Source organism: Amphiura filiformis, chromosome 6 (genome assembly GCF_039555335.1).
Source record: "Amphiura filiformis chromosome 6, Afil_fr2py, whole genome shotgun sequence".
NCBI classification, from domain to species: Eukaryota; Metazoa; Echinodermata; class Ophiuroidea; order Amphilepidida; family Amphiuridae; genus Amphiura; species Amphiura filiformis.
This window is the reverse complement of record NC_092633.1, coordinates 73578807-73722985: the sequence shown is the minus strand read 5'-3', so window position 1 is coordinate 73722985 and position 144179 is coordinate 73578807. Positions and strand designations below refer to the sequence as shown.

The following is a 144179-nucleotide window of genomic DNA, read 5'->3' as shown; positions in this document are numbered from 1 at the left end:
CTGTCGTATTAATATTGGCGCCATTTTTGAGAAGCAGTTTTGCAAGCGTGCATCTGGTTTGCCGGGATTGGAGATAGCAAGTCCGTAGTAAAGGAGTCCGCATCAAACAATCTTGAATATTGACAGCAACTCTGTCCTCTGTTATCAATCTAGTGGCAGTCTTGACGTCTCCCTCGTGGACTGCTTGCATAAGAGTGCGTTCTTCTTCAGAAAGAATCGGAAGCGTCATGATTCGGCTAGTTTTGTGATTCTGAAATAAAAAAGATTTTTTGTTATTATGAACGATATCAAACAAATACAACATTGAAGTTGGACTGTAATTATTGTTATTATTAATTATTTTGTTATCGGATAGCAACGTTTGCACAGTATTTTTTGTGGGGCATGAGAGCACATCAGAAATATCGAATTGCGCTCTGAATACGAGGAATGTCCTTATATCAAATAATTTTGTTGAAATTCACGATATAATTCAAATTTTATGGCAAAGTATTAAAAATAAAAAATTTATATATTTTTTATTTTTGATATTCAGTCCTCGAACTAAACTTTATAAATCTAATGATATACTTAAGGTGTATGTAGCTGGGAAGAAAAGCCGTCCATCATTTGCAAATTTTGACATTTCGCGTATATTTTTCCCCCAAAGACCTAAAATTGTCAGGTCTTTGGTGGGATCTGTGTGAATGTATACCAACTTGAACATCTCACCGACGAGTTGCTTGGTTATATAGTATGTGGTAACAAGGGTTTTAAGAATGTTTGACTTATTGTATATACCTTTTTGCTCAGTCTACATAAACAAATGTCAATTGTAGTCGTTAAAAGCAATCTAACATAAAAGACATTTATTTTTTAACAGGAGAAATAATTGCTCACAACTGAATTTTGCTTTTAACCCACTCGTTCTGATATCACCGATGTGATCAAAAATGTCTTAATTAAGGAATTAAAGACCGCATAAAAGTTCTCTTAATTAGCATAATTAACTATGCAATTGTCCTTTTTGTGATTGCATCCATAGCAACAAGGTATAACAACCGATTATCGATAGAGTAATGAACGGAACAACGTCTGGTGTATTATTAGCTAGAAGTTCAACATCAATCGCAGACCCGTTTAATTAAACAGAGTCTTACTGAACCATATGATACGTCGGCCAAAAAGTAATTAGAATTTCATACCCAAAATCTGTAATCGATGCTATTGATTTTTTATGAAATTAATATTATCGCTATGGATATTGGATGTATACTAGATGCGAGAAGGCTATTGATGTATCCAAAACAACTTGGAAAAACAACAATTTCGCAACATTTCTCATACATAATTAGCATATCTTTATTGTTTGTTACTCAAACCTCTTTGACCTAAGACAATAAAACCCAAAAACCTTCATGTGAAGAAAAGTTCATATTTTAATAATCAAATCCTCAAAAACATCAGTTTAGTATGGTGAGCATTAGGCCATGGGCCGTATGGGTGTGGAGGATGAAGGCAAAGAAAGAGAAAAGGAGGGAACGAACGCGGAAAGCGTAAACTGGATGTTCCATAGTTAAAGTCCTATTCAGTGATCATAGCGCAAGTAGGCCTATAACAAAAATTAAAATTGTTTACAAATTGCTTAAAAGTGAAGGATAAGTCATTCAAATTGTCATTTGGTATTTTCAAAATGACAAATTTGGCAGAAAACAGCAGTATTGACGAAGTTGAAGCCCCAATATAGCTAATTATACTGTAAGTATTATAAATTACAGTGTAAATGCCTTATTTTGTCTTTATACACGGCTTTCGGCTGAACCCCTAGCAGGCTAATGTTGGCACATCTATGACAATCATATAGGTAGGCTACCACAATCTGAATTTTGATGATTTTTACAATCGTCTGGATGAGCAAATCACTGAATGGGCCTTTAAACATGTTAAAAGGGAATTTTGTGATCAACAGCATATCCCTCGATTTTTCTCAAAAAAAAGTTGAGATTTTTATACCACTGGAAACCTCTGGCTAAAATAAAATTTTTGCATTAGAGCCTAATTCGTTTAGCAAAAATATCGTGACATTTGAATTAAGTTCTGGTATACCAGAAAGAAATTACAACCATGGACAGATGGAGCAGTGTAATAAACATATAAATTATGCATAACTCGAAAACGCAAAATCGGAATCAATTGAAATTTTTGGAATAAACTTTTTTCGTTGAGATCTACTGAAAAATGGCTGCTCTTGCCCATGCAATTAATTCACTTACCTATCACACCTGAAAATGGACTGCTATCTGATCATGTTTGTAGTACACTGTAAAGATGAGCAGCCTGCTTTCATTCATAGTCGATTTTTTGGGCAATCGTATAACGTCGTTTTCCCCGTCTCAGCCACTCTTTCAATGAATGATTCATTAATTTGCTTCATTGATCGGACACCAAGTACAGCTGAGACCCGCTCGGGCACATGGTATATAAAATACGCCTGTGCACATGCGTAACTCAGCTATAAACATGACTTTTAATAAGGTAACGGTCAATATTATAAACATGATAAACACTTATCCATTTTGTCGTAACGTTTGTGACAATTTATGTTTATATTTGATGAAGTAAATAAATAAATAAATAAATAAATAAATAAATAAATAAATAAATAAATAAATAAATAAATAAATAAATAAATAAATAAATAAATAAATAAATAAATAAATAAATAAATAAATAAATAAATAAATAAATAAATAAATAAATAAATAAATAAATAAATAAATAAATAAATAAATAAATAAATAAATAAATAAATAAATAAATAAATAAATAAATATGCGTTTTATACGACTGTTTCTATGCGGACATGTAAATGTCCACATAGAACTATCAGGTCCTAACTGATTTGATTCATTTTGGTGGATGTTGGAAGTGTTGATGAATAGACGCTAAAAAATAGGTCTGGTACAATATGCTATCTACTGCTGACAGCAACATGTAATGCGATTAACTACTGATAACAACATGCAATGTGTTGTCTACTGCTGATAGCAACATGCAATATGCTATCTACTGCTGATAGCGACAGGCAATAATGCTATCTACTGCTGATAGCAACAGGCAATATGCTATCTACTTCTGATAGCAACAAGGTAATATGCTATCTACTGCTGATAGCAACAGGCAATATGCTATCTACTGCTGATAACAATAGGCAATATGCTATCTTCTGCTGATAGCAACAGGCAATATGTTATCTACTGCTGATAGCAACAAGGCAATATGCTATCTACTGCTGATAGCAACCGGCAATATGCTATCTACTGCTGATAGCAACAGCCAATATGCTATCTACTGCTGATAACAATAGGCAATATGCTATATACTGCTGATAGCAACAGGCAATATGCTATCTACTACTGATAGCAATAGGCAATGTGTTGTCTACTGCTGATAGCAACATGCAATATGCTATCTACTGCTGATAGCAACAGGCAATAATGCTATCTACTGCTGATAGCAACAGGCAATATGCTATCTACTGCTGATAGCAACAAGGCAATATGCTATCTACTGCTGATAGCAACAGGCAATATGCTATCTACTGCTGATAGCAACAGCCAATATGCTATCTACTGCTGACAGCAACATGTAATGCGATCAACTACTGATAACAACATGCAATGTGTTGTCTACTGCTGATAGCAACATGCAATATGCTATCTACTGCTGATAGCGACAGGCAATAATGCTATCTACTGCTGATAGCAACAGGCAATATGCTATCTACTTCTGATAGCAACAAGGTAATATGCTATCTACTGCTGATAGCAACAGGCAATATGCTATCTACTGCTGATAACAATAGGCAATATGCTATCTTCTGCTGATAGCAACAGGCAATATGTTATCTACTGCTGATAGCAACAGGCATTATGCTATCTTCTGCTGATAGCAACAAGGCAATATGCTATCTACTGCTGATAGCAACAGGCAATATGCTATCTACTGCTGATAGCAACAGGCAATATGCTATCTACTGCTGATAACAATAGGCAATATGCTATCTACTGCTGATAGCAACAGGCAATATGTTATCTACTGCTGATAGCAACAGGCAATATGCTATCTACTGCTGATAGCAACAAGCAATATGCTATCTACTGCTGATAACAATAGGCAATATGCTATCTACTGCTGATAGCAACAAGGCAATATGCTATCTACTGCTGATAGCAACAGGCAATATGTTATCTACTGCTGATAGCAACAGGCAATATGTTATTTAGGCCTACTGCCGATAACAACAAGGCAATATGCAATCTACTGCTGATAGCAACAGGCAATATGTTATCTACTGCTGATAGCAACAGGTAATATGCTATCTACTGCTGATAACAATAGGCAATATGCTATCTACTGCTGATAGCAACAAGGCAATATGCTATCTACTGCTGATAGCAACCGGCAATATGCTATCTACTGCTGATAGCAACAGCCAATATGCTATCTACTGCTGATAACAATAGGCAATATGCTATATACTGCTGATAGCAACAGGCAATATGCTATCTACTACTGATAGCAATAGGCAATATGTTATCTACTGCTGATAGCAACAAGGCAATATGCAATCTACTGCTGATAGCAACAGGCAATATGTTATCTACTGCTGATAGCGACAGGCAATAATGCTATCTACTGCTGATAGCAACAGGCAATATGCTATCTACTGCTGATAGCAACAGGCAATATGCTATCTACTGCTGATAGCAACAGGCAATATGCTATCTACTGCTGATAACAACATGCAATGTGTTGTCTACTGCTGATAGCAACAGGCAATATGTTATCTACTGCTGATAGCGACAGGCAATAATGCTATCTACTGCTGATAGCAACAGGCAATAATGCTATCTACTGCTGATAGCAACAAGGCAATATGCTATCTACTGCTGATAGCAACAGGCAATATGCTATCTACTGCTGATAGCAACAAGGCAATATGCTATCTACTGCTGATAGCAACAGGCAATATGTTATCTACTGCTGATAGCGACAGGCAATAATGCTATCTACTGCTGATAGCAACATGCAATATGTTATCTACTGCTGATACAGGGTGTATCAAAATGATTGGTGCCGAGGACTTCTCATTTTTACTGATTTTTTTTACAATTTGCTGTACCAGTTTGGGGTAAATTGTTTAAATATTTGTAATTATAATAGTTTTATCTTCTCTAAGAATTTTAGATCATAAAGATAGCACATTCTGTTCAGAAGTTACATGATTCTAAAGGAAAATATGTGGTTTTACACTTTTCATCGTAACGTTGGATCAGTAGCGCACCATTTTCAAAGCTCTATTTTAATACCTTGTATGTTGAAAATCATGGAAATGTTTATTTTCTTCCTTGCCTATTTCTTCATTCATAATACATATAAATGTTCTAATCAATATTTATTGGTTGAGAGTAATATTATTGACTTGAATAATGTTGGTGGGGTGAAAGAAGTTTGTGTATCAACACCTTCCAGGGCGGTAATTTAAATTGTAGTCTAAGATGCATTGAGATTAGTAAGTAGATGGTGCTGCAGAATGGCTATAGACTGTAGACAGTGTAAGTTAGACCTGGTAAAAGTTATTGGAATGGCTCCACAGTATTCCACACTTTAGCGAACATTCATAGTAAAGAATTACTGGTTGACACGGAGCTATGGAGAAGTGCAGAGAAGATTTAGAAGACCGTTTCCAAGAGCAAGGAGTATCCCATGCAAACATGGTATAACTTGCAATGTTTCAATAATTTTGATATGGGCAGTTACAACATGGATCCATCCCAGGTGTTAAGTTCATTCAAGATAGGGCTTCACCTCACACTGCTAGAGTCGTTAGTCAGGGACGTCAGGAACTATCTTTTCTAAAAGCATGTGTAAAGCAATTTTATGTCATGTAGACTGAGGTGAGATATTGAAGAGCATGTATACAATAAATAGTTCAAGCAGTGAACCTATCCATCTTGTGTTGTGTAAATAAAACCATGATTACGTTGATCTTCGTTTAAATGACAATAGCTCCCAGATGCATCAACCTATTATCTTCAGATTATTAGATCAATAAGTTACCATATATGCTCCTTTCTATTTGTAGTACAAAAACTATATTAATTAGCCATTTTATATTTTTGATATATTTTTGAAAATCTCACATAGCCCGGTACCAATCATTTTGATACACCCTATAGTAACAAGGCAATATGATATCTACTGCTGATAGCAACAGGCAATATGCTATTTATTTCTGATAGCGACAGACAATAATGCTATCTACTGCTGATAGCAACAGGCAATAATGCTATCTACTGCTGATAGCAACAGGCAATATGCTATCTACTGCTGATAGCAACAAGGCAATATGCTATCTACTGCTGATAGGGGTGCTTCATGATCCACAGCCCACGTCTGTTAAAAGGCAATAGGGCCATTCAAGGAAAACATTTGACCTCTTCACCCGGGCTTTGGGGTATACTATACCTCCTTGTGTGATAGATCCCAGGAATAGGAATAGGAATCTATGAAATACACCAGTCAGTCAAGGTATAAATTTAGCACAGGTTATTTATTTTAGGTCAAGTCTCCTGCACCCGCAACCAGAATTTTAAAATTGACACAATTTTAAGTAGATATACTTTTTAGTTACGATAGTTTCGGGAAAGAATATACACAAAAACACAATTTTTACCTAATTGGAATTGAAGTGCATTTTTTCCTGCCTATTCTGCAGTTTAAACATGAAGGCAGAGGTTGTTATGGGTTATTCAATCTCTTTTGTCTTTCAGTCTTCTTTTTGTCCATATGCATATCAAAAATACCACTCGCATGGTATAATTATCTACAACTGATGGCAACATACTATGTATTCTCTACTGCTGATAGAAACATGCAATGTGTTTTCAACATGCAATGACTATATTACCTCCTGATAAGTACTTGTTCATATATCAGGGAGACCAGACAGGCTGTTAAAACCCATTCTTTCAGCATCAAGATTGCTGTCACCCAACAACACCATTTTGTTTTACAAACTCACATTTTGTCGCCATAAGAACCATTCGTTCACTTGGGATCTGTCACATTAAATTCTGTTTCAACTTTATCCAACCAGCAATCAGGGTTCGCAGGTTTTTGCCGCAGGTGGAAATAAACATGGTTTTAACCAGTTTTAACCACTTGGCAAAAACAATTTTTGCCCGTTTTTGCCGGCATAAATGGCAAAAACTAAAAAAGTGATTTATAGTTCAGTTTTTTCATCTCAAAACAAATTATTAAGTTACAAAAATAATTTCCTGAGTGTAACAAGGCCAGATTTTGTAACATATTAAGAAATTAAAGCATGCATCTTCATAGCTCAAGTGCATTTAACAGAAATGTGGCATATATCAAACTTTTTCATTTTAAGGACTTGATGAAACAAAACATATGTTGAATGATTCATTAAAAGTTGTGTGCTACTGTTTATGAACTTTCTGTGTTACTTTTTAATATTTGAGTTTTTGCCGGTTTAAACCGGGCAAAAACAGGTTTTTGCCGGCAAAAACCAAACCCTGCCAGCAATGCTTTCCTGCTGCTTTCATTACTTGTCATTGGAAACCATTTAAACTGTCATTTCAATACAAATATTCTAGGTTTCTAGGGACAATTGAACATATAATAGAATAAAATAAACACAATTTCTTTTCATTTCATCACTTTATATTTTCAAAAACAAATACCATTATGATTTTTTCCATTCCATTCCAGGAAAATGGTGTACTGTGACACAATTTACAATAATTACAGTATAAAGTCATTTTAAACAATAGGCAATCATAGCCAATTATCATTACCTGTACTGAAATGACAAAAATCTGACATTTTACCATTTCAATATTGACCAATTAAAAAAAATGGATGTCCAAAAAATAGAAACAAAAATGGTAACATTTAAAACAGCATTTACACTGTCACAAAATACAGTCAGTAAATATAAAAAACTTTAACAGAACTTGCAATTTCAATTTTAGCTGAAATAATGGAAAACTATTAGCGTGGATGGACATTGGCCTCAATGTTGCTAAAATTGTTAGGGAGTATGCCTAATATGAACAGTAGAATATTCACAACTGTTTGAACTTACTTCTAGCAGAAAGTTAGTACCCATTCTTATTCAGTGGGTGTGGTCTAGCTTGTAAACACAAAATCCGATTGGACAATCACACAATATCTACTCAAAATATTGAACCTGCCTATCCCCTATCACAATCTAAACTGTGTTAATGGTAACCTTTTGGTATCTCCCTTGCAGTGTTCTTTTTGTTTGTCTTATGTATTGTAGTTGAAAGTCAAATTAGGATTCTGAGCACTGGAAATGAATGAATGTGCCAAATTTGTGTGCACATGTAAAGTATGTAAAACAGACAATGTATTATTGACTTTAAACAAGATAATACAAGGGAAATAATGCAAATTAAATAGAGTTTAGAAAAGTCTGCTTCATTCGGTTAAGGGATCTGGAATGAGCGTTTTGACAGTATTTTTTATGGGATATAAGATCACCTCAGACGTATCGAATTCCATTCTGAATACTGAAGCATGTCTTTCTGATATCAAATAATTTTCATTTTTGAAAATCACAATATAATACAAATTTTATGACAAATTATAAAAATTTGATATTTTTCAAATTTTGATATATAACAGTCCTTGAAGTAAATTTTATAAATCTAATGATGTATTCTTAAAGTGTATGTAGCTGGGAGAAAAAACCGATGATCAATTGAAAATTTTGACCTTTCATATTGAAGATATGGATTTTTTTCCCAAAAAGACCTAATTTTTGTTGGCGTTTTGGGAAAAAAATCCATATCTTCAATACTTAATTGTTCGTCAGCTTTTCATCCCACCTACATACACGTTAAGTATAAATCATCAGATTTATAAAGTTTACTTCGAGTACTGTTAAGGTGGCTGTGTACTCTCAGACATGCATGTAGTAAAAGTGCAATAACTTTGTAATTATTCGCAAAAACATATAAAAGTATACATTTTTATGAAGGCAAGACATCAATAAATCTTAATATAAATACAGATTTGGGGTAAAAACAACAATTTTAAGAAAATCACAAAAAGTGAGTTTTTGGCAATATTTGTTAGGTACATCATAACAAAAAAAACACTCTTTCCAAAATATTTTATTTTGTTTTTAGCTCAATCTTGAGGCTCCATTCCAAAAACGGGTTTTTTATTTTTTTGATATTGGCCTTATTTTTTGAGATATTGACCATATAAGGCATCAAAATGAACTTTTTAAAATTCAAAAACGCCTATTTGCACAAAATGATGCCCAAAATCGGAAATAGACCAAAATATAAAAAATGAGAAAACCGTTTCTTGAGTCGATCATGCTTTTTACGATGATCATATTTGCTTACCTATAGATGCTGTATTTATTGAGTTATCGTGTACCTAAATCGTCATTTTACCGAGAAAATGAACATTGAAATAATGGCCGTTGAAGTTTAAAGTGGTCACATTTTGCACTTTCATCGAATCTCACAGGAGAATGCGACAGTGTCCGTTTTTGTAACTTATATTACGTGAACATCGGGTAAATCCACAGCCCCTTGAGAAGTTTGAGCGAAATCCATTCATAACTTGATATTTAAATCGGGGAAGAACTTGAAAAAAACCCACATTTTATCAGCTAAAACGGAGCCATTTGACCACTAGGTTTTTGTGAAATCAGTGCTTCCGTGGTGTTTCCATAAGATGCGCCGCATGTAGATAAGCGTCGCAGATGCGTCAGCGATTTGTATCGTTAACAAATTGCGCGATACGCATACGCGATGAGTTGTTGCCCGCGTGTACCCTGGCTGGTACAACAATTTTTTCTTTCCTTTTCAATTTCAAACACGAGTGGAATAGTGAAATAAAATCCTTAAAATATTGCAGTTGGAGTTTACAAATCTGGATTTTCATTATTTGTATTTATAAAAAACATAACAAAGTACAAACATATCAAAAAAACTAAATTTCATGAGAAAGAAAGAATGACTATAGTACATAGCCGCGTTAAATATCAAAAATATCAATTTTTAATGATTTGCCATAAAATGTGTATTACATTGCGAATTTCAAAAATCTAAATTATTTGATATCAGAAGGACATTCTTCAGTATTCAGAATGCAATTCGATATGTCTGATGTGCTCTAATGTCCCACAATAAATACTGTCCAAACGTTCATACCCCTTCCTTAAACATTACCACTTTTCAGCAAGAACCTGAAACACAAGAACAATAAGTTTGTGATGAAAACCTGTGACTCTGGAGCAGATGCATCTCCCCACTCCCACCCAGTACCAATCTGGATCATAACCAAAAACTGATATATAAATTTGTCTCTATTTGCAAAATTGGAAAAACTGTGTAAAAAAAGTCGTTCCTGACCATAGTGGGTGAAATTGAGGTATTAAAGGATTACGAAAATAAAGGTAAGATGCACATATTTCAGCTGGTTTTACCACATAGATGGATCAACCATACAGATGGAAAAGTGATTGAATGATCTATTCTGAACAACGTTCAGGTGAGACAAATGCGCTTAATAAGAATTCAACAAATCAATTACGTTTTTGCAAGTCTTTTATTACAAGACTGTAGCTTTGTAGCCTTTTATTTCTACTCAAATAATAGTTACTGACTGAGGGCTGAGAACTGGTTGACAAATCTACCAAAAAGCAAAACTAAATCCTCACATATTTGAATGGGATTTTCCAATAAGTCTCAAGCCTTGTGAATACTGCCACTGAATTCCTAGAATTCCTGAAAATCCGAGCGATTTCCAAAAGGCCACAAGCCGTATAAACAATTGTTGTATCATAATGATGAAAATTAAGCTTTGTTAGGCAAATTACACATTTTGCCTTTCAAACTTGTAGCAAAAGCATAATACTGCCAGTTGCACCAAGTTGGTCCATGCACATGTTCATCTTCCACATTACTACTACACAAGTGTAAAGGGCATGTAGGTGGTCACATGATTTGAAGTCTTTCATTTCAAGTTTGCTAAAGACTGATATCTATGATCAAATCATTTGCATGTGACAGGCATGTGACTGTTCATGGCTTGGCCATGCAAGTGTCATGTGATTCCTTATTTAGTCAGCTTGTGGTCTGTAATACCAGAATCTTGCTCTGTAGTCATCACTGCATGTCATGAATCCAGGACCGGTTGGTGAATGTACAATACAACGGACAACATTGTTGTGACCTGTAAAAGAGAACAAATTGCAACTATTTGGTCAACAAATATCTGATTTTTGTTACTATAATTTGGCCTAATAAATGTTTCGGTCATCAATAACAAACACACCCCCACACCCACCTACATGTAACCACTAGCAATGACGTGGACAGAAATAAATACACAATTTGAGTTTGTATATCACTTTTTCATAGCTACTAAGGTATAGGACTTTTTTTGTTTTGGCTGTAGACACCAATGCCCTGCAGTATATGCGCAAATTATGGCAATTTCCATTGTTCTTTGCCCTGCAGTGTGCATAGGCACATGCATTTTAAATCGCCCACCACATTTCATATAGTACAAGAAAGCCATTGAACAGTGTAGCGGTTCATTCAAGCATATTGATAGACCAGTCCCTTGCCCTTGTTGATAAACAATGACCAATTGACCACTTTACAGAAGTATTATATTTGTTCTTTTTCAAATTTTGTTACAGTTGTACAGCTTTTTTTATGAGCTTTAAGGGATCCAAAATGAGCGTTTATTGCGTTTCGACAGTATTTTTTGTGGGACATGAGAGAACCTCAGACCTATCGAATTGCATTCTGAATACGAAGCACGTCTTTCTGATATCAAATTTTTTTCATTTTTTTTAAATCACAATATAATACAAATTTTATGACAAATTATAAAAATTTGATATTTTAAAAATTTTGATATATAACAGTCCTCGAAGTAAATTATATAAATCTAATGATATATTCTTAAAGTGTATGTAGCAGGGAGGAAAAAGCCGACGGTCAATTGAAAATTTTGACCTTTCATATTGAAGATATGGATTTTTTCCCAAAAAGACCTAATTTTTTTGGTGTTTTTGGGAAAAAAATCCATATCTTCAATATGAAAGGTCAAAATTTTCAATTGATCGTCGGCTTTTAATCCCACCTACATACACTTTAAGTATAAATCATCAGATTTATAAAATTTACTTCAAGTACTGTTAAATAGCAAAAATATCAATTTTAATGATTTGCCATAAAATGTGTATTAAATTGCGAATTTCAAAAATCAAAATTATTTGATATCAGAATGACATTCTTCAGATTCAGAATGCAATTCGATATGTCTGATGTGCTCTAATGTCCCAAAATAAATACTGTCCAAACGCTCATACCCCAGCCCTTAAAGTGTCTAAAATGAGGTTATAGTGGTCTTCCCAACCTTCTCTAATCTGTATCTTCATAGACTTTACATGTAAAATGGAAAAGTCCATTAAACAAGAACTGAATTCAAGTTTGTAATAAAATTTGCACAAAATGCTGATTGAGCCAGTACATTATAACACACTAGTTTTCGAGAGGGGCTATACATTTTCATGTATTGTATAGCCCTGGTAAATGTATGTATGGTCTTTTCAAATAAAATGTAAAATCTGAAACAGTGAACATTAACATTTGAGTTTAATTAGTTTTGAAAACTAACCCTCCAAATGTAGACCTTGATTATAATGTGTTTTTATACTGTTATTTTCAATCATGTAACATCATTGACAGAGCGTGGAAGTCCAAGTTCCTGAGTAGCCACTGTTACACAAACATTTTGCATGTGTCTACGAGTTAAGATGTTTACAAACACACACAAACAAAAGCTGAGCAGTTTAAATGGAAACAATGTACAAATGTTGAAGTATTATTTCAACGGAAGGGCATAAGATGCAAACTAACCGAGTGACAGTAGCTTGTTCCTTTCTGCATTTCTTGAATCCCAACAGCAAAGACTGGTCGTTCTTTCATCAGGGAAGAACACTGCAAGTGGAAGAAAAGGAATACACAAAATGTTAGAACATTTTGACATAATACATGTTTTGTGTGCACGATAGATTCAATTTTAATTTTATCGACGCTGTTGAAAATGTTTACATATTTAATACCAGACATATGGATTTTTTAGTACATTTAGCCTAGATTATGTGTTTCTTGTATTTACATACCAAATGAAAATATTGATGTTATATTACGAAAAATTAATATATTCTCTGTCAAAATGATGGATGGATTTCAGTCACTAGATTAATTAGAACCAAAGCAAAATGTTTAGATTTTTCACAATGCCCGACATATTACCGATGCAAAGTTATTAACCTCATTCATAACCGTCACTTTAATACCTTACAAAATAACACAATATTTGGTCCAAAAGTTGATTAAAATAGATGCTTTTTATACCTTCCCTTTCCAAAAATCGATCAGGCTAAAACAGGACGACCAATAACAAAAGAGCGTATCACAATCTGTGCAAATATGGTAGCGCGCAATCCGAATATGGCAGTCAGCGCGCAAGCAGTTTGTTTCGATGCACAACAACACGCAAACGCCGGCCAATTGTGTGCGACATTGGAACAATTACGCATTTTGCGGTCAATTGTGAGATATTAATGACCTCGATTTGCGTTCGCGTTTTCACAAATAACTAAATTGGATCGCACGCATCACGTTTATTAATGAGGTCAAACCCCATAATGTAACATATAATGGGGATGCCTGCCTTCAATATGGCACACAAATGTACATGAATTCAGAAGTAGTGTTCTGTACACCTACTTGCTGTTCTGATTTAAAATAAAATCTCTTACTACATCAGGATAGTTGAAACCAAACTGGAATCCATTACTCTAAAGTAATAAGTCCATAAGTCAAGTCAAATTTCATTGCTATGCATAAAATGGCTACATATCATACAGGTAGGCCTCTGCCATGTGTCTACAGTCATATCCAGGCCTGTAAGTAGGGGGTGCAACCCCTCCTCCCCCCATTGACAATAAGTCTACTTTTCAGGGAGAAAATGTTAAATTTTACCCAAGAAGGTTAAAATCATAAACACAAATTAACAAAGGGATCCCTTCTTTACTAGAGGTGCATATTTAGGGTGTGCAGTCATGATTCTAGATAAGTTCCTTCCAAATGTGTTGCACTGGAATTATACCTTGCTCTATCATTCCACTATGAACCTGTCAGCTAATATACTTACCATAATCTTCAGAATGATTGAAGACAGCCTGTGTTCTGTGATTCTGTTTATCCATACCAGCTCCTGTGTATGTGATGAGTACTCGGCTGGTAGATATCTCCCATAATTTGACTAATGAATCTTTGCCGCTGGTCAACAGGTACTGGATGTTATAAAAAGCAAAAATTAATTCAAAGTAGTCACGATGGTTTCATTATATAGTTGACAGATGATGAACATTCTTGCCTTTGCTCTGAAAGGCCACCAGATATTACAGTCAAAATTGCATGCTGGTATACTTTTTAAAATCTAAAATGTATTTTATGTATTACCATGCAAGTTTTACGAAGCTACCCTTATCAGAATTAAAGAGTTGAGGTTGCACTTATTGAATGACCCTCGTATAAGCCAGCTCAATACAACTGTGATCAACAGCAACTGAAACTTGTGCATCCAATTGGATGGAAAGACTTGCCTTTCCCCCAAATAAGCACCAACATGTACTGGTGCACCAGTGGCAGGTAATATTGCTACCACACAGGTAAAATGGAAGTTTAGATTGTGTAATTCAAATGTCAGGCTGGATATTTCTTTGAGTGAACGTAACGTTTACGATAACCATCTCACTGCCTAGTGTCAAAACAGTTATGGGAAAACCCTGGATCATTATGTACTGGACTACTGTTCATATATTTAACTCTGGACACAGTTGTATTGCTGTTCGGGTTGAGTGCATACCTCAGGGAAGCTCAGATACACTGTCTAGATACAACATCGAACCATCTGGTTGACCAATTATCTTCTAATTGTTCATTCGTTCATTACGGCATCATAAGCTTGTGATACACACAGGTTGCGTTCAAATGTACATAGTGTTCTGTCCAAGAATTAATTATACAGACTGCAGTACAATTGAAGATGAGATTTTGATGTCATACCTTTCCATTGCGTGAGAATTCTACAGAGCAGACTTCACTAGCACCATGAGCATCTTTGAATGTGTTGACACACCTATTACTTACACCATCCCATAATTTGAGTGTGCCATCTTTGCTGCATGTAGCAAATAGATTAGCCTGAGGAGCATAACGCACCTGTTATTACAAGAAAAACAAAATCAATTATATTATTGACAGACTGTAACAATAAAAAACAGGGAGTCATTAAATAATCATGATTCTAAACACATGTATAACGCTAAAGTGAAAGATCAGATCAAGATCCTGATTTCTAACTACTTTTAATTAAAAAAATGTAACATTATCTAAAAAACTCATAAAAACGGTATTTAGTGAACACCAATGTTTTTACTCTAGTGCAGTCGGTGACATCAGTACAAGATGAGGTGCCGCTTCAATCGCAAGAACATGTTCAAGGACATTGTATTAATGCACATGTGATATGCAATGACATCACTGACTGTAAAAGTAAAAGCACCACAGATGAAACTGTGTTTAAAACTGTGTTTTCTTGTTGTTTGATTCTCTTGGAGCTCCTTCTCAATGAATGTTTATTGTAAACTCACTTTTTCAGAAACAAAAGTTACGGTTTTGCTTGTTTCATACTATATATACTACTCATGAGAAATGCAACAATGATTGTTTATTTGCTTGCTTGATTTTTGTATTTATATAATTATTGTATTTCTGTATTTTAAATCATGGTATTTATAATTATCTTGTAGTTGATGATACTTATTTGTAATACTAGTATATTGTAAATACATTATTAATACTGTATATGCTATTTTTGTAAATATTGTGTAACGTAAGATATTTTGTTGCTATAACATGTATACAATGAGGGCCTGCTTGAAAAGCAGTGCTTGTCACTGAAGCAGTATTACCCTCAATAAAGAAAGAATAAATAATAATAATAATAATAATAATAATATAAAATACATCACATACTTTATATTAAACCATGCTCTTTCAAAAACAGTATAAGCATGAATAGTTAACATTTTACTTCAAAGTCTGGAATCAGTCCTTTATTTTACTCACAGCATTGATAGGTCCATCATGTTGGTCCTTAGGATTATTTGATACAAAACATTGCATAGTATTCACATCATATAGCCTCACTGCAAAGAAAGGATACATCAAAATGACTTTATTCATCAGCCAGTTTTAAATAAGAAAACTGTTTACGTGATAGAAGTCATTAAAATTGGTACACATGATTTGCAATTTGATACCCCCACTCTCTATCCTAGCCTTCTCAATCTCACAAAATGAAGAAAATCAAAAGATTCCACTATTAGACTCGCACCAGCAACCTATGTTTTACGAGTGCTATTATGTACACCAATAAACAACACAAACCAAGCCGGTAGATGATCACTTTTTAATCTAATCCTCAAATCAATAGTTATGGAATAAAGACTGACGTAAAATTATGAATCCCATGGTCCAGGAGCATGGTTAGAGGTCAAAATCTCACAAAAGTGTAATAGCTTCTGTCCTGCACCACTCAAGCAGGAAAATACAACAGAACATTTTATTCATCTATGAAACCTGCAAGCAAGGTGGTACATGGGTCTCTTATATTGCAATTTGGCAACATACTTAATGTAAAGTGCTTTCAGAGAAGACTTACAAGTCGGATGATTTGTTCCCACTAGCAGGAAATCTCCTGATGGGTGAAAGTTCATGCAGCGTATCTGCTCAGCTTCTTGCACACTGCGGAATGCTCTCTTTACTGCAGACTTAGAGTAGTCAAAGAATTTCACTGTGTAGTCTTTGCTTCCAGATACCAAAATAGGTAGAGTTGGGTGGAAATCTAGTGCTGTGACATCCTACATGAAAAAGTTGAACATGATTAATAGTAGATTGTTATGTCATCTAACATCAATGTAATCTAAGCAACTATTAGCCAAATTTAGTTTTTTACCCTCAAATATCATCTGATTGTCAAAAGTTTTCTTTGCTTACTAGCATCCATCAAGTTACTTTGTATCATGCTTACAAACTTTTGATAGACCGGAATATGACACTACACTGTTTCTACATAATTTAAATACAGGTGCATATTGCCATTTATTATGAGGGTCATAATCAACCCTAGCAGCTCATCCTAACAGGTCTAGTGGTACAAGATTTGTTTTGGATTACAGGGGTCTAGTGTTTGACTCTGAGTTTAGTCCTAATTAAGTAATTCATTATATCGAGAAACAAATTGGTGCCTACTGATAAGCTACTATGTATGCGCTGTGGATTCACACTTAACGACACTTGGTAGCTGGTAGCACAGTAAGAGGTACTTTAATCAACATCAAATTTATGACATTACCTTGTTATCATTTTGCCACAGACCTATAGTAAGTGTCAAGTAGTTCAACTATGTTATACAAATATTAACTGTCTATGAGTGTGATGGTCAAAATATAATCACGAGGTGAAAGATGGAACAATACATCTTTCACCGAGTGATTATATTTCGACCATTACACAAATTTAAGACAGTTAATATTTGTTTTATATCACTCATGCATAAATTCTATTACTAAATTACTATTTAAGGTAGGATATACATTTTTTCATCAACATAACACCATGTTTTGCCGTGATATACTTTACATTTTGGGGTCCACCCCATAACTAAATCGGCGAGTCCAAGAGTCAGCGCATGGCTTGGCACAGGCGCACTACGGCAGAGCACATGATGGTAAAGACTATCACACGGAGAGGGTGATAGTAAAAATGATAAATGGTAATCAACCAATGAACTGTCTAGAATTTATGTATAAGTGATATAAAATAGGCTATCATTCTGCCAGTAGTACTCATGGGGTTAACCTGTACGAGGTAAGCATTTTATGTTAAAAATCCTTAATGGCTATCAAGCAAGCATGTATAAATAGATCTCTTACCTCTATGTGATCATATAGTGTCCGTATAACTGGGTGACTTTCCACTTGGTTTATATCAACCATAGGTGTTGCACTTTTCGCCAACATACGCTCAACATCTAAAATCTGTAAAGATATAAGTATTTTGGTTACAGTTACATGTTCATCTCCTATACATTGTATGAACAAATACTTGGCAATGGCAAAAGCATACAAATTGATCAATTTTGTAAGAATTTGTTGAAACTAGCCTATGTAATATAGAAGGTATTGTGAGCCCTATATCCAGCCATGACCAGATGTGGTCCAATCAGTCTAAAGTCTGCAATAACAAAACTGAGATATAAGCAAAAAGAAAAAAAAACAGCAATAAAAAACTTTAAAAAAATGGACATATAAAAGGTTCATAACTTTGCAATAAGTATTCAAGACACCTGGGGATTCAACATCAGTAATGTACTGAGCAAGTTTGTGGTAGTAACTCAATTTTGAAAATTTCTGACTTTAGCCTGAGTGGATATCATTTGGTCACATGCATAACTAATTGAAGAAGTTCTATTTTATTGTCTAATAATGATCTCCAAAATTGTCCATTTGAATGAACTGAATTACTTGTCTACATGTATCATGATTTGAAGTTGCTAAAGAAGTGTTTCTTAAACTAAAATCTTCAATCCACATCAATTATAAAGTTTACAATGAAGAAAGTTGTCAATGTGTCCCTTTTGTCCAGAGTGGATCAGTCCAAATCTAATTTGATAATTTAATAATTACTTGTTAATTATTTATTTATTAAAGCACATTTCTATAACACTCTACAAATAACACAGTGCTTTTGCTCCAAAACAAAATACATATGAAAAACAAAATAAAAACAACAACAAAAAATTACATATTAGGAAAAATTGAATACCATACCTTAATTGAGGCATCAGCAGAACCTGTGGCAACAAGTTGGCCTGAAAAGAAAATCAACAAGAAGTGGTTTATGAATTGAACTTTGAGGTTTTGTTACACTATGGTGACCAAGTGGTTTCCTTCTTTAGTACTAGCTACTGCCAGGAACCTTGCCTTTGGAGATGAGAACAGAAGCCAAACTGGTACAATATTGTGGAAGTATTAGGAATGAAGGACAAAACATTAAAAAGTAAGATTTTGGACCTATCATGAAATTCCATTATTTATAAGTTGTGCTGTCTGGTTAACCTCCTCCATAGATCACTCATTCACAATAGTGTTACTAAAGAATCAGTCTTCAAATCTTGGAATCCCAAATTCCACTAATGTATTAATCATTGAATTTTTTCTCACTGGCTGCCATTGCGCTGTTTTAGGATACCCATTGAGGAAAGATAAAAATTTGGATTGAAGAAGTCAAATGTATTTAAACCACACTCAACAAATCACCAACTTACCAACCTGGTACCAAATATTTTGGAATAAATTCCAGACATTGCAGTATATGATGGTATAAAGATACAGATCTTTGGATAACATCAGAGTTTGTCTAACCCAAGTTTCCACATAGCAATGTATTTTGAAGTTTAGGTGTAATGTTGTTTACAAATTGATAGCATGAGGTGCAATAGTATGCATATAATTTTGAAAATTTTGGGATGCAAAATGCAATGCCCTATTACTTAATTTGAGGTGTGGTCCTAGGTGACTTACCATCTTTACTCCAGGCAGCTATTCTGCATTCTCCTTTGTGAGCTGTTACATAGCAAGTTTCATATTGAGCAGCTTCTGGTGCCAAGGTTTGCACTGTAATCAAATATTTTAGTATGTCAAAGAACAATATCAATTGGGCATTTTTGTTAAGTAGTTTTACCACAAAGAGATTGAGAATCATGTCTGTGTTGGTGTACCTCTCTTCTTGCCACACCAAGGTGGTCTTTTAATTGTAATAAATTATATCTTAGTGTAGATTATTCATCCAGTAGTTTATTCATCCAGAAGTTCAAAACATTTTACGACATCACACCATCATCAATCAGATGCCTGATGCAAATTTTAGTTCCAGTAGTAGATTTAATTTACAAAATAATGTTATTATATTACTATTTACGAGACGCCAAGTCATGACAGGTTATGAAAATCAATGTACGTGTATTTGCAGGGAGTTAGTCCCAAACAAAAATGTTTGGTAGACTCATAACCGGTGCGATCTTACCTTTCCGATGTTGATTAAGATACTTCTTGCATCGATCCCGAGATGCGAAAAAACCAATAGTCATTTTGTCCCACATAAATGAATAAATAACAAAACCCCGATCCCCGAGTGGACTCACCCATTCGGTGACGTCACACACGATAATCACCCCTTATCCGACTTGGGCAGCCCCTACTCGCCAAACTTGTAGGGGCGGCGGGTCGGGATAATCAACATCGAAAGGTAAGATCGCACCGTTATGAGTCTACCAAACATTTTGTTTGGGACTAGACTCAGTACACCGGTCGATCTTACCGTTCCGATGTTGATTAAGATACTTCTTGCATCAACATCTGAAAGATCGATCTAGCAAGTAACCGACGGATGGAGGTACAAGATTGGCCAGCATCTGATAAGGATCGGGAGAGTGGGTAGCATGGTAATCGCGAGGTCAAACTATTTCCCCCCCTCACGGCCGGAAACAGAAAGACTACGTGAACAGACAAAACCCCTGAACTGAAAGTTCAGTGGTTAAGAATAGAAACACTGGTTCTTACCATGTTGGAATTCTGATTGTCCATAAAACACCTGATACCCAACCACCATATTATCTCCATAGAATAGCCCTGGAGAACTTATCGCCTGGTCGTTGGTTTACGCTTTTGTAGTAAACCGTGGAAAAGGACGACGGGTTCTTCCAAGACACAGCCTGACAAATCTCTTCTATGGGGACCCCCTATGGTAGGCCCACGAAGATGAGATAGATCTGGTTGAGTGGGCCTTGGGCGGCGTCTTTTGCCGCCCCGAGTCCACCAACACCTGGACCAGCCACCGTGCCAGAGTCTGTTTAGCGGCTGGACCGTGCGGTTCTGCGTGAGTGATAAATAAGCGGTCATGAGCCCCTCTTAAGGTTTGTGTTCGGCCAAGGTAGTGCTGTAGCGCCCTCACCGGGCACCACAACCTGTCTTCGACTATTGACTTAACCCTGCCCAATACTGGGGAGGAAGAGGGCGAGTGTCGGAATGTACTTCGCTCATTTTTTGCAAGGAAATCCGGGCGAAGAAACAGCGTCGCTCCGTTGTTAGTACATACGGAGGCTGACTTCGAGACTGCGTGCAACTCTGAGCAGCGCCGTCCCGAAGCCAACGCCAGAAGAAAGGCCGCCTTAAGAGTGACGTATTTAAGGGTCGCTTTTGACAGGGGCTCAAAAGGGGACCCTTAATATACTCCAAGACTGTGTTGAGGTCCCATGGAGGGACCACCTTCCTTTCGGCGGGCGCTCGTTGAACATACCGTCGAGAAGAAGACTTAGGGACCCATCTGAATTGATAGTCGACCCGTCTTCAAATCCCGATGAATCGAGAGAATGGCTGACTTATAGTTGGCTATCGTTGCCTGCTGAAGTCCTGACCTGAACTTTTCTGTCAGAAAATCTGCCACTAGAGGCACAGGGGCTCTAGTGGGAGATGTATTTCTCTCATCGCACCATGCGTAGTAGGGAGCCAAACGCTGACTATACGTGCACGGAGGGTAGACTCGTCTACCCCGGCGATGAGAGAAGCAGCTTCTGATGAAAAGCCTCCCTCCGCCGCACGTTCCTGATAAGGGCCATGCAGCTAACTGCAGGTGCTCTAGTGGTAGACTTGGTACCTCTCCTCCGGGCATCCGGAGTAGATTTAATAACTTCGGGGGAGTACTCGCGGCTGAGCCGCTAGTAGATCCACCATCGGTCGAAACCACAGGTGTTTCGGCCAGAACGGTGCTATCAGAATGACGTTGCAATCCTCCCTCCCGATCTTGGTCACCACCCTTGCGAGCAGTGAGATCGGGGAAAGCGTAAGCAGTCATTCCTCCCAGTCTCACGGACAGAGCGTCCACGGCGAATGCCTGTGGGTCTGCGACCCTTGAGCAATACACGGCAGCTGATGATTTCGATGAGATGCGAACAAATCTAGCGAGGGTGGTACATCACCTCGAAGATCGTCTGGGCGACCTGCGGAGCAAGGGACCATTCTGTAGGTCCCGACACCTTTCCTCGTGACAGATCGTCCGCGAGGATGTTGGTGACTCCCGCTATGTGCATCGCTCTCAACGTAATCTGCCTGGCCTTGCACCACCCTATCAGGCGTAGTGCGTGCAGGCATAACCGTGGTGACCTGGTGCCCCCTTGTCTGTTGAGGTAGGCCACCACGGTTGTGTTGTCTGTTTGGACAACGATATGAGATCCACGATCACCTTCTCGAAATGCTGGAGAGTTCTCTCCACTGCCCAAAGTTCGAGAAGGTTGATATGGAACTCCGTCTCCGTGGCCGACCATAGGCCGAGACTGAGTCCCGTGGATGTGGCCCCCCAGCCCAGCTTTGGCGCGTCGGTCGTCACTACGTGGCGCACCGCTGGTGCAGGAAACCTGACACCTTGAGTCAAATTGGGCTGATGGGTCCACCACCAGAGTTCCTCTCGCGCGATCTCCGACATCGAACCGCGAGGATATTGGGTGACGACTGGGCCTGTAAAAGGCTAGAAGGTGTAGTTGTATAGGCCTCATGTGAAAGCGGCAGTGCGGTGCGGTCTACCATACTGGCCATAAGGCCCAAAACCTTCATCCATGCCACAGCGGTGCCCCTCTGACTCGGCCAAGAGTCGGGCACACCTCGCCATGTTCGTCACCCTCTCGGGTGAGGGCACCGCGATCCCTCCTTGAGGTTGATCTGGGCCCCTAAGAATAGTGGTGTCTCATGCGTCGGGACCAAATTGGATTTCTTGGCGTTGATCAGAAATCCCAGGTCCCGCACCGTCGGACTACTAACTCCACGAGACACTGTGTCTCCAGCGGGTGTGCGTCCGTAAATGAACCAATCGTCCAGGTAGCAACACATGTTGACTCCCCTGCGCTTCAGGCGCTGCCACCGCCCTGACCAGGAGTGTAAACACTCTGGGGAGGTGGACAAGCCGAATGGCAGGCATCGAAACTGGTAAGTTTGACCCTGTACCTTGAAGCGTAAAACCTCTGATCTTGAGGTGCGATCGAACATGCAGATATCGTCCGAGAGATCTAGCGATGCCGCCCACATACCCTTGATGGGGCAGGCTAGCACCGGCGAGAGTCTCCATTCTGAACCTCTTGGGCCTGATGAACTCGTTCAACGGCTTGAGGTTCAGAATGGGCCTCAATCGCCGGGTCTTCTTTGGAGCCAGAAAAAAGCGTGCTCCAAAACCCCTGGGTGAAAGGGGGGTAGACCGGGACAATCGCTTGCTTCGTGAGAAGCTGAGTGACCTCTGACAGTAGTGCCCGACGCTGGGGGCCGTCTGGCGGCACTACCGTGGACCTCTGAATCGTGCAGGCGCCACGAGGGTGGCTGGTAAATTCCAGCCTGTAACCCCCACTGACCACTGACAATACCCAGGCGCCGGTGAGATGGCATGCCATCTCTGGGCGTAATGCTACAGCGACCGCCCACAGGGGGAATCCCTGTGGGAAGTCCAAACCTGCCGGCATGGACTGTCGACCGCCGTGCCCTCAGGACCGATCTGGTTTGCCACCCTTAGAAGAACGGCTCTTCTTAGGGGCTTGCCATCTGATCCAGCACTACTCTTGCGCTTCCCAGTTTTCTTGGGAGGTGCTGGAGTAGCCTCGGGCTCGGGTGTAGTCTGTGGTGCGCGCGTCCTGCTGAAGCCGGAGCTGGCGCTGAAGAACGCTTAGAAGACTTCTTCTTCTTGTGCTTCTTTTTTACCCTTCCCTTGGTCAGGGCAGCCTCCGACTTCTTCAGAGTGCTCTCATTGGTGGCCTTCTTTGCCCGGTCCTCAACCGTGGCGCAAAAAGGCCTGTCCAAAGAGTAGCCCCTGTCCCACCGAGTCTGACTTCTTCATTGCATCAGCAAAGTCGGAGCCGTAAGTTGACTGGAGGGACAGACAGGCATTCTCCGGCGGCGAGATGACATCCTATGGGCTAGGCCCATAGAACTCTCGTTGAGGTTAGCTGTTAGCACCGCTAACAGATTAACCTCATGGAAGAGTTCCGGCGTTGCCCGTGGTCGTTCGCTACCTTCCTACCGAGGTGCTCGGCAAGCGTGGTAGCGGCGCTAGAGACTCTGATAGCGGCGTGCTCGCTTATCGATGAGCTTTAGCTCCTCCTCCCACTGGGGGAGAGCGACCCGCGTGCGCCTTGGCCGCTAGCGGCAGGCGCTAACAACGTCTGGATCCATGTCAGGGACCCTGAGGTAGGTTTCGTAGTCCTCCTGCGAAACACGCGGTGGAAGCGTGCAAGCACGCGGGCGTCGAAGCTCCAGCGAGCCTGACAGCCCTCTGAAACCTACCCTTGAGGTCCGCCGGGAATGCAAGTGCGGGCGACCCTTGTGTGGGCGCGCGCTAGCTGGGCATCCTACTGAAAAGATGCCCTGGTCCTCCTGAACGGACTCCTCCTGAGAGAAAGCCAGGCCCAAACCTTGGGCCACACGGCTCATCACCTCAGCGGTGTCCGCAGGCAGACCATTGCTAGCGAGTTCCTCACGGGGAAGCGGGGGAAGGATACCTGAAGCTAGCTGCACAGTCTCATCAGACTGTGAGTCGCTACTGGTTTCATCTTCCGACTCCTTTCCCTCGCCTTCAGACTCTGACTCACTCTCTGATGAGGAAGAGATCTGACGACGGGCATCTGAAGGTGGACAGGGAGGTGTCGCCACCGTGTGGCTAGCCAACTGAACACCAGCAGAAGAGGGAGTACTCCCGCTAGACCCGAGATGCTAGCTATAGCACCCGGGATCCGCGACGCTCTCGCTGCTGTCGCCCTAGCCATAGCAGTGTGCGGCCTACCCTGAGCTGTATCAGGGTTAGCCACTCGCCGCCGGGTTGGGTAACAACTGGTGGTACTGCTTGCCCAACGCTAGGCGGCACTTGCCACGGTGGTAGACCGTGGAAGAAACCACCCTGCGGCGGATACCACGGGCATACCCTGTTGGTAGCTGACCCTGAAAGGATCCGCCACCAGGAAACCCCATGGAACAGCAGTACCAGTACCGCCTCCCCCTGTTGCCACAGAGACTGTGGTAACCAGGACGCAATACTGGGTACCTGCGTGGTTGTAGCGTAGGTGCCCGGTAGGGCTCGGCTGCGTACCACTGTACCCATGCCTCACAGCGTTCCCCGCTAGAGGATCAAGCCGTGTGTATGGGTACCCGCTATACTGGCTGTCCCTTGGCTAAAAGGAGCTTGCCTAGTATCACGGGTAGCTGAGCGTGTATACCCTCGATCAGTCACCTCGCTACCTGAATAGGCAGTATCAATCAATGGAGCCATGCTCCGCTGAATAGATAGTGATCGATCATAAGAGGGTAATTGACCCATTGACTGTAATGGATCACCCACGCTCTGCTGGCTCTCGAGGACATAAGTGGGTTGTTGATCAGCCAGGCTGTTCAAACTACCTACCCTAACCTCTTGAGCCTCGCCCAAGGTCGCTGTGTGTGGCGGACCACTCACGGCAGCTATGGGCGCGTGCATAGTGGCTACCACTGAAGTCAAGCCGTGGCTCGTCTCGGTAGCTGCCACTGTTTGCACTTGGGTCGCTGTCCCGTGAGAGACTGCGAGCCCAACCCCGGTATGGCCGCTAGCCAGTCCCGGAGGACAGCCGGCAGCCATTCCAAGGCCCAGGGAATCACTCGGCGGTCCCACCATGGAACGCTGCCGTGTGACAACCCCAGTTGGTTCTGCTAAGACTACACCTGAAGCGTTAGCCCGGTATTGTCTCTGCTAAACCCATGCACGCGTTTTCATTCGACCCTTGCGGGGAACGAAAGGCGTGCTGCGTGCCGTGGATCAACCCAGGCAGGCCCGGGGTTCCACTGGCACGCTGCGTGCTCCTGCCCGGACTCGGCAAGTCCGCTGCACGCTGTATGCTGAGGATTCAACCCAGGCAAGCCGGGGTACCCTTGGCATACTGTCCGTCGCCCGGCTACTTCATGGGTGCTAGACCCGCTGTTAAGCCAGCAATAGACGGGTGTCCACCTGCAAGAAGCTCGCTAGAGATCTCACTGGTACACCGGTACTCGCCTGTTAGGGCAAGTACCGCCCTGCTGCCTGCTACTAGCTTAGGCGTTAAGTCAGTGCTTTCGCTGGCTGCTAGGCCTTCGGGCTCGCTAGCAGTCCCGGAGGGTCCGCCTGCTTGCCGGGACCGGAGCCCCAGAGGTTACCTTAGCGTGGCCCTTGCCGGCCGCGCTAGTACCTACCATATCAATCTTACCTGTAGGCTTCTGTTTCTTAGTCTTCGTCTTCTGTCTGTGTCGAAGACCTAAACAAGCGCTACTTTCTAAATCCTCGAAGTGGATGTCCGATAAGCCTATGCAAAAGGAAGCACACTTATTTGATTTAGAGCAATCCCTGTGGGTGTAGCAGAGTGGATGCGGGTCCCACTCTGCCACAAGGGAAGGGCATGATTGACAAGGCCTAGACATTGTAGTAATCGGGGAGCGTACAGCACTACCCCCCCCGAACACAAGCTCAAGCCCAATAAACAGACCCACACGCACAGTGGCTGACGGTGATGTAGTGGTATGATATAAAAATATATATACAAAGGGATGAAAAACTGAAAACCTTTTGGGGAAGATTTGTCAGGCTGGTCCTTCGAAACCCACCGAACTCTTAGCAGTAACTCGTCATCAGGCGCGTACTGAAAGATATAACGATAGAGCACACCATAAACATAGCGATAATCACTCACCATACATGTATACACAGTACTGTACAAACATCTATTGTAACTTACTAGTCTGCTATAGTTGTTTTACGTGAGAACAAAAATAAAATGGCGTCCTAAGGGCGGCCATTTTGAAAACGTGTGTCCCGTATACGAACGGAAACACACATACAAGCTAAGTTTTTGGATCGTTTTTGTCACTTTTCTAACCGAAAAATGTCGTCAAAACTATCTCCCTAGCGACTATACTGGTTGGTTTTTACCTCAGTGTAACAAACAAACTGTATATCTCGTCCTTTGGTTCGTAATGATACTTAGCGTTGGTAAAGAAAAATCCACACGTCTATCTCATCTAGAAACCAAGGAGGATAAGGGGATTATCGTGTGTGGCGTCACCGAATGGGTGAGTCCACTCGGGGATCGGGGGTTTTGTTATTTATTCATTTATGTGGGACAAAATGACTATTGGTTTTTCCGCATCTCGGTATAGATGCAAGAAGTATCTTAATCAAAATCGGAAACGGTAAGATCGACCGGTGTACTGAGTCTGTTAGTTGTTAATACCTAATTTGAGTAGTTTCATTCAATGCCATCAGATGCAGTTACGGATGGCAAGTTACATAAATATGACCCACATGCAGCTAACACTCAGTGGTTATTTGTCTCAATCTGAATTTACACTCAATGGCTTAGTTAGCGATAGTGATGTAAAAAGCAAAGAGCAATGGCTCAAAAAGAGATGCATCACTTCTCACTTGTAATATTTGAAATTATTCTTGTGCGATCATACTTGATGGTCATCTATGGATTGGCCCTATGCTCTGGAAAAGTCCCAAATTACATAAAACAATACACTTTTCTCCCAAGCCATTGTATATGGTAATAATGTTCTCTTTCTCTTACCATCTGTGTCAAATTCCAAGTCTATCCCTGTACCAGGTGCAACAGAATCAACCAATTTGGTGTGTTCTCCTGAAGTGGGGAAAAAAGAAAGTTGAAAAAATTCAATATCAGACTCATCCTGGGAAAAAACATTTTGTTTTGTTTTTATAATTTTTTTTCAATCAATTCAAAGTCTTACTTTCTGGTTCATGCCTGAGACCAAGCTGTACTACATGCTGTAGTCTGTTGGATGGAGGGCAATCCGGTACTGCTGAAATTGCTTTGCCCAAATGGCCTGCAATGTCCAAATAACCATCATGTAACAGTTGACTGAAAGAAAGCAAATAGAAATGATTTAAGAATTAGAAACACATGTTTGGCACCCATCTATTTTGATCAGGCCATAAAACAAAATAAACACTGAAAACTATGTTTTTGTACCATTTTTCTGTGAATTTGATCCAGAAATGGGCTGAAAAACACTGAAAACAATTACAAAAAACGCTGAAAATTTTCATGCCTGTTTGATGGTTATTGAAAACTTACTTCTTCCTGGGGGGGGGGGCACTCAAATATGAGTGTACGCAAACAAGTTTTCCTCTGTGAGCAAACTGACCCCCTAAACAAGTTTTCCCAAAAAATTTTGACCCCCTAAACAAGTTTTTGTCTAAATTTGACCCACTTTACAAGTTTTGGTGGATTTTGACAAATTGAACAATTTTTTGTAGGCCTAACTTGTCATTGAACACTAAAAGTCACCCCTCCCTGATATACCCGCCCCCTCTGGTATACCATAACCATACCACTTAAAAATATAAATAATGACACAATGAATTCAGAGTATACCAGGAGGCCTTCAGATTCGTAGTTTGTTACATGAATCTGATTGGATTCTCATAAAGCATGTAAAGTAGTTTTGTGAGAATATAAAATGCCAATATACAGCGTAATTTATCCAGAGGCAACATTAAGCCGAATTCACATCGTATTTGGTTCCGAATTCGACACCTAAAGTTGATTATCGTGTCCCAATATTGTGTGCTCTTTTCATGCTTTCTACTACAAATATAATTTCCTAAAGTAATCCAGAGAAGGGGAACTCATAAATCTACCAGCAGGAGTAGTAAATAAAGGATCTATAAAGGAGGACTGAAAATCTTTTTGAAAGACATGATATTTTCGTCCCGGATTTTCGCCTCCCCATTTGTCCACTGAACTATACCCATCATAATTCAAGCAACAATTTATATGATGTTTATATTAATTCATAAATGCATGTTTTTAAATCTAAACGGTATTTTACATAGAAGTACAAGGCCATGGTTAAATCACATGTAACACGTCATGAAATATATTTATTTGTATAACATAGACTAGTGACACTCTGGGTTTGGAGTATGCTGTATTAAAACATTTATATATACGAACAGGGAATTCCGGCACTGGAATAAACTTTTTTCTGAATCGGAGTTTCAGCAGATTTGAAAAGCGGATTAAAATGGTACCCTAAATCGGCCTAAATGCGTTACAAACAATTTTAAAACTACCCCTTTTCATGAAAATCACCGTTTTTTTGCCCCCTTAAGGCTAATGAAAGTTGATTCCCAGTTTCCCGTTACCCTACTCCGCTCAAAACAATTTGCTGGCCAAATATTTCATTATTTTGAATAAAATGTTGATTTCTAACAAACTTTAACATACAAATAAATAATTGTGGTTTTAAATATATCATAAATCTCTTTCTGTTGATTTTCAGGGATTTTCTTTGCAGTAGGAGCATGGTATATGGTTAATAATGAATTATTAACGAATACCTACTCAATTCTCTGTCCCGCACTTTTTGATCTGCTCTGATCTCATCCCGTAAAAAATATTGCGAAACTTTTGATAATAGTTGTACAATCACCTTCATGTGGTTGTAAACTACATCTGTAAACTACAAACTGTGATTTATCACATGTATACATGGGTAGTTATTGGTTTACACCTGTAACAGATGCAATAATGAAATGGTATAAAATAATGAATAATGAATAATGAAATGGTCACCTACACAGTCATGAAACATAATGTAACGGGAAACTGGGAATTGACTTTCATTAGCCTAACGCGTCAAACGCGTAACATGCCCAACGAAGAAAAAACACACCTTTTCACACGTTTTTTTGGTCACGCATGCTTACATCATTATATTTGAGTGCCCCCCGGACTTCTTCTAACATTGTCTATTGCAGACCTTCTCAACTAGTTTATTTGAAGTGCCAACTGAAAATTTTTAGTGATCATGAAGTGCCAACATGTCAAGGGAGGACTCTGCGACGTAGCGCGTGTGCATAGCAGTTAAGGTAGGCCCTACAGTGGTGCTTTTTCGGTGGTCCAGGGGGCAGCGCCCCCGGAAGCTCGTGGATTTTAATGTTTTAAAGGCCCAGATAATGTATATCTGGTTCCATACAGCAATCGCAGTATTGCTGTCTAATAAGCAGGTGCGAATTGAGACGTCGTGAATTGAGGCGTCGGAGCCGGTCAAACACAGAGGACTAGCCTACATCCCGTATCCTACTATCACTCAAACAAGCAAATCTCTTCACGAATTCACTCACCTTGCGATCCTACATCATCAGTTGAAACAAACATCTAAGTTTCCAAAAACAACTTTGTCATTCCTCAAAACTACAAGTAACTTCATTAATAAAAAATGAAATCATACTATTACCCGTTATTGAAAATTTTGTTCGATTTATGTGAACCAAAAGAACGCACGAGTCGAGTTCAGTTTACCAAAATGGTAGCTCCTGCCTCCTGGTCACCTCAAATATGACGTCAGTATCAAGCTGCTTATTAAACGGTGGATCGGATTGGTTGAAATCAATGCCACGTTTTTGACCTTAAGTTACAGGGGTCAGAGATATGCATATTCATGTATGAAAAGAGCGATGCGGATATAGTATCATCACCGGAACTGATATTTTGCGACATTTTCGATGTTTGTAACGGGGAATTTCAGACACGGAGACTCCGCGGAGATTTCGAAAAATTCGTCCAAAGGTAACCAAAGGGTTGGGGATCGCATTTTTAACTATCACTAAATGTTTCGGAATTGAGGTCGGCTAAAAAGTAGACAGTTTCGGGGACTGTAATTGGTGTAGATGTCACATTTTGAACAGTGAGCGATAAGTGACCAATTTGATGCTCAGCGCAAGTGACTATCTTTACCCAGGGTACAGATAATGCAGATTGGGTACTTTTACCCCTTTTTTGTTCAAGATTTATGTGAAGAAATTATTAAAATTACCGCGCGCCACTTCGACTGACTCAAAGCGCCACAAGTGGCGCGCGCGCCGCCAGTTGAGAAGGCCTGGTCTATTGTCTAATACAACATGATCATGTGCCTGTCAATGCCTGTGGGTTCTCTGTGACTCACACTAAGTCTTGAAATGATAAAGAAGAATTATGATCTGCTCATGATCTGTAACTTAGTTCACGGGGAGCCCTTGCCTGGAGTGTTTTGTTCTAGCGCTACACGTTCCCGTCGTTCATTATTCCTGTATGAATCTGTATTTTTATCATGTATAGCCTTCTGTAAAAATGCTTTAAAAAGGCTGTAACATGGTAAGCTTTCAAACTTCAAAGTAGACTGAAAGGTAGAGGAATTCTGCAGCCTGCTCTTTGTAATTAAATGACAATTGTGAGCCAATTGCTTACCTGACTATCATCCTGTACATGAGATCACGCTCCCTGACTGTTAAAGTAGCTTCGGTCATGATGATTTAGTCTATAAATCTGCAAAATAGTGAAGAAACGTCAAGATTGTACTAGAAACCAGCTTACTTCTTGTATTTTTCGACGATGAACTCCACGCTGGGTCACATGTCAAAGGTCAAGGGTTAATTGAAAGGCATGGGCGTTTTGATAGTTGTGGCATCACGGTGCTCACGGCCCAACTCAACACAAAAGCCCACAAAAGTAGTTGGCAATGAGCTACCCATGAGAGTTACCAAATCTTTCAAAGACCCCTTTGCAATGATTTTTAAAATTTACCTCCCTTTCTCATGCAAAATCGAGGACAAAATTTGGCACAAAACAGTTCAATGTCCTAGAACTCAGCACTTTTCATTTCAAATTATTAATCTTTTTCAACTTCAAGGTGTAGAAGGGAACCATAATGTCATAAAAAAAGAGATATTTTTTTAGGAATGTCATAGGTTTTGTTTGGAAGCAGTGTTTAAAAAAAGTGCCCAAAGTTACCCTATTTTCACCGGTATCATTGAAAAGTAAGGGTGCCCTAGGGGTTAAAAATAGCCTGACCAAAGTTACCCCACATTTGGGTCAACTTTGGTCAGTGTATTACATTCCCAAGAAAAAAATATAAATCCCCCCATCCCCCCGGATCTATGCCTATGCTGGCCTAAAATATTGACATCCCAAGTAGGCAACACCTTTTATCCAAATTTCGCAGACAGTGCAAATTAAATACCCCCTATTTTGCTGATTTCACGGTCAATTTTGCGGACAGTCAAAATTAAATACTTCGCGGTCCTCGCTATTGCCAACTTTTGTGTTGAGTTGGGGTACTGCAGCAGATCATTTCTATCACTAGCACAGGGTAGGCCTACAAAGTGGTTTATCCATTGTTTTTTTAAAATAAAATAACACATGTTGCTTTTAAAAAAATTGACCAACTTTGAGAAATAGGCCTAGGCCTATATAAAATTTGTAATCATCATGATTTCACCTTAATAGGCCTATAGCACTTTTAGGGGGCTGGTATTTTTTGGAAGGGGGTCCCATGATTTACAAATAAAAATGCAAAAGTTACCCCGCATTTGGGGCAACTTTGGTCAGAGTATTACATTCCATGAAGGAAAAAACTAATCCCGATGAAAAAATTGATCTTCGCTGTATGGGCAAGTTGTTGTTTTTTGTGACATTTGACCCCTTGTAAAATTAATCAAGCACACATCCTTGCTCACAAATATCAATTTTTATTTTCTGAAAAAAATATAAAAGCTCATTTTTGGTCAAAAATCCTGATTTTTTCATAAATTTTGAGGAATTTGAGGAAACATGATCGACTATTATTTCTTCCAAATATATTTCTTAACAAGTTGACACCAAATATGACTAAAAACAATATTGCTGTACGAAAATATGACCATAAAAAAAATTTATTTGACCGACCAAAGTTACCCCGCTGACCGAAAGCTACCGAAGTTACCCCATTTTACGGTATTATTTTTACTGAGATCAAACAAATGTAGCCCTAAAACAAATGCTACTGTACCGTACTATTTATAGCCCATTACTATTATTATATCGCCCATGACTACCCGGAAGAGAGAAAAGACACGTCGAGTTGTTTGTAAACAACACAGTCATGCAACGCTCAGCTCATGTGGCACACAATGAGAGGTTGAATCAATTATTACTCATAATAAATCCCTTATTTACATGTACGTCAATACTCTCTTCTTTTGAGGATGCTCTTAGTTAAACTTAATGATGAAATACACCAGAACAGAGAGCAGAAACACCCCGAGAAACACAAATGCATTTTGATTTGCCAGACACACACAGTTTGACTTTGACAGGATTTTCTCTAACACTATTTTATATAGCTACAATCTCATTGCTCTAGTATATCATCTGAGACGCATATAACCATAATCATATTCATATGTGAATTTTATTTTAAAGGTAAGTATTTACTTTATTGATCAAGGGTTCAAATTTATTTAGAGACAAATATTGCGAGGAATAAAAAAATCTTGGTGTGTCATATGTGATGATATTTTTTAATAATCATTTTCTTCCCCTTTAAAAGGTGGTTCTACATACACCCCCTGATAATTTTGTGACTAATTTTGCATTTTCTCAAGAAATATTGGTAACAATAGTGTAAAGACTCCATTGAGGAATTAGGCAGCTTTTGGAAAAGCTGTATAATCCTTCAATAGAAGATTTCTTTGCTATTCTGTAATCTTGGATACAGCACCAAAATTACATAAAAGAAGATGCTAGGATCATGAAATACTCCTTTAATATGTCACTTAAAAGTATTGTAATGATTTCAATTTTATTTCTTTGCAGGTATCAGGTCAGAATTTGACATCCAAGTACTTGACAAGTTGTCATCATGATACCCCAAATTGCATTCGTCATTTTTGTCATCTTCATCACTCACAAGCTCTATGAGGCATGTTTTGGTGGTAAGAAAAGCCGTACACCACGGCAGGGCCAATCAACATCAGGCAGGACAAAACCTTCAGCACCTCCATCAGAAGGAGCATCATCAGCATCTCAAATGCCCAGTCATGAGCCTCCATCATATGAAAGCATCTATCCAGATTTGAATCAGTTGAAGTCGGCTAAGAGTGCAGAAGAAAATCCAAGCATTTGGGGATGGATTTTTGGTAGTGGTGGTAGTGCAAATTCTTCAAACTCATTCCAGACAATAATTGACAAGTTCCACACATTAGATGAGGTTACTGATGCTGTTAGACATGCTGGTTTAGAGTCTAGTAATTTGTTGTTTGGTAAGTAAAAGCCATCTGTGATTTTGGTCAAATTTTACTTTTGTTATTCTTTGCCAAAAATTTTACATGATATTACTAACAACTGTCAGGGAGGTTTTCTGATCATTTTAAGCTGAAATAATGAGATAAACTACTTCTAAGCGGCTTAAGGAGGCACACAGGATCACTAATTATCCATTATTATTCACCTCCTAACTCGAAAACTATTTATGTAAAGTATATAAAAGTATACATTTTTTGAACGAAATGAGCTCATCAATCCATTTAAAATATCAGTTTTGGGTCAAAAGTACAATTTTGAGAAAATCCCAAAAAAAGCGGCTTTTTTGACCAAAAATTTTGGTCCGCCATAAAAAATTTTTTGAAAATCAAAACTGTAAAACATGAATTTAGACAAATAAATCTAGAAAGTGTTTTTTATTTTTTGAAATTTTGCTTAGTTTTTTAAAATACAGGCAAAAAATCAGTAAAAACGTATGACCCGTGTTCAAATTTTTGAATCATGGGTGATAAAAAAGTTCTAGGCCCTAATTTAAAAAATGAAAAAACACTATCTAGATTTTGGCCATATCTTAACGTTTGACTTAAAAACTTACCTCAGTGATGCTTCATTTAGGCGCTATGGCGGACCAAAAATGGGTCACAGTGGTCAAAAGTGAACTTGCGAAAATCGCGATTTAGAAAAATACAGCGGATTTTAGGTCCATTTTGAAGATTATTCCATAAATATATAATCCGGTGACTTGTGACGTTTGGTCAAGTTAGAAAATGAGAAGGGCGTCCAACTGCAGCAGATTGGCATTTTTTGGTGAATTAGAAGGTAAAATATACAATTTTACTAAATTATCCGTGCACATTCGGCAGATATTTATCCACATGGTGTAATCATTTTATTTACTGCAGTCTTGTTTCCATGGTGCAGCAGAGCTTCCGGCAAGGCAGCGGCGGCACCGGCGTCAGCGTCAGCGTTGAGGAGCGACAGGAGGCGCATGGACAGACAGACAGGTTACTGTGAATAAGTTGCACAGTGCATGGTAGTGTTGCCGAACGAAACCATGATTATTTAAGCACAATTTTGTCCTGTTCCGTACAAAAAAAGATCATGCTCTGTATTAAAATTTGCGGACATCAGAACATTAAAAGTAGCATAGAATAACTGACAAGCAATTATTTTAGCAGATAATCAGGAAGTTTTATGAAATGAAGAATAAATTGAGACATATTATAATTGTGATTTCTGTTTTGTCCTAATTTTCTTAATTTTGCTTTAAAAATGCAATGTTTTTAATTTATCGTTTTTGGTGATTTTCTTTCCTTTTTTTTTTTTTTTGACAAATATTGCATTTTATGTTCATTGTCCTTTTCTGAACCGCAAACATGATGTTGTTACTACTCGTTGCTTTTTCTTTTTAGTTAGTGCTTGAGAGGCACCACAACGGCCCGTCCAATGCGACGACATTCTAACGCCCGTAATAGCTAGGCCTACACCACAGGAATCCCAAGTAAAATTTGAAAAGATTCTGATGTGTCGCATTACTCAATATTCCGTTTTTGTTATTGTAATTGTTTGTTGTTATCATATTTTATTTTTAACTTTTTACGGAATATCAAACACGCATAAAGGTCATAGCCTATTATAGGCCTAAAGCTACAATAAAGTTGTAAAATATTTTGTACCGCATAAAAAGTGAATAAAATACAAAAAAAAAAAAAAAAGTGTGTCTGTTGTTGTTTTCAATCAAATAAACGTGTAAAAATTGGGGTAAAAGTTGTAATATGTCTTGAATAAACTTCTTTTAAAACGGACAAAAAGTAGGCCTATATATCATGTTAAACGGGCAAAACACGGAGAGGTCACAAGAAAACTGAAAAACACGGAAATTGACATAGCCTAACAAAACCGAATTTCAAAAGTAGAAAAGCGGAACACTTGTGGCTTTATATTAGATTGTGGTTTATGCAGTAGGCCTACCGTATAGGCATCATGCTATAAAGAGCGTTTTAAAACACTGCATGAAAACATTCACGAAAAATGCTTTAAAGCAGTTTACCTTTTAAAGTATGTAGAAAACATTATAAACGTGAAAGTTGAAAACCAGGCAAACATTGCAAATAAAAAGGCATTCGGCCAAAACATTCGCAAAAAAGTGTTGTAAAACCAAAAGCTTTTATCGCAATCATAATCAATCAGGAGTAGAGAACGTTTGAAAACGAATCTTAAATCCGTGTTTTAATAACACTTTGAAACATTATTCAGGGCCTTAGGTATCTAATATAGGCCTACCGGTAGTAACTGCTTGCCTATTTTTATGGTCTTCAAAATTAAGACGAGACTGAACGACCGCAGAGGCCCCCGAACCAAGGCTGGGACTGCTTAAAATATAAGCTGGGCTAAGTCTAGCCTACTAGCAAAATATTTAGGGCCTACGTTTTCTATCGTATCTACCAGATTGCGTCATCATTACAGGTTACGGGTACTACTTCTTACAGATAAATTTCATCTTTTCAAGTTCAGAATGAAACTTGAAAAACAAAATAAAAACAAACAAAAAATTCACTAAATTATGTTCATATAAAAAACCTATAATTTAAACCACTATATCAGCACTTTTTTTGGCGAAATTTATCGAGTAGGCCTATACTGATTCTAGGATGGGGACGGTGTTGGTCTGTCGGCCCGCAGTTTCGCAATGCAATGGTGCAAGCTTTACCTATACCTTGGAAGAGATCAATACGATAAAATACGGTAGTGATCGCGATTGGCGACTCAGCGCCTCAATCAGCAATCACCTCGCCCATCCAGTTTACCATGTGTGCGTGTCTTTGCTAGCTGTATGCGCCGCAGAATGCAGCGTTTGAGAACGCGATATATTGCGGAAAACAATGATTTATTTGCTTTTGCATTTTGACGAATTTTTAATGAAAAAGGGTCTTTAAAATAGCTTTTCTTATGGTTCAAATTTTAACATTTCTTTAAAATCTATTAACCCTAACTCTGGTTCTGCATTTTGGTAAACATCTACTACATTGAACAACCCTGAACAAAGTGCAAACTAATAAGTCACCAAGATGAACAAAACTGTACAATCTGTTTTGTTCATTTCAGTAGGTTTCTTGTAAAGGACTTGCTCACTACAAACATATGGTAGCGGTTGAACCTAACAAAATGGTTCAGGGTTCATTGGCCCAGTAACCTACTACCCCCAACAAAACAGGGCATGGTTTATGTGTTGTTACCTTCTGAACTGAACAAAACCCAACAAACTTGTTTTGTTTGTCAACAACTGTACCTGTCAAAAAGGTTCAATTTTTTATGCCAAATTATAAACAAAACTATAGTTTAGTGAGATTTTTAAACTATGACTATGGGCGTGTGTGTTGCCAGGGTGTTAGGCCTACATGTTTAAAATGTTTGTTTGTACATGCATGTGGTTTTTTTTAATATGTTTATACACATGTTATGTGTAGTGGGGATGTGTCGGTGTATGTGTGTAGGCCTACATGTAGGGGTGTTTGTACACATATGATGTGTTATTTGTGATGGCTCAGAATATCTCATTGGCTTCATAGTATACAATATCTGCCAAGATTTTCATCATAGCCATTTTCTTTTCTTCTCTTTCTTCTTCTTTCTTTCTCTTTTTGTTTTTTTGTTTTTTGTTTGTTTTTGTTTTGTTTTTTCTTGTATACCAGGGTACACATTTTTTCATTTTTCTTTTCACATCTCTTTCTTTCATCAATTAGTATATATACTTTTTTTTCATTTTCATTTTTCTTTTCACATCTCTTTCTTTCATCAACTAGTATATACTTTTTTTTCCATTCTCATTTTTCTTTTTGCTCAAGCACAAAACACGGAGATTCGCCCGTCCGTTCTTGGCAAATCCTCGAACTGTAAGGTTTAGTCTCAGCAGATCGCAGCGAGCACATTAGTCTTCTTCGGCGCTCTCCTCCACCTCAAAGCCAGCATCGCTGTGGAATCTGTATGAAAACAAAGTGGGAAGTAATGTTTTTAAAACATGGCATTCAAAACATTAGACATATTATGATGTGGTAAATGTGACTTTTTGTTAATGGTTATGTGCATTGAGGTGCAACACTTGTACAAAGTGCAACACTTCACCACATGATCCAAGGCAGCAGTTACATGTACCTGATGAAGCACCTTCCACGGCAGAGGGAGACATCACAAGTCTCGCATCCAAATCTTGTCTGGACAGCATAACCCTTTGGCGTTGTTATCCCCTCTCTCCTGCACCACATGCACTGCCTTGCCTGAACTACGTCCATACGGATAGACCTATGGTCTGGTGCATTTTGTTTCAGCACAGGTGTTGAAGTAGCCAACAAGTGCTTCCTTGGTTTTCCTTTGGTGTAGCCGCCGATCAAGCCCTCTGCCAGCGCCATTGTAAAGGCAGAATGTTCTGGGCCTTTTGTCTTCTTCTCCTCACTTTCCTCACTGGAGGAATCCGAATCCGAATTCTCATAGTCAACAAGGGTAGGCAGATCGTCACTCTCTTCATCTGTCTTACTCTCCTTAGCCTTTTGCATGTAGTGATGTTTAAAACAAATCCATGCATTGACTCTGGCAATGTCCACCAAGAAATACAAGATCTTTCTCCACCATTTCTGGGACTTTCTGGAGCATGAGTAGTAAGCCCTCAGTTGATCCGCTCTATCTACTCCTCCCATATTCTTGATATAATCTATGACTTGAGTAGGCGCTGGTATATCCTCTTCTTTCGCCACCTTTGACCCCTCTTCTTTGACCTTTCTTGTTACTCTATCTGTTCCCTTGTCTCTGAAGCCATCATGTGCAGAAGACAGAATGCTGACAACCCTGGAATCCTTCCAGAGGACAGCTGTTAAATCAGCATTCTGTCTTATGTACATGGTACCGCTTGGGGTGTTTGGCATCTTCTTTATCTTCTCATACCCATGTGGGTTCTTTGCAATGGTGCCTGACAGGTCAACTGGCCATTCTTTGCTGATAGTCTTGATGGCTCCAGTTAAGTATGTCCTTTTAGCCAGGAGTTCTTTAGCCAGGGGAATGCTAGTGTATAATTTGTCGGTATATATATGATGATACCGATCTAAGAATGGCTGGGCTACTTCCAATGTGATATCTTTCATCTTTACGCCCCGTTCAGCGTACTGGTGCACCAGGAAGTTGCACATGTAGCCTGAGTTGCTCTCAGCCATTGCATAGATTTTAAAACCAGATCTTATAGGTTTCATTGGTAGGAAGAATTTCTTGACGCATGCGCCTTAAACCCCTTGTACTTTATCATAGCTTCATCTATGGCGAGGTGCTGCTTGAGGTTGTATTTTCTCTGGCAGCGCCTCACCACAGAATCCCACAACTCTTGCAGAGCGTACAGGGGATGAGCTCGCATGTGTAGATATCGGTGTTTGTCTCCTTCGATATGATCTGGGTCATCTGCAGGATCTGCGCAAGCAAGGTGTTGACTGATTGCGTCAAATCTGTTCTTGGTCATGGTCCGGCACACCAGTTCGTTGTTGAACCCAGGCTGCGACGACCAGTAGTGTTCAGTACATGGCAGCCTGACCAAACCCATCAGCACTCGTATGCCGAACCATGCCTTTATTTCCTCCACTGTTGTTTCTTTTTTGTCTGCTCCCCTGAGATTTACATTTGTCCATGTTGTTATAAGAGCAAACAACCGCTGAGAAAAAAATTGAAGGAAATAAAAAAGGGCTATGATCGGACGAATCACCGTCAGTGTTGGTGTCGGGGGGTCAAAAATTGGACCCGATGGCTGCGGCCCATCAAATTTCTCCTTCTTCACGGAGCTCACTGACCTGGTCCAGCCAAATCTGTCTGGTGGATAAGCCCTTCCCGGCTCAGGATCGTCATCCGAATCCGGGGTGAGGTGGGTTTGGTCCCCTCTTCTTTGTCCTCTTCTTTTTCTTCTTCTGCACCAGCTCTTCTCCAGCATCATCACCTTCATTATCCCCTTTGTCGTCAGTAGTTGATATGTCCAAGGGTGGTACAAACGGTTTCCTTTTACTTAAGGTTTCAATCTCTACCCCAACAAATACTGGTGTGGGTGGTGCAGAATCATCACATTCATCACTAACCTCATCACGCTCATCCTCTGTCAGGTGTGCGTCCGGGAGTGTCATAATGAGAATCGCTGCTTTCGCTGGATGACACCCCAAACCGCTCCTTACTCAATTTGTTTAGAGCCTTCTGCTGCCGCTTCATGTCAGCTTTAGACCGGCGTGTGCGATTCCTGGAGACCCATGCAATTCTTCATCTCTCAAATGCTGCTTTTTCAGATCGCTCTTGGACAAATTCCTCTTTCCTTTCTTTCTCTTGCCACTCTTCTTAGCATCATCTTCACTACCACTCAAGATCTTTTTCTCTTTCTTAGCTGAGGTGCCAGGCTTCTCATGATCTTCACTATCAGACAAGATCATCTTTTTCTCTTTCTTAGCCGAGGTGCCAGGCTTCTCATGATCTTCACTATCAGGCAAGATCTTCTTTTTCTTGGCCCTAGGCTTCTCACCACTCTTTGTGTCTTTATGCTGCTTCTCAGTACTCTTCGTTTTCTTAGCTGGTGGTGCACTCTCCTTTCTCTTCTCTTTGCTCTTCCTAATGACTTCATCGATTATTGATGTAGTACATTTTGTAGGCTTCTCATCCTTATGCTTCTTCTTGTGGCTACTCTTTGCTTTCTTAGCTGGTGGTGCACTCTCCATTTCAGTCTTTTTCTTGGTCTTCTCTTTGCTCTTACTAACACCGATATCCGATGGAGTAGGCTTCTCCTCTTCGCTATTGCCATCCATCTTTTTACTTCCTTTATTCTTTCCCATACTTTCTTGCACTGTACTTCTCCTCCCTTCTCCAGTCAACACAGCCCTTTCATCCTGATGCAGGCCCACTAGCAATGCCTGGACTTCACGGGTAGTCATATTTACTACATCGGGGTAAGATACAAAAGTTCAAATGCTGTGTGTAAGAGGTACAAGTTGAGAGCCAACAAAATTATACCTAACAATTTTGCAATACATGAAAATAATCCAGAAACTTCATTTTAAATAATTCAGTGATAACATCATGCACTTATTTAAATGTTATGTAATTATGTACACAACTGTTTTAAATATCCCAAGTAAAATGGCACTGCACAGTCCTTTCTATTTTTGGATACAATTTTACAACTGAAAGACCATGACCTTAATTTTGAACTTACTTTTAAGCAGTCCCTGCTCACTAGAAAATCTTGGCAGCACCTCCTTTCTCTCTCTGTGGAACTAGGTTGGTTATACTCAGGGTCAGTCCAGGTATCTCCTCCAAATTCCTTCTCTTCACACCAATTGATTCGAGCAATAACAACTTTGGTTTGAAGTTCAATGTCAAGCTATGATCACCAGTAATAATATCTAAATCTATATCTATATCTATCTATAATCTGTATTGATAAAAGCTAAAATAAAATCCTAGAAATATGCTCAAAATGACAATGAATTTTGTGATCTTTGAGCACTCAAAAATTAGACATGTTGGATGACCTTTTAGTGTTCAATAATCAATGATCAATTAAATTGTCATTCAACCCTCTTACTTTTGAGAAAGATACACATAAAGTTCAATGCCACAGGAGAGCATAATGATACCATAAACTTGTGGGTAAGGAAAATAACATATCTGTGATAACACACACCCTGGGTAACACCAGAGACACATAGCATAGTCTAAGATCAATTACTTTTTGCACACTGAATTTATTTTTAATAGGGAAGGAATGATAGAAAGTGGAATAAATTGTTTCAAACAGTGTATTGCCCACACCCCACCCCCACACCCCACCCCCCACCCCCACCCTCCCCAGACCCTAGTGGGTCTATGATTGAGCAAACATGACATTTGTTCCCATTTGATCTATAGATCAGAACAGTTCGGGCAATTTGCCAAGCCATCTACTGAACACAACAAATCATGACAGGTCCCAACCCAAGACAGTTACTAAACTCAATAAAAAAGAACAGTGACCTAGATTGTCAATTATAGCTAACTTTCTAAATCTATCAAAAAGGAACAGACCCAATTTGACTGTGAACTTCTGATCGGTTCAAAACAGAACAATTTCATATAAGGTTGATGTCCTTCTCAAAGGAACAAAACAGAACAAGTTGACTGGTTGTTGGGTTTTGTTCATCTTAGTAGGATTAGGGTTAATGACAAGATAAAATACGGTTTGAAGATGACATTAGTGATGAAAACTCAATTTTGGCCATGCAACACTTCAGTGATCCTGTGTGCATCCTTAACTGTGGGGCTCTATAAATCAGTTCTCTTACATTTTACTGTAATTAAAGCACTTCAGGCTTATTCTTTCACATGGTATTATAAGGACACCATGACAATTGTGCAAATAGTAGAAATTCAAGAAAAATTGAGGGCATCGCTGTGGAGCAAATCACAGCATGGCTTTAACTATTGTATGTTTATATTTACTATTCAAACTTGTTGTGGTTAATAATGTTAAAATCATCATAAATCCATTCACAATTTGAACATATGTTAACTTTTGAGAGGGTTTTGATATAGTGACCCCTATTAACAACTATTTTATCAAAAATATTATTTTATTGGAACAATTATTTGTCAAAGTTGCGAGTCCATCATAGGTTATCTGTCGTAATCTGTATAGCACTTGTTTTTCAAATGATTTATGGTCATATGTATGTTAATTGTATTAGTACATTTATTTTGCTGCCTCACTGACTGGGCTATATATATCTTTTATTAATTTCAATTTCATTTCATGCAATTGATTTTTTTAAATATCAGGCATAGATTACACCAAGAGTAATTTGCATACAGGTAGACACACATTTGGAGGACAAAGTTTACACACTATTACACCAGGAAGACTTAATCCATATCAAGAGGTATGTACCATTTAATCTAATTAAAATAGGATGGTCTGATCTCGCAATTTGTTGCTTTCATGATGGTTGTACTTGAGCTTGACCTTATGAAGTTTTACCGTATACCAATAATTCAATGTGTGTTGATATGAGAGGCAAAAATGTGCATTTGAAGGATCCATTGGATACTGTGTAAATAAGACATTCATGAGTTAATTAATCCACTTTTGACACACAATACAATCCGACCAAAACAGCTTTTAGCCTTAAAACACAGGTCAATGAGAAATGATAAATCTCCCTTTTGATGGAGAAGTGGGGATGAGGTTGTATGTTGATCAGACCCTCCTCCTTTAATTCTTTAAAATCAACATACTTTATACTATTACAGTTCACTGCCCAATCTAATAAGCGACAAAACTTTATCCATATCCCGCAATGCACCATTCCAGAAGGGGAATCCACTAGCGATATTCTCTTTTCTGCATTTGAATGTTGAACCTGTGTTTGGAAATGAGAATATGCAACCTCCTGATTCCCCAATAGTGCATGATATGGTATACAGGAAAAAAGTCTTATTGTATGAAGTACATGATATTTTAATTCTTCATTTGTTTGTTTTGCTTTGCATCAATCAGGTGATCTCAATCATTGGCCGTACGCTGGCACCATTTGATGATGATGGTCTCATTCCTGCGTATGGATTTGGTGATATATCTACTCAGTACAGACGGGTGTTCCCATTCCGACAAAATGCATTTTGTCATGGATTTGAAGATGTTTTAGAGTGTTACACACGTATCACTCCTACTATTAACATGAGTGGACCAACAGACTTTGCACCACTTATAAATAAGGCTGTGAACATAGTCAAAGAGACAAGATCTGTAAGTGTACAGTTAAAACACTTTCTTTTTGTTTAGCTATAGTTATCTGATCTACACTACAAGTTTTCTATTGGGCTACCTACATAGGTACACCGTCACCAAGGTACTTGGTTGGTACTGTGCAGTACCAAGAGAGTACCAGGGTAGTACCAGTGCATACTGCTGCTGATGGGTCCTGTGCAGTAGCGGCATTGGTGTAATTGTGTAACTGTGCAGGTGGCCACAATAGGTATATTATAGTGTAATTAGTACACAAGGCTCTTAAAGGTGATTGAAAGTCAAACAGCACACTTTTGATTAAAAATAATGTTATGGTTTATAAAAGAAACCATAGAACAAATATATCATAGCTTTTGCAACTTTATGTTGAGATGATTTTAATGTGATTCAACTAGTATTTTCTTGTCCTTTTACCCCAGAGTTTGATCTGATTCTGAATTGTCAATGTATAAGAAAACATTGTCTGAAGAAGAATGTTTTAACCCGTTTCTAACACAAATGTACATTAAATATGTACAGAAATGGTTCATGTACGTGCTTCTATTATGTCAGCCCCACTACACCTTTGTTGCATACCAGCCATTCTATTTAATTATTTTGTAAAAAATAATATATATTTTTTATTGTATTCCCATCCAGAATACTGTCATACATTATTATATCCTTTTTCTACTGTATATATATTATACTTACCTTTCATTTCATTTCACCAGCTTTATCACTGTACAAAATCTTTATGATTTTTTCATGTTTCAGCAGTACCATATACTCATCATCATAGCAGATGGCCAAGTCAACAGTGAAAGGCGGACCAGACAAGCCATCATAGATGCATCTAACTACGCGCTATCCATCATCATGGTAGGAGTAGGAGATGGCCCATGGGATACAATGAAAGAATTTGATGACAAGCTCCCTCAACGTCGATTTGATAATTTTCAGTTTGTGGAGTACCATCGTATCATGGCTACTGCCAATCATCCTGAGCCTGCCTTTGCTTTAAATGCACTCATGGAGATACCAGATCAATACAAAGCAGTGAGAAAACTGGGACTTTTAGACTAGATACTTGAAGCACATATTTAGACTCGAAATTTTGATCTTAGCATTTTCCACCCTGTGGCAGTGACAAACATTACTCAAGATCCACAAATTCCACTGAAGGACGGGGAAATAATTCTCAGTGCATATCTGAATACAAGAACACAACATTTTGTTACCATTCAAGGAGTTCAGGTGAAAAATGTGACATTCAAAAGCTGCGATGTGTTTATTTTTTAATGTATTCATATTAAAAAAAGAAATAAGAATATGTATATACTCAGTTATAAAAGTACAATGTTGTGATACAATTGCAGTATGTGATATATTTATGCCATTGTGCTTTAACTCTACATTCTGGTACAGTGTTGGATTTACCTGGTTTAGGGAGCAATTGTTATTTACGACAGGTGGGAATGGGCATTTTGAGGTATGGTCTTGAGGGGGTATTGTTAAGTTTTAAATGGAGAAATTCGGGAAAAAACTCAGGGAATCCGAAAATGTTTAGCGGACATTCGGGACATGAGGGGGGAAGTTAACGCAAATTTTGTTGTCGATATTTTTCCAAAATGCCCATTCCCCCCTGCCATAAATAATGATCAGTCCCTTAGCAGAGCAAAACAGCAAAACAACCAGCTTGTATAGCAATTTTATCTACAATGTTTAAACATGTACGATACATGTTATCATAAGAACATCACCTAAATAATGTTTTCGGCAAACATTGCTATGTAATTAAAAAAAAAAATCAAACCCTTATTCTGTATAATCTCTAACTGTTGAGAAGATACAAACATTTTCAAAGTTGATGAACTGGTCAGTACTACATTGTGTAGAGCTTATGCAGCCGTAGGGCAGCTTTATGTTTCATTAAAAGAAGTGCTTGAATCAGAATGATCATACAAATAGCAAAGTGACTAACTTGCTATAGAGGAGATACCTGTATGTGCAAATTTAAAAAAAAATCAAACCCTGATTCTGTATATCTCTAACTGTTCAGAAGATACAAACATTTTCAAAGTTGATGAACTGGTCAGTACTACATTGTGTAGAGCTTATGCAGCCGTAGGGCAGCTTTATGTTTCATTAAAAGAAGTGCTTGAATCAGAATGATCATACAAATAGCAAAGTGACTAACTTGCTATAGAGGAGATACCTGTATGTATTTCATATCAGAGTGTATATGAACAAAATTATTGTTATTGGCCAGAACAGGGAACAAATTAAAAGGGGGCTTCATTTATATTATTACACAGTAGTTCTTAAGATGATGTAAATATACGAGGTATTGTAACTTGATTGTGATTAAAATGCAGGTGGTCATATTATTTTCATATTCTGTTTTATATTTTACATTGAGACCAACAATTGAAACAATCTGTTGAAAAATTGTATTGTATTACAGCGGGTGTAATTTGAGAAGCAAAAAGGTGCATAACAATGCCCCATAGTAAACATTATACCTCCGGTGGTGGCTACCAATTTTTGCCACGTTTTTGTTCACATGATCTAAAAGAACCATATCTCGGGAGAAAAATATGAGCTGTCTTCTGATACCAAAATTTTAATATTCATAAGGAGAGATGTGGGATGAGGCTGTTGATCTGGTCGCAACATTTAAGTGAGATTTTTTTTATACAGTTCAGTGTCTTTCATTTTTAAGCATCATGCTTTTCAGTATGCTGATAGCATTATAAGTTAGGAGATTATTTATGAAATTTATATTATTCTGAAAGTTGTTGGGGGACATGAGCCTTGGGCATGAGATGGCTCTAAAATGTTGATATTTTTAATTATTAGCATGAAAGTTCATCTGTATTGGTAATCCATATATAGAAAGATTTAAACTCTTGATCTCAATACAAAATATTGGCCATCCACATCAGGGCCAACCAACCATCTCTGAACAAAGACGGAGGGCGCTACAAGTTACCAAAGGTCTATGACCCGGTCATTACGTCACACTTCAAGAGTGCTCGATCGGGTCATTCCGCTGACGAAGGCTGTAGTAGCAACAGCTGAAAATTACGGAGGTAAATATTTTGTATTGAGATCAAGAGTTTAAATCTTTCTATATATTTTTAATTATTGTTTTTATTATGACAGTGCATTGTTATTTTTAGTAACATGAAACTGTGTGTATATAAAAGTCTTTTGATTTGTTTTTGTTATTATACATAATAAATGTGAGATATTAAACAGAACTACAGAACTATGGTATGGTTGTTGCTTCCTAAAGAGTTCTGCTTATGGTGTTAACTTATTAAACATGCTAAATTCTTTCACTAGAATGGTTTACAGACAAACCCAGCTAATACAAAACTTTTCGAAAACATTTGCAAAAAGGTTTGACAAAATTGCTAGAAAAAATGTAAATGTTGGGTTATGTTGAGCGTTTAAAGACGTTTCATAATATTTAAGTTGTTGCACTTTAAATGTGTTGGTGCATTTTTTCAAACAGAACTTTTCACAAGTATATAGGCCTTAACCTGACATTAAATGTTATAAAAGGTTTTGCGTTGACAAAAAATAGAAACATAAACAAAACACAAAAACTATTTAAGAACATTTGTGTTTTGCTGGACGTACTTTGATCTGATCTTAGCAAGTCTATTGATACTTTGATACTGTAGCTTAGAACTCATTTCTCAATAGGTTTGGAAATCGCAAGTCGCCACAACGCAATCAAGGAAACACAATGTGATTTCATCCCGAGTTCATGTAATTATTTTATATTATGAATTTCGCTCTTTTTTGACAATTTTAACTCGAGCTTTCCCAAAATTGTAAATTACCAATAACAAAAATAGTCATACCTTTAGGATTTTTGTGACCCACTGCTGATGTATAAGATGGGGATATTTTGACAAATTACATTAATGTATCAATTAAAACCTACTGACCCCACTTATTTTGAACATAAATGGGTGGGGCTGAGATCGTAGGGTAGCATTTTTAGATTTTGATAAGGGGCCTATAATGGTTCAGTAGCGCAGCCAGGATTTTAGTGTGTGGGGTGGGGAAAAGCCAAATTTTGGTCCCCATTTGTCAACTTTTTTGTCCCATTTATAGTCATTTTAGTCATGCCACTTTAGGAACCGTTCACAAACACTTGTTAGGGGGCCTGATGCAAAAGGAACCTGATTTTTTTTTACCCTCTTAAGGGGGGGCTGAAAAATGACCACAAATTTTCCTGAAAAATTGAGTTTATATGCTTTTCTATGGGGTTGACCCTTAATTTTCATGTCAAAAGGGGGCCCTGAATTTTGAGGTCTGTCGGGGGGGGCGAAATATTTTTGCGATTATTTTTTTTTGCATCAGGCCCCCCCTTACAAGTGTTTGTGAACGGTCCCTTACTCTTTATCGTCCCTATTTATCCTTGAAATATGGGGATGGGTGCTCCTCGGCTACGCCACTGCTACAATGTATTTAGGTCACACTTTCAAAAAGTGGTTACGAGGTTTACTCTTTCCAGCTTTTCACACATGCACATTGCTCCCCCAACTGTTCAACTAACTGTCCCGGTGGGTGAGAGAGGTGAAAGTTGTGATTGTAATGCCACACACCGACATCGCCTGGCTAATAATTATTTGGTGCAGCAGTGACATTAAAATGAATACACGGGATCGATACACGTGAATTGCTATGCACGATTTTGATATCAGACGAAAATCTTCGGATACTGAGTTAGAAAGTGATGAATATCTCCCGTAAATGAATTTTTCTCAAGAAACCAGATGTGGTCTCATACACTTGAAAATACGTGTTGAACAGATATTATAGTCGTTAGCGTGCGCTTTGAAAATTGGCCGTGCGCTTTGAACTCAAAATTTGACCAAGACTCTCAATTTTATATTGCGTTGGTCTTGTATGGACTACAGCGCGCAGCAGGCTATAGCGGCACTCGCTCAAGTGGAGAGAGTATAACCATTGACCGCAATGTCGTATACAAGCTTGCTCACAGAGCGAGAAATCAATTACCCCGTCTATGTCAGTAGCCTTAGTCAGGTCACTTCGCTAATAATATGCATCTCATAAGGTCCGAATAAAATGGTCATGGGTGGCTGTGGATTCAACCTACCATGGCGATTTCTACTATGAAGATATCGGGGCGATGTCACTGTGTGCCACTCATGTATTAGTAATCTAAGGTGCCACTATCCTTCCAGTAGGCCTATTCGTATTTTATGCCTATCACGAGTGGCCAATATTAATTAATTATTTTTAAATGATATCCAAGACACATATCCTCCCTCCTCGCTCTCCCGCCACATCATATCACTAAGTCAACTCCTCCACATATAGCTTTGGTAAGAATTTAAACAAAAATAGCAATGATACAGTATGATCATTACTGGAGTAACTCTTCACAAGTACCAACACACAGTGCAGGGTAACTGCGGAACAACCAACCAATCAGAATTGTAGTTACGATCTACGGTCGAATGAGGGGGTATAACATGTTTTCTTGTTGGCAAAATACGAATGCAACAGAGGCTGAAATAATAATGCATGATGGTTGTAAACGTAATTTTTTCTTGATGAATAAAAGTTGGCTGACTGGAATTTATTTTGTAATAATCGTCGGCCGTATCATCACAAAACATGCGCAAAACAATAAACAAAGGGATAGGCCTAAATGCATTAATACAGATGGGGGTGTGTATGTAACAAAGTTTCCCAACATACGCCGCGACTGAAAAGAATGAAAAGAAAGAAAGAGAAAACAGAACACAAAAGGAAAAAGCACGACAAAAGATAAAATATTTTTAATAGGAAAAAGAAAAAGAAAATAGGCCTAGGCCTATTTTAGCAAATCTTGGCGGAATAATAGATTTATGACACTATGAGACAAATGAAAGTATAATGGTCGAGTCGCATTCAAAAAGGCAATATTTGCGCTGTTATTTTACATACAAATACAATTTTGTATAGCCTACTATTATATAATTTGGGAAAAACGTAAGCTCAGCGCTTTGTACAAATATAATATTGTATTCATTGTATTTTTACTGTGTAAAATGGTTTCATAATTTTCAAATGTCGATCATTTAAAAAAAATTTGTTGATGATAATATTCCTTGTCCTATCATTTAATTTAGAAACGGCCTTAATTCTATTCAATAAACTGTAGATTACAAGTTTTGTACGAATCCACATTTCTCTCTACGAATCCACACTTAACTGTAGATTCGTGTAGAAAAGTGTTGATTCGTAGAAAATAATTTACAGTTTATTGAATCGACTGACGTCACAGCAATAGTTTAATAATCATTATATTGCACGTTCTTGTTGCTTCTTGGATGTATTATTCATTTAGATTATTCATCAAACGGTAGGCCTACATTCATGACAATTATCATTGCTGAACTTGGTAAATGAGCAGAGAATAAAAATAAAGACATGTTGGCCACATCAGCTGTGACAATGAGAAGGCCATCAAACAACAGCGCACAGACACTCGAGCTCTAGATCCGCGCAATATGTTACAGTCCTTTTGTTTTCCATGTCATACACATTCAGGGATAATCTTCATCTCGACAAAATCATAAGGCAAAAGAAATAGGCATTAATAATACTTTTAACTTATTAACTGAAATGTATTCAATTAATAACACAGGTTCTCATTATAATCTTTAAATGCAATCGATCATGCATGCCCATATTTCATTTTCCATTTTATTTTTTAATTGATATCCCTGGTTTACATAGTGCATAGAGCTTTATTAATGACCTATTCGTAAAAAAACATGAACAATTTGAAATTTTAGATAATCCCTAGCGACTCATCTCTCTGGTTGATTTTAAAATGTAACATCATTTTATAGTTAGCTCTGACCTGTTGACACATCATCATCATCATCATCATCATCATCATGGACTAAATGTGATGCAATGATATTATATTGAAGAAAATACCACCAACTCCTATTTCTTCATAATTTCGTTCGTGAAGTAGAACAGTTCTATAAGTAGCTCCTCATTAGGAAAGGAATAGCTTCAAAATGCTTGCTTCAATTGGCTTTAAATTTGGAATTCTTAGTTGTATTCTACAATTCGTTTGTGACGCTGGACCTCTTCGAATTGGTAAGTTGTGTATTAATACACGGGACACCTGTATTGCGTTTGCTTCCTTCAATTCCACCTAAAAACCTGAAGGTATCTATAAAGAAACAATTCATTCATTTTTGACAAATGTTCTTTTTTTACCGCTTGGCTTGATGTGATGCGTGAACATTTGAACTAAATTATTAATAGCCCAGGCCAGGGGCGTAGCCTACCTCATTGCTCCAGTTGTGCGATCATCTCCATCCTTCTTTCCTCTTTTTTTTTTTTTCCTTCCCTTTTTCTGTTTCCCTATTTCCCTCTCCTTTTTTTTCTTTGTTCCGATTGTCCTCTTCCACTAAGTTCCTCCTTTCTTTATTACCTCCCTTTCTCGCTCGGCAAATCGCCCACCCGGGAAAGCCCTGTGAATCCACGCGTAATAATGCAAGATGTAATGCTGTCTTGCGGGTGGAGAGTACATACGGGCCGTGCTTCGCCAGAAATACCCTGTTTTTGGACCGCGCAGGTCCACAAGATCCTTAAATTTGACAAACAGAGCACTGAAAGACCGTTGATTTCGATAATTTCAGCTCTAAATGACCCCCCTTGCTCATTCCGCTCATTTCTTGTGTTCAAGGTGATTTTTAAAACCAAGATTAAAGACTATCATGTCAGAGTCAGAGGCAAATACTAATCAAGTCAGAATCAAGCACTATTCAAGTCACAGTCAAGCACTAATCAAGTCAGAGTAAAGAGCACTAATTAAGCTACAGTCAAGCATTATTCAGTGTGAAGCACTAATTAAGTCACATTCAAGCACTAATCACATGAATCAAGTCAGAGTCAAGCACTTATGAAGCGAGTACTCGCATCACACTCCTTTTACTTTTGTATCGTCCCAGTTGATTAAAAGCTTCCTTAAGGTTACACGAAGAAACGTATAAAAAACGTATAAAAGACGTATAAAGTTGTTCTCTAAAACCGCGTTTTCTCAGCAATCAAATAACGCAGTGAGTCAAATGTTGGTGCATGTACGTATCTTAACATTATTTTTGTGTCTTTATACAAATTTTTAGAATCCGTTTGAAAATCCTTCGTTTAAATCATTTTTACGCACCGTGTTCACAAGATCAAAAACACGTTCCATGCAGTTTTTTTCAAATATTCGCTCCGTATAAAACTACGCCGAGTGATTGTTTTCTCCTTTTTTGTATTAAACTACAAATCGACCAAAGAAATAATGTTGCCATGGGGAAGAACCAAAAACAGTACCGATTAAATTTTATTAGCCCGTTTTTGGGAACAATTTTCGAGAATCTTGTACCACAAAACACTGTTATGTTACATTATCGATATCTGGATTGTGGAACATTAATTTTGATTTCTAACTGCCTACATTATTTCTCAAAAGTATGTCGATTCCTTTCCCATTTGAATTTCACTCCAAATTTAAGCTACTTTTGCAAAAATCGAGGTTTTTCGCCATCGATACCTCCGACACTTACAGCGGTGATGAGATTGTTTATCATAAGAGCCTGGTATGCACTATTCCATAATAGTCAGTTTGAGATCAATCGATTTCACAGATCACTCAGTAGCTCAATCGGTTAGTGCGCTGGCTGGGCTCACGTTCGACTATATAATTCTATAGTTTTGAGCTGGAAAACTTTGGTACGTGTTCGAGTCCCTATGTGGTCCATTCTATCTATTTTATTTTATTTTTCTCTCACTTTTTTCTTTATTCTTGTTCGTTTCTTTCTTTCTGACTGCAGCGATTGATTGTTTTTGCCCGTTTTTTTTCATTATATAATTCAGGAATTTTTAGGCTATACTAGTCTAGGCGCGGCCTATGAATATATTTTTACAAATTAGATTAACAAAATATTGGTTGTTGGTTTTTGTAGTTATTGTTGTAGGCCTATATATTGCATAATCAGGGTATAAATAGGCATACTAGGGCTATTATAGCCTATAGAACTACGGTATAGAAGCATTGATTTATTTCACGACAGATATACCGGTATCATCCAGGATAATTTTAAAAATTGAAAATTTAGAAAATCCAAAGGAAAATTGCCGAAAACGGCTGCCCACAATCACCCCCCCCCCCCATATCAGCCCATATGGTCCTATCATGGTCGCCCCTTCCCTATCCCTGCAATAGGATGACTCACGAGCCGTGGTTTGTCCGTGTTCTAGTTCAGATTGATACACTATTGTACGCGTGAGTTCATGCTTTTCTGCATGGCTGTTTCCATTATTAACTCCCGCCCCTCTGGAATCAAGCCTTGAAAATCAATTGCATTTAACCTTAATAAGGTGTTCGGCTTCATGGCGGTGGCAATGTTGTGCTTCTTAAACACCCGATTGACTCTCTCAGCCAGGATCTTTGATTTTAATTTTGGTGGATTTGGAAGGTTTGTCCCTGATCTTCTTTTTGACAGTCTCAACAGTTCACTCTGGGTAGTCTTCAATGCCTTCTTGATATTATCTTCATCTATATATCTGTCTTCTGTTTCTGTCCATTCCATCCAGTTAAACGCGCGTACTACTCCCAGCTTGTGATATAAGGGTGTAACAATAAAATTTGTACAATTTTGATAATAGAATGACACAAGTATGCTGCTTACTTTTTCGTTTGATATTTATATACCTATCAAGATAATTTCTTTAGCCACCAGATAAGCTTTGTTCCAATAAAATCGATGGTATAAAAGTGAAGATATGGCCAATTATGTAACCTAGTCTTAAAACCGCTTGGGCCACTTTTGTCTAAGTGTTACAAAAGTGACTGAATAGAGTTGAACCATGGACCAGTTGGACGGTGCTCTTATGATAGGTAGTTTTAACCAATGGGGTATTCAAAGTGGTAGAAATGATTACATAATAGAATATCTCCTTGAGTTTTTGAAGGTCACAACTAAGCACTGATATAACAACCTCATTTACTAGAAATCGTGGCTGCAGCTCAACAACTTCAACAGCGTATTTTTATGGTTGTAACATTCGGTAGCTCTGGTAGCACATGGAGTCAAGCAGAAACCACACGATTCTTTATACGCTCATTTTCCAAACTCACGTCTTCCATCAAGACATACAATTACATAGACCTATGAGAAGTGTGTAGAATTTGTTAACAGAAATGCTGGTATTAGTGGTCGCCCCAGAACAGCTAGAAGCCCAGCTGAACTTAATTTTCAAAATGTTATTGTTTTGTACTTATGGATGCAAAAACTGTTCTCAGTTTTACCAATGACTCGTATCTCAGGGATATGAGAAATTACTTTATAAGATTATTTGAAAGAAATTTCATGACTTCCTTTATTTTAAAGAAATATCATATCATTATTAAGTTCATGTTAATTAGATGATGAAACGCCACTAATAATTCTTTTGTGTTAGTTCTTTGATGTTTTATGCACGATAAGCATATCTACGCGGTTCAAACTTGATATGCGCAAACATGGCAAAAGTGGCCCAACACGTTTTCTGGACGATTTAATTAATCGGACGTAACTTTTGAACCCAAGCTAGTAAAGAAACCAACTAAACGTCTTCTTTTAGCCAAGATATTACTGATTGTATTGCATATAACATGTTTGCCATAATTCATTTAGTTTTTTCCTGAGAAGTCAAAATGCAATTGTATAAATTTTATTGTTACACCCTGTATATTCAATTGGGCGGGAGCTTAAGTTGAGATACTGGTCTGTATGGGTAGCCTTGCGGTAAACCAGTAGTTCGACGGAGTTATCCTTTTTTCTGACGATGAGTGTGTCTAAAAACGGAATGCGGCCCTCTTCTACCTTCTCCATGTTCTCGTAGATAAACTTTATACTGTTTGTTGGATTCATTTTGCGTTATCAACATTTTAATCTTTGTTTAAAAACGTTTTAAAATATCGGTCTCTCTCTCTCTCTCCTCTAGGTCCTCGTGTGCCCGATGCCTATGCTTTTGGAGTGTCTCCAGAAGACGATGTATACATGGAAAGAAACAATGACCTGCATGACAAAGACGGAGCCAGTAAATACAAGAACCTGGGCCAGGGACCAAAGATGGTTGATATACAAGGGTAAATACAAATTATTTTCATGTTAGTCGATTATTTATAAAAATTTTAAAAAAATACCCAGCGATGTTAATAATATCTGTAAAATAATGAACTTATTACTGCTGTTTAAAATTTTGCACAACTTGTTTATTAATCGTATCGACCTTGTATAATATTGTACTGAACTGTTTACAAATTTTAAACAAGTTGTGTATTTTCTAAAACACCAGTAGCTAGGTTCATATAGTAAACAGCGCAGTGTATGTTTGTAACCTGTACGTATGAACCGTACGTATGAATGAAATCAAATTTTCACACCTCACTGTTGCTTTATTATAATGATTTCTTACAAACAAAAAGGAACATCATAATCATTAGACTTTCCTTCTTATGTTCAATGATCCTTCACTGTCTTTAATATATTGCAAAACGGGCAAATTTTATGCATTTTCTACGTTGTCCTCGCGTTCAATTTGATACGTGCAGAATCTTCTATACTGGCCATACAGGCTAAATAAGCTATCTCGCTCCGTCACATGACAGTGGTTTTGAATAGACAGACGGACTTCCGATCGGGGCGCTCTAATATCTCAGATTTATAGACAACCTTCATTAATTTTTCACTGGAGTAAGTAGTGCTGTACTTTTGCATTTCGATGTAGAAGAGTGATCTTTATCAGATCCTCCTTTTTCTTTTCTCAGTCCTTATGATAAACATATGGCACCCAAATAGCATAAAGCTTTTTGAAGTATAGCGGGCGCAAATTATGAGGGTGTACTTTGATTTGGGTAATCTTTTGTATGCCTCTCAGCTGACAAAAGATTACCCAAATCAAAGTACGCCCTCTACTTTTGTGCCCGCCACTACTTCAAAACGGCATATTGGTTTACGCATCTTGTTTGTATCCAAAATCTAAAGTATGATGGGGTGAAATATATCTTCTCCGGTATTTTTGCATTAATTTTGTAATAACCAGGCTAGCTCAGGCTGGATTTACCGCAAGGCCAGGTGGGCCCGAGTCCAGGGGACACGATCTACAATCCAGGAAAAAAAGGTTGGCACACTTTGCCTGTCTTTTGGTATATCTCTGCCCCCGCTCCCGCGGCAATTCAATGTTGGACCAAGCCATGTTGTCAACAGGGTAGTGAGACCCTCCAACATTGAAAGATGGGGAGTGGGGAAGGGTGAGATATAGGGGGTAGTCTGTGCTTCATTATACTGCATATATGTTTCACTCGCCTCTCCAATCTTGATAGGGCACGCATTTCAATTGTTTAGTGCAAGTGTGCCAACTATTTTTTTCCTTGATTGTAGAGGAGGGGGCACAATTGACGGCTGTGTGTGTGGGTGGGTGTTATTTTGAGCAAATTAATCTCCTAATGACCACCTAAGCTTACAAAGTGCATTTAAATGTCAACCATATTTGATTGAGCTTCAATAAGCAACATTTTTCTCGTGCTTTGCGTGCATTTGTCATATTTGTACCATCCGAAGAGGCCAATTACGGTATGTTGCCGTGTCCAGGGGCCAGTAAATGATCTATTTGGGTATGTTAATAACGCCATTAAATATTTTTATTTCAATTCACAACTTGAATTCACAAATTTGTTATTTCTCTTGCCTATAGACCACCAGTACGAGTCCAGGCTGAATTAAGGGAAGCAATGGAAGAAGCAGAAGCAAAACGAGCGGGTATTGCAGCAGCACCTTTAGAACCAGTGGTCAAAGGGGTGGTCATAAAGCGTCCTGATGAAGATAAATCTCAGGAAACCGAAAAACAAAATGATGATGAAGATGGCAACGAAGACGAAGACGGCAACGAAGATGAAGACGACGATCTCATTCCTGACTCGGAGAAAACAAGTCTTCGCACACTCGGGCGCATGCTCAGTAGCACAGATTACGATTCTGTCCAATCCGAATACGATATCAATGCGGAAGCAAATGAAATGTGGGAACAAATAGGGATGATAGCTCGAAAATTTCAAGAAAAAAGCAGGGAAATGAAAGAATCTCTTGCTAACGTGAAAGACAGAAAAGCAGCCGCTGTAGAACTGCGTAAAGAAGTTGTGGGCCAACTTGGAGAATTGTCAGTCTCGCTGGCGGAGACATATCCTTTTGGAAATAAGGATGGTTTACTGGAAAGACTAGGAGCAGCAAAGAATACTATTCAACAAAGTATTGACTCTATCTTATTGGGATACAATTTGCATTATGATCAAGATAATTTATAAATATAGGCTTACCCAGTAAAACACAAAACATTTTAAAAATGTTTTAAACAGGTTATATTTTGGGCTTTTGGTTTTGGTAAAAACGTTTTAATAACATTAAATGTCGGGTTCTAAAACGTTCTGTATGAAAACACACTACGAAAAAAATTTTTTTAAATGTTTTCAAAATGTTGTTGAAAAATACTTAAATAACGATATGTTAGCATGGTTAGATTGTTTGCAGTAAGTTATCAAAAATGTTTTTGAATATTATGAAAACGTTTTATACCCTTTATATACCAATATATAACCCGATATTTAAACGTTTTCTAGCAACGTTTTCTAACCTTTTGCGAATGATGTCGAAAACATTCTGTGTTTGCTGGGTATATACATATTTTATGTAAATATTGGTACTTAAGGGGTGGGGTATGAACGTTTGGACAGTATTTATTGTGGGACATTAGAGCACATCAGACATATCGAATTGCATTCTGAATACGAAGAATGTCCTTCTGATATCAAATAATTTTGATTTTTGAAATTCGCAATGTAATACACATTTTATGGCAAATGATTAACAATTGATATTTTTGATATTTAATAGTACTCGAAGTAAACTTTATAAATCTGATGATTTATACTTAAAGTGTATGTATATGTGGGATGAAAAGCCGACGATCACTTGAAAATTTTGACCTTTTGTATTGAAGATATGGATTTTTCCCAAAACACCAAAACAAATTAGGTCTTTTGGGAAAAAATCCATATCTTCAATATGAAAGGTCAAAATTTTCAATTGATCGTCGGCTTTTCCTCCCAGCTACATACACTTTAAGAATATGTCATTAGATTTATAAAATTTACTTCGAGGACTGTTATATATCAAAATGTGAAAAATATCAAATTTTAATAATTTGTCATAAAATTTGTATTATATCGTGAATTTCAAAAATGAAAATTATTTGATATCAGAATGACATTCTTCGTATTCAGAATGCAATTCGATATGTCTGATGTGCTCTCATATGTCCCACAAAAAATACTGTCGAAACGCTCAAAACGCTCATTCCAGATCCCTTAAAGACCCACTCAGTGATTCTAGCACAAGTGTAAAAAAAGTTGTTTATAATTGCTTAAAAATGAAGGATAAGTCATTCAAATTGTCATTGGGTATTTTTGAAATGAAAAATTTGGCAAAAAACATCAGTATTGACAAAGTTGAAGCCCTATTCAAATACATGTAGCTCATTTATATAATGTCAGTATATAAATTACAGATTCATGTAAAATGTCTTATTTTGTCTTAAATACACGGCTTTTGGCTGAACCACTAGCAGGTTATGTTAGCACATCTATGACAATGACAAAGGTACCAAAATCTGAATTTTGATGATTTATACGATCGTCCGGATGACATGGATGAGCAAATCACTGAATTGGTCTTTAAAAGTGAAATGACTTATATCACATTAGGAAAGTAGTATAGTTGTAAAAGGTATAACTATTGGTGCCACATTATTAATCATTAAAGGGATTTATATTACCAGCAAAATAGACTTGATTTCACACCAATTCTTTGAGATGAGCATTTATATCGTAGCGTGGGTCTGATGGGGGGGGTAAAAGCCGTTTGGTTTTTCGGCAATTTTCCTATAGGATGTTCTAAATTTTGCAATCGATTGTGTCGCATTTGCAGAAGCGTAGCCAGCAAGGGGAGGAGGTAAAAACTAGAGGACTTTACATGTAGTCTCTCTCAAAAACACAGTGTATGTATAATCTTACGTTTACCGATACCGCGGGTCAAAATGTTGCAACCGGGAAATGTTTTTTTGTCTTTGCACTCGAACTTTTATTTTCCCCAACCAAGAAACCTGGCTACGCCCCTGGATATTTAAAGAGGCTTTCATCGATAGTCTATTGACAACTAACTAAAAAGGACGATACAACTGGGTCATGCATGTTATGTGCTTACCATATTGGAATTGATGATGATCATAATTGACACTAAATTCATCATACCAGGGAACTGATCATACATATAGTTTGAACATTATTTGGCAAATAGTCGAGATGTCGTAGCGGTTAGACAATTTTCGCTATTATTAAAGGAGTAGAATATTTGAACCTTCATAAAAATAAAGGCCAATTATTGAAGCTATTTGGAAGACAATTTTGGCACTATTAAAAAGCCGAAAATTGGTGATATTAAGGCACAATCGAAGCCATTCGTGGACAAGTGTCTAAATTATATAATTTGTTTCAAAATCGTGTGACGGGACCGAGCGGCTAGGTACTTAGCAAGTGGTTTTATAGGTGGGTTTGCCGGAGCTAGAATCCGGCTACGCACTGGAGGAGACTGTGATGGACCTCAAAGAAAACTGCAGTGACACCTCGTTTTACTTCAACAATGTATACGGATTTATTTGCGGCACTTGTCTTATCTGTATAACATACTACGGCTTCCAAAATATACTTTATCTCCACAAAGTAATACCATCTCGAGCTATCAAAATTCTTATGAACATGCATGAATTGAGAGTTATCATGGTTAATTGGTTATTATGACGCAAAAACCTCGATCGTCATACGCTCGTATCAGGCGTACAAATGACTTAAACTAATCGTAGGTCGACAAACGTCGGCGTTGGGGTCGGTTTCAGTAAAGACAACACAGGGGCATTCACATAGGTAATTGACCCGTACTGGTAGCGCTGTGCTGTGGGTATTAGAGATGAACTAGTTAGCGTCATATATCAAAAAAGTATAAAAGCTCTGATTTTAGTACCGTACTTGCTGTATGTTTCAATTACTTATTCTTTTCAAAATATCTGAATTTGTAATCCGGTACAAGCTTTAATAACTGGGGAGCATGCATTTGTATGAGAAAGGAAATCTACCATCTTATCCAAACTCCCGTGTTAATCCAATGCACATTTTGCTTCACCGGGCCGCCCTGACTTGGTCGCGTTTGGGAGTGGGGTACCACCAAACCGTAATAGGTACAAATTTAGTACTTTCTGTCAATCAAGTATGGTTTATTTTCTACATGTCAATCTTTAAATTATTAGCATAGTCCTTATAATAACGGTTGAGCGCCTTGATGAGTAATTGATAGCAAACCAGTGAAAAATCCCCAAAACTCAGTCAGTGGAGCTCCGCCCGTGCATGTCAATAGCGTCATTATCGATTGGATTAGTCGACCGTAGCGGACAATTCGATCGCTCATTGGATTAATATTATCACGTGGTAAGAAATGTGCATTGGACAATCGATTACTATAATGGTTTAGTACTGCATATTTCGGTTTAATCTTCACTAAGCGGGTTTATGGCTGAAAGGTCACGGTGAATTTGCCGTGGACAAAACTGCACTATGGTGCGCGGATTGAGACGAGGAAATTTTGAGGGTATTTTTTTTCGTTGTATAGTCGAGGGTGATGAACAAGAATTTTTGGGTCCAACCTCGAAAATATGGAAAACTCTCGCTAGAGGGCGTTTGTTTCTTCACAACTTTGTCTCCAAAATGACATTATGATTAAATGACATTAATAATATTATACTGTGTTTATGGGATACATGACTGTATATCGACTGAATTTTGTACTTTCGACTTTCGAGGGTAATAAATTAAAATCATCATGATGCCATTTTCTTTTTTTTATTAACATGTGTACTTTCATCGAGCAGTGTCTAGGATAAAAGAACAATTCAATTAAATAGATTTTCATTTTAAATGAAAACCTACCCCCTTCTCAATAATATATGGATCGGATATCAATAGCTATCAATCACACGTGGACGGTATAAACAGTGGACTGGTGTGGCCCCGGTGGGGGGGCACTCACTAAAATGGGTGACGGGGATGTGCGGTCACATTGACCCCCATTTTTCAACTCGCTCTCACTCAATGACCCCCTTTTTTTGTTTTACTAAACTCCCTCTCACCCAATGATCCCCTTGTTAGTTTTGCTGTCACCAAAAGACCCCCTTTTTTCAAAAATTTTTGGGAAAATTCTGATAATCTCTCACTGAATGACCCCATTTTTTCATCAATTTTCTTTTTGAATTTTTGAAAATTTTTTATCAACTTTTATATCTTGACCCAAATTTTTTCCAGTCTCACTGAATGACCCCCTTTTTTGGTTAGAATTTTCACAGTCTCACAGAAAGAAACTTCCTTTTTTGGGAACCTTCTCAGTGAAAGACCCCCCTTTTTCGGTGTCTTCAAAAAGGGCGACCGGGCTGAACCAAAGAATTATCGTCCTGTATCCCTAACCAGCATTTGTTACAAGGTGTTAGAACATGTCGTCCACAGCCAGATTATGAACCATCTTGATCATCACAGCATCCTGTCTGACAACCAGCACCGGATTCCGAAAGAATCGGTCTTGCGACACTCAACTTGTCATCACACTCCACGACCTCACCAAAGCAGTTGACCTGAAAAAGAGCGTAGATGTCATAATACTAGATTTCACCAAAGCGTTTGACACTCTTCCACACCACCGTCTTATCAACAAGTTAAAGCACTATGGTATCAGCGTTCAACTCGTCATCTGGATTTCTTCTTTTTGATGGGGCGATCTCAGAGAGTCGTACTTGAAGGCCAGTCTTCACCAACAACTGCTGTCAACTTTGGTGTCCCGCAGGGGACAGTTCTTGGACCCATGTTATTCCTTCTGTAAATTAACGACCTGCCAGAGCAACTGACATCAATAACGCGTCTATTTGCTGACGATTGCTTACTATACAGAAGTGTTTCATCACCATCTGACTTCAGAGCCCTTCAAGATGACCTGGACAAGCTAACTGAGTGGCAGAGGGAATGGCAGATGCAGTTTAATCCCACCAAATGCTATGTTATGCATATGCCTCTCGCCCGTAATCCTCACCATCATGATTACATGTTGTGCAACCAGAAGTTGGCTGTGGTCAAATCCCATCCATATACCTGGGAGTTCACCTTCAAGACGATCTCAGTGGCATGGGATCCACACCAGAAGGGAAACATTCGTGATCTTGAAAAAATTCAGAGGGGGGGGGGCTGCCAGATTCATCAAAGGCAATTACGAGCTCACCACAGGCACAGTCACTCTTCAGAATGATCTTGGATGGCATACGCTAGAAGAAAGAAGACGCCACGCAAGATCCACAACAACATGATCGACATACCCAGTGATCGTTACCTAAAACCAGCAACCCGACGCTCTCGTCATAGCAACGAAAAAGCTACATCGCCCTCAGTGCTCGCCTGGACACCCATTAATACTCATTTTTCCCAAGAACTGTAGTGGAGTGGAATGCCCTTGACAACACTGTTGTAAATGCAACATCATTGAACACCTTCAAGCAGCAACCAATTCAGTAATCCTCACACACCCCGCACAAGCCTGGCATCATACTCTAGCCGAGTCCAGCCAGTATAAGAGCAGAAGCAGAAGTATGTTCCCCCGGAATTTTCAGGTGGTGGGTCCTTGGGACTGGAGCTGGTAGCATATTGGTAGTCTTTCTTGGCTTTCTGGTTGAAAATCGCCTGAAAAAAACACCCCAGAAATACAAGGAATGAGCAATTTTGGGGTCTTTTAGAGCCTGATGACTATCAAAATAAAGGGTCTTTCAGAGCTCTTATAAGGGGTCTTTCGGAGGCTGCGAAATCCAAAAATGGGGATCTTTCGGGCCCTGCTTTTGGGGGATATACCGGTACCCATTTCAGCTGACATGGACACGCTAAGAAAAACGAACGCGCGCTGCAGCTTTGAGACATTACCAATGTTTTTAGCCTTCAGTCAGCAGTTCGAAAGGATGTATAGGGGGGCTGTCATTAAGGGTGGGGCATGAATATACTGGGGGTCATAGAATTTTTAGACCAAAAATAGGGGGAGTTATAATTTTCTAACACCCAAAATAGGGGGGTAAAGAATTAAAGGGCTGGTGACTCAAAATGTTCGCACGCTGTGAGTGCATTCTTTAACTTAACAATTAAAATGTGCGTACAATCTTAAGTTATTGGGCTATGCTCTAAAGTTTTGGCGCGCTCCGCGTCTGGTTCGGGCAATGAATAATTTTCTTGAGTCTGTGGGTAGTAGTCAGAAGATGGGGGTCATAAAGATTTAGCCGGCGACAGGGGGGCCACTTGAAATAATTGACTCCAGTCACCGACATATTCAAACAACAATTTTGTTGTTTTTACGGGATAACCGGAAATATTGCTGCCAGTGTTTTCTCCGTACTTTTACGGGGACTAGTAAAATTGCGAAATTTAAATTTTACTTTCAGTGTTTAAGCAGAATTAAGTGGGAGTTAGTGATACACATGGGTTTGTAGTATTACATGGAGGTGTGTGGGTGGGTGTGGAGGTAGGTAGGTGGTTCTAATCACAAAAAGGTGTTTTGATTATGGCTGGTTCCCGTAAAATTACGGAAAATTTCGAAATACGGGCTTCCGTTAATTTACGGCCGTTTTTTACAGTGAGGATCATCAATGGGATTCCCTATCTACTCGTAGGCTGCTTCAACAATGTTCTATGTTTTACAAGATCAAACATGGACTTGTCAACATCCCCTTCCCTTCCCTTTCCGGCTTATTTCACTGTAAAAAAATATAGACCATTGAAATATTTCCACCGAGATTACAAAAGAATACCCTGAGAATAGACACTTGAGTGATAGGTATTCACTATTATGTGCATATCGCATGCAGAAGGATCGATATAATAAAAAGCTATAAGCTGCTATATGTGTACATCCATATCAAAATGATGCACTTGTTGGCAGCTGCATGTGTCTAATTTCACATGGTGGTTGGGAATGGGTGCTGGACTCGACTCCGGGGTGGAGGTCGCTTCGGGTCGTCCCAGGGTCACATGGTTGGGGAATGTTCTCTGTACTCCTGTACCGTGTGACTTGGGGAAGATTTGGGGTGGCCTCCACTTCGGAGATGGGTCTATCTGGTGTTTGTTCCTAGCTGGTGTGTGAAATGAGACGCATGTGGCATCCGACGGGTGCATCGTTTTGATATGGATGTACCGTCGCACATGACTTCCAATAAAGGCTGAGTTAAATTGACTTCATTATTCAAGTTATTTATTACTCGAAAGAAATGAGAAAATAGAAAGAGAAGAGAGGGGGAAAGAGGGTGTGTGTGTGCGGAATATAAGGGGAGGGAGAAAGAGAAAAGAGCATTGGAAGTGGGAAGGGAAGGAGAGGAGAGCTCGAGAGTGGGGTGGAATAGTGTGTAGAGTAGAGTAAATATCGAGCGTGGGGGAGGCGGGGAAGGAGGTTATATAGGTGGGGGAGAGGGGAGCCTAGGTAAGAGGTATGGGTTGTGCTTTCCGGGGACAATAAACTAACTAATAATCATCTCCAACATGCATCGTTTATGTTTCATAAACAATCAAACAAACGAAAGTTTTTATGACGCTTATATCATCATATATGCCACACTCCCGGGGCGAAAAACTGCCGGGGATGTGCGGACAGCAGTAGAAACTAGGGGTCTTTCGTTGAGAGGCGTGACATTTGCGGTCTTCCAATCAGATGGCAGGCATCCAGTCTGAATAGATTGGTTAAAGATGAAGGTTAATACAGATCCTATCTGCGGAGCTAGTAAGCTCTAGTAGTCGTAGAACCCTGCTTGGTATAGACCGTCAGATCCTGCTGCTTTAGATGGATTTAAATCAGCAAGCCGATTAGTTTCTCCACTCCTGGTGATGTTACAACAAAGCTGTCCACGGTAGGGTATGCTGGAGCTCCCTTGTTTGGAATGCATGCGTGTAAGGTCCTCCTTAGTGAAAACAGAGCTGAAGTAGGTGTTCAAAATCTCACTCTTACCGTCCCATCTGAGACAAGTTGGCCATGTTGCCGCGCCGTAAAGCTGCAATCCCAGTGTTGTCTCTCCGTAGACCTTTAACGACGCGCCAGAAGATCTTGGGATTTTCCTCCATCTTGGGTGAGAGTATTGCATTGATGTAGTGCCAGTATGTTTTCTGCATTTCCTTCTTCACCTCTTTCTGGAGCCACTTGTACTTGCTCCAAACTTTGTAACTTTTACTTTCCTTTGACTTTCTACTACCATCTGATTTTTTGACGAATTTTTTGTTTCAGTTCTCTAGTCATCCAGGGTCATCCGGTTTGGCTTATTTAAATCATCTTTGATGGGATGTACTTCTCAGTAAGATCTTGTTCTTAAACTTAGTCCAGTTTACTTCCACCGTACTCGTATCTGGATCGGAGCGCAGAAATTCTGAGCTGAAGTCCTCGGCAGCTTTAGTATAAGACCTTCGATGAGGCACAGGCTTTTGGTTCTCTGCGGTTGTATATCAACTTGTATCGTGATGCAATCATGCTTACAGACACCCAATCTAATATTGGATACTGATGTGGGGATGTTTGTCAAAAACAAGTCTATGTCTATCAAACTGTCAGAGTCATCTTGATGATGTGTTGGTTGGAATAAGTACCGGTACTCTCAAGCTCAAGCTGTATTCTGCAGTGCATATTCAGGAGGTTCTAGCATTGAACACCCTTGCTGGCATAGTTGGGAATATAATAAATAATAAATTTCGGATTTATATAGCGCCTTTTTCCAGCTAGATCTTGAAGGATTCAAAGCGCTGTAATTTCGCTGCCATGGTGAATCATCACAATCAGATCGCATCATCTAGGCCAATTGCAGCCGAACCTCAGGCGCAGACCTATCCACCAATAATCTGTGCAGCTCCCCAAATCCCATTGGGTGAAGGAAGTTTTTGATAACCAAACAACTAATCACCGATTTTTTTAAAGCAGGAGGAAACCGGAGATCCCGGAGAAAACCTGCGAGAGCGAGCATGGAATCGGGATAAACCAAGTGCACATGAGTCCTAGCTTGGGCCGCGCCGCGCCGGGGCTTGAACCCGGGACCTCAGTGGTGCAAAGAGAGGGAACTAACGCTGCGCTAACTCGCCCTGGAATTTGATTGCCAATCAATATCAGACAGGTTGAAGTCGCCGCCTACCAAAATGTTTTGATGCCCCCGCCCGCCTGGGAGTCTACCTAAATCACCGGGACCTAAGGAGCCGTGCAATAATTATGAGCCCTGGGGAGGGTAAAATTGGGGGGGCAAGACATTTTTGGCAAGCCGAGGGAGGGGGGGGCAAGTGATTTTTGGAACACATTCTTGGGCGCCTTTTAAATAAAATGCTCTAAAAAGGCCCGGGGGGGCACTCCCATTTTGGCCTGTACACCATCCGCGATAATCAAGCACCCTAAACAAGGATTTAACCATTGGCTAAAACGATCATGATGCAGTCATGTCTACAGTAGAATTCATCTCGACCTTTGCAGGACTTAAACCCCATTAAAAGCTATTAAACCAAGATAACACTCATTGAAGCAGCTCAACTGATTAAATCAGATCTTCTCTGGTTGTGCACAAGTGTCTGTTTTCAATGTGCGACATCGCAATAAAGCTGGTATTATAGCTTCAGTTGGGTAACCGATTATAAAGGAAACGAAAGGAAACAATGGTATGTGTATCTTTGTTCACGAAATAAGACAAAGACCTGCTTTTTGTTAACCAGCATTCTTCAAAATGAGCAACATAATGATTGTTGACTTAACACGGTTTGGAAATAATTTCTTCATATTTTTGGTGTTATCTGTCGTTTACATAATTATCCTTCCTAAAACACAAAAGTGCGACCCTCTCCAAACATCTAAATTAGCTAAAAATTTAGGACATGTTTATACAAAACTATATTTTCTAGAACCTATTTAGAATAGTTTAAATGTAGCTTTTACCGTTTTTTTGTGGCATCCTTCAGAAGTGAGCGGTCCGATACCAATATTTTCGGTCAAATCTCCATTCAATTAACACGGGGAGTTGGCTAGCTATGCCTTGCCCTCACTCATTTTTTACAAAAGTGCGACCATTTCTGAACATCTAACCTAGCTATAATTTTAGGTCATGTTAGAGAAATATATTTGCTAGAAGTTTTGGAGAATAAATAAAATATTGGCAGGTTATTTTTCACACAGTGATGTTAACTAGGCAAGTGTCCATTCTTCCAACATGCATCATTTGTAGAGGTCACGCGTCAATGGTGAGAGCACTGTGTATTATGTATAGGAAAACGGACAGTAACTGCAGTATGTACACTAAACAGGTAACACGCGCCCCTGAACAGGGATTTTATTCCTTGCATCAAATTTCACACCCTAAATTTCATTTCCGCGTATTAGCAATTGCAATTTTGCTACCCTTTTTCCAATTTTTCATGTTTTTGACACCCTAAACACGATACGCGCGTATCGTGCCTACCCACGAAAAAACTACCCTTTTTACGCGTTTCATTATCGCGGATGGTGTACAGGCTACAATGGGAGTAACCCCCCCAGCCTTGATTTGGTAAAACGATCTAACTTGAAATTTGGACATTTTGAGATAAATCCATATCATGGGTAATGTGAGGGCGCTCTTTCCATTGGTGACATCCTCAAATCACCACCATGCCACCAAATATTGAGATTTATATATTTTCTAAGACATTAGATCTGTTAAATAATTTATTTTATTCAATAAAAATTCCCTTTAAAAGGGAAAGCCAGCTTCAATGCAGAAGAGGCCTTGTAATTAGTTTGGGTGGTGGCATTTTAGGATAACTCTTTTTATGATCCATCATGTTTCATGACAGTCCACCAAACCATCAATGATGAGAACATGCACACAGAAACAGCAAACCAAACATTAACTCCTATAACTTCCTGTCAATTAATTACTCCAAATTGTTCTGTCTTTTTGTCTTTTCTGCCCTTTTTTTTAGGCTACCCTTAGCTCATTATTAATATAAAGAAATGCAGTTTTTAGTTAATTGGCTAAAAACTGCCATCCAACTTGCCTTATACATGCACATTAATTTTATATTAATTCGCAATTTATACTTAATATAGCACATTATAAAATGTAAAGACTGATATTGTTCAATTATAATAGGCCTACATATAAATTATACCCATATCAAAACTGGGCCTGAAATTGCATCGAATTTTTCCCGTTGAAAAGACAAAACTGATGTTTAAGATATCAATTATTTCATAAATGACATATTGAGTCATTTTTATCCATAAAACGATACAGGATATAGGATATTTTTACTTTGACTTTTACGTCCATAAAGGTTTTAATCATGTTATCAATACACTCACATCTCATGCTGTGCTGATCTCCAGGAGGTCTGCAAATGTAAATCTAAGAACGCCTGATAACAAGGATTCTATAATTTGCTTTCGTTGATATGCTGTGGAAACTGTTATAGGCCTGGCATATAACTTTTAATGTCATATTTCCTTCAAACCATAACTTTTGAAATTCTCACTCGTTTTCATTCGTTGAAACGGCAAAACATACTTTCATTTTCTTACAAATCCAATAACAGGTCTATTATATATTTTCACCATAAAAAGTTCCGCTAAGTAATTCAAACCAATGCTAGTACCCCGTAATCTCTTTAGCAAACAAAGACGATCTCCGAATTAGATAGCCAGCTAACGCTGGCGAAAAGAAAAACGTCAAGTGTTCAAACTTTAAAGCTCTTTTTCTCGAAACAGCGATTTTAATTTCAAGTTAGATCATTTTACGACCGTACGGAAACGCTTATGACTCTTATGCATAGGGCCTTCACTTTGTCTCGTTTTTTGCAGGTTTACATGGTCCAATAATCACAAGATGACTGACATGTGGTAACAAAGGAAGCAGTCACTGCAATTTGATTATGTCCCATATGATTGGCCATTCAAGACACATACTATAGCGGCCTTTTCAAAATATAATACCTGTTTGCTTCACTGCATTGACAATACCCGGGAACAATACACACAGTATATGCATTGGACAAACTTTTTACAATAAGCATGATAAGTGATGATGTGACCTCCAGATTTATACATCGTTCGTCTCGCACACTGACAACATTTGATTGAATGGACTGTAGGCTACTGCGCCGTGATTACGGTGAAGGACACCGGTTCAAATCCTTTGTTTAGAGCCAATCGCTAAAAGCATGCAGGGTCTCTATATCCATGTACAGTTTATCCCTTACATAACCTATGTCTTGAATACGCTGGCTAAGTTATGTAATAATCGGATTAATATTATATAGCAGTAGGTAAAAACAAGTTTTGAATAATCCGCGCTATAAAGTCCCATTCAGTGATCCCAGCGAAAGTGAAAAAAAAAATCAAATTGTCCGTTTATAAAGTTTTTAAATGAAAAAAAAATGGAAAAAAAACAAAACAGGAAAACGACAGTATTGACGAAGTTGAAGCCCCATTCAAATACATGTAGCTAATTTATATACTGTCAGTACCGGTATATAAATTACAGACTCACGTAAATGCATTATGTTTTGTCTTAGACACACGGCTTTCGGCTGAACCACTGCACAAGCAAGCTATGTTAGCACATCTATGACAATGACGAAAGGTACAAAATCAGCCATAGGCCTTTAGATAGCAGAAGACACCAAAGTGGTGTTTTATGACCTTTGACATTCTTTTGTGGCGGGTGACATGGTCTTTCAATTCACGCCGAGTGTCCTTGACAGGTTTGACTCTGCTTCAGTGGTCATGAAAGAATTCAAAGGATAACCTCTGCCCCAATAATCCCAAGCAATTGTCTGAAACTGCTCCTCGGATCATAAGAACTCAGTCCTCAAATGATAGTCATAATAATGTCCAAAATATAAAAATTACTGACTATCATTGAAGACTGAGTTCCGCAGTCTAGTATCTAAAATCTGAATTTTGATGATTTTTACGATCGCCGGTATGAAAAAAAAATCAAAAAATCACTGAATGGGCCTTTAGTTCCTCCTCTCCTTACCCTGGCAATATAAATCAAAGAAAAAAAAAAAGGAAAAAAATAGAACAAGAAAAAAAAAAAAGACAAAGAAAAGTAACCAAATTAAGGGATCTGGAATGAGCGTTTTGAGCGTTTCGATAGTATTTTTGTGGGACATGAGAGCACATCGAATTGCATTCTGAATACGAAGAATGTCTTTCTGATATCAAATAAATTTCATTGTTTGAAATTCACGATATAATACAAATTTTATGACAAATTATTAAAATTTGATATTTTTCACATTTTTGATATATAACAGTCCTCGAAGTAAATATCATAAATCTAATGTTATATTCTTAAACAGTCCCTGGCATACCATACATAATAAGCCTATGTATAGTAAATGTGTCTGCTTTATCTGTTTTGTGCTGTTTAAGCAAATAGTTAAACATAATTTCCATATAATGTAAGCTTTTTGCTGTCTAATATGTCCCCTTTTAATTTTTAGCAGAACAAGTGAGGTAAAGCAAAGAAAATTGAAATTTACTACTACTAGCGCCAATGAATGTTATACGATTGTAAAACGGTACGATCCTCTGGGTGTGTGTGGGGTGCGTATGTGTGTCCTGCACGCGTATTTTTTTTCTGCAACTATAACGGGACGCAATACGATACCGGTATGTTATAAGAATCAAACTTACGTCGTACAAGAAAGATGGCTCTTGTCAAATCCTACAATTCTGTCAGAGAAAATATGCATATTTGCATTACATTTTTAATTAATTGACATAATTGATTAATTAATAAATATTTTATTAATGATTTACCATAATTCCAAATATGTCAAACAATATGTCAAATTAAAGCTAATGAAATGCTTTATAAATTGGTCAGAGCGCATTTTGCAGAATGCATTTAGTACTTTAGTTACATGATTCCAAACATTCTATTCCAATTTTTTGCTATACACGCATAGGAGCTGTACTTTTAAAATCCGCGCCTAATCAATAATAATAGTCTTTCACTCCATTGTCAAAGTACTGTGCTTCCTGTAGCATTATGGAGTGATCAGGTCCTAGAGTGTGATGGTTTTGTAGCAGATGCCAGTGCTCATTCAAGCCTGTCAAGGTCAGTTAGTAGCCACTTGCTGAATGGATGGCCATTATCAGCTATCAAAGAGATGCCTTGTGCAGCTGCCAATCACAGTAGAGGTTTGATAACATTTTGTTAAAAACCCAAATGTGATATAAGGACAAAGCTGTGCATGTTGGTACTTAATTGTTTGGATTCTTACGTTGAAATTCCCTTGTATTTGTATTTTTATGTATAGTGTATAGTGTTCATAAATTATATAGCTTTTAAATTTTGGGCATTTTTGCTCTGTTGCACTGTACCATTATGGAATTTGAGCAAATCAATTACCGACACAAGCAGGTATACAGTGTATTATTTTATTTTTATTTCGTATCTCAGGAGCACAGCTCACTTGGTAAGGCATCAGAATTTGGTACACTAGCGCTTCGAACTTTAAATCGGAAGGTGGTGAGTTCGAGCCTCATCACGGTCACAATAATTTTATAAACCAAATAGTGTTCGAACTTTTCATATTTGTTTTTCTTTTATTGTTTCTTTTCTTTGTCTTTTTTTTTCTTGTTTTCTTTATTTTTTTCTTTATTTTTCTTTGATTCATATTGCCTGTGTAAGGAGAGGAGGGAACTAACGGCCCATTCAGTGATTTTTTTTCATCCGGACGATCGTAAAAATCATCAAAATTCAGATTTTGTACAAGACTGCTGAACTCAGTCTTCAATGATATAGTCAGTAATAATCTTTTGGTCATTATATTGTGGCGGGACGGCCGATTGCCAGGAACGTGAAATGTCTCAATGTGGTCTTAAAAAAAAAAAAATACTTGGTTAGACTGTAACTTGGTATATGAAGTGTCAGGTGGCCGGGTTGACACCAGTTCCCAAAAATGGGAACACGACAATTTTTGTATGAGACGTGGGCAAGTCGTGGGAGGCAGAACCCCACTGTCCGAGTACCTTTTATAAGCAAACAGATTGTGCCTATCACCTAACATAATAAAATGTGTACCATGTAAAAATAAATTATCTCATCTGCTGCACTCCCAAAAATAAACTCCGCTCAAAAATATAATTTAAGAAAATAAAAGGGGTAAATTTTGTGTATCCAACTCTACTATATAAAATATTCTCACCTCCCTCTACTATAAAATAAAACTCGTCTCCTCCACTATAGTTAATTTGACTCACTAATTTGTCTCCTCCCTCAACATAAAAGAATATATATCTCATGCACCAAAATAGCCTCCTCCCTCCATCATAAAATAACTCACCCATATAGCCTCCTCCTTACTCATAAAAATGAACTCACCAAAATAGCCTCCTCCCTGACTCATAAAGTGAACTCACCAAATAATAATATCCTCTCATAATCACTAAAAAACAACCTTATGACTTACAAAATATACTGTACTCAGTAAATAGGCCCCCAGACCTCAATCCTCTGATGTGTCTCTATTTGGTATAACACCGCCCCTCAGGGTGATGTTACCCCTTTTTAAGTTACTCCGCAATCTTGGTATAACACCCCCCCCCCCCTCAGGATGATGTTACGCCTTTAAGTACTCCGCAATCTTGGTATAACACCCCCCCTCAGGATGATGTTACGCCTTTTAAGTTACTCCGCAATCTTGGTATAACACCCCCCCTCAGGATGATGTTACGCCTTTTAAGTTACTCCGCAATCTTGGTATAACACCCCCCCCCTCAGGATGATGTTACGCCTTTTAAGTTACTCCGCAATCTTGGTATAACACCCCCCTCAGGATGATGTTACGCCTTTTAAGTTACTCCGCAATCTTGGTATAACACCCCCCTCAGGATGATGTTACGCCTTTTAAGTTACTCCGCAATCTTGGTATAACACCCCCTCAGGATGATGTTACGCCTTTTAAGTTACTCCGCAATCTTGGTATAACACCCCCCCTCAGGATGATGTTACGCCTTTTAAGTTACTCCGCAATCTTGGTATAACACTGCCCCTCAGGATGATGTTACGCCTTTTAAGTTACTCCGCAATCTTGGTATAACACCCCCCCTCAGGATGATGTTACGCCTTTTAAGTTACTCCGCAATCTTGGTATAACACCCCCTCAGGATGATGTTACGCCTTTTAAGTTACTCCGCAATCTTGGTATAACACCCTCCCTCAGGGTGATGTTACGCCTTTAAGTTACTCCGCAATCTTGGTATAACACCCCCTCAGGATGATGTTACGCCTTTTAAGTTACTCCGCAATCTTGGTATAACACCCCCCCCCCAGGATGATGTTACGCCTTTTAAGTTACTCCGCAATCTTGGTATAACACCCCCCTCAGGATGATGTTACGCCTTTTAAGTTACTCCACAATCTTGGTATAACACCCCCCTCAGGATGATGTTACGCCTTTTAAGTTACTCCGCAATCTTGGTATAACACCCCCCCTCAGGATGATGTTACGCCTTTTAAGTTACTCCGCAATCTTGGTATAACACCCTCCCTCAGGGTGATGTTACGCCTTTAAGTTACTCCGCAATCTTGGTATAACACCCCCCCTCAGGATGATGTTACGCCTTTTAAGATACTCCGCGATCTTCTGGTATGAATTTAAGGTATAGATCTCACATAGGCCCGTAGGCCCATGATAACCACTGAAACCAAAATACATGCACCAAAACCTGTTGGAATCAATAATATAAAATAATACAAATACTAAATATTGCCCATCACTTACCACATCTTTCCGTGAACGCTTAATATACACATAAATATATATAAATAGTTAAATATACTTTTTCACATACGCATAGGCCTAAAATAGGATCATAGGCCCTGTACAAGACAATCTAAGTATACCTTCACCAATGCATAAATAAAATCACATGACATTTTCAGTATCTATCTCCAAAACAGAAATAAAATAAAAGTGGCTTACATGATAGAATATTTGGTATGGGTGTGACCGATAATAATAATCCTAAATTTATATTGTTTTTACATGTTTTAGAGAACGTCAATATTCTTTGTTTACATATGACATGCATGTATTTATTTAAAAGATTCAAGATGCAGGACGTTCGAACATGACCAAAACTGCCTGTATATAATCTCAAAAAGTCTACATAAATATCTGGGAAAAACTTGAGCAAGGCGACATGACATAAATAAATACAGCGCATTGCAATTAATAAGATGGCGAAAGGGAAAGTCCACATGAAGAAAATAATCTCCGCAATAAAATGTTAACATAAACATTTGTACCATCACGCTCCAATAATATAAAATAAACATCCCCAGGTTAAACAGATGGTACATGCTACACGCGCACTCATGCACTCAGCGCGTAGTGATTTTGACTCAAACATGCGACTATTTTCATAATTTTATATCGCCAAAATATTTAAAAATACCTTCCCTTGGCCAGACTGAATGCCCCAAATGCAACAATGATATCAACTGGTCAGGAATATTTGCTGATCCGTATGAGCCCAAAAATTTGACAATACCACGTGCACAGGATGACTTTAAAGAGAAAAATGGAAGACAAAATCTTTAGAAATTTTGAGAAATCACGAACTCACACATCGAAACCATGTGCGAACTGCAACAAGCAATTCTGGCAAAAATCTAAACGAAGATAATCATCAAATTACACATTTTACAACAAGACCACAACAACCAAAATAACTCATGTGAAGGATCTATAACACATTCCTGACAGTCTAATATCACTTAAATTCATCCAAACCGCGATTTATGTGAAATATCAGAGTATTTCTAAAAGCGAATCTCAAAACTTGCCTATCAATAAGAATCCGCAGAGCAAAAGAAAGTTACCGCGTGGAAGACTGACAGAGCCCAGCCAAAACGCGCTCTGATTGGATACGGAGATAATTAATTGGACGTACGGCGCGCTAATTGGCTGACGGAGATAATTGATTGAACCGCACATGGGCAGAAGCGCGGGTGATAATTAATTGAACCGAATATGCGCAGAGCGACCATAAATACGGGTTTCATTTCTCCGTACCAGGAATCCAATTTAAAGGACACTCGCGACTTGGGTAGGAAAATGAAATGGGAATTACCTAAAAATAATATTATGTCTTGGCTTGATTTACCAATACCGTTTCACAGCCCCCCTCCCACAATGTGCCGTCCCTGGCACATGGACGTAAAAAAAATAAAAACGGTATTGGTACATGTTGCCTTATCTTACTTCTACACTACTCTACTCTAAGCTACATGAAAATGGCCTAAATCTTCAATCTTGAACTGCAGTCTTCATGGGTATCGTCTGTTTCAGTCTGTCAGTTCTGACATCTGCGATGCTGGTTGTCCGTCATCATTAACCACTCGAATGTCTAACTGCTATCATCTTCAGAAGTATGTACGTCATGGTATAGGGTTTGGTCGGTCATTCATTCCTACTTGGGATGCACTGTTAAGAAGAGACGGTTTGGTGGTAACCGTGGCTCTACCCAGTAATCTTATTCAATAGAGACAGAGGCTGGTGGTCCCACCACCTCGTCTTCCTCGTCTATTCTTCTGACAAGTATCCTCACACTAGCAGCCACACGTATATTTCCGGAACCATTGCTCTGAACTTCTTCGTGCATACTACTCCTCCTTGTGATTTACATTAACAGGGCACCACTACCCCTTATTTTACGCATGATGATAGGCACGGGAACGCTGACAGAACCGAAGGGAATGGAACTGTCAACTGGAGAGAACTGGAAGACCAATTATTAAACTCCCAAGGACATTCCATCAAAGCCAGACGCCAAAGGAACGGTTTCCCCACTGGGGAAGATGATCAGTGCAGCATTTTATATAGCTCTGGCAGCAAAGGAACAGTCTCTACCAGATGAAGATGATCAATACCACTCTCTCAGCGACGGCATCTTATCATATCTTGTCCTCATTCATGGTGCGAATCGCCACTCACGTCTCACCCAAAGAATCTCCGCGTTTCTTTTCGCTTTTCTGGTGTAAGTTCTGCCTGGAGACAGCTGCCGGGAGGTAGTGTAAAAAAAAACCAGACAAACTAAAATACTAAATAAAAAAATAAAAAAATTGGAGTAAATAAAATATTGCTGAGGATAAACAAGAGAACAATCCACGTGAGAATTAGATGTGCTTCCGTTTGCAAGAGAGACTCTAATAGTGGGGTTCTCCGCGAAATAAAACACACTACCATCAGGACCGACAAGAGAGACAAATAAAATAAAGGGTACTGTACACAAGGTACAGTTCAAAAGACGGCTAAGGCGGTGGAGGGAGCTTGTCCCCTCGCTCTGGTAAAGGACCAGCCTATCACCCTATATACCTCCTAAACTCCTGCACCTCCCTTCTTCTCCAACTCCCCAGATAAATTTCTCAGTGCCACAATACTCTCCTCCAACCCCGACAACCCGGCCTTAAACTCTGCCTCGCCTTCCAGGACCAGTCGGGACCGGCTTGGGCCTACTGCCTCGGCTTTAGAAGACTCTCTTGGTTCGACCTCCGGCAGCGGATGGGAGTGTCCGACTCCTTTGGGAAACTTCACTTTCTTCCCTGTCACCCCACCCGGACAAGTCAGCCGAACCAGGCCTTGGTTCAGCTCATACACCTCTCTACTAGCTCCGGATGCACCTCCCGGCGTCGGACTAACAGTCTGGCTCCTTCGATCGCAAACCTTAATCCTGCTGAGAGTAGCCACTCTCTCCCTCTCCTCCGACCGTTGCCTCTCTTGTAACCAATTGAGCTTCCCTTCTACCCTGGCCTCCCACGTCCGCGACCACATCTTCTCTCTTCTATGCTTCACATCTCCCATCCAGACCTTCCACAGCAGATAGAACAGGAGCAGCAGACCACTGACAGAACTCGCCATTACAATCCCCAACATTACCCCAAATACAACATCAAACTGCCCCGCCATCTCTTCACTGGGTTTTACCTGCAACAATAACAAAAAAACAAAGAACTAGATAAATCACATATTCGTACACAAACTCTATTTTCCTGGATTTCCCAACCCTGCCCTGAATTTGCTTTTAGTGGCATTATCGAAACCGCTTAGGCTTCTGGCGTCGCCGTGCCATTAGTCTCCCTGGTACTCCTCGCTGTCCACTTCCCTCGACTTTCCCTAACTCTTCCTTCCGCTGTTCACTACTTCCCTCTCTTCTGCCCTCCTTCACCTCACCTAATGCCACCACCTCCTCTCACTGCACGCTCTCTCCTTCCACACCATCTACTCTCTTCGTAAGTCATAGTCATGGGAGTTAGGTTGGTCAGCTCATCTCAACTTGATTGCATTGGAATAGGACGGTCTGGACCTTTACTCCGAACCAAGTGTCCTTGACTCTACCAAGCTATCGTCGTCAAGGTAACAAAGGAGTTCTATGACGTACAGACATCACCACCATCCAATTTTGGCACGACATTATCTATCTCCTTGAACTCTCATTGACTCCCTGTTGTCCTGGTGACATTTCCATACTCCTATAAGGAAATAAGTGTGACGAGCCCCAAAGTACAGTCTCCCTGTCACGTCCGTAGAAACACGTCATTCGAAGAACCGCAGCCTCGTTAAACTCACCTACAACACATCCGCAATACTCACGGATGAAGGCACCTGCTAACTACTTAACTGCACGTTTAATTTACTCGAATACGCAACAACCTCAACACAACTTTAAAACACACTGAAAACTGCAACGAAACTTATTTACACTCCTCCACCTCTTGACTACTTGTAAGCTTGCTGACTTCTAGTTAGCTCCACTCCTTAGAGCCCTCACATGTACCAAAGGCCGCCGCTCATGTTCCACCACAGGTACCCCACACTTCCAAGGCTCCAAGTTCAGTCCCTCGCATACTGTCAAACGTCCTGCACTGACAACCACTGGCCTACTAACCCTGTTCCTCTGTACACGAACAGCGCCTCCCGCTAGGTTAGCCATCACCATATAGGGCCCATCACCCCGCACCCAAACAAATTCCCCAGGCTTGACTCGAATACTTGGCTGCATTGGTCGTACACCGGCATCCACTCCACGTTGGTTATGAAAAGTCCCTGCAACTGCAACTCCCCGCCCCATCAGGTAATTCTGCACAGTATCATACATCCCCACCCAATAATAATTCTTTCTCATCCGCGTCAACGTACCCCTCTTTGACCATAACTCATCCAGTACTTCCTCCTGCAGTCTCTCCGGCAACACAACCAACCACCTCACCGACCTGCCATCATCGCTCTCCCATCTCCCAACCAATACCCCTCACTCACACTTAATATGTCCCACTGTCCTCATATACGCCCGTGTCGCAGAAGAAAACCTCGCTACTACTCCCCACACTGGCTTCCTACCCTCCATTTTCCATCTTAACACAGGCCCAACAACTCCATCTCGTAATTGCCTGTCCCTTATGCTCTCCAAGGTAACTCCTCTCACACCTCCTTCTCCACTACAGCCCCCCTCCCAGTCCTGATCTTCTCTACACACTCGCCTTCGTCCTCCCAACTGCCTCCTTCCACAATCTCCCATCGCCTCGCGCACCTCCTTCTCTGCTCTGCCTCCCTCCAACTACTTCAGTCGTGTCCTCCATACCCTCTTGTACGTTCTCCCCAACTTGTTGCTCCGCAATATGCCCCACATTGACACTACTATCCCCCTCTATGGTCAACAGCCGGGACACACACTCTTGTCTCACATACACTCCTGCTGACACTGACCCCCTTGGCCCTTCTTCCTTGCCACGAATACTACCCTGCAACCGCTCCTCTTCACTGCGCAGAAACGAATCCATGGCTTCCGCACTACTTATTGCATCCTCCAATGTCTCCGGTCTAGCCTGAAACAACTCCTCCCGCAACTCCACAGCTCTAAGCGCTTGCTTAAAGTGTAACTTGGCAATCCCATCTCTCTTCTCCCGGCTCACCTCAGGGTAAGTTAATGTCACTAGCCTCAAAATGTCACGTCCTAGACTTCGTGGGGTTTCTCCACTAGTTTGCTCTCGACTCTTTAGCTCAAAGAAATAACTCTCCGCACACCCCTCCGCTCAAATTCCCGACGCATCAACTCCACCAGCTCATCATAGCTCACTCTGCCTGTGTCAATGTCATTAGCAATCATTACCTCCAATGCCTTCCCTCGGCAACACGCAACCAGTGACAACACAGCATCCCTTTCCCCCCATCTGTTATACTCCTTGCATGCAGTGAAATGTAAATGAAAGTCTTTCCACCCGACACCATCAAACTCTAACGGACTTTTCTCTGGCCTATTGTCATACTCCTCATCCACATCTCCCCGTTCTTGCAATACCACCTCACTACGAGCAGCATTAATTCCCTCAAGTGTTACCTCAGGCTCCTGCATCGACTTGCTTCTCTCCTCTATTTGGCCCTCTAACTCACTCAGTCTCCTCTCCCTTTCCTTCAACTCTGCCTCCCATTCCGTTAAATCGGTCTGCCTCTTTCGGAACACCTGTTCACACACACCCTTCTCTGCCTTAAACTTCTCCTGTCGCCTCTCGACCTTAGCTGCTTCACTATCTAATTCGGCAGCTCTACCTTCCAACGCTCTACTCCGTATAACACACTCTGCCTTCTGGGCATCAAGTTCCTCTATCCCCTTACCCTTCGCCTCCTCCCACATCTGCACTTCTCTTTCCCACTCCTCTCTCTCATGTCCACACCTCACCTCCCTATCATGTATCGCTGCCATTCTCACTCTTAACTTCTCCTTATCCTCTTCCTTTTAGCATCTATCTCCTCTTCCTTACTGCTTTTAGACTTCTCCCATACTTCCATTTCTGCATCAAAAGTCGCTCGTCGCTCCTCCAACTTACCCACCTCCAGCTCCCTCTCAATTCGCCATGCTCGCTCCCCTTCCTCAAACTCCGCAATCTTTCCAGACAAAGTACTCATTCTCCTGCCAAGCTCCCACTCCCGTCTATCGCTCTGTATCCCATGAGCATACACATCTTTCTCAAAGGCCGCTCGTTGCTCTTCTAATTCACTAACTTCACGCCCCCTCACAACGGCCCACGCTCTCTCCCTTTCTATAATCTCGGTCCTCCTGTCAGACAGGCTTTTCTCCCATGCCTCCACTTGTGAATCAAAGATAACTTGTCGCTCCTCAAATCCAGCTACTTCAAATTCTTTCTTACTCACCCACTCCCTCTCTCTTTCTTCTAACTCAGCTGCCTTGTTTGCCAGAGAACTAACCCTCTCTTCCAACTGCCCCCTTATCTCCTCTATCAACCTTAATTCGGCACTGATCCGCTCCTGTGGCTTCTCCACGACATCAGCAAGTACACTCCGGTAATCAACCTCCTGCTTGTCTCTTTCTTCATTCTGGTTAACTGCGTCCCTCTCTCTATTTACCCTAGCATCTTCACTGCTTAGGTAAGGAAAGCCAGAGTCAGGGCCATCATACACATTCTCATCTCTAGTGTGCACATGATCAGTTCTATACCCTTCCTCCTCGGTGCTATCCCCAGAATCACTCCCAGAGTCACTCGCGTCTCCCAGGAATTTCAACACCATCATCATCACTATTCACTGCACCCACAACGGGTATGTCCTCTACTTCCTCTGTCTCCACGACATCGCCCGGTATCTCTTCCACCTGTTCCTCTGACACATCTTTAACCTCCTCACTAATCATCTCAAAAATACCAGAATCCATGCTATCACTATCTATGCTCTCCTCTTCCGGGTCCTCTTCCTTACTTATGTCCCCAAGTTCTCCTCTATCCTCAGCACACATGCCTGCCATGATCTCAATAAACCGGCATATTTCACCTCCTTCGACCACAACGGCCTCACACGCCTCCTCCTGACGTCTACTCGAGATTTTCCGATGCCTCCTTCTACTTCTCCTCCCCAATCTTCTCCCACGACGACCTCCTCTACCTTCCTCTCCTACTCTCCCCGACATAGTAGTGCACCTATTGTAGTTCTGCTTATAATACTCGAATCCCACTCCTGACACCAATTTGTGGCGGGACGGCCGATTGCCAGGAACGTGAAATGTCTCAATGTGGTCTTAAAAAAAAAAATACTTGGTTAGACTGTAACTTGGTATATGAAGTGTCAGGTGGCCGGTTGACACCAGTTCCCAAAAATGGGAACACGACAATTTTTGTATGAGACGTGGGCAAGTCGTGGGAGGCAGAACCCCACTGTCCGAGTACCTTTTATAAGCAAAAGTGCATCTAAATAACACACGTAGTATTTGTCTTCATTATCTCCAACAATATTTTATTTACGTAACTCCAGACTACACACACAGGATTCAGTCACACAATACTCTGGCACCCTACTCCTACAATGGCTTCTGTAATAACTCGGCTAGCACCCTCCCTCACCTATCAATAAGAATCCGCAGAGCAAAAAAAAAAAAGATTATAAGAACGTTAAAAGCGTTACATATGATTACCATATTAGACGTACGGAAAAGACCTAAGTAATTTAGCACAAAATGAAAATTTGGGCAGCATGGCTCCGCTCAGCGCATGCTAATAGAGATGACACTTACGAACACATGCAAGCATGTATTAGTAAAGTATCATCATAAAATCTATCGAAAATCCTACAAAACACAACTACTTTTTGCGAAATGAAAATTTGGTCAGCATAGCTCCCCTCTAGGTGCTGACCAGATTTTCGATAATACATAAAAAATGTCACACCAGAGGCATGTATCTCTATGTATCATCACCATTTCATAATGCACATAATAAACCAATATGATTCCAACAGATTGTGCCTATCACCTAACATAATAAAATGTGTACCATGTAAAAATAAATTATCTCATCTGCTGCACTCCCAAAAATAAACTCCGCTCAAAAATATAATTTAAGAAAATAAAAGGGGTAAATTTTGTGTATCCAACTCTACTATATAAAATATTCTCACCTCCCTCTACTATAAAATAAAACTCGTCTCCTCCACTATAGTTAATTTGACTCACTAATTTGTCTCCTCCCTCAACATAAAAGAATATATATCTCATGCACCAAAATAGCCTCCTCCCTCCATCATAAAATAACTCACCCATATAGCCTCCTCCCTTACTCATAAAAATGAACTCACCAAAATAGCCTCCTCCCTGACTCATAAAGTGAACTCACCAAATAATAATATCCTCTCATAATCACTAAAAAACAACCTTATGACTTACAAAATATACTGTACTCAGTAAATAGGCCCCCAGACCTCAATCCTCTGATGTGTCTCTATTTGGTATAACACCGCCCCTCAGGGTGATGTTACCCCTTTTTAAGTTACTCCGCAATCTTGGTATAACACCCCCCCTCAGGATGATGTTACGCCTTTAAGTTACTCCGCAATCTTGGTATAACACCCCCCCCCTCAGGATGATGTTACGCCTTTTAAGTTACTCCACAATCTTGGTATAACACCCCCCTCAGGATGATGTTACGCCTTTTAAGTTACTCCGCAATCTTGGTATAACACCCCCCCCCCTCAGGATGATGTTACGCCTTTTAAGTTACTCCGCAATCTTGGTATAACACCCCCCTCAGGATGATGTTACGCCTTTTAAGTTACTCCGCAATCTTGGTATAACACCCCCCTCAGGATGATGTTACGCCTTTTAAGTTACTCCGCAATCTTGGTATAACACCCCCCTCAGGATGATGTTACGCCTTTTAAGTTACTCCGCAATCTTGGTATAACACCCTCCCTCAGGATGCTGTTACGCCTTTTAAGTTACTCCGCAATCTTGGTATAACACTCCCCCTCAGGATGATGTTACGCCTTTTAAGTTACTCCGCAATCTTGGTATAACACCCCCCCTCAGGATGATGTTACGCCTTTTAAGTTACTCCGCAATCTTGGTATAACACCCCCTCAGGATGATGTTACGCCTTTTAAGTTACTCCGCAATCTTGGTATAACACCCTCCCTCAGGGTGATGTTACGCCTTTAAGTTACTCCGCAATCTTGGTATAACACCCCCCTCAGGATGATGTTACGCCTTTTAAGATACTCCGCGATCTTCTGGTATGAATTTAAGGTATAGATCTCACATAGGCCCGTAGGCCCATGATAACCACTGAAACCAAAATACATGCACCAAAACCTGTTGGAATCAATAATATAAAATAATACAAATACTAAATATTGCCCATCACTTACCACATCTTTCCGTGAACGCTTAATATACACATAAATATATATAAATAGTTAAATATACTTTTTCACACACGCATAGGCCTAAAATAGGATCATAGGCCCTGTACATGACAATCTAAGTATACCTTCACCAATGCATAAATAAAATCACATGACATTTTCAGTATCTATCTCCAAAACAGAAATAAAATAAAAGTGGCTTACATGATAGAATATTTGGTATGGGTGTGACCGATAATAATAATCCTAATATTTATATTGTTTTTACATGTTTTAGAGAACGTCAATATTCTTTGTTTACATATGACATGCATGTATTTATTTAAAAGATTCAAGATGCAGGACGTTCGAACATGACCAAAACTGCCTGTATATAATCTCAAAAAGTCTACATAAATATCTGGGAAAAACTTGAGCAAGGCGACATGACATAAATAAATACAGCGCATTGCAATTAATAAGATGGCGAAAGGGAAAGTCCACATGAAGAAAATAATCTCCGCAATAAAATGTTAACATAAACATTTGTACCATCACGCTCCAATAATATAAAATAAACATCCCCAGGTTAAACAGATGGTACATGCACACGCGCACTCAGCGCGTAGTGATTTTGACTCAAACATGCGACTATTTTCATAATTTTATATCGCCAAAATATTTAAAAAATACCTTCCCCTTGGCCAGACTGAATGCCCCAAATGCAACAATGATATCAACTGGTCAGGAATATTTGCTGATCCGTATGAGCCCAAAAATTTGACAATACCACGTGCACAGGATGACTTTAAAGAGAAAAATGGAAGACAAAATCTTTAGAAATTTTGAGAAATCACGAACTCACACATCGAAACCATGTGCGAACTGCAACAAGCAATTCTGGCAAAAATCTAAACGAAGATAATCATCAAATTACACATTTTACAACAAGACCACAACCAAAATAACTCATGTGAAGGATCTATAATACATTCCTGACAGTCTAATATCACTTAAATTCATCCAAACCGCGATTTATGTGAAATATCAGAGTATTTCTAACAGCGAATCTCAAAACTTGCCTATCAATAAGAATCCGCAGAGCAAAAGAAAGCTACCGCGTGGAAGACTGACAGAGCCCAGCCAAAACGCGCTCTGATTGGATACGGAGATAATTAATTGGACGTACGGCGCGCTAATTGGCTGACGGAGATAATTGATTGAACCGCACATGGGCAGAAGCGCGGGTGATAATTAATTGAACCGAATATGCGCAGAGCGACCATAAATACGGGTTTCATTTCTCCGTACCAGGAATCCAATTTAAAGGACACTCGCGACTTGGGTAGGAAAATGAAATGGGAATTACCTAAAAATAATATTATGTCTTGGCTTGATTTACCAATACCGTTTCAATATGACTATCATCATTCGACGACTGAGTTCTTATGATACATCATCCGAAGAGCAGTTTCAGACAATTGCTTGGGATTGTTGGGGCAGAGGTTATCTTTTGAATTCTTTCATGACCACTGAAGCAGAGTTAAACCTGTCAAGGACACTCAGCGTGAATTGAACTGACCATGTCACTCGCCACAAAAGAATGTCAAAGGTCATAAAACATCAACTTGGTGTCTTCTACTAGTGGTTCAGCCCTAAGCCGTGTAGGCCTATTTAGGACAAAAATAATGCATTTACGTGAATCTGTAATTTATATACTGACAGTATATATAAATTAGCTACATGTATTTGAATGGGGCTTCAACTTCGTCAATACTGCCGTTTTCTTGGGTTTTTTGCCAATTTTTTTCATTAAATATTTTTTATAAAAGTATTAACAATTTGATTTTTTTTTTTCACTTTCGCTGGGATCACTGAACGGGGCTTTGCAACGCGATATATTCAAAACTTGTATTCACCTACTGTTATTCACCGATTATTACACAACCTCGCCAGCGTATTCAAGACGTCCAATGCAAATAATCACCTAGATTATGACGTATCATACCGTAAATATGGCGGAGTACTCAAATTCATTCAACAAAAGCATGATTACAAGCTATTGCAATCTACCGCGACAGCTCGTCTCACACACATAACAAATGCACTAGGTTGACGACAACGTTTGATTGAATGCACTGCATTGCGCCATGATTACGGTGAAGGACACCGGTTCAATTCCTCACGGAGCCAATCAATAATTTCGTGAACGCACATCCTCTATTATTGCCCAATTATTGCCCGGGATGATTGCACACTGTAAAAGAGCTATTGTTATAATGTTTGATGAAATCGTGTTTAACTACCGTATTTGCTTAAGAACGGCACAATACAGATAAAGCAGACAGATTGACTACATGTGGTACATGTATATACATAGGGCCTATAGGGAATGTGTGTGAGTCGAGTATTACCTAATTATAATAGGGGCGTATCCAAAAATGAACTCACGCCCCTTTCAAATGTCGAGCCAAAGTGCAGGCCCTATGCAAATTGGGATCCCAAAATTTGGCATGTACAGGGGGGGCAAAGATTTTTGGCGGGCCGACTGGGGGGCAAGCGATTTTGGCGGGCCGAGAGGGAAGCAAGCGATTTTTAGCGAGCCGTTTGGAAATTTTACCCCGGAGGGCTCATACTTATTGCACTGCCCTAAACATGCTAAATAGATGAAGAAGAAAAGAAGACAAATCAGTTTTGTCACAGCAGTTCGGGCTACCTCTGACAGCTAAATGAAAAATTATGGCGCCATCTTTAGGATAAATTTGCTTAATGTGACACTTGACCTCCAAAGCCCGAAGAAAGTGTTCCACCCAGTTTTCGACTTGACTTTGTATGATTATTTTAACCCATTTGAAACATTTTACACTGTATTCACCGGATCATTAGATAAGAGTAAGTGTTTTATGTATCAAAAAGCAGCCAAGTTTTTATTTAATGAAATAACAAGCATGTAATCAATGTTGAAAGAAGCGCTTCCGTCCCAACCTGAACAGGTACGCGTACGTCTTGCATCGCCTACAATGCAATGTACATGCACAATTCATGATGACTAAAAGCTTAGCTACGTGCAGCCTTCTGCTGTTTCATGACGTAATGATAATGTACACCAAATTTAGGAATTCAATCATGTTTCACCATTTTTCATCACCGTTTTAACAACGATGCCTCAGCTGCGCGCTGCGTCGTGTGTGTGATTTTTTTCAATTCGGACTTCGGCACGGGCACCTTTCGCATGATGAATGGAAGCATTCATTTCAGTCCGTTACAGGACTCATGCCCTCGGACATGAAGGGGACACATACGGTTGTACTCATGGGGGGAACATGAATTTGCTCACCGATAGCTTCACATTCAACTCGAGGCTAGAGACCATTGCATTCAAAATATAGTCATGATTTATGATAAACTGCTCAAATAAAGAAAGTCCGCAGTCATGTAACTCGTCCTACTTCAAAACCTGATCTTGTTATGGCAATTTGATTGATACGGTCGTGTGCGGGATCTTGTTAGCTCTAATTTGATACCAAATTTACTACCAAACACTCAACAGTAACAAGGAGTGATACCAGTTTATGGCATTTGGTGCATTTTCAAAAGTTGCAAATCAAAACGATACACGCGGTCGAAATTGCTTAGCGTGGCAATGTGGTCAGCTTGTTTGCCCACGATGAACCCATCCGAAGTGCCCGCTTTATTCAATTGTTAATTTAAAACGCATGGATTGTAACAGTGCTTTACTGATGAATACTAGGGCACGATGCGATCGATATGACCTAGCGGTTGTTTCCGGCTATGTTAATGGTCGTACTCTGCCATTCACCTACAGATCCGCGTGCTCCGTTTTTAATTTGCAACTTTTGAAAATGCACCAAATTTCATATACAGGTATCAATCTCTGTGAATGTAGAGTTTTGGGTAGCAAATTTGGTATCAAATTGAGCTAACAAAATTCTGCACACGCCTTTATCAATCAAATTGTCATAACAAGATCAGGTTTCGATGTAGAACGGGTTACATGACTGCGGACTTTCTTTATTTGAGCAGTTTAGTTGGATTCACTGAGTGAAGTGAAGCATGACAAAAGTGTAAACTTACAAGGCAATGCTTAAGCAATTCAATGAAATTTCAGAAGTAAACACAGCCGATCACGATGAGCAATCTCATCAAAAATATTGCTAAAATTGCACATCAACAAAATTTTACACTAGGTTCAAAATGACAAATTTACCTTAAAAGATATATTTGACTTGTCGAAATATAGTAGTCTGTCTATATTTTGTGTGTTGAAGAAAGACAAAGTATAGGCCTAGGAGGACCAGACTTGAATTGATAATTTGGATGCTTCTGGGCCCGAGATGTCACAAGACAGCCGTTTAGTCAGCCGTTTAGTCATGAACAACCGTTTAGTCATGAAAATATATGAATGAACCCCTAATTCATTTATATTTTCATGACTAAAAATGACTTTTCATGACCGTTTAGTAATGAAAATATGTGAATGAACCCTGTTCATACATGTACCAGAACATTTTGTTATTCTTATTTCATCAAAATAATAACAAAAAATTACAAGCAACATTATTGAAAAACACGATTTTCCTTCATTTTCCCTACCCGGCGATCTCACATCCGGGATACCGGGCATAAACGCTGTTCATGCCCGGCTCTCGACCAATCACACACGCTGTTATATAGCGTGTATGTATGAACTGCCAATGATTATAAAAGGAAAAGCAAATTGGTGTTTCTATGCGGAGGAAATGGGATGGAACTGAAAGGCCCTGTACAAACCAATAGGGATTTTGTGTGAGTTTCCCCTTTGACAGATGATGATGGTAAGTGCAATGAATGGAACAACTCGGACTGAGAGAATGGCAAGGGCATGTATTTTATTAAGTACCACCAGCTAGGAGTTCATTCTATCTAAAGTGGGTCAGTCTTCTTTCCAAAGAATTGGGCATTCATGAGATGCCAATTTCTGCGGGCAAATGGCCATGCGTTTTGAACTCAACACCCAAATAGGGTTGTGGCGTGGCATCACACTTTTCACTCTGAAATAAGACATGATGATGACAGTAAGTTTGGTATCAAATGATAGCCAAGACATATATTAAATATTTTTATCGTCAGAATGGCACTAAATCCAATTGACCAAGTCAGGGGTGGTGGCAGCGGTGCATTAAACGTCTTACATCTAGACTTTGGCAGTGCATGGTGGATCTATTTGAGCACATACTTTTAGGCCCAAAATGTAGGCCCTAATATTTTGTCCAATTGTTGTAGATACCGGGGTATATCATTTCTACCTACATTGTATCATTTGTATGACGTTCAGACGTACCTATAAATTAAAGTTTACTGTACTCAAAAAACTGGAAAGGGATCTGGAATGAGCGTTTCGAGCGTTTCGACAGTATTTTTTGTGGGACATGGGAGCACATCAGACATATCGAATTGCATTCTGAATACGAAGAATGTCTTTCTGATATCAAATAATTTTCATTTTTTGAAATTCACGATATAATACAAATTTTATGACAAATTATTAAAATTTGATATTTTTCACATTTTTGATATATATATAACAGTCCTGGAAGTAAATCTTATAAATCTAATGATATATTCTTAAAGTGTATGTAGCTGGGAGGAAAAGCCGACGATCAATTGAAAATTTTGACTTTTCATATTGAAAATATGGATTTTTTTCCCCAAAAGACCTAATTGTTTATGGTGTTTTTGGGAAAAAATCCATATCTTCAATACGAAAGGTCAAAATTTTCAATTGATCGTCGGCTTTTCATTCCAGCTACATACACTTTAAGTACATATCATTAGATTTTTCAAGTTTACTTGAGGACTTTAAATATCAAAATATCAATTTTAATCATTTGCCATAAAATGTGTATTATATCGCTAATTTCAAAAAATCAAAATTATTTGATATCAGAAGGACATTCTTCGTATTCAGAATGCGATTCGATATGTCTGATGTGCTCTCATGTCCCACAAAAAATACTGTCCAAACGCTCATACCCCACCCCTTAAAATGAGGAAAAATTACAATATTCACACCGGAACATACATTGCGAAAACAGTAGGCCTACTTTTTGATGTATCGCTTTTGGAAAGTGGTGGGCAGTCGCGGAAATCACTATACGCCACTATAGAATGAAGACGATGAATTCAGAAAATAATATTGGAACTCTGGCAAATCAAAATAACATTATTTACATCAGTGGTCATTGTTTACTTAATCCCATATAAACCAGGGAATAAATAAGATTGGGAAGTGTCACTCTATGTAAAAAGTAATAAAACTATCATGCCATCGCGTAGGCCTGGAACACTACTGCGATTTCTACCGGCTGCATCACGTCCGTGCTCCGCGTTCAAGTAATAAAATTGCCCGTAAAAATAACGGCTTGCTGCATCTAATAAGGTTAGACTTTTTCAAGCCTGCTACAGTGTATTTTTTTCAAATGTTGAACAGTTGGTTTTAATACTTTTAATAATATTTTTACCGCATCCATGAACTTAATTTATTAATTACATCAAATCGACCAACAATCCCGCTATCCAGGCCAATATTTATACAAGAAAAATACTGTTTCAATCACGAAAATTAACCTTAATTTCACGCCAACACGTAAGATATTGTTGTGAAGCTCGAGGTAATTGACCCCGATGATTGATTAATCGGGAACGCGTATCGTTACGCTGTAGTCATGGTGCTGGGCGCGATCGGGGTGCTGGCGACGGCGAAGTCGATGGTCGCCAGCACCCCTTTTTTCCAAGATGGCGGCCTCCATGCGTGTACTGGGGGTGCTGGCGTGGAACCAAAACAACAGCAGGAATCGCTGGTTGAATCGGCAAAGGAGCCAAGGTGCGCCATTAGGCGAATGTTTACGGTGTGATAAAATTAAAAAGATGAACCCTCGCGCGCATTTGCCCAATTCAAGTTCACGCTTCATACTTGATCATTTTGGCATTGAAGTTGGCAATTTTTTCTGCATTTTGTGTTGAGGTTGTCATAAACTTAATCTGGGAGGAAAATGCGACTTACAATAGCAAATTTGCGCTTCGCGCGCATTTGTCTCCTTCATTGTTCATATTTGATCATTAGCAGCTAAACACGCAACTGGTACTTTGCTCCGCTTCAACTAGTGTTGGCCGATCCAACCCAAGATCGGATCTGCCGATCTCCGATCTGAAAATTAGCAGATCGGGCCGATCCGATCCCGATTCAGATTCCTTAAATGTTATTTTACAACCAGTACAAGTTCATTCAAGTCGGGCCCAGTAATGTTAACAGTCAAAGCTTAATTCCCAAGACCGCTTTTTAGAGGTTTTTCATGTCAATATCAACCCAAATAAAATACCATTTTACACCCCAAGTCCCAGCGTTACTCACTCAGTGCCTCCGATTGTCGGAAGTTTAATCATTAATCCATTTCTCTTGATTGTTTTATTCTTCTTTCTTCTCCGCGCATCAACTTTGATTTGCGTGTGTACCAAGTTAGGCGAATCACTGCGCGAATTGATTCGATGACCCTGAGCTAAATCAGCTCCATCGATATTATAATAATTTATGCATATGACGTATTGGGGAATACCACGGAATTGCCATCCTGATTGGTTGTGCAGAGTTGTTTACAGAAAGAATTCACGTGTTCGGAGATTAAGAGATGAAATCGTCCGTGAATAGCGGAGGAATAGCGCGAATGTGCGCGATTCTAAAAATAACATGCCCTCAAATTCACCTTGGGAAACCCGACATTGAAGGGCGCACATGTCGAGTGTTAAACTTAAAGTGTTTACAAATTTTTCCCAGGGACGCACTGTACAGTCGGGAGTGTTGTCACTGAGTGGATAATATTATAAAATACAGTATGAAACGACATGATTCTTGCGGTGGTAACAACGCTTTTTTGGAAATATATTGGCATTAAATAGTAGTAATGTTACATAAGAAAGTAATGGTAAGCTTAAAGAATTGTTGTGTACTTTTATTACTGTCAAGTTCAGAGATCGGTAAGCTAGATCGGCAGCTGATAGCTCATTTGCCGATTCAGATTCAAGGCCGATGCAGTCCATATCGGCACCGATCTCCGATTCACAGATCGGGATCGGCCAACACTAGCTTCAACATTTGTTCAAAGATTTTACCCCTCCCATGTCAGTATGTCACAAAGAAATTTACGCCACTGATCCCACACACACACAAATGAAGCCCAGCACCGTCATCGCTAATCAAAGGGGCCTGTGAGTTCATTTCACCCCCGGGCCCATAATGGCTCTCGGCGGCACTGAGTTGTGGTATAATTTCTGACATTTGTTAGTCCTTTTCTTAAAGATATTGACCCACCCTTTGCTTTTCTTACAATGTGTCTTATAGGTGACATCTGACAAATGACAAGGTGACATGAATGTGTGAACAAGATCACTCGCATTGTTAATGGCAGAGATTTGACTTTGAAGTGGGTTTCAGACACAGGTGTAAAATCAAACAACAGGCAACATACCTTTCTATTCACTTTGATTAGAATTCTGCGTATGAGCAGACCAAGTAAGTTATCATTGAAAATCGATACCTGTATGTAATTATTTTACTTGTTACTAGTTATTTGCATATTAAACACATGATTTGTTCCAATTAGACCAAAGTCAGCAATAAGATAATGCCAAATAACAAAAATTACAAGTTTCTTGTTCCCGTCCACTTCCTTTTTTGCCGTCGCCACCTTTTTTACTATTTAATAAAAATGCAGAAAAAAACCCCACATTTTTTAAAGTAAAAAAACAAACAAAAAACACTTTTTTGTCAATTTTTCTTTTCATATTTTTTTTGAAGATTGTGTTCAGTTTGCTTATGAATTAAGCAATACTCTTCAAAATGTGTGTGAGTCCCTGCTCTTCACGGCGTTAGCATTCTGTATTATAATTGACTTCGCTATATATCTAAACCTTGAGTCGTTTGAAAACTATTCAATAATACTAGGCGGTTACCCGTATTTGGCGGTTCTCGGCTGTCGCAATTACCTGGCTGATGGTGACTGTACTCACCAAGTTTTATGCCCATAGGACAGTTTTTACTAATCTGACCTCAGATGACCTCGAAATGACCTTCCAAAATTTGGCTCTAAATGTTGACTGTACCCACCACGTTTCATGCCCATACGACAGTTTTTCGTAATTTGACCTTGGGTGACCCCAGATGACCCCAAAATGACCGTCCAAAAATTTGACCCCATGATAAACTACTGAACAAATCCCAAATGAAAGCTAAATACAATGTAAAGTTGCCAATTTGGCAAGTTTGTAGTCAGATTATACCTTTCTAAATATAATGAAGCACTTACGATGTACGTACCTAATTCCTTCCATGAATCACTGATGAAGACCGCCCTTTGTCAACAGTGAACAAGCATGATGAAAGCTTGACTGTTCTAAACTTGTCTGACGGTGAACCCGCTAAAAACTTAACAATTGTTATGAATTCCTGTTGTAAAAGCCTATCCCACAATATATTACTGGGGTAATGAAAAAATATTGGCTTTCTTTTAATACAAAAATCTCAGTTTTGGTGAAGAAAAATGGGGGATGACTCTGACAATCAGGTCACACAAAAAAGATTTGAATAAAAATCAGTTCATGACTCAAACATAATAACTAAATGGCAACATTTTCCTTAATATTTTGCTTAGATAGTGTACACAATTTTGGCCCTCACACACATGTGGGGCTTATGTTATCATCCAAATGGTTGGTTGGTTGCCTGCCTGCCTGGTTGTTTGTTTGGCTGGCTGTCCGGGCAAAAGCAAATTAGTTAATGCACTGTGCAGCTCCAACGCAATAACCAATCAACTTCATTATTATGTCTTCAGAATCTTGCATCCTATACCTGTGTACATATACATAACCTAGCTGTCCGATAAATTTGTGTATCGGTCTCCCGGAGCTACAGGTTTTTTTTTCATATCTGTAACCTCTTCATAAAGTGCATAGTTCATTTTATGTGTAAAAGTCAACATGTCTCTTGGTGTGATTTTTTAATCTTTTTTTGTAAATTCTGACATGCCATGACCATTTTTCACCAAAAATCACATTTTTGACCATAAATCACATTTTGACCAAAAAATCACATTTTTGACCAAAGAAAATCACATTTTTAACCAACAATCACATTTTTGACCAAAAAAAAATCACATTTTGAGCAAAGTCATGTTTTTTACCAAAAATCATGTTTTCTACTAAAAATCATGTTTTTGACCAAAAAAGATTCTGAAGAATGATAAAATTGGACAGATACTTTCGCATGATACCTGAATTTATCGATCTCGCTAGAGTTTTCAAATTATATCATTTGAAAACTCTAGCTAAATTCAGATATCATGCTCAATCTGTCCAATTTTAAACTGCTCAAATAAAGAAAGTCCGCAGTCATGTAACCCGTCCTACACCAAAACCTGATCTTGTTATGACAATTTGATTGAAAAGGACGTGTTCAGTATCTTGTTAGCTGCAATTTGATACCAAATTTGCTGCATAAAACTCTAAATTCACAGAGATTGATACCAGTATATGAAATTTGGTGCATTTTCAAAAGTTGCAAATTAAAAACGGACCACGCGGACCTGTAGAGGAGAATGGCAGAGCGCGACCATTGACATAGCCCAAAACAACCGCTAGGTCATATCGATCGCATCGTGCCCTAGCATTCATCTTTAAAGCACTGTGCAATCCATGCGTTTTAAATTAACATGAATAAAGCGCGCACTTGGGATAGTCGTGGGCAAGCAAGCTTGACCATATTGCCACGCTAAGCAATTTCGACCGCGTGCTTCATTTGATTTGCAACTTTTGAAAATGCACCAAATGCCATAAACTGGCATCATTCTTTGTCATTTTTGAGTGCTTGGTAGCAAATTTGGTATCAAATTGGAGCTAACAAGATTCTGCACACAACTGTATCAATCAAATTGTCATAACAAGATCAGGTTTTGGTGTAGGACAGGTTATATGACTGCGGACTTTCTTTATTTGAGCAGTTTATATCAAACTTGGTATGTGATGGCAGCCTGTGTGCTGCACAGTTTTGTGTCATGTTATAATGCATATTTCTGAATTAGTGACTTAGTTGTATAATTACAAACCTTTATAATGTACACATCTTTGAGTGGGGGCCACCTTAAGTACGAACCGTGTAATTCTTGTTTTAACATGTACCATATTCTGTACCTAATGTATGGTCGTCTGGTACATAAAAGGAACACTCTGGCAATTACAACATTATGCATTAGGCCTATATGTTAGCAAAAAAATTATCAAGCATGAATCACATAGTTTTAACTAAAAACACACTCATATTGACCATTAAAGCGAATAAAAACATTACAATTATGAAATGAAAGATACTTATAGGAATTCACATTGTATGCATTGCATAATCCAGTGTGTAAAATAGAGCCTGTCCCAGACGGGCTACTTTGTCTCCGTACGTGCTATTTTCCTAACCAGTCCGTCCGACAGACACCCTGAAATGTTGCCGCTATGTACTATTTTTCCCACCTAGGAAATGTTATACACTAATAACTAATAACTATGAGTCGATGACAGCTCCCGAGCACTGCTACATCAAAACCAAATCAAGCAATATGGACAGGTTACTTTCAAGCCGGAGGGAATACTGTCAGGAGCAGCCTGTCCTGCAGACTATTTGCTTTTGGACTGAAATTTACACACTGCATAATCATTTGAAATAATTAAGTTGCACAGGTGTGGTTAGACAGAACTTTTCATTAATAAAGTCATTTGAGGCAGGCACTTATTGGAGGAGATCTCTAATTGTTTTAATTTGGTACATTGATAGTTTGGCAAATTAATAATAAGGTTTAATCTCTAAGTTTTATTAAATACAAAAAGGCAAATGTTTCACATAGATAAGTCAAATAAAATCTATAGACCTTGAAGAGAGGAAGTGATCAATATATCAACAATGGGAACCTCTTCCAGTACAAGGCCTGTAGTGTGTACACCCAATGTGTCAAAAAAAGTATACACATACATTCAAACTGGTATGGCATGATTTGGCTGCCGTAATTTACCACTACCGACTATGGTACCATTGGTTGGGGTGGGGTGGGGGTGGTCGGTGTGTTCAAATGTAATAATTTGTGCAATGTGCATACATTGTACATCAGGGAAAAAGTTCATTTGGCATTTGCGAGGGCAGCCAGGCAATTCTGCTAAGGGCTGCTAGGGCACCAAGGTAATCATATGCTAAAGAATGCATCCAAAGTTACACATTTTGATGGGCACCAAGGCAAAGGCATGGGGCACCCAAGGCAATTGCCTTCTGTGCCTCCGGTTATATTTAACCTGGTATACCAGACTTCAATAATTCTTTTAAATTTTTCGTTTTGTGTGCATATTTTTCTAATTATCTTGTCACAAAAATCGATGTGCAATGTTGTCAAAAGTGAACTCTGAGAACCAGTGTCCGAAATACAATGTAAGGAAAATATGGAGGTTATCCCGAGGATAACTAAAGCATAAATTCTGCTTGTCCTCAATACATTTTGGTTGTCCCCAAAACATACTTTTGGAGGTAAAATAAAGTGGTTGTCCAGGGGATAAGTGCATAGCTCAATATGGTTGTCCCCAGTGATTTTTGGACAAGAGGATAAGTGCTTATTTCGAACACTGCTGAGAACTCACTGTTTTAGTAAAAAATGTCAAAATTATGCACAAAACAACCTAATTTGCATCTTTTTGTACCAATGAATCCAAAATGTCTGGTTTTAGTGTGCCAAAATTCAAAATAATTTTAAAATCTGAGTGGCTTGTTGACTGCAAATCTTTGTTTTGTTTACATAAAACATTTGCTGGCGTTAACAACATACAGATTTCATGCGACTTGACTGCGTTGGATATTGTTACAAGTTGTTAATGACTCAAGGCCAAAAAAACCTTTTTAACAAAAGTCATTTCAGAATGCACAACGAAACACACTGTTTAATTAAGTTAACAATACCTGAATATTTTAATCAAAAGATAAGTATGATTTGTCAATAATCTTGTGAGAGAACATTTGAAAGTTCTGATGTCAATGTTCTTGAATCTTGATGTATATCTTGATACACTTGTCCTGTGAAGAATTAGATCACTGTTCAGCGAAGTCCACTGAAGACTTTTATATCCTGTGCATAAAATCGTTGCACAGTTGACTATTTCCAAAATGGTGCTATTTTCACCTTTCACACAATTTCTTCAGCCTTGGATCCCCGTTTCCACTTACATAGACAGATGTGTTGTTTTAGAGGGGTGTGAGAGAACAGATATTTATCTGTTTTCAGATATTTTTTTTTCAACTTTCAGATATTTTTCTACACTTGTTGTGTACAAAAATATGTATGGTTTAAATAATTTCAGATTTTTAAAGCTAAAAACAGATATTTTTTCAAAGACACTCTCAGGCCTGTGTTTCATTATAAACCAGACTTCAACAAGTCGATAGAAGAATGTATTCCTTCCTTGGAAGAGTTACGCACTTTGACGTATTCTAGATCTTCTCTGATATTACTGGATAGTAGTACATTGACTACATTAGATATGTCAAGGTTCGCAATTTCCTTTCTTTGAAGGCATATATGGACTGTAATCACACTAGCTAGCCCACAACAACACTGTAAACTATGCAGAATTGTGTTTCCATGATCTTTTACCAAGCACAGAAAAATGCGCTTTAACGATCTGGGTTTTTTTCCCAACGTGATGCCATATTCACTTTACAATACACAGGTTTGCAATGTGTCACCTGGTACGAATTGTGCGCGTAATAAGAATATTTTGCATTTGCGCATTCCTGATATTTCCTGTCAAATTACTTCAGGTCTCTTGAGCCATGTGACTTAAAATTTAGATAGAAAGAGTAAAATAATGATTTTTAAATCAAGGAAAAATGAGAGGAAATAGTAAAGCGTTGTATTTTTTCTGTTTTAAGTGAAAGAATACATAGATCTTAATGTTCATAAAAATATAAAGACATCTCAAATTCGGGTGTGGACGAATATCATTGTGTCTCCCTTTATGCTGGCCTTCAAAGAATGATTTGGAAACTGGGCATCAAGAATTCACATTTTCTGTATTATCTTTCTGAAAAAAGTTTCAAAACCATTTAGGAGCGTTACAGCAAAGGAAATTTAGAAGTAACTTGGTTTGTTTACTTTTTTATCTTATCCTGATTCCTGGCTTTCAGTTGCAAGTACATTGAAGTATGCATAAATTTTTTTGCCATGTGTTCCACGTTTTACTGTTCTATACATGTACTTGTAGAACTAGAAGGGTTCCACTTTGTATACAAATTCTATCATTTTAAAAACATTTTTATTCTTTTGTAAAGATAAAATCCCATCACTTTGAATTAGGCTAACAAATTATTCAAAACAACTTCAATATTTGGATAAATATGCTGTTATTTGTGTAGGTTGTCTGTGGTGAGTCAGGTACATGTACATTGAGGACTTTGCACCACACATGCATACCTGCACTAGTCGCACACAGTCCCATTGCAGTATACAAATGGGTTGGTTGGTTTATTGAAATTTTAATTGCATTGCGAGGGTCTATGATATTGTTAATAGATTTTGATTAGCATGTCCTGTAATGAAACATTGTACCATGCAGTGAGATTATTAGCATCAAATGGAAAGCTGATGTAATAAATGTAGTTCAATTCTGATGATGATAAGAATTATCCATTACCCAACCCAACCAAATTATTTCTGAGTGCTATCAAGTCCATTAATCAGACTGTACTGGTCATATTCAGGGGTAGTAATACAAGTGGGTCATGGATTTTTGTTATAAAAAATAGGTTCATAATGATAGCATGTAATGTCAACCTGTACAAATCAAATTTTTATAAAAGTAGCCACAATCTTTGAAAAGTAGACACTGAAATGGTGTCCACTTTTCAAATTTGTGTCCACTTTTTTTCAAATAATTTCAAATTGTTTGAAAAAGGTGCACATTGTTGACTTGTTTTGGACCTCCAATAGTTTTGTTTGATAGCCTTAACTTGGCGCATATGTACATGCAAGAAACAATGCTAAGCCAATGCAGCACACGCTGAACTTCAAAGCTAGTGCCGCTGACCATCCATGCCACAATAAAGGTATCAGATTGCTGGACCTGGAGAGAGAGAGATTCTTCTACAAGGACACTATATAATATAGACAGAGATTTATGAAGTGAATACATTGTAGATATGCTATCCATGTTTTTGAGTTGGTTAGATGGCCTTTGAGTTAACACTAGGACCCCAATCTTCCTTTCTTGTGATGTCACCATCTTTATGTCAAAATTGACTTTCACAGATAAAACTCTGTGAGTCAGGGCCGTAGCAAGCGGGGCGGCCGGGGATGCCATAGCCGCCCCACTTTTTGAGAAATTTGATATGTTTTTCTTTATATCTTTATATCAATTTGGGCATATTATTTGTAATTTGGCCGCCCCATATTTGTGATGGCCTCCCCACATTTTTCAACCTTGCTACGGCCCTGCTGTGAGTCATTTGCCCATACTTAATTATTGACCAAATAAGTCTATTTCAAGCAAAATATGTCTAAAAAACACATCATTACTTGTTGGTTTTATGTGACACAGTCAGAGTCAATAATTTGTCACCATTTGTAAGTTGTATTTGTGTGACTACTGACTAAATATGATTATATCCATAAATGTTATTTATTACACTGAGAAACAGGTGTGCAGAATCCATAGTGAAGTGACACAGAATGAATGAATATTTGTATGTGGTGATTTAATTGAGTATTTCATGCATGAAATATGCCTTATGGATGATTACATTATGATTACAAAATGTACACCTACTCTTGAAAGTGCATACATTTTAGTGATTTTAACCTAAATGGGTAAAAGCTATAAATTACACTTGATCACACCACATAACATACCACAATCATGATCATGGTAAGAGCATATAGGATTGATGATTTGGGCATATGAGCCCACTTAAAACAGTATGTAAAAGTAAAAAGTACAGTTATTACAAAACCAAAACACATTGAAAGTGTGTCTAAAAAGCTGTATAAATTAATTAATTAATTAGTGTCATTTAACTTTCCCTTCATGCAATCACAATAGGCCTACAAAGGCTTCTTCTTTTTCTTTGTTAAAAGGTATGTATGATCTGATTTCCAACATTTAATTTGCGAAGCTGCATGTCTTAATTTCTCTATGTTCAAATGTTGTCTTTCTGTATGTGTGTAGGTGCACAGTAGACATGTTATGTGTATTAAAAATGTAATTTCAATAGCAAATAAATAGGAAAAACAAAACAAGCAAGAACTGTTTACCATTTAATCATGCAGAGGAGAAAAGAATGAAATGAAAATGAAATACTAAATAAATGTGTAAAATAATTACAATGATATTTGACTCTTGAATGAATTAATGAATATGGTTTTCTAATCAAAATGATGTATTGCTATGCCACTGCACCATTGGTGCTTTTGCAGCAAAAGATTGCAATACAGTGATTTTGTATAAAATGGGAGTACCAACATCAGAACATAGATGATCAGAACCAGTACCACTAATTCACTGTACATGTTCTGACAATCAAGAAAATATATTTTTGTAGTGTAAAAATAGTTTCAGCATGGGTGCAAAACCTTAGTTTTGTTTCATTATGTGTCAGCTCACCAAATTAATTCTGTGGGGGCAGAGCTATTTCCTGTTTGTCTGTATGCATTTATTTTACTGTGTAAATCATCACTCTAATATGATAATAAATTGCATCTCCTACATTGTACAAACTAAAAAGACATGGTTATTAAAAGCACTCATCATGTCAGCACCGTAGCAATTGGAAGAGACAGAAGCAACCATGGTAGCCCCAGTTTTTGAGTAATTTGTTTAAAATGTACTTCTATGTAATATTATCAATTTGGACACAAGTAACCATATTTTGACCACCACAATTCTTGATGGCTCCCCATATTTTTACATGTTCCTGATTTAAATATTAAAACATATTCATCCAATATACTTTGGTTGGATATGAATTTAAAATTGAGGTATTATGATCGGTAATGACTGGCGCACAGATCACAGGGTGCCAATGCATGGGCGATGTGGAGTGGAGGGCAAATATTGGCTGAAATTTAGTTAATTTTTTTTGATGTATTTTTTGCTTGTGTTCTGCATGTAAAGTGTTATGTCAAAAATAAGCACAGAATGCTTTTACTAACTATATAAACTATCGTTCGATTTGGGCTCTTGACGAAAAACACCATGTTCATTGTGTTATTTGCCCTCATGAGTGTCAGAGACAAACCCAACTGGCAGATTTACCATGTAGCATTATACAAAAAATGTATATCTAGGGCACTTTTGAGTCTCTAAAATGGGTGTTATATGTGTGTGTCACAAAAATATTCTGCTTTCAAGCAAGACTGTATACATTAATTTTCTTGTTTTTATTTTATTTTCTTATTGATTTATTGATTTGTTTTAAAAAACATTTATTTACCTATTTGTTTGTTTGTTCATGTAGCATATAAATATGTTGCTTATTTTCATAGTTTGCATTTGCCAGATTGAACAAGTATTGTTTCATTTGATCAGGAAGTGTAATCTGAGCTTGTCTCATTGGCATCCTATAATTAATGGTACAGCTAGTGTGCATGTTATATGTGCATGTATTTAGTTGTGATCTATTGTATTTCTATTTTTCTCTTTCATATTTTTTTCTAGTTAACTTCTTCTTTAGTGGTGCAGCATTTTTCTGATAGTTGGTAGTTTTCCTTTTTTGTAAAAAATTCAAAAGAGAGTAACACAATTTGTTAACCTTGCAGGTTTTTTTTGTAATCACATCATTGTGTTATATTAACCTGTTAAAAATGTTAAAATGACATATTTAATGGCTTGTTTGCTTACATGTGTCTTTTATTATCACTTTAATCTTAGGTCACAACCAGTAGATTTTATGGACCCTGATCCAACAGCAGAAGGTTAGTGCATAGATCTTTTTTCTCCCTCCCCAACTTTAGATAAAAATATCCAGCTAATCAGAAATAAGTTTTGTTTCTCTCTTTCTTGCTGCATATTTGCCAAGCAAACAAATAAATCCCTGCTAGCTTTGAGCTTTATAGAGATACATGTATGTATCAAAACTATGATGTACACGAATCAAATAAAAAGAAAGAAAAAGAATAAATAACCAACAGCACCAAAGGAAAAATGCTGTTGGTGCTCAATTACTTGCTGTGCTCCAGGAACAGGAACAATGAAACTACAGTTTTTGAAAGTAGTGAAGTTGGGATCCTACTTTATTTTTCAGTTTTGAATTTGTAGATATGGAAATACATCTGGTTTTAAAAATAAGTAAAAGAGTAAAACATACCAAGAAAGATATGGAAATGGCTACTAGTGGGTGGTGATATAATTGTAAATCATTTGGAGTTTGTTTCTATTTGTTATCTAAACAGAATCACAAATCATGGTGCAGCTATAAAAGCTAGTGAGAGTCATCGTGAGAATAAATAGTGCCACATTGTTCCTGTTCCATTATGATTCTGTCTTGGCCCTAGAGTTCTCTCTCTCTTCCTTCCTGAATGATATCATGCATACACATAGTCAAGTTGAGAGAGAGAATGTATGAACAACCGGAATATGGGATTCATATCAAGTTCAAGTATCAGACTTTAATGTAATTTTGTTCCTATAATGCAGTGTAATTGTTGTCCCTATTTATCAGGGACTTTCTTCCCATTTTGAACCCAATTTGTAGCCTACTTTCCAAAGGACGTACACATGTGTTATGCTAAAGTTGATTCTCCTCTTGCCTAGTTCACTCCAATCTGGATATCCTTGTTGTTATAATACCCTAGACTACCGGTCATATTGCTTTAGCTTCTACCCTTCTGCAAATACATCCTTACATTTGTGTGTCCCTAGCCATCTAGCTCTGTTTAAAAAGTCAAGGTACTTTGTAATCACTGTCAAATTAATAAGGAAGAACATTTGACCTTGAGGAGTATGACAGATAATGACAATGTACTGTAGGACATATTTAATTTTATCAAGGCATTTTGATTTGGTTAATTTTACATAGTAATTTGAATTGCCCTGATATAATCGTCAAAGGTGATCTATAGTCAATGTCTGATATGTGAGAAACACTTGGTCAGGGGTGTAGCCAGGGGTTGGGCATGGGGGATGATTGCCCTATTATTGTTGGGTATAATCATTGTGGAAAATGAAATTTAATGTTACTCTAGTCCTCTTTGGACCCTGACAGGCTTTTCACCCTCCTTCAAATGACAAGGCAACATGACATTCATTTTTTTCGCTCAGTTGCTCAAGAATATTATTAAAATTTTTTTTTTTTTTTTAAAAGCGCAGTGATTTATAGTGCGCTACTCACAGGCACAACGCCTAGACATTGATCCACAAGCCTCAGCACACTTTACAGGTTGTCGCTGACCACTACGGCCCCACATCATTCCACAAACCATTAAACAACAAATCAGGGACTTTGCTGCTTCAAGAGCGCACACCCTAGACATTCCACAAATAACCATCGCAACCAGGATCAGCTCCCCGAGTTTCACGTACGGGTTACAACGAGACAAATTAGCAGTGAGTTCCTTGTCCAGGGGAATTTCAAGCTAACTCAATTTTTCCGTGTGAGCGTACTAGGCACCGCCAGGGTTCGAACCCGCAACCTCTCGCACCACAGTCGAATGCCTTATCGATTGAGCTAACTTGACTTCAAATCTATGTTGTATTGTTGTCACACAATTTGAATTGTTTACATATTATGTGCATATTGTTTTTGTGTGCATCAGGTAGCCAAGACGGTACCATAATGGTGTCAACAGCCAGGCCAGTGAAGCTTGTAGTAGTAGGAGATGGAGCTGTAGGAAAAACCTGTATGCTGTGGTCTTATACCAGAAATGCCTTTCCTAAGGAATATGTACCAACAGTGTAAGTCTGATTTCTTGTGACTCTGTAGCCGATAGCTGGTATCCATTGATCATTTGTGACAATGAAACCTGTCTAGTAACAGATGTTCTATTAGTAGTACCCATAACAACCAGCTACACACTCACTGCAGGTGTTATGGTGTGCGTCCGATATGTGATGTGATCAAGCAAAATCAGTCGGAAGTTGGAAATATTGATTTTGAGATATCAAAACAAGGGAAGTATTTCCTTTCGTTTCCTATTGTTTTGGATTTTGGAAACTCTTTAACTGCTCGCATCTTTTGAACTGGTTGTCCAAATTCAATGGGGTTTGCTACAAAATGTAGAGCTCTTTTTAAATTGTGTTTACAATCCTAGGCTTCAGACTGATATTGTTTGATCACACCACATATGTGTAGCATTTTCACATGCTCAGATATATCTTTGAGTCACAAGTTTCAGAAAACTAAACTTTCTTTCCTTCATTATTGTGTAGCAGAATTTGCAATCTCAGATGATATCCAAACAAACCATAATATTGAAATTCCATGATATTTTTAAAGTCTGTAAGAATTCATTTTTTTTTGTTTTGTTTTGCTTTTTTCAGATTTGATAATTTTTCACAGTTAATTAATGTAGATGGTCAAGATGTGAACTTGGGTCTTTGGGATACAGCTGGCCAAGAAGATTACGACAGACTAAGACCCCTCTCCTATCCACAGGTAAGATTAGTCCCATTCATAGCGACACACAGACATGCATCGTATCATATCAGAGTTTGTTGCATTAAAACCAGAACCGACAGTACTAAGTATGTTACACATGACTTTATTCATTCATTTGTTCATTATTTCATTGCCTTGATATATATATAAAAAACTTATATTGTACATCAAGTACAACCAAACCCTCAAGAATGAAAGTTAGCAGAAGTTGGTTAATTTGGGTTATCTGATGCTCCACATTTTGGAAACTGGGCATGTGAATTGTTTCATTAAATTTTGTAGCTGCTTAATTAAAAGCTCTTGCTGCACCCAAAAACCTTAACCTGCCACAGCCTGGTACTGACATCTTCTGGCAGCAATTTCTGTGTACTTCCTCATCAGGAAGAATAATAGGATTTGTTGTGGTACCATATTTTATATGTTATCATTTTCTATATGCTGTTCTTTTTCAGACCGATATCTTCCTAGTATGTTTCAGTGTAGTTGGTCCATCTTCTTATGCAAATGTGCAAACAAAATGGATACCAGAACTACAGCATCATGCACCTGGAATACCCTATATTCTTGTCGGTAAGCATACTTCTGAGTTTCAACTTTTTGCTCATGGTCAATTAGCAGATTTCTGCTAAAGGGCAAAACAGGTTTTCGGATACCGCTAATAAACACACACAAAAAAAACCACCCAACAACAACAAAACAAACAAACCCAAAAAAACCCCACTAAACAAACATGAAGTTATAAGCCATACGAGATAAAAGATAGTAATTGATGGTTGAATGTTAAGGGGTTGTAGCCTAGGACACATTATAGGTAATATTTGAGGTATATGATAGATCTAAAAAGTAATTTGAATGTGCAAACAAACAATGAGCTAAGCTGTATGAGACATTTAGATGTAACCAAAATAACAAATATCACATGTGCAGATTTGTGCAATAATAGTGACTGAAAATAAAGCAGGAATGCAATAAGGTTGTTACAATTTACACCAAGTACTATTAAAGGGGGTCTCCAGCAATCATAACATTATGTCTTACAGGATTCGTGCTTGATAATTATTTTTCTTACATATAAGGCATAATGTTGTGATTGCCGGAGACTCCCTTTTTAAAGACCCTACCCCTAATAAGCCCTCTACAGAACAGGGCTTTATTCGAGTGACAAGTCTAAGTGCCCCTTTTCAATGCACCATTCATTAAATGGTGATTAAAGTTCTAACAGATTTAATTCTTTGTTGTTGTTTATTACTCCATTTTAAGGAACAAAGATAGACTTGAGGGAAGACAGGGAAGCTCTTGCTCAATTAGCTAATGTGAGCAAACAGCCATTTAAGAAAGCAGACGGAGAAAAATTGTGTACCAAGATTAATGCTGTTAAATACATGGAATGCTCAGCTCTCACACAGAAATACCTCAAGGCAGTAAGTCAACTTTTAATTTTTCTTAAGTTTCTCATGAAATATTAGTATCTGAAAGAATAGCTGGCATATTTTAGCTCAATATATGCAATAGGCAGAGCTGTTTTTGCTTTTATTAAAAAAGCAATAGATCTTGGCATTAAGGGGAACCAACCAAAAGGTTGAGGAATCCCTGTAAATGGACATAGGATTGTTACAAAGCTGACCCCTTCAACTCCTTCTGTAATGTAATCAGAAGTTGGTCAAAATGATATTGATGTTCTTATAGGAGGCACACAATCTATGAGTGATTACCATATTTCTGTCTTGTCTTTTCCTGTTCACCTTGCTGTGTTATAGTCATGAGGGATGTTGGATATTCAACCAAATTACAACAGATTTCTTCCAGTTTGTGATTAATGTGAACAAATTTGAATGACCCCAAGTGATCCCAAATTTATGTCGACATCGGATCTTATTATTCCAACATGTCGACATCAAAAAAACATCTCAACAATAGCACTTATAGTAACATTTATTGAAGATAATTTGCCAATTGTAAAATGTCTTTTTTTCTTGCATCTCATTCATTGAAAGTCTGAAGTGTTTTCATAATATTTTTCCTCTTTTTCTAGGTATTTGAGGAAGCTGTGAGAACTGTACTTAATCCCAAGCCCCAAGCTGACAAAAGTAGGAGGAAGTGCTCAATTTTGTAGGTATTCCACTGGTTCTCAAGTGACCTTTGACCTTCTTTTGCCACCGTGTCAATTAAGGTGCAGTAAATAATATAGAAACAAATTTTATGATATTGTCAAAGGAAAGTATATGTTTATCATGTTATGAATGCTCAGTAAGTTATGACTGGAAAAATGCAGACTACCATAAGAATGGGAGAACGCTTGTTATATTGTTTTATAAATTATGTTCCTCCAAATGTGTACGTTTTTCTTTTTGATTTGTATAAATCAGGGCGGTGTGAATTTTTACACTATTTTATGTGAGAATTCACAAGCTGGGCACCATGTGAATTCTGCGAAAATATTTCCGTGTCCGCACATAGATCTATATTTTTGGGTGTATTGTTAAAAGACTAAATGCAATGATTTCTTGTTTTGTGTTGTTGTTGTTTTGAAGTTATTTCTTATCAAAAGAAATTGTGGGATCATAACAACCAATAAGTTTTTAGTGGGTTTGCCATCGGACAAGCATCAGCAGATGTTCTCTGTTGACAAGGGGCGGTCTTCAGTAAACGGTTCTTTTCAGTTTTCAGAGCCACCAAACCTTTTCACATTAGCAGATAGACGAGGTCTGCTTGTTCTCTGTTGACAATGGGCGATCTTCAGTAAAGGGCTCTTTATCCACCAAAAACTTTTACATTAGCAGATAGGCGAGGTCTGCTTGTTCACTGTTCAAGAGGGACAGTCTTCAGTGAATGGCTCTTTTCAGAGCCATCAGTAGGCAAGGGGCATGTCTTATACTCGGGTACCTTGTCCTGAAGAAGTCAGAGTTACTCCTAACACAAGCTTGACAGTTCTAAACTTGTCCGACGATGAACCCGCTAAATACTTATTAATTCTTTTTCAAAAGGTAGCTCTGCATGGTGCCCCACTACATGTAAGAAACTGTTAATCGTTATTATTATTATATTATTATTTTTTGTTGTAAAATGTTTATATGTGTATTGACCACTGTATGTATTATAGTTTTGCACTGAAAGCGTAGTCTCCTATATGGCACATCATGTATAATAGATATATTGGCTCAAACATTATCGATCTTAAAATTGTTTCTCAAATATTGTTTTTGATACTTTGTAATATTTGCTATGTAATCAAGTCATTTTATAATTCTTAATTAATACAGGAACACACTGGGTTTCTGTATAATCCATCAACCACCATGGTATATTGTGTGACAGATTGCTTACAACATTTTCTTAAGGGTACAATACCTCACTTTTCACAGTTTTAGAATATTTTAATATCACTTCTTGAATACATTAAAATATTGATTTCTGGAATTGTACTTAAATTATTACCATGAACAGCCTGAGTAAGATCTTTACAGGAAAGAAAGAAAAGGTAAACCATTGTGTATGCTATTTGAAAGGAAATATTTCTGTCAATTCTGTGTGTTAGCAGTCTCTTACAGTAGCGCTATACTTTGATCACTTTGAAATGGGCAGGGATTATTTTGGTCTTGGTTCATCAACTCATTGATAATATTCCACCTTTATGTGTGTATTTATAAATTAGCACAAGAGCTTGTTACATATTATGCAAGCACCATGTATATATGTTGCATATCTGCAATGGGATCAATTCTAGATGTGTTATTAATTTGGCAATGTTATGAGGCCTGTCTAATTCAGATTGATCAGAGTATAGTGCTGAAATAATGGTGTGTTGACTGGATTCTTATACTACAATCCAAGACTGAATTGCATCTGACGTCAGGACAAATGCGCGATGTGATTAGTTACTGACATGCGCAGGACATCATATACAGGATGTCATATGCAAACTAGTCTTTTTAATTCTCTCTTGGATTATAACTAAGATAACAAAAACATTTCACTTGTGGTGCACTGAAATGTTGCACAGTTTCCGAACAAGATGGAATTGATTTACATAAAGAGTTTCAACATATCGTAAAGTGCAAAATTCATTAAGTCAGTTTCATAATAGTACAGATCTCTGGTTCATGCTGCAATCATGAAAACAATCATTGAATATGGTGCACAACAAGTTCATACATAGTTCTCAGATGGTCTACAAGGCGAGTAAAGTGCACACACATCATGATGCATGACAAATATACCTCTGTACAATTATGATACCGTAAGTTACAGCGTTTTATGTATGATATGCATCATAATAAGATATACATATTTAAACTTCTGACATCTATGATGATTGAAATGTTCTTGTAACCTTTCACAATTATAGATGAAAGCTTTGTGAAGCAAACCTCATAACATTACCAAGTGGTATAGAATAACATAGGGTCAATAATGCCAGTGCAACAGACATAGTGCTTGCAAAATATATACTTGTGTCCATTAACACATGTAAGGTGGGATTTATTTGATGAGTAGGTGAACCAAGCCAACACCTGAACTGATCTGGTTTGTAATGTAAAAAGCCATATTGGAGTTCCTTGCATGCAATGCAATGCATTGTGGGACAGTTTTGGTACAGCTTTGAACTCTGTCCTGTAACCAGTGTTGAGAAAATTGCTTTAATTATCATAGGTCAGAGTTTAGCTGTACCTCAATTTGCCAAACTGTCCCACAATGCATTAGGAATGCTGATATCCATAGACTAATACAGACTATTCACCAACAATCAAAGTTCTTATGATTTGTATGCTGTGAATTCTCGCCTAATCTTGAGGGCGTGTCTAGCAATCATGCCAGTGTTACGTACTTTTGTGTATACGGTGTGTTCACGCTAAAGACGGTGTGTGCGTAGCAGTTTCGTCTGTCATACTTAATGGAACGACCGGGCCTTATTATCAGGTGATGCTGGGACTGTGGCTGTTTGTGGTTAGTCTGTATCTCTTTAGTCCATGCTGATATCACTTATTGTCTTATTAATTCATTCAGACATTGAATACTCAAGTTAACAGTATCTGATATGAAATATGCATCAGTAAGAATTTGTAGATGCTTTATATTGAATATCAGCGATATTATCAACATTTAGTGCTCCTGGAACATAGCTGTTTGCTATTCATTCATGGAAGTTCATCTGTGTTGGTATAAATCATGATTTTGATTTAAACTTTTGAACCAAACACAAGGAATTAATTCCTACCTTGGAATTTTCAGATGGTACTCCATCTTTCATCAGCGAGTGAGTGACTGTATCAGGTCGTGATCTTTTTGACCTTTGACCTGATAACAGACTCGTAGACTCCTGGTGCTATTCATAATCATGGCATTTTTTCTGTAACACTCCAGAAGCATAACATGTTGAATGAATATCAATTTTGCACTCAATGTTCAGGTTGTTTAATGATACAGGATTTTGTATCCAATGAAATACATTTTTTTGTGTGAAAGATTGTACTCTTTTTCTCGGTTTTTTTTTAATTGACACTTTTGATATGTCAAAGTTTGGAGTGATTTATTGTGTGTTGTTGAGTTACAAAAGATTGAACAGATAAGTCATCAATGCCTATTGAAAGTTTGTAAACAGTGTGTGAAATAAGTGGATGTCCTATTGTCTGGACTCTTGATTTTCACTGAACCACCGGGTAGGCAGTAATCATTGTTTGTAGTTGAAATGAGTAAAGGAGACTTTTTCTCTCTATCTCATAATTATGCTCATTATTTTGAACCAGATGGATTGCTTATTTGTCCAGTTAATTCACACACTGTGACTGGAATGATGTGTTAAATCAGTCGATTTTATGAGAACAATAAATTCCAAACGTATCAAGAAAATTATGTACCATTGTTCTCAGCTCTTGTTTGGTACACATGAGAAACCCTGGTTAATATATGCAAGACTCAAAATTGATTCTGCTAAAATAATGCCTATCCACACACAGTTTGTTACTTGATCTTGTTGTTGATTCTCACTAGATTAGTTTGTGACAATCAATTTTGATTCATGCAAAGTTCATCAAAAACTACACTCCTAATTATATAATAAATTGTATTTGGCATGTGATCTCTTCAAATATTAATAGTGAAACAAAGTCGTATATGCAATGTATGCCTTGTGATGATTTTAAAGACTTGCTTTTTATCCAGGAACTTGTCTTGTTGCGAAGAGTCTGGTTCTTTTTGAAACAATTTCTTTAGTGGCTTAGCTAATAAGGAGCCACTTTTACTTATAGATGACAAAATGAAGTCTTGAAGGCAACTATTGTAGGTGTGACCTTGCTGCATTCACAGGACAAAATTGTTTACAGAAAAGAATATGGGACAACGAAGATCCAAAAAGCTTCCCAATTTGTATAAGTAGGTAGTTCTAGTGCTTGAAGGCAACTGCCATACTGTGCAAAGTCATGGCAAGATCTGCATGAAGATGACCTCCACAATGACAGGTACAAATTATCATTTTATAGATTTAACATGAAAGGTTAAAAAAGTTTGACAAATATGACAATGTGCATCTTAAAGAGAATCTTTTCAAGGAACTCAAATATTACACCAATTGTTTTATGTTCTATTTTGACATAGCTCAAGAACCACACTGACCTGTTGTGCTAAAAGTGTGTTATTTGGGTTTTTTAAAGCTTCTACAATTATTATTGCTATATTTCATTCTCGGATACAAGTGTATGTGCCGTATGCGTACTACAAATGTGTGTGTGTATACTTCCCAGAAGCTCTGACCTAGCGACTGGCTGCCTAGTAATAACATTGCGTAGCATGATTGGTTTAATTTTTTTGAGGTGTTCATAGTTTACAACGTCATATGCATGTGGAATGCTTGTTGACGCACTTTTTGCTTTCAAATGAGAATGTAATATAGCGATAGTAGAAATGTGTGTTACTTTTCACTCTGCAATGTGAATTTTGAATAAGGTCCTAAAATGTTTCTAAAACTTAGTTACTTATTAGTGTCGCCTGAAATTAACCTATCATAAGCTGGTAGTGGTATACTTTGTTTTGCTTATAATTGGCAATATTTTGTCAGTTTTTGCTACTGTGTGTGTCAGTTAAGTCCTAACATGCACATGCATAAATTCACCTAAATTCACAGTCATGTATACGCGTATGTCCTGTGCCCAACTTTGTGCAAGCCATTCTAATGAGTCTATATCAAACCACAAAGTTATGAGTCTTTGCCAATTATAGGCCAATCAAAGTATGGTGAGGAATGTTATAAGTTTTATATATTCACCAATACTACCATGGAGTCTGTGTTTTGTTTGACAGTGTGACATGTAGGGTGTTTGAGAATCAAGCAGACTTGGTTCAAAAATGCACTGCCTTGAATAATGAAGCAAAAGTATAACCCTGTAATGACTTGTGTGGGTAAGATACACTTCCAGTGGTCTTATCAAACGAAACTTCTGTGCATTTTTACTGATGTGAAGCTATGTTATACATAAATATTGTAAATAGGAAGCCTATTTGTTTATATGGCATGTGGGTAAGCCCAAGGAAGTATGTGAGTTAAGCTTGTAAGCTGTATTAAATTAACAGAAATCAGCATGAAATTGTTCAATATTTTGTGCAATGGAATTTCATCAGTTTTGGGTGTTCTTCATGTAAAAGTTAAGCAATCTGATAATAGAAAACATGCAAATGACAAGTTATAAACTGTAACATAACTAAAGATGAAAAGAGTGCACTGTGTAACACATCTTTCATTTAAAAAAAAGCAAAAAAAAAACCCATTCTGGAGAATTGCCTAATTTGGCATATTGCTGAATATCATCAATCATTGTTGGGACCTAACTGGGAATCTATCAAAAACTTTTCCTTAAGTAATATGTACATCCAGTCCAGTCTTGAAAATAAGGACCAAAATTATGTCTTTTATCATTGGTCATGAGTAATGTAGACTGCAGACCTTTTTCTGAAAAAGTTGACAAGAAATTCACATATATTCTGTGTTAGGGGATTATGATTGCATCCCATTTCATAACTCTTCCACCCTCGATCAAAAATTAAACACATGGTGGTGACAAAAAAAACCTGCAATTGTTGGAATTTGGGAGTAGTTACTATTAAGCTAGCAATCTTGCTAATCAAAATATTTGGAGCTTATGGTGTGAAAGCATACTTTGTGTAACTGTACTTGCCTGGAAATTTGAAACTCTAGTTTTTGTCCTGGTAAAGAAAGCAAGTTGTGTCCTACAATTTACAGATAAGAGTAATGTACATGTATGTCCTAACAATGCGAGTATATAAACTTAAAGTTAAGTGTGACAAAAGCTTCCAACTGCTTGCAAATGCGAGTTTACCAATGCAAGTGTAACAAAAAATATCCATGCAAACAAAAAACAAAATTGGAATAGTTATAAAAAAGAATTGTATTTAAACCATGCTTACACCTTATCCTATATTTAAATGTAACCTTTGAATTCCTGTCAATAGCATTTTGTAATGAAAAACTAAGGAGCTCAAATTTGTCAGTGCCATATGACATTTTGACTTTTTACTTTAGATGGGTAGAATTTTTGACAAAACAGATTGTTTTTGCATAAAAGCCTTCAGTTTGCACCAAACAACAAGGAGCAAAAGTCTAGCTAGCTGTTGAAATCCTTCCCATCAAGATGAAAGTCACAGTAACATATACATGAACTGAAATTGTTATCGTACAGAAGAACCATGTTTGTGACAGACATTTTGTTGACAGCTACGGCAAGTGAAACAATGAGTTACAAAGTTATTAACAGTGACACTTTTAATGGAGCTGCAAAAAGGTTTACATTTAATTCAAAACCAGATATAAACATTTGAACCGCCCCATTACCTATCAATGCTATATTTGCATTTTCAAAATGGAGATTAAATCTCAAAATGAGTGTGACAGTGAATTAGTGTGAAGCTCATAACATAAGCTTAAACACAAGCTTCCCTGTGGGGTTAAACCTTAATAATAAGAAAGTAAAAAATGCCATAAGCTCAAGAGGATTGCATTACTTTGGTGAGCGCTCAAATTGACACTAATTTTAAAACTGTAAAACATGAAATTATGGAGATTCATAATATTCTGCAACTTTTATATTTTGTCCATAAACTGTATGAATTGAAATAATGAATATGAGAAGTGTAAAGAAGAATATTATATGAAGCAAAAGATGAAAGTGGTTAAAGTGCCTGGTTTATTGGGTGTACAGTATGTTAACATGTAAATATATGTATGCAAAATATGCTATGCGGATATTGAGAATGTAGATGTAGACTACAAGAATGGTTAATAAAGCTCCTTGTACATGTTACTTTGGCTAAGAAAGTAACTTTGGATGTTTTGTATGATGTTACTTTGGCTAAAAGTAACTTTGGATATATTGTTACCGAGGAGGAATGAAGTGGGTGGGTGAATGAGAATTCATACAAACATTTGGTTATTCATACTACATAGATTAGTATACATGATATAAAATGTAGCTATATATGGAACAAACAATGCATATTTCTAAGACAAAACCAATATTGCTTACTTGACCATTTGGGTTCTCCCGGAAATCCTTTGGAAAAAAATGATATATGTGACATGATCAAGGGGAATGAGTCACATGTCGGCAATTTTCAATTAGCAGTTTTTTACACCATTTTCTGACAGTTTACAAATGCTACATTTTGATGCAAACCCCATCAAAATCGGACATCTGGTTACCGAGTTATGAGCAATTTACAAATGGCTGAAAACAATATAAAACAAAAGAATTTGAACACTGTTTTTGCCAATATCTCTAAAACAATATTAGCGACATCCGACTCATTCCTCTTGATCGTGTCACATATGTTATTATATCGGCAATGCACATGTTCAACCATGGATGATAATCGTTGTTGGCAAAGTCAATGATGCACTTTATGTTTCTTTTTTAAGGATGTTGGGAATTACCAAAATAATGTCAGCCCTGTACCACACCTGTAAGGATAATTATAAGACTCCATTTTGAAAGGAATTTAGACTATATTAGAAGTAATTTTTCCATTATGATTGTCTGCAAAACAATTTAATTTTCTATATATATTTAATATATTTTTTGCTTTAGTTTTGCATACTGCTGTCAGTGAGGATGTGATGTTGCAGTGTTTTAGATAAGAGAGATATGAATATGTGCAAATTAAACTTGATAAACTAAAATACATGTAGTCATTTTCATTGGCATTTATCAAATCATTAATGTTTATTCCTCATTTTTTCCCATAAAAATACATTTTCTCTGAATAATGTATTGCATGCATTTATTGCCTCACTTTATTGGTATACAATTTTGATTACTTTTGTTGCTTTGTACAGCCAGTACAAAACTAATTGTGGTAAAACTGTGAATTGAGGCTTTTATTAGATACAGATGATTGCAGTTCCAAGCAGGATAAGTCAAATTCAACTAGTAATCCGGGGGGATGTCATTAGAGGAAAGACTTGAGTGTATTTTTTTTCAGATTAAATTATGAAGAAAGCATATATTTTCATATTTAATAAATATAGCCAGTATAGATTCTTTTACTTACACAGTTGATTGATAGCAAGAAGTAGCATTTTGATGAAATGCTGCAAGTTACACAGACTAGAAGTTAGTTTCTATTAAATGCAACCATACTTGTTCATAATAATGTTAAACATTTAGTCCACTCAGTGTCATGGCAGTTTTTGCTACTGTAATATTTATCTTTAAGTAATGCAATGTTTATATATTCGCTTTCTTCCTTGCATTTTTTTTCAACGAAAATGAAACTGATTGGATAACTGTGTGTAGTCTGTTTCAGTTTTGTGTCCTAGGCCCAAGTTTGAAACAGTGCAATGGACATGTGACTGGTATTAGTAACACTGTCAGTGGCACAACATAATACATGTACTGATAGTTTTTTCAGTCATGATACACACTCTGATATTTCTATTGGTGCACAATTATGCAGACACAAGGTTTGTTACTTTCCATGGGTGCCTGATTCTGTTGTAGAGATGATAGCCTAATGTAGCGAGAATGATTGGGAAAGGTAATTGCAGTGGTACTTTATGTCTAACTTAGCTCAGTTAACAAGGTGTGTTGTATAGCAAGCCAACATAAGTAGTAACTGTTTGAACTGATACATTTATTTCTACAGGTGTATGTGAAGTGTGTTTAATGAAACTGGTTGGGAAAAAATCTTTGGTCTTTGTCAGTATTGGAATCATACAATGGATATTACTCAATATTTGACTGTAGTCGTCCTTGTTTGTGGTCATAATATATGATGTGTCAAGGTATGGCACAAGCAAAAGCTACTGTGTCAGCTACTGTGCAGCTGATATTATGTATCTATACATATTACAGATGTGTGTGTTCAGCTGTGCATTTGATCATGCTGTGATGTATCAATCTGAAATGGGCACCACTTGTAGTACCTTTCGCTATAAGAGGTAATGCAAAACGATGTCACTCATGTCTCAAGGTAGTCATGAGTGGTTGATCTAGAGACCTGACCCTCTGTTTTTTGGAACTGTCTTCATTCCAACATGGCTGCCATTTCAATTGTTATAATTGAAGACAGAATTAAAAAGACTAGTTTGTGTCTGACGTCAGGGCAAAGGCACGGCATGATTGGTTGCTGACCTGCGCTGTAAAGCATTTTTGGTCCGTTTGACATGACATCATTCGCAAACTAGTCTTTTTTATTTTGGTCTTTAATTATGCACCGTGTCGGTTGGTTTATTGCATAGGCTCTTTTGGTATGATGTATCAAGCTGAAATGGGCAATTGTTGCAGTAACCTTTCATTATAATTGGTAGTTACCCTATGTCCAGAATTCATTACTTGAAAGATAAATCATTATAATAATTATGGGTGTCTTGTCTATGAGGGAACTCAAGTACCATCACCATCATTACTCTGAGGGCTATATTGAATCGTCATTAACATATTAACAAGTTTTGTCTTACATGGTACATCCTAGGGACCACCTAGCACCTTCTGAGCAAACACATCATTTGTATAGCTATAAATACCACCAATGTACCAATGCAGTACCAATATTTTCAAAGCTCTTGTCCAGAACGTATGCTTGTACTAGTGTTAGTTTTGAACTGGTTTTATCTCAATTCATCATGTTAGTGCTTCCCATGCTTCTGTTTTTGGTTGGAAAAGTTGTTGATCAGAGTGGTTTGATTTTGCACTTTTAAGGAGTTAGTAATAATGCTTCTTGCATAATGTTGAAATATTAATAAAATGTTGCAAGCCGAGGTAGTATCATACATGTAATATTTCTCAAGTGATTATTTCCCAATTTAAAAAAAAAATGTTTTGATATTTTTCAACATTAGGGCCCTAACATATTTCTTTCATATGTTAATATTGCAATTTATTCTGTAACTGTTATGATAATTAATTTAATGCAAACTTATGCCAAATTTGGGTGACTAGCTGCCTTCAGCAAAAATATTAATGTGCATAAAAGACAGTCCGTGGCCCAAATTTTTAATACATTTGCATAAATTAGTAAGCATATTTGAATTTCCCCCCTAACAATTTTATTATTATTAGTATGACTAGTATTATTACTGTGATTATGATTAGTATAATGAATATTAATTGTTACTACCCTTTTCTAACATAAACTTGGGATTGTATACTGTGAAGTGAGAGTTCATAATGTGATATGAATATTACTGTAGCTTTAGGTTTTATATTTCGGGGAATATTTTCTGCTCCTGTTGCTTTTTTATGTTACAGCATTCTTAATGTACAAGTTATGTAAAATGAAATTAATTGTTACAAGATGTTTCTTTCATTTCAGCTCAAAGCACATTCCTTATTGTATGATGGTTATTGTTACATGCAATTTATCAGGTCAAATCATTAGAACATTTCAAATCACCATATAGACTCATCAGTAGGGCTCAGTTGCTATGAGTGAACAATTGATCAAAAGCCACGCTATTAAAGAATTATACCTCACTCAAAATATAGGAATTGAGAATTGGGATGCATTTGAAAGGCTTATCACTTCTGTGTGTGGGTCTTTGAGTTGTGTGTGTTCTGGAATAGTTGTAAAATATGGCTCCATGATCCACATGTAAAAAGAAGGATCTATGAAAGTGTAATTAGTGTCATAGTCAACATGAAGAAAAATTGCATGCAATAAGGGAACAGACCAAGATATTGATGAAGCTCAATAAAATGAACTAGTTTCATTAAAAGGATCCCTCCCTCCTCATTTGTAAGAATTTTATTAAAATGGATCCCTCCCTCCCCATTTGTAACAAACCTGGATTGGGTCAAAATAACATCAAAAAGTATAAGAGAAATCAACATTTAACCCCTCCTTCCATAATGAAACTAGTTTCATTCATAAGAATCCAATCATCTTTGGTGTGTTTCCTAAGTGTAAATTCAAAATATATCCACTGTACTTTTTTCTGATTGCTGTTTGACACGCGCATACTATTTCCGATGTGTATGCGAATATCCAAAGGAATAAATAAGCACCGCTTCCCCCAATAGAGCATTTCACAGGTAAACCACTATGAAATGCATCCCTCCCTGAGGTAATATAAGCCTCAAAGCTTATTAATTCTGTATGGGCCAGAAATTGTGTAAATGTGGAAGTGTGTGTAAATATCCATGAAGTTTTTAGTTTTCTTATTTAGTGCATTATCACATTTTTAAGTGATAACTTAAATTGCATATGACTTTCAAATTTTAGAATCATTATATGCATGAATTTACAGAATCCACATTTACACAATAATAGTCACTGAAGTATTTTTTGTGACACACAAGTCCCATGTTTATTTCAGTCTCCATATGTACAATGTATGAGTTCAGTGTGTTTGGTGGGAATATTCTCATAATACAATGGAAATGAGTTTAAGAAAAGAAAACCATTTATGTTACAGTTGTTCAGATAACAAGGAAATAAATCATTTATTGTATATATATTTGAGCATCATTTACCTTTTGTATGTTGTTGTGTAGAGTCACCAGCAATGTAGCAACCTAGCACAGGTTCCTCGGTTCCCTCGGATACACATTGAACACATTGATCACTAGTGACAAAATACATACAGGAGACAGAATTAGTGATCAGGCATAAAAAAAGGTTTGTCTCAAAGCTCGTGCACGTATTTGTAAAAAAAAAAAAAAAAAAAAAAAGAAATTAAAAAAAATACATTTCAGCATTTGTTTTCAAACCACTTGTGAGCTTTGAGACAAACCTATTTTTTTTTGCCTCATAAGAATAAAGTTATGAAGAAACATTAGCATGAGCAAAACCATTGTAAGCAGATAATTAATTGCATCCACACTGAAGAAGAATAGAATCTAGCAAAAAGTATTGAACACAAAGAAAGAACAAAAGTATTGAACATATGTTGCTCTGTTGCTAAACCCCTTACATCCATTTGCCCAATTATGAGAACACATCAAAAAATCATCAAAAAAAAAATTACTGATATATGGGGTTTTCAACTAAAGCAGTTTATGGCGGGATGCTCATCCTACCCAAGCATCCAGCCAAAAACTGCTTTCGTTACAAACAATTACAATTAAAAACAAAAATATTGCATCTATTAGACTAGGTATTGAACATTTACAAAATCCAACAAAAGCATCACATACCGAAAATAATTGCATCCAGCAAAAACATTTAACACAAACAACTACATCCACAAATGAATTGAACACACAAACACTTCAATCCTACGAGGACATTGTACATTCACAATTACATGCATAGAACATAAACATTTCCATCCAACTAAAGTTAATTTTTTATTACTTCCGTGGTCCGGGTACGCGCTGGTGAATTGCATTCCAAGAAATAATGGTCAAAGTTTACAAAGGGGTAAAAACTAATATTGTTCCGATTTGGTTAAAACCTATTCCAAAATATTCCTCAGGTCACAATGATTCGGAAAATATAGAGTATAGACGATTGCTTCCACTAAAGTATTGATAACACCAACAATTAAACTCATTTTTGTTAATGGTGGATTTGGGCCCTTCCACTTAGGTATTCGATTGTATCCCTTCTAAAGCGTTGAACACACCTTGTATTCCGACTAAAACATTTATTTTGCAAACTGAAGAGACAAAGAAGACCATTGCATCGAACACAAACAGTTTGTATCTAACTAATTCATTGAACACAAACAACTGCATCCAACATTAAATACACCAGCAAGTGCATCCAGCTAAAGCATTGAACACACAAACAACTAAATTTAACTGAAACATTGACCACAAACAATTGTTATATCCAATTCAAGTATTGAACACACCATCAATTGCATTCCAACTGAAGCACAGTTTTGGCAAACTGAAAGACAAAAAGGCCATTGCATTCACCAAAAATATCAAACACAAACAATTGCATTAATAGCAGCAGCATAACCAACGGCGGGGAAGGGGGGGGGGCAGAATCCCCGCAGATGCCTCCACTTTTTCAACTAGGGGGTGGCCTTCCAACCTTAATTAAACCGATAGTGTGCTATGTGTCGCATGTCTGTGTGATCATAAATAATCAATTCTCTATTACAGACCCTGAAAAAAGTATAAAATTATGCACCAAATGGCTTAAATTGGACCTTCATTTTGCATAATTTTTCAACCCTCTGTGTATGGATAAATAAATCTCACTTTTCGCTTCTGCCTGGGCACCCAAGTTAACCCAACACCATATGTTTAAAGCAATAATTTGTACAATAATAGTAAAAACTTGTCCACGAATGGCTTCAATTTGGTCCTTCATTTAACCGGATTTTTCAAACTAAAATTATACAAAATAGTAGTGCCAAAATGATCCACCAAATGTCTTCAATTGGGCCTTTAGCTTGCAAAAGTTTCTCACTTCTGAGGATGGATCACCCCCTTTCAGACACCCCTTTTCACTTTTGCTTTGGACACCCAACATTATAATTATGTTTAAAGCAATAAATTATACAATAATAGTGAAAAAATGTCCACGAAATCACAAGTGGCTTTAATTCAGCCTTTATTTCACCAATTATCGGCTTTTTAAATTTTGCCAATGATTGCACACCAGCAAGAATATCCAACTAAACCATTACACACCAACAATTGCACCCTACTAAAAGCATTGAATACACCAACAATTCCATCCTGACTAAAGCATTGCTTTAGCAAACTAAACAGGCATATAGCTCATTGCATCCAACAAAAGAGCGAACACAAACATTGCATCTAATGGACGCATTGCACAACACACCAGAAATTGCATCCAACTAAAGCTTTGAACGCACCAACAATTGCTTCAAACAGATGTATTAAACACTCACTCCATGATATATCCAGCAACTGCATCCAACTAAAGCATTGAACACAAAAACAACTCATCAAACTTAACTAAAGCATCGAAAACAAACAATTGCATTCCAACTGCCCAACAAACACAAACGTGTTTAAAACGTTTCAAACGGGTTATATTTTGGGTTTTGGTAAAAACGTTTTAATAACATTAAATGGCGGGTTTTATAAAGGTCATGAAAACGTTTTAAAACGTTTTGTTTGAGAATACACTGCAACAACATTTTAAGAATGTTGTCAAAATGTTAAAGTAAAATTATTTTTGCAAACGGTTTTTGCCAAATGTTTCGTCAACAATAAAATGACATATGTTAGAATATTTTGCAGTACGTTTCAAGAAAAACGTTTTATACCCTTTATATAATCCGACATTTAAACGTTTTCTGGCAGCCTCTTCCAACCTTGCAAATGTAGGAATGTAGAAAACGTTTTGTGTTTGCTGGGTAAAGAATCAAACACATACAATCGCATTCCAATCCAATTAAAGAATTTAACACACGGTTGTTTGATGGGATCATTTATTAGTTTTTCAAACAAAACATAATGTACAACCAAATTTTAGGCTTAAACAGCTAAAAGCGATATCATGCTAATGTATACAGATGCTTTTGAGTCATTCGCAACTTTAATTTCCCCTCTTTTACAAAATTCAGTTTTATAGCATTTTTAAAGCTTTTTTGGATATAAAATGAGCATATCAATGACAAAATTGGTGGCGCTATTTAGTTACTGGAAATGACTCTTTCAAGCTTTTACTACAAATAATCCCTTTTATTGTTTGATAAAATATGTTTATAAAATTTCCTTGTTGCTTGTTTCACCTATTCCAGCTGTTTTAATAGCAGTATTAATCACCTACCTCTTGCAAAATAAAGAAATACGATTTATGATAAATAGCGCCATCTATAGTTTGCATTTTGTTAAAAATGAAGCCGATTCTATATACATCAAACAACCGTGAACACACCAACAATTACATTTCAACTAAAGCTGCCATTGTTTTAGTAAACTGAAAATTGAACACGCAAAAAAAGCTATTACATCCAACAAACATCAAACACAAACAATTGCATCTAACAAAAGCATTTAATATACCAGCAATAGCATGCAACTAAAGCTTTGAACACACCAACAATTGCATCCAACCTTGGATGCAATTGTTGGTGTGTTACTAAAGCATTGAACACCAGAAATAATAGCTTCACAGAGAAGCATTAAACACACCAACAACTTCATCCAACTCAAACGTTTGGACACACAAGCACTCATATAAACAATGCATTGTACACAAACAATTGCATCCCAACTGAAGCATTGTTTGATTGCACTAACAATTGCATCCAACTAAAGCTTGAATAAACAAACAACTACATTCAGCTAAAATATATAAGACAAAGAATTACATCCACTATTAAAATTAATGAACATAATGCATTTGCATCTAACAGAAGCATTGAACACATCAGCAATCGTACATCCAAATAAAGATAAAGCTTTGAAGACACCCACTGTTGCACCCAACTAAAGCATCAAACACTCCAACAAGTGCATCCAACTAGCTGAAGTTCTGAACACCTGCACAAACAACTCCATTTAAAATATAATTGAACAGAAACAAGCATACTGCAGTTACTGTCCGTTTTCCTATACACAATACACAGTGCTCTTTCCCATTGACGCGTGACCTTTACAAATAGCCCTACGTTAACAGTATGGGGATATGACTAGTTAACGTCGCTGTGTGAAAAATAACCGGCCAATATTAAAAGTACTCTTCTAAAGTTCTAGAAAATATAGTTTTTAACATGTCCTAAATTTTTAGCTAATTTAGATGTTTGGAAATATTCGTACTTTGGTGTTTTAGTTAATGTTATAGGTAATAGTACATTGCCTAGTTAACGTCGCTGTGTGAAAAATAACCGGCCAATATTAAAAGTACTCTTCTAAAATTCTAGACAATATAGTTTTGTAACATGTCCTAAATTTTTAGCAAATTTAGATGTTTGGAAATACTCGTACTTTGGTGTTTTAGGAAGGATATGTAAACGACAGATAACACCAAAAATATGAAGAAATTATTTCTAAACCGTGTTAAGTCAAAAATCATTATGTTGCTCATTTTCAAGAATGCTGGTTTACAAAAATCATGACATTGTCTGATTTCGTGAACAAAGCCACACAAAACATTCTTTCCTTTCGTTTCCTTTATTATCTGTTACCCAACTGAAGCTATGAATACCAGCTTTATTGTGATATCGCACGTGAAAACAGTCACTTGTGCACAACCAGAGAAGATCCGATTTAATCAGTTGAGCTGTTTCAATGAGTGTTATCTTGGTTTAATAGCTTTTAATGGGGTTAAGTCCTGCAAAGGTCGAGATGAATTCTACTGTAGACATGACTGCATCATGGTGCACCCAAATGGCTCCAAATAACTAAAGCGTTAGACACAGCAGCTATTGCATCCCAACTAAAGCATTGGACACAAACAGGTGCATCCAATTAAAGCATTGGACACACTGTTACGATTCGCTAATGACTCAAGGCCAAAACACCTTTTTCCCAAATTCACTTCATTCATTCAGAATGCACAACAAAACATACTGTTTAATTAAGTTAACAATATCTGAGGCTTTAATCAAAATTAAAATATGATTTGTAATGATTTGATACATAAACATAAAAATACATGCACAATCAAATAATCTATTTATTTATTTATCTAGCAGCCTTCTTCCTGTAGTTGGTTACCTAGTTCACGTTCTATTGTTCTTGATGTATATCCTGATTCACTTGTCCTGCGCATGCGAAGATTACTATTCAGCGAAGTTCACTGAAGACTTTTATATCCTTTGCATAAAATCCTCGCTCAATTGACTATCTCCAAAATGGTGGTATGTTCACCTTACACGTAATTTCTTTAGGAAACAGGCCCGTGTCGTACACAGTCCCCCTGTTTCCACTTACATTGACAGATGTGTTGTTTCATAAACCAGATCTCAGCAAGTCGATAAAAGAATATAATTTCCTTTCCTGGAAGAGGTACGCAGTTTGACGTAAACTAGATCTTCTCTGACATTACTGGCAGGTAGTAGTACATTGACTACACAAAACATTTCTGGTTCACAATTTACTTTCATTGAAGGAAATGGACTGAAAGCACATTAGCTAGTCCACAACAACACTGGTAACTATGTTGAATTGTGTAAACATTTTCTTATATGCCAAACATTGAAAAATCCCATTCTATTAATAGCCAATTACTACCTTCACAATATATGATGTAATCTGGGATAGCATTATAAGAGATCTAGTGGAAAATAGATATCTGTGATTGTTTTTGTTTTTTGCCAAAACCTCAAGTTTTCCCTTCATCCAATCAGAAAATGTTATGTATCGAACGAAAGCTAACACTTCCCCCCAAAACATCTTTGTTACATTAGGTCAACAGATAACGCAAGGCGAATGTGATAAATCTGTGAAAACTGCCTATCCAAGCACATTTTTTTGGACCAAAATGTAGGTTTTAAAAAGTCAAACCTCAAGTTTTCCTTACAAAATTTTTCAAATTTTATGTCATTAAATGAAAGAGCGCACTTATATTGACAATATACTAGCTTTCATTAGAATGAGCAATGGCCAATTCTCTTTAAATTGCTGCAAATCTTGTGCTGAGTTATGACTTTGCTAGAGAGCGCTTACAAATTGATATGAAGCTTCTTGGATATAGGCCTACATATTTCGTGGTTAGTGATTCTTTGTAGCCCTGGGGGGCATACTAGTTGGATGATCCAAATTTCACGGTTAGTGGTTCTTTGTAGTCTAGCCCTATTAATTTATTTTTTCTCATTATTATTATTATTATTATTATTATTATTATTATTATTATTATTATTATTATTATTATTATTATTATTATTATTATTATTATTATTATTATTATTATATTGAAGACGTTCCGCTCTCCCCGTGGATCATCTGATAATGGGGGGCAGATGATCCATAATAACAGACCTCGTTACAGTCGGTTCCGAGCAAGGTAATAAGCCCGATTGTTGGTTACACTTGTCTGTCCTGTAAAAATGCCCCGACCAGCTATCTATGGCGACCCCCTTCACCAGGTCATTGCGTGGAAAAAAAAGTGACACAGGTCGTTAATTTCTATCTTTTGCAGATACAAAATTAATTATAGGAACTTGACTCCCTAAATAATCAACACGAACTCATTCACCCGTATCATTTGTTAGTAGTCTTTGGTAGCAGATTAGTCAGTCACACCGTTTGCGACGTCATCGGTTGCTATCTGGGAAAGCCTGTGTTAACCTGAAACGCATAAGAGTAAGACGTTATCATCGTTATCTTTGGTGCTTTGATTTACAATTTTGCGGCGAATGGGTAAGTAATTATATTTTGTATTTACTTCCAATTATCATTAAAGTCAACGAGTTTACCAACAGTAAACTTGGATAAAGTTTTGTTTTTAAAATACGAACACAGAAGTTGTATTTGCGTTACTGGCGTTGCTTTTAAATCATGGCCAATCATTACTAATGATCATGTAATGTTATAGGTGTGATTATATATTGGTATTATTATCTTTAAAAATTACTGTCTCGCGCAAATTATGTTAGTAATCAAATTCATTGATTAAAAACAGGACATTCAAAATTACTTATTTCTCTTTTTCCTTATCGTTAAAAAATTCGACCTGTCTATTGAATATCAACTGTGAAGCAGAAGAGCGTAACCTTACTAAGGTTAACCTGTATATGCAACGCCCAATGGCTGAATAGCCTTGTAACTCATCTACAAAGTGCAAGTTCAACTATTGTGTATACTTATTGTATTACAGCCCACTGCTGCCTAATGGAATTGATAATAGGTTACAGCAAAGTATATTTTGGCATTACAAAGAAATCAACCGAGCGAAACAGACTCCATTCATACCCAAGTTCAATGTAAATTGCCTGACCAGGGGAAACTGTACCGTTTGATATTTAACAAGGTACATGTAAAGAAAAATCCACTTCTACGAGATATACTGACTGATTAATTTCTGGAAACAATAGTGATGATTCGCAAAATTTGATATTTTTTGAAGTACTACAAATTTAATGGAATGTTTGTAGCTTTTTGTATTAATTATTGTCACCATTTTTGTTTGGTTATGTAGGAAGAATGTTTTGGAATCTATATCTTATGAATATTGAATTTAGGTATTTTTTTGAAAAGTGCGATCAGCCATAACCAATAGATAAGCTAAATATGCAAGCCATAATAATGTACGATTTCTGTCAAATTTTAATTGGGTTATATTCTTTGTCAAATATTATAAAATATTTTTAGAAACAACTGTCAGGAAAGTATTCTGATCATTTTAAGCCAAACTAATGAGGTAAAATGAAAGAACACTCACTTACTATCTTAGCCACTTTCTGTGGTGTTCATGCTCCGTTGTCCTTAAGGGATCTGGAATGAGCGTTTCGACAGTATTTTTTGTGGGACATGAGGGCACATCAGACATATCGAATTGCATTCTGAATACGAAGAATGTCTTTCTGATATCAAATAATTTTCATTTTTTGAAATTCACGATATAATACAAATTTTATAACAAATTATTAAAATTTGATATTTTTCACATGTTTGATATATAACAGTCTTCGAAGTAAATTTGATAAATCTAATGATATATTCTTATAGTGTATGTAGCTGGGAGGAAATGTCGACCGATCAATTGAAAATGTTGACCTTTCGTATTTAAGATATGGATTTTTCCCAAAAGACCTACTTTTTTTGGTGTTTTGGGAAAAAAATCCATATCTTCAATACGAAAGGTCAAACTTTTCAATTGATCGTCGGCTTTTCATCCCACCTACATACACTTCAAATATAAATCATCAGAGTACTGTTAAATATCAAAAATATCGATTTTTTATCATTTGCCATAAAATGTCACTTGTATTACATTGTGAATTTCAAAAAATCAAAATTATTTCACATCAGAAGGACATTCTTCGTATTCAGAATGCAATTCGATATGTCTGATGTGCTCTAATGTCCCACAATAAATATTGTCCAAACGTTCATACCCCATCCCTTAAAACGCAATGAATTTGGCTAAATACAATTAGGTGTAACTTGGGACATGTGTAAAATGCCAAAAAATAATGAAAGTTGACTTTTGACCTCATATGGATTATTTTGATGAAATAACTTAATGATCACATAAAGAACGAACCTTTGTCTTTCAAACCATACATGTATAATGAGCCCACATACTTGATTACGTACCAGCATTAGCATTAAATCAATAGCATACGGACACTACAAAAGCACGCAAAAATGAGGGCCTTTTAAATATTGTAGTAAAGGCATGTGTTTAAAATGTCAGAGAATATGATGACTTTGTCTAGAATTTGGGCAGAAATATACATTTAATCCCAGGTATGCTCTTGGTAAAATATGATACGTGCCATCAGACTTGTGTGGAAACAGCACGTCTTTGAACTTTAACTTTAGAACTTTGAGGGAAGCAATATTTTCGGCAAGAGTGTCTAAATTGAAAAATCAGTTATTAACAATGGCAATAATTATCTCCAAACTGAAACAAAAGAAAATGTATTAACTGGTCAAGTGTAAGAGCTGATATTCCGAGCAGTGATTAATGATGTAAATCAAACAACAATCTGGGCATGCATAGGTGGGACCGGGAGGTGGGATGACTCATACAAAATGATGGAAATGTATGAAACCTTTTATAGCCTTTTGGGAATGATGTCGAAAACGTTTTGTGTTTGCTGGGACCTGACATACAAACCTTTTTTTTTTGTAAAACGTGTGTTTGATGGGCCTTTACATATCCATTTGTAACTTTCACGAGACTACAATGAATCCTTTCTGTAAAAAGCTGGGATTGTTTAAAATAATGAGAAAAAAGATGGACATTTTAAATTTAAGTCCCAAGTATATCAATGGAATGAACGTTTCTAATTAACGGAAATAAATATGTGCACATTTTGTTTCTTTTAAATCTTCCCAATTCAAGATGGAATCCAAATGAAATGCACTAGAATAACATAATACACCAAAATATCACTGATATGCCTGAAATAATTTATTTTGGTTCCTTTTGGTTTGTTAATATAACAATTAACGTTTTAACCCGAGTTTTTGGCATACACTGTGGTTCGAGGTACAAAACTACCATAATAATACTCATTTTAGCAAAACAATAACTGCATTTTAAGTGCAGATCCAAGTTTGATGGCTTGGGAATCGCCCATATATTGTAAGTAGAGCTGCCAAAATTGGACTAAAGTGTTCTTACTAGGTTATCGAATAGCCTGTGTATCACAAACACTCTCTTCAAAGAATCCAAACCAAGTCGCCAGTGGACCTGGGAATCCCCAGATGGTTCCACAAGGAACAAGATCGATTTTATCCTAATACGACAAAATGGAAAACGAGCGTGACTTCCTCGCGCAGCTTTCCCAGCGCAGACATCGGATCTGACCACCAACTTGTTTTAGCCAACATTAAACTGAAACTTAGATCCAGAGGGAAACAATACAAGATCAAGAAATTTGATGTAAGCAAACTGTACCTACAGCAGACTTACAGTGACTACCAAGTAACAATTGGTGGAAAATTTAACCCACTAATTGAACTACCCGACACAGACATAGAGACGGAAGAGCTATGGCAGAATATTAAGTCAGGCTTTAATGAAACAGCTGACAAGGTCCTAGGAGCAAAGAAACCTCAGAGACAAAAACCTTGGTTAACTGCCGAAGTTCTTAAGCTGACGGAAGAAAGAAGTAAGGTGAAGCAGGAAAGACTCAAAGACAACTCAAAAAGCCAAGGTACAACTTTCTCAACAGAGAAATAAAACGGAAGTGTAAAGAGTGCAAAGAGGTATGGCTTCAAAAGCTGTGCAAAGATGTGGAGCATGCAAATGATGCAAAGAAAACCAAAGAGGTTCACACTACCATCAAGACCATCACTGGATCAAAACCTACTCGTATGAGAGGTGTAAAGGACAAAGGTGGCGAGGTGCTCACCGATGACAAGAAAATAAAGGACAGATGGAAAGAAAACTATGAAGAGCTGTATAATCAACCCATCCCATCCGATACAAGTATCCTACAGTCTCTACCAAGTACTTCAACTGAAGACATAGAGCCCCACATTCTCAAATCTGAAGTGGAACTGCCCATCAAACGCCTCAAGGGAAATAAAGCAGCAGGAGAAGATGGTATATCAGCGGAAGAAATCAAGGCAGCAGGAGAAGCTGGATGTAATGCTCTTCTAAAACTCTGTAACAAGATATGGGAGTCTGAAGTAATTCCTGAGGACTTGGGGAAGGCAATCATTGTCCCCATATTTAAGAAAAAGGATAAAATGGACTGTGGAAATTACAGAGGTATCAGCCTCCTGAGCTTGGCAGGGAAAGTATTTTGCTCGATCATCCAATCTAGAATCCAGAAGAAAACTGAAGAGATCCTCTCAGAATCTCAGGCAGGATTTAGAGCAGGCAGGAGTACAGTGGACCAATTGTTTTCGCTACGACAACTGGCTGAAAAATGCACGGAGATAGGGAAACCACTATACTGTTGATACATCGACTATCAAAAAGCTTTTGATACTGTTTGGCAAGAAGGTCTTTGGAAGGCTATGGACCACCTAGGCTACTCTAGAAAAATGGTTAGACTTCTCCAAGCCTTATATAACACCTCTAAAAGTGCAGTAAGAGTGAATGAAGAGCTGACAAACTGGTTCACCACTCAAACAGGAGTCAGACAGGGATGCATTCTCCACCCCAGCTGTTTAACATCTTGCTGGAACTGGTCCTACGCCTAGCTATTGAAGATGTCGGCATTGGAATTACAATTCAAGGACAGCTCATCAACAACCTGAGATTTGCCGATGATATTGTTCTACTGGCCGACTCTGAAATTAACCTCCAAACTCTAGTCGACAAAGTACACAATGAAAGCATGAGGTTTGGTCTGACAATAAACATCGCTAAAACCGAAGTCCAGGTGATTGGTAGAGAAACAGCAAAAGCCACCATATCCATTGGAAATTCCACCCTTGAGCAGGTGGAATCATTCATCTATCTAGGTGGAGTGATCACTGAAAAGGCAAGCAGCGAGAAAGACATCAAAAGGAGAATTGGCTTGGCCATGGGCATCATGCAAAAACTCAACCCCATCTGGAAATCCAAAGAAATATCCACCATAACAAAATTGGAATTGTACAAAGTACTGGTGCTTTCTATAGCAACCTATGCCTCTGAAGCCTGGACAATCAAAAAACGTGATGAGCAGCGACTCCTGGTATTTGAAATGGCTTGTCTCAGAAAAATCCTGGGTGTTACTAGAAGGGACAGGATTAGGAACACCTCAATCAGAGACACCCTTGATTACCAGTGCACTGTAATGATCAAGATCCGTGCAAAACAGCTGTCCTACTATGGCCATGTGAAAAGAATGCCTCCATCCAGATATCCAAAAATCGTATTAGAAGGAAGAATCCCAGGAAACGACCTAAAGGAAGACCCCAATGCGCTGGATGGACAACATCAAAGCAAACTGCAGTGCAGTGGGAATCCAATCCGTAGTAGAAGCCGGTCGGATGGCAAACAACAGAGCTGAGTGGCGAAGCATAGTGGCTAGGCAGCTATCTCCAGGACCTACCTGTGTCATGGGAGGAAAGCTTTAAGTGAAGTAAGTGACTAGGTTATCTTAGTAATACAATCTTCATATAGATCACAATGCCTAATGTGAGCCAAAATTAACCCTAATCCTAGTCGCTTTCAGGCCATTTTTGTCCGATGGTCATATCTCCTAAAGTAAGTGTCATAGGGAGTTTATTTTTGTGGCTGTTTATATATTTCTGACACCAATACATTGATTAACACTATTATTCTGCTTTTTGGAGTTGACATAATTAGCATAATATTCCCTCTGCCTACCAAATGACCGACAAAATGGATCATTATGGATTTTCATTATAATAGACAAACGGGAAATGAGGACCCACTCTGAAAGATGCATGTATATTCTGTAGGTCTCACAGGTATTTAGCTTTCATCTTCTTGTCTGGGGTACAACTTTACCACTTGAACTACCTCTCGGACCATACACATTCCGCAGTTTATCCTATATCCTACTAATGATAATCATCTTGTTCTACTATTACCAACTTCCTGAATTATCTATATATTTATCTCCTAGAAGTATAAAACGTAGAGCTCGAGCAATCATGACAGAATAGCTTACTGCAAATGTCGGTGCCAGAAAAAAATCACTAAATACCTGTAAGAATCCAATTACTGCTTGATTGACACAACGCAGTGCGGACATTTTGCCATTTGCAGTAAGCTACTCTGTCATGATTGCTTGAGCTCGGTAATAGTAGAACAAGATAGGATATACTGCTGTGGGCCTATGTTTTGTATGGTCCAAGAGGATGTACAAGTGGTAAAGTTGTACTCCAGACCAGAAGATGAAAGCTAACACCTGTGAGACCTACAGAATATACCTGCCTCTTTCAGAGTGGCTCCTTATTTCCTTATGTGTCTATTATAATGATCTATTTAAGGGCATCAATATTTTCGGCAAAAATGTCTCAATTGGAAAATCAGTTATTAACAATGGCAATAATTATTTCCAAACTGAAACAAAAAGAAAATATATTAACTGGTCAAGTGTAAGAGCTGATATAAATCAAACAACAGTCTGGGCATGAGTAGGTGGGACCGGTAGGTGGGATGACTGGTACAAAATGCTGAAAATTACAAAAGATATTGAGTACATGGCTTAAGGGCTGGGGTATGAACGTTTGGACAGTATTTATTGTGGGACATTAGAGCACATCAGACATATCGAATTGCATTCTGAATACGAAGAATGTCCTTCTGATATCAAATAATTTTGATTTTTGAAATTCGCAATGTAATACACATTTTATGGCAAATCATTAAAATTGATATTTTTGATATTTAACAGTACTCAAAGTTAACTTTATAAATCTGATGATTTATACTTAAAGTGTATGTAGGTGGGATGAAAAGCCGACGATCAATTGAAAATTTTGACCTTTCGTATTGAAGATATGAATTTTTTTTTCCTAAAACACCAAAAAAAATTAGGTATTTTTGGGAAAAAATCCATATCTTCAATATGAAAGGTTAAAATTTTCAATTGATCGTCGGCTTTTTCTCCCAGCTACATACACTTTTAAGAATATATCATTAGATTTATAAAATTTACTTCGAGGACTGTTATATATCAAAAATGTGAAAAATATCAAATTTTTATAATTTGTCATAAAATTTGTATTATATCGTGAATTTAAAAAAATGAAAATTATTTGATATCAGAAAGACATTCTTCGTATTCAGAATGCAATTCGATATGTCTGATGTGCTCTTATCTCACAAAAATACTGTCGAAACGCTCAAAACGCTCATTCCAGATCCCTTAAAATATTACAAAATAACTAGAAATTTAGGCCACCTTTCATTAAATATTGACTACCCCTCGTACATCATGACTCGGGGACACAAACTCACCAGGGTATGTGAGGGATAAATTGTGTATTATGAGATGTGGGTGCAAGAGCCATAACTCAAGAACCCCAATATAATGTTTACTTTGTGAGAAGATGCAATTTTACCCAAATATAAATTTGGAGAAAATGGCTATTCAAGTTTGCATAAAAATTACCTCATTGTGTCCTGAAATTCATATTTTCCATTCACAAGTTTAAGAATTTTGAAGTATTTTATTAAAACCAATATTAATAATTTGATACCATTTTGACTTTTATATCGCACCTTGAAAAATGATAAAATACATAAGAAATACGGTACTACAGCTGAAAAAATTGAAATACATAAGAAATACGTGCAATCACGATGAAAAATATCTTCATGTTTTTCACTTTACCAGCTATAATGTTTGAACCCAATGTCGAACCACTGAAAGTTTACAAATTGCGAAATTTAAACTTTTAATGACTATTAATTGTCAAAAATGTCAAGTTTTAATAATTTGCCATAAAATTTGTAAATATATTGCTAATTAAAAAAAACACCAAAATTATTTGGTATCAGAAGGACATTCCTCATATTCAGAATGCAATTTGTCTGATGTGCTCTCAGATCGCACAAAATACTCTGGAATGGTGTGTTATCGACCCCTTAAATAAATGAATTTATAAAAAAAACATTAATTAGTTAATGTTTCTGATTTAGTGCCTCAAAAACCTCGTATTCATAATGCAATTTGGTGTGTCTGATGTGCTCTCGGGTCTGCAAAGGTGGGTCACCGAGCCCTTAAAGTGAAAAGTTTTCAAGCACATCTAGAGAAGTGCAACTTTTTGAGGTCGAACATTTCATGAATGACCTTAAATTTGTAGGACTTTTGTCAAATATCAAGAATATCAATTTTACCCCTCCTCGCGAATGTCAAAAAATCAAAATTATTTGATATCAGAAGGCATTCCTCGGATTCAGGATGCAAACGTTGCTATCTGATCCCTTAAATATTGCCCACGTCTTGAATAAATTTGTGAATATTCTCAATCATCCAGGTACATAAACATAATAAAATGAGTATTAAATCTGTTCATCTGTCTTACTATTTTTGATAGCGACAGTATCGCGTCTCATCCGTCCAAGACGCATCATCAAGCTGATGGGGGGGCACTTCATTATGAAATTATATGTGTAGGGCTGGCACTTTCACAGTAAGGGGCATTCGGTGAGAGCAAAATGTAAAAAATATGGGGTCATTGGGTGAGAGCATGACTTTTGGCATTCAGTGACAGCAAATGGTAAAAAATATGTGGTCATTGCGTGAGAACATGACTTTTTTTAAATGGAACATTTGTGTTAGAGCCAAAGCAGCACCACAGAAACTTCAAACAATGAATTTCTAGTTTCTAAATGGCTTCAAATTTCTTTATTTTTTCGAAATAAGTAACAAAATCAGTGATAAAGAAAAGTTGCTGTTCAAATTGAAAAATAAGGGTCTTTGGGTGACAGATCAAATGGAAAAATAAGGGGTCTTCAGATGACAGAGCATGTGTTCGTAAACAAATATGGGGTTTTTGGGTGACAGCGACGCTGAAAAAGGGGGTCTTAACAGCCCTACAGATGCGTCACCTCCAAAGTGGGAGTCCTCCTGGGATTGATCATGTGCTGAACTATTGACCTGTGACACACTTGATGGTATGACGTCACAGGAGAGTCGCCGGGGTAGTTCCTGATTGCTGCATCGTAGGTCCTTGAAAGGTAGTGGCGAAGTCCCCCTCTTCTGTTGAGAGAAGGTTCCCCTCACCGGACATGTGTAGCCTCCTTGACTCCTCTTTCAAACCACTTATGTTCTCTATCGAGTACTTGTCCTCAATTAATGAATGATGGCAAATTTTTAGGTGCGTGTAAATAGTCAATAGTCAGCACCTGATCAGTCAGCCTGATGATGCGTCTACGTCCAGATAAACAGATTTAATACCCCGTTTTATTATGCCAACGTCTTTAATGTTTGACAGGTTATATATATAGTTTCGAAAGTTGATGTTTGACACCCGGGGTTTGACAGTGTATTACCAATAAGTATGAATATGTTTTGCCCAATAAAAAGGTAAACTATTACTATTCAGTAACAAACTGAAAGTGAAACAGTAATGTTTACACAAGTCAAATATGCATGATTATTTGATAATTACTGATTTGTTTTTATTCTTATATTTGTACCTTTTAGGATTGGCTATAAAGAGGCTGACATAGTACTTTTACTTACGTTGTCACTGGTTAGTGGGTCAACAAAATGTCGTTAAAAACCCAGTTTCTTTGTCTAACTCTGGCAAAGTTAGTGAGGTACGCGACATCGCAAACAGGCAAGTTATTTATTTATTTCATATTATTATTATTATTATTATTATTATTATTATTATTATTATTATTATTATTATTATTATTATTATTATTATTACAATGTATTATTATTAAAGAGCAAATATTAACATTATTGTAATTGATATGTAAATTATATGCATTTTGTAATTTTTGACTTCTGTTTTGTGGGTTAACCCCCCGGAGTTATCCCATACTTTTGGAAGGCTCATTTTATTCTGATTACCTCAAAAAGCAAAATCCACCCTCAATCCTTCCTTTGCTCTCGTAGTCACGAAACCCTAAATATGACCCTACTATACCAAATTACATGAGTATGTGACTGCATTACCATTGTTTTGGCTTGTTTGACAATCCGGTGCTGAGAAAATAATACATTATTTTGGTGGTAAATAGGCATACCTTGACATAAATCTGAAATAGTAAAAGGATAAACCTTGATTTGCATTTAAACGTTTATATAAAAACGCCTCACCCACTATAATACAGTAAGCCAAAGAATTAAGGTACCAGATATGTTCACCCCTGTAGGATATCATAAATAAAAATTAAAACAAGCAGCCACTACCTGTTCAGCTATGATTTAAGACCTCATTTGTTGAAATTGGTTGAGAATAAAGAAACTGTGATCTAAAACGGTGATCTAAAACCTAAGGAAGAAACGAAATCAAAAGATGCAATTTGATATTCGAATCAATGAAAGCACGACGCTAGTTTTAACGTGTTAATCAATGGAAGCACGGGTTTTAGTTCTCTTGTTCGAGAACGCTTTGTGTGCAAATCAATAGGACTTGCAGTGGCAAAAACTGCAACTTTTAAATTGGCATCTTCCTTGGGTTTTTGGATGTCGTGCATTTATTTCTTGAACGATTTCAACGAATGGGGCCTTAAATTCGAGCTAATAGTCGCAGCTATTGACTACTGGTTCCAATTATGACATATCTGGCTTTGTTTAGGACAAACAGGGGTGAACATAACTAGTACCTTAATTTTTTGGCTTACTGTAGATTCCATATCATCTCGGAGATTTAAAGTAAATAAATAAATGTAATTAAAAAATATTGAACTATTATACGTAACTCTATTGTGACGTGTCTTCTATTTGCAGCTGCACCAACCTCACCGACATGGAGTCAAATATGGGGTAGGTTAACTCTCTTTTTTTATTATAAAATTGGAAAAACAAAAACAAATCAGATACAAACAAAACAACAATCGTAAATTATTCATTAAGGCAAAATGTTGTCAAATGTGACGACGAGATGCATATCTTACATCTTCACTTCCTATGGCAGTTCGTCCTCATCAGCAGTTATGTGTGTATAGTTTGTGAGACTATCGAAAATCACTGAAGAATGAATGCAACAACGAATTGTTAGCTTTTTGTTTCAGATTGTTTTATTTTTTCCCATCTCAATATAGGCATACTGAATTAACACATAATACAAAGCAATAATAAATTATATCATAAATCAAAACTCTATGAGAAGAGAGGTGGATGCTAAGAGACGAAATGCGTGAAGCTTACGTCATCCAAATATGATAAAAAAATAACAACAAGTAGTTTTCGTGATTGTTTTCAAAAACCGATTTCAAATTTTGGCTGCCGCTAAAACTCAGTGATTGACATTTTGGTTTAAAAGCATGTATAATTATACAAATATATTTCATTTAACCTTTGTTTTATGGTCTTTATTTCAATTATCAGCTGCTCATACTGACGTCCTCATCGGAGTAATAGTAGGCATTTCAGTATTCATGCTCTTAGTTTTCGTTGGCTGCTGCAGCTGCGCATGGTTCTGTCGAAGAATGGGTTACAACAACGGTTTAGCAGAATCACAGAAATATGATCAAACAGCGGCATATCAACAACAACAACAACAACAACAACAACAACAACAGCAACAACAACTACAGCTACAACAACAACAAGTTGCTCAACAACAACAAGCAGCACAACCACCGGTAGCCTATCAACAGCCTCTACCTGCTCCACCACCACAACAACCTGTGTATGTTACACGACCACCACCACAACAAACGTATGGTACTACTAGAGAGGATCCATATTCAAGAGTAAGTATTCTTGTATAAATTATTATACAGTGCTAGAATATGTAAACGAGAGGAGGGTTTAAAAGATTTTGCATCTCAAAGGGGGGGTCAAACACCGGATCAAACTATTGCGGTTCAAAGAGGTAAAACAGTTTCGGCAAATTAAGAAATTTCAAATTGCTCACCTACTACCCCTCAACGCCAACCACCACCACCACCGCCAACACAACCACAACCACTACCACCCCACAAATAATTATAGGCACTCTTTTACTATGTTTACACCCAGAAGTGAAGCTTCAGTTAGTCTTAACCATGGAATTATGGAAATCATAACTGCTAAATTGTTGCTCTAAAATATATAAAAGCATACATATCTAAAATGGCAAATACTTAACGAATCCGTCTGTGACGTCAAATTTTGTAGAAAATCCCAAAAATATAATTTTTGACACAAAATTGTTTCGACAACAATAAATATCTATGAAATATTTTTACATTTTTTGAAGTTTGACCAACTCACCCAAAATGGTTGAGATTTGGGTGAATATCATGCCTTTTACAAAATTTAGCCTTTTTTCACAACCATCTTTGGTAAATATTTCTCAAATTTGGTCCAAAAAAACCAAGAAAAAAAAAGAAGAAAAAAACCCTAATTAAGCCTAGCGCCTATGCAGTTTTTTAATCACTTTGTTTTTTTTGTTACGTTGTCTAAGATTTTTATCCAATATTTGACGTCACAGATGGATTCGTCAAGTGATTGTCATTCTAATAAAAGACTTTATATACTTTATAAAATTGTGCATAATTCCAGGGGAGTTACTTAACTTTTATTGTCAAACTATTTTGTTTGTTTTTGTTTGCATTCAATTTTACTTGTATTTCCCTTTTCTTTTATTACAGCCATCTTCAGCTTATTACAGCAGCGAATCTCGTGGTAGAGCAGCTGTTCGAACTTACAGCAGCAGACCAGACTATTACCGATAATATGACGTACACCATTAGTGCCGTCCAAATTTTATTGTATTTAAAAACTCAATTTTGGCTCATGTTAATCACAAAGTGCATATTTTTTGTCATTTCATGCCCAATTATAATAGGTTTCCATTTCTGATATTCCCCCGTACATGTGTGTTAAGATGGTCTAATAATGTATGTAATGTAATGTAATGTAATGTAATGTAATGTAATGTTATGTAATATACTGTGCTGTACTGTAAGGCAAGATAAGGTAAGGTAGCGTAATGTGATCTAATGTAGCGTAACGTAAGGTTATGTTACGTAATGTAATGTGATGATGTAAAGTAATGTAAAGTTTACTTTCATACAATGTAATGAATGTCGTAATGTAATGTAAATATAGTTTATTCTTACCTCATCTAATCAGCAAGTGTAATCTAATCTCTAATCTAATCTAATCTAATCCAATCTAATCTAATCTAATCTAATCCAATCTAATCTAATCTAATCTAATCTAATCTAAGTAATTATAAATATTGTAAGTTGCCGTTGCCAAGACTAATCTTAAAGGAGTCTGCATAAACCGCAAGGGTTAAATATTTGTTTGGGTATGTCAGGAGATGGTCATATATATATTTATATATTTTTTATATAGAAAAAGTGCTTTCCAAGAGTTTACATTAGCCCGTGCATTTTGTGCAGACCCCTTCCAAACTAGTCTTGGCACTAATTCGTTAACCATACACGGCTTGCATTTTCCAACATTTTTAGTGCCAATTTTGTTATAAAAATAGCAAAAATCACGGGATTTGTTAGTCGTGTATGAAATAGGTTAATAAATGCGTATTACTTGTTGCTCGAGAAATTGTACAAAACAATGCACTTGTACCGAGATGTTGCTGCGTCTAATGCACCCCCCTTCGGGGCATTGTACATTAGTCCATTAGAACATCAACATCTCATACGCGTGCACTATTTTGTACAATTTCACTCCCAACAAGTGGTACGCATTTATTAACCTATATATAAGTGATGCTTAAAGGGCAGGTCTATTGCAAAAACAAGTTTATCTCTATTCGAAGAGAATAATTATTACATTACAAGTTGACCCTTCTTGCAATTTTTTGGCTGATGACGTAGGTAAATGAAGTGGGCACTATATCACGCTCTCATCATACAATCACAATACTTTGACAAGTTTGACATTAGCAACAAAGAGTTGTACTATCACTTACCATAACAATGCTGCATAACAATATGCACATTATTGTTCTCATTCGGAAACAAAGCAAGCACACTATTGTTACTATTCGTTTGCTTTGTAATATTTCATTCAACTGATACTATAGCAATGCAATATACAGGGAAATCAGATACATGAGTTTGTGGACTTAACACGGTATATATGCTAGTCTCAGATGAAATTCTAAGCTCAAATTATGTATTTATTTTTTAGGCCTAATATTTCTCATGATATTGATATACATATGAATCGTAATATCACAATTGTCTAATATATAAAAAAGAAGCGGCTGATTTTATCCATATGTTTAAAAACCATTTAATTTGTAATACTTAATTTGGATTTTTTTCCTGTGAACAACAACAGTATACATTCTGTCCATTGAGAGCGTTTGTAGTCCCTTTTCTCAAAGCAGGCACATCTCATTTCATGACGTCACCGTTTTTCTAGGCCAAATCTGTCTCGTTCAAAGGAACTCACCGCTTAAGTTGGTTTTTGTGGAATATCAATTTTAAAAGTGTTATTTTCTCAAAAAAGGAGTCATTTTCATTGTCCTCGTAATATTAGCTTGCCAATGATATGATGTTGTTTTCGCAATAGACCTGCCCTTTAATATTGCGAGATATATTGATATTACTCTGCGATGTCACAAGGCCTGCCGTTTACCAGCTGATCAAACTATAACAGATTTGTTCTGGTGCACTAAGCAAATGTAAAGGTAAAGGAGACGATCCTGTATAAACAGTGATCGGAGTGCACATCTCTCTTTCATTTGCTATTCTGTCGGTCCGTGCCACGTCACTTCCGGTTGATGATGCGACTCACGGTCGAGTGAAAACATTCGATTTTTGTTGATGATTTCTGTCATTGGTGTTATGTAAATTTCGATCGCAAATAGTCAGTGGAATCAAACAACCGTTTCTAAGTCTTCAGAGTGGAAGAAACTTACTTGATTTACCGTTTATATACTGACAAACTTAAAATTAAATTCAATGGTCGAGTGTCGTCTTTTCCGAAATTGAGGGTCACTCCAGCAACATCGCTATGTAGCCTCCTTCACAGCCGGTTTCTGTTGTTCACAACAAATCGTGAGCCACATGCAGTTTGGGCCCGAGACTAGATATAGCCCGGATGTCCGACCGACAGAATTGGGCCAGACTCCTCCATGTAATGTTGCTATAGGGGGATCGCTACACCTCCTCCGCGGCTCCACAGCGAGTCTGTTACCTTCCCAGCATTTAAGAATGCCAGTTCCCATTTATACACCTGGGTGGAGAGGAGTAATCGAGATAAAGTGCCTTACTCAAGGGCACAACACGATGGCGTCGCCGGGGCTCGAACTCGCAACCTTCCGATTAGGAGTCGGAGCCCATTTTACCGAAAAAAGGTTGACGTACATCCTTACCTAATATGCCTAATTAATATGTTTGGTAAATAGCCAGTTTTCCCATTTTGCGAGGGCACACTGATTCAGTGGTGTATCCAGTGGGCGCCCCAGAAATTTATATCGACCATCGGTACACCAAAGATCGTTGGTACACAACGGTCCCGGTACCGTAGTGTTCCGAAAGTCCACGGTAATAAAAAAAAATCTGCGACGTGCTTCTTCCCTTGCGCCAAAATAAACATTGTAAAACATTAATATTGCACGCACTTGCCGGGCGCACTTGGTCGGTACGGCACTGAGTAGGGTTAGGGGTAGATCACTGACTTGACATGCTTGTGACACAAGAACTTTTGTAGGTGATATCATATGTTTGTTAGTATATTAACAATTTGTGCCCACTGTGGCGCACTCAAATATTAAAGTGTCCAAATAACTTACGCTAATCGTAAGACCATTCATTGTGCTCCTTTTAGCGAACATAAATTGACTTTAAGTTACAAAGGTATCCTATGTGATATTGATTGCAAACGTGGTATCTAGATTAGAATAGTGATTTACAGTCATATCTATTCAAATGTTAAATGAAAGTCGCATATTTGTACATTTGTTAGCATATATTTTGTAAATAGCCAGACTTTCCAAACTTTGCGAGGGGCGCTCATATTATGACGTCATAGCGCCATAATGTGAAGCATGATAGTTCTTATTTTGATATCACTGTATAGAAGAGGGGGGCATGAGACTGTGAATCACGACATGCCCCTTTATTTAAACTACGAATAAAATGTATGATAAAACGTTAATTATGAAATAAACTACTTTCAAGTATCATAATATATTGTAAATTTATTTTATGAAGATTGTATCATGAATAAACAAGCAAAATCAGCACTCTTAATTTTAATTTGTTTTTAATGAAAGTAACATTGTACACACAACGCCAATTAGTGATTGGCAAATTTATGATAAAATAGCAACATTACGTACTAAAGCAATCAATTAAGCAAAGAAAAACAAGAAAACAAATCAACCCCGTAATTGGTCCTTACCATGACACCACACATTGCCATATACCCTTACACGCAAAAAGATTCATCCGCATTGGTCTAGCTGTTTTTGCTGTTAGTCAAGTTTTCAGCTTGCATGCACTCAAAATAATATAATTATAAACGATATTCTTACATTATACTGTACAAACTTTCGATTCACAAACATTGAAGCATGAAGCATGTCCTCCGCGCACACAAATAATAGTGTGTTGATAATTATTGTATCGTTGTAAACATGATAAAGGGCTCAGCCTCTATGTGCCCTAGGCTACAAATTTGATGTATTTCAAAGTGTTCCTCAAAGTTGCAATTGGTCGGAAAAATTGTCTCCAAAGGGGTGGTGGGAGAGGGGGTGTGCCACCTGAGAAGTTGTGAACTTTACAAAATGAGAGCCAAATTGAGGAAATTTGGTAGACACTTGGTACACTATTATTGTGTAAGATGGGAGTGTTTTTGAGGAGGGAAGTACCCCTTCAGAAGTTGACATTTGTTTACAAATAAGCGAAAAATTGAAGCCATTTGGTGCACACTTTGACTTTGTACACTATTATATGTAAAATATGGGGTCTGAGGGAATGCATTAAGCCACTCTTCATGCTCTTAGAAGTTGGAAAATTTGGTAAAATAAGCAATATCAAGGATTTTAATTCTTGATATTAAAATATCACACGTCGTAGAGCAGAAGGTAAGTTGGTTTAGTTGTTCTATACCGTGCTTCACAACCAGGAGGTCCCGGGTTTGATTCCCATTTCTTTTTTTTCAAGTTTATTTGGCGTGCGATCTTAGTTAGTCTTTTTCTGATGGCTGTGTCTCTTACACTCATCCTCCCTCTTGAATCCACACCACGGTTCGCTCTCTTTACAGCCCTTAATGCGTGATAGAAACTTTCATACACCTTGTGCTAAACCACTGAATTAAGATTAAGGGCGCCACGGCCTCACTACTAATATAAATGTGAGTTATGATACAAAGATGGCGTACTCAAATCACCATACAATATAGCCTACAAATATTTATGTGGAGGTGGTGGGTCCAGTGGCGTAGCGACGGGGGCAGAGGGGGGCACGTGCCCTGGGCGCCACCCTAAGGGGGGGGCCAAATTGCCAATTCAGCATCGATTCCGCGCCCCTTCTAGCTATGAAAGTCAAATTTTTGTGCGCTTCTTGCGCATTTCAGCACAAAATCATTTGAAAGATCAATTTAAGACCGATATTCAATTTCATTTTAACCTAAATTAATGAGTGATAGGCCATGTGCAAATTTTCGCTCGCTCCTCGTGCACTTGCTTCAAGAATTGGGGAGGGGCGCCATTATGTATCCTTAGCCCTGGGCGCTACAACCCATAGCTACGCCACTGGGTGGGTCAGTGGCCTGGGGTCAGTGTGTGGGGTATTTAATATTTGTAATGATATTATAATTGTACGATACGTAATCGCACCTGAAAACCTGTGTATGGGGAGATGAGATGGGTTGGGTATAGGTGTTGGGTATGGATGTACCCGGGAGGGCGAGTTGGCGCAGCGGTTATTCCCTTGTCTTGCACCACTGAGGTCCCGGGTTCAAGCCCCGGCGCGGCCCAAGGACTCATGTGCACTTGGTTTATCCCGATTACATCCTCGCTCTCGCAGGTTTTCTCCGGGATCTCCGGTTGCCTCCTGCATAGATAATTGGTGAATGTTACAATATAAGTGCGGATAGGTTTGCGCCAAATTCGGTTGCAACCAGCCTAGTATGCGATGTGATTGTGATGATTTACCATGGCAGCGAAATTACAGCGAAAAAGGCGCTATATAAAACATTGAAATTTATTGTATTTATTTATTTTATTTTTGGGTGTTTTTGTGCGCCCGGTGATCAATAAGAACATTTTCTTACAAAATATTTGGCTGTCCACATCCAGATCTATAGTATATGTAGCGACACCTTCAACATCATGACACCTTAATAATTTTGTGTGCGTGCGTGAGTTGGTTTGCATTTATAGTGTGTGATATTTTAGCTGGGCATGTTGGAGTGCAAGAGTCTCCTGTCAGAAATTAAACATAGGTGATGTTGGATTGAAGATTATAAAAATGCGAGTATGTTTGTCATCCGCGAGGGAGTTATGTTAACTTACTAGTCAAGAATATTTTTGTCGATAAAAAAGCAAAGATTCAATTCAGTTGTGACGGATATGATACTCAAGACGTAATGATAGCTTTAGATGTCAGTGTGTCAGTCAGGCATGTCAGGGGTGTAATTTATAGCATGTGAAATATCCTGAAAGTAGTAGAAAATCCTTTAAAAAAAACAGCGTGCAATTGGGCTAAAATACACCCAAACGGGCTGAAAATCAATAAAATTGAGTCAATTTTGGCCAAAAAAAATCAGGAAATCAGGAAAAATTTTGATCTGGATATTGGCTTGGCTTGTGTGAGGTGCTTTTGTATGTAAACTCGAAGATGAGACGATCCAGTGTAGGGAAAACCGAAAAAAGAGCTATTTTGAGTCGGCTGTAATAAAGTCATCTTGTCTCGTCTATTGAAACGCGGGAAATTAATTTAAAATTACTTAAACACTGGAGGTAATAAAAACCATAATAATACCTACTGAATGCCATGAGAAGTTTTTCTTCTGGCTATATAACATGTATAATTTATGTTTCATGTTCAAAAATTAGAACCCAGTACATCCTACCTATGTTATAGATCTCACGCATAATTGCGTCAGCTATAACGTATTAAATTTTACTTTAAACCATTCTGTCATTTTGTGAGTAGTTGACGAGGAAGGAAAGTCAAGTTACCATGGTAACTGGTATTTATCCTTACCTATCAGTCTATTGTGTCTTTTAACGATCGTTGGTAAGAAGATGCTTCTATTTGAAACAATATTTATATGGAGATTCTTACCTTTCATATTATTGAATTTAGTGAAGCAGGAAAAACAATTGGTTAAAATGGAACTTTTATCAGAG

At 37.8% G+C, this 144179-nt stretch overlaps 7 protein-coding genes across 9 annotated transcripts in view; 4 read left to right on the top strand and 3 right to left on the bottom strand.

Moving 5' to 3' along the window:
* Nucleotides 1–2370, bottom strand: part of LOC140156000 (uncharacterized) — a 4117-nt gene extending 1747 nt beyond the window's left edge. Inside the window, exons 1-2 of the mRNA XM_072179060.1 lie at nt 2253–2370; nt 1–250 (exon numbers count right to left, since the gene is read on the bottom strand). The exon at nt 1–250 is cut by the window's left edge and continues 1747 nt beyond it. Of these exons, the coding sequence (XP_072035161.1) occupies nt 1–229 (229 nt within the window). The 5' untranslated portion in view covers nt 230–250; nt 2253–2370. The remainder of the gene's footprint in view (nt 251–2252) is intronic.
* Nucleotides 2371–10897: 8527 nt separating this feature from the next.
* LOC140155999 (cleavage stimulation factor subunit 1-like) lies at nt 10898–31732 on the bottom strand. Its single transcript, XM_072179059.1, has 12 exons — nt 31546–31732; nt 28043–28173; nt 27865–27933; nt 19790–19882; nt 19037–19077; nt 18140–18244; nt 16867–17065; nt 16272–16351; nt 15207–15362; nt 14290–14431; nt 12987–13067; nt 10898–11286 (listed from the first exon to the last, which is right to left on the bottom strand). Exons 1-12 carry the CDS (start codon nt 31602–31604, stop codon nt 11174–11176), a joined length of 1269 nt encoding a protein of 422 aa, XP_072035160.1. The 5' UTR covers nt 31605–31732; the 3' UTR covers nt 10898–11173.
* A 1441-nt stretch (nt 31733–33173) lies between these two features.
* Nucleotides 33174–45446, top strand: LOC140155998 (uncharacterized). 2 transcript variants are annotated; one of them, XM_072179058.1, is made up of 5 exons: nt 33174–33537; nt 33931–34376; nt 43198–43298; nt 43916–44164; nt 44924–45446. In XM_072179058.1, exons 2-5 carry the CDS (start codon nt 33977–33979, stop codon nt 45227–45229), a joined length of 1056 nt encoding a protein of 351 aa, XP_072035159.1. In that variant the 5' UTR covers nt 33174–33537; nt 33931–33976; the 3' UTR covers nt 45230–45446. The 2 variants fall into 2 exon arrangements, with proteins under 2 accessions (XP_072035159.1, XP_072035158.1); XM_072179057.1 differs by having other exon boundaries at nt 33175–33537; nt 44921–45446.
* On the bottom strand, nt 40602–42185 carry LOC140154113 (uncharacterized). Its single transcript, XM_072176720.1, has 2 exons — nt 41597–42185; nt 40602–41320 (listed from the first exon to the last, which is right to left on the bottom strand). Exon 2 carries the CDS (start codon nt 41313–41315, stop codon nt 40602–40604), a length of 714 nt encoding a protein of 237 aa, XP_072032821.1. The 5' UTR covers nt 41316–41320; nt 41597–42185.
* A 5619-nt stretch (nt 45447–51065) lies between the features above and the next one.
* Nucleotides 51066–57682, top strand: LOC140154332 (uncharacterized). The gene is made up of 3 exons (XM_072176903.1): nt 51066–51292; nt 55178–55322; nt 56930–57682. The coding sequence occupies exons 1-3, from the start codon at nt 51211–51213 to the stop codon at nt 57534–57536; spliced, it is 834 nt and encodes a 277-aa protein (XP_072033004.1). The 5' UTR covers nt 51066–51210; the 3' UTR covers nt 57537–57682.
* Nucleotides 57683–86328: 28646 nt separating this feature from the next.
* Nucleotides 86329–118214, top strand: LOC140155997 (ras-related protein Rac1-like). Of its 2 annotated transcripts, XM_072179056.1 has the most exons (9): nt 86329–86429; nt 91933–92103; nt 99705–99739; nt 101532–101575; nt 103415–103553; nt 104139–104253; nt 104709–104826; nt 105517–105677; nt 106289–118214. In XM_072179056.1, exons 4-9 carry the CDS (start codon nt 101551–101553, stop codon nt 106367–106369), a joined length of 639 nt encoding a protein of 212 aa, XP_072035157.1. In that variant the 5' UTR covers nt 86329–86429; nt 91933–92103; nt 99705–99739; nt 101532–101550; the 3' UTR covers nt 106370–118214. The 2 variants fall into 2 exon arrangements, with proteins under 2 accessions (XP_072035157.1, XP_072035156.1); XM_072179055.1 differs by lacking the exon at nt 99705–99739.
* Nucleotides 118215–124852: 6638 nt separating this feature from the next.
* On the top strand, nt 124853–138665 carry LOC140155996 (uncharacterized). The gene is made up of 5 exons (XM_072179054.1): nt 124853–124997; nt 134378–134513; nt 135638–135673; nt 136238–136605; nt 137488–138665. The coding sequence occupies exons 2-5, from the start codon at nt 134444–134446 to the stop codon at nt 137569–137571; spliced, it is 558 nt and encodes a 185-aa protein (XP_072035155.1). The 5' UTR covers nt 124853–124997; nt 134378–134443; the 3' UTR covers nt 137572–138665.
* Nucleotides 138666–144179: the final 5514 nt, after the last annotated feature.

What these genes read in the sequence shown, in the direction of transcription:
- LOC140155999 (XM_072179059.1), bottom strand. Translation starts at nt 31,604, where the DNA reads ATGACCGAAGCTACTTTAACAGTCAGGGAGCGTGATCTCATGTACAGG. An exon ending in CTTGGAATTTGACACAGATG is followed by an intron (nt 19,883 to 27,864) that starts GTAAGAGAAAGA and finishes ATTTGATTACAG; the next exon opens with TGCAAACCTTGGCACCAGAA. An exon ending in CTGCTGATGCCTCAATTAAG is followed by an intron (nt 18,245 to 19,036) that starts GTATGGTATTCA and finishes ATATCTTTACAG; the next exon opens with ATTTTAGATGTTGAGCGTAT.
- LOC140155998 (XM_072179057.1), top strand. Translation starts at nt 33,977, where the DNA reads ATGATACCCCAAATTGCATTCGTCATTTTTGTCATCTTCATCACTCAC. An exon ending in GTCTAGTAATTTGTTGTTTG is followed by an intron (nt 34,377 to 43,197) that starts GTAAGTAAAAGC and finishes TTTAAATATCAG; the next exon opens with GCATAGATTACACCAAGAGT. An exon ending in GACTTAATCCATATCAAGAG is followed by an intron (nt 43,299 to 43,915) that starts GTATGTACCATT and finishes TGCATCAATCAG; the next exon opens with GTGATCTCAATCATTGGCCG.
- LOC140154113 (XM_072176720.1), bottom strand. Translation starts at nt 41,315, where the DNA reads ATGACTACCCGTGAAGTCCAGGCATTGCTAGTGGGCCTGCATCAGGAT.
- LOC140154332 (XM_072176903.1), top strand. Translation starts at nt 51,211, where the DNA reads ATGCTTGCTTCAATTGGCTTTAAATTTGGAATTCTTAGTTGTATTCTA. An exon ending in CGCTGGACCTCTTCGAATTG is followed by an intron (nt 51,293 to 55,177) that starts GTAAGTTGTGTA and finishes TCTCTCCTCTAG; the next exon opens with GTCCTCGTGTGCCCGATGCC. An exon ending in AAGATGGTTGATATACAAGG is followed by an intron (nt 55,323 to 56,929) that starts GTAAATACAAAT and finishes TCTTGCCTATAG; the next exon opens with ACCACCAGTACGAGTCCAGG.
- LOC140155997 (XM_072179055.1), top strand. Translation starts at nt 101,551, where the DNA reads ATGGACCCTGATCCAACAGCAGAAG. An exon ending in GACCCCTCTCCTATCCACAG is followed by an intron (nt 104,254 to 104,708) that starts GTAAGATTAGTC and finishes GTTCTTTTTCAG; the next exon opens with ACCGATATCTTCCTAGTATG. An exon ending in AATACCCTATATTCTTGTCG is followed by an intron (nt 104,827 to 105,516) that starts GTAAGCATACTT and finishes CTCCATTTTAAG; the next exon opens with GAACAAAGATAGACTTGAGG.
- LOC140155996 (XM_072179054.1), top strand. Translation starts at nt 134,444, where the DNA reads ATGTCGTTAAAAACCCAGTTTCTTTGTCTAACTCTGGCAAAGTTAGTG. An exon ending in GACATGGAGTCAAATATGGG is followed by an intron (nt 135,674 to 136,237) that starts GTAGGTTAACTC and finishes TTCAATTATCAG; the next exon opens with CTGCTCATACTGACGTCCTC. An exon ending in GAGAGGATCCATATTCAAGA is followed by an intron (nt 136,606 to 137,487) that starts GTAAGTATTCTT and finishes CTTTTATTACAG; the next exon opens with CCATCTTCAGCTTATTACAG.